The sequence below is a fragment of the Sphaeramia orbicularis genome, chromosome 13, assembly GCF_902148855.1.
Source record: "Sphaeramia orbicularis chromosome 13, fSphaOr1.1, whole genome shotgun sequence".
NCBI classification, from domain to species: Eukaryota; Metazoa; Chordata; class Actinopteri; order Kurtiformes; family Apogonidae; genus Sphaeramia; species Sphaeramia orbicularis.
Genome location: NC_043969.1, coordinates 26,421,779 through 26,532,765, shown reverse-complemented (window position 1 = coordinate 26,532,765; position 110,987 = coordinate 26,421,779). Strand labels below are relative to the sequence as shown.

Here is a 110,987-nt window from a genome sequence, read left to right as displayed (position 1 = left end):
TAAGAGTGTCCGTATTGTTGAACATGTAAGCACACCTCTGCTTGAACTCTCCTCTGCCAGCCTGTGGGAGTATTTTTGGACAGGCTTGTCACCATGCTCAGCATAGGGACTGTTCAGAGCTGACAAGGAAAACACCCACTGGAGACTGAAAAGGAAAGAGAAGGGAAAGACAGATATGGAGGAAGATTCTCCTTAGGGACCCTTTGTTTGCTGTACAGTCTTTCTGCTTGTGCAGCTAACTGCCAAAGGTTATCAGCTTTGTTATCAACATAACCTTTTATATTCCATAGATGTACCGTAGATTGTGTTGAATACACTGTCTGCTTATATTCCCTCTGTGTTTTGTGTAACATCATAAACTAGAGAGGAATATCTGTGTCTCAACCAGTAATAACACACTTCTTTACTGTGAATAAACAATGATTCCTGCTTTTGCTTTTTGATCAGCTGATAAATATGCACATCTGACAATGCACCAACTACAGATATGTATTTTTTTTTTAATAAAGATTCACATTTTAAAGAACCAGAATGTGAAATTATTCTATTTACAAAAAATGGATATAGTATTCATCATTATGTTGGATTTTTGAGTTATTTATGGGATTTGAAATAGGAATTTAGGGTAGGTTGAAGGCTGGGAAAAGGGGATGGGGGATTATAAATTAAACTTCATCCCGCTCCTTTTTTTTAAAATGCAAATTCAAAATAAATAAACAAACAAACAAATGTTGCCCTTGATGTTTAACCTATAGATCATTTTCTACATAGCATGTAGCGTCACCTTGCTCCTACAGTGGCTCCAGATGACAAACAACACAGTGGAAACACCACAGAAGCATGTTTATGTTGAAGTGAGGGTCACTGTAACCCGTCTTACGTGTCTGGAAAGGAAAGGGTGAAAGGCCATTATTCAGCTGGTTGTAACCTGAAACCTTATCTTTAAATGCCTAATCCTGTAAAACATTTAAAGCATGAGTTTTACAGATGAAAATAAAAAAATATTCATCATGTTTCTAGACGTGATGGAGACACACAATGAAAGTCAACATGACCTTTTACTATGAAAACTCAACCGAGCACCGTAAAAGAGAAAGGCCAGAGACTGACCACCGAGACTATAGACGTGCTAGTCTCAAATTATACACTTGTTTTGTCAGAGGCATCGAGGTGAAATCAAGCTTGAGTGTAACAGTGATGAGAGTTGCAGGGGGGCTGCGCAAGGAGTGATGCTCGGAGCAGCCTGGCCAACAGATCTCCCTTGATGTAATCAGAAATTTAATCAGAAACACACTGCCCTGAAGCAACAATGTCAGATGAAAAAGCTGCAGAGTAGCAAAAAGAGATCACAAAAGATCTATATTAGACCTGTTCGGTTAATGACTAAAGTAGTTTGGACTAATAAGGTTATTTTTCAGTTGTTTTTTTGTTTTGTTTTGTTTTTTACCATGTGTCTATGTCTGCTATAGTTTGTGATCCTTACAGTACCGTGTTGATATGAGCCAACATTTAAGTATTCATGAATTCAGATGCGATTCTGGCATCCGTTCACTAGTGTATTTTTCACTGATCCTAATTTTAGCTACGTCACCGACTATTATCTGTTCAAAATTTATATGGCTACAAAACTATACAGAAAGAAACACGCTAAACTTGTTATAGTAACAGAATCCAGTAACATGACACATATAAGAAATTGCCATGAGGCTTTTTACATGTAAGTTTGATTACAACTAACATACCAGAGACATAATGCATTTACAACCAATAGTATTATTTATACACTGTTAACCAGTAGAGCTGCTAATTAAAATGATTCAGTGACTGTTATACTGACAGGAGCAGTGCCAATGTGCAGTAAGTGTCAGACATGATTGGTGCTGGTCCAGTAGATCGGTGTGGGGAATTTTCCCAAAGGATTTTATTATGGGAACACTATATATACATATGTCACACAAGACTAGGAGGAATTCATATATACCAGAGAGAACATGCCAGCCCTGTGATACAGACACAAAAACCAGTCTGTAAGAAGTCGGGTGTACTACTGCTTTCTATCATATGACATCTACAGTTGCGGAAAAAAATTACTAGACCGTCGAAAGTCATAAAAAACAATGTTTATTTTTAAATATATTATTCATCACTACCTTAAAGTCTGTAAAAATCAGTTGGATGAAACTAGAACCTCACTCATATAATACATGGATTCAAAAAGTTTGCGATATTTATGAAATGGAGCAGATCACATTCTCCCTCAGGCTTCAGAAAACCATCTTTACTAAAAGATGGGAACCTTTGTTACTGTTGTTGTTGCAGTAATATTTATTGGTGATGCAAAACGCCGTGTTGTTAATTAAGGTGTTGTCATTCTGTCTCTGACTAAGATCTAAATCTACAGCCTTGTTTTTGGAAGCGGACATTGTGTGTTTACAGTGATTGTTATTGGGTTTTGTTTTTTTTAAATTTTATTTTATTTTCATCCTGTGTTGCCTGTGGGGGGTTGTGGGAATATACTTGGAGCTGTGAAGGGGGAAAATAAAGTAACTGAACTGTACTTGAAAGTATACATTGTATTGTACTGAAAAAACAAAAGAAAATCTAATAAGAACTAAGTAAAAAAAAAACAAAAACAAAAACAATGGTTATACAGTCAAGTACTAACTCCTGTGTGTATCATGTGACTAAAACAGAAAAGAAAACATGGAATGCCTAAAAGCACTGTTTTTGGCAGAACAATGCCATAGATATTGATGTAAGAACTGAAGGGATTTTGGTTATTATCAAGAAAACTATGGAAAATGGATAGATATCAGCACTGAAATTAAACTCTTATGAGCTATTTTTGTTGTTTTCATTATATTTGTCCAAACAAATGTACCTTTAGTTGTACCAGGCATTAAAATGAACAAGAAATTGAAGAAAACAAGGGTGGTCTAATATTTTTTTCCGCAACTGTATTAGATTTTTCAGATAATTAAAAGTTATATCGCTTGTATCAGCATCCGTCATGATCAGTTCTTCCCTGGCTGTGCTGGTAGATTTGTGCCCCCCCCTTTGTTATCAACCTGTGTCCTCGTCCATGTGGGCTCTTCTATAACATCTCAGCCCTGATAGTGGTTGCCTGAGGTCAGAAAGAATCCAGATGTCCTCGGAGATGGCACAAGTCCATTAAGCTGTGTCGCGAAGTACACCACATCAGTCCACCGCTGCCTGAAGGGATTCTGTGAAACTGACAAATCACATTCTCTACTGATTCTGCTGTTGTACTACTAAGAGCATAAAGAACACAAAGGAAAGGAAATTAAATTATAACAGAAGCTTGAGTCTACATCAAGACAGTCTGTGTTCTTTGGGTGAAAACTGAAGCTGGTCAGTGTTCCATGTAGACTCAGAGGTTAGGAATTGTGCCAGAATATTAACATTACAATGACAGGAATAACAATATCTATTGATGGACATCCAAGAATGTTTAATGTTACAATTTCCAGATAAGTAGATCGTAAGAAAAATCATATATTTATTACCAACTTATTTATGCCATTTCCATGCAAAATTGTCAACAATCTGCCATTTTTCTTTGCAGGTTGCAACTTCTGAAATGACTGAATGAATGATCTGAATATTTTTTTAACCCATAAAGACCCAGTGCTGCTTCATTGGCAGCTCCTAAATGAATTTATCTCTCTATTTAAACTTTCTTAAGTGATTTATTCCCATCTATTATAATATTATTAGTGAAAATCTGTTTTTATATTTTATAATCTACATTTAATTTACTGATCATATAGAAGTTCATTAAAGCACAGAGTAAATTCAAAGGTCATTATATCAAAAAAGACAAAACTATAGAAAAAATGACTTTTTCTAGCAAATACAGTATATCATTAACTGAACATAAAACCAGTGTCTCCATCCAATGTCATAGCTTTGGTTTTTACAGATGAAGCCCACACTTGTATAAATACCACAAAAACAAATGATGTGGAGCCATTAGTTTATTTTGCACTGTAACTGTTTTTTGTTTTTTTTTTCTCATTTTCTAATCCAGTGGTACTTTTGTGGAAGTTCCTAAGTGATTTTTTCTCTCCACATAAACCTTTACCATTTATTACCTCCGCCAAGGAGGTTATGTTTTTGCCAGGGTTTGTTTGTTTGTCTGTCCGTTAGTGTGCAACATAACTCAAAAAGTTAAGAACAGATTTTGATGAAATTTTCAGGGTTTGTTGGAAATGGGATAAGGAAGAAATGATTACATTTTGGTGGTGATCGGGGGTGGGGGGGGGCCCACGGGGGTGGGGGTGGGGGGGCGCAGACCAGAAAATTTCATCAAAATCTGTCCATAACTTTTTGAGTTATGTTGCACACTAACGGATAGACAAACAGACAGACAGACAAACAAACCCTGGCAAAAACATAACCTCTTTGGCGTGGGGGGGCCCACGGGGGGGGCCACTGATCAGCCTTGGTGGAGGTCTGCGCTCTCCGAGTGCTTCTAGTTGTAATATTATCTTCTATATTTTGAGTTATTTTAGTGTAAATCATGTATTTTCATATAATCTATTCAATGATCATGTAAATGTTCATAAAAGTTCAGAGTAGATTCAAAGGTTATTATATCAAAACAGAGAAACTTTAAAGAAAATACAAACCAGAGAAAATATTTTACTTTTTTTTTTTTTTTTTAGTAAAAATCTATCATTAATTCAACATAAACCCAGTGTCTCCATCCACTGTCATTGATTCAACTCCATGTGTTTTACTGGTGAATCAATGTTGTAGAAGATGACAGTGTTTCCGTGGTAACTATGAAGCCTCTGAGCATCCAAATGAGTCATATCTGATAACCATGAAAAGATGGTCATCCTGTCAATATTTCAACATGTTGATAGGGTTAGTGGTTCAGAAGTTATTAAACATTTTAGATCAGTGATGGTTTTGGTCACCAGTAGCTGTTTGGGTCTTTATGGGTTCAACTGGAAATGAGCAAACAAAAAACAAAATGCAAACCACTGCATTTTGTATGATTTAGTGAGTTGGACATCATTCACTATTCATAGACAAAAACACTGGTTCATGTTCATCTACAGAGTTAAATACCTCTGTACCCTTCTTTCTGTTGACTCTAGTAGTTTCCATTTACGTTCCTCCAAGTGGTTGTTTTTGACTGTTCCCAAAGTTCTGACAGAGTTTGGAAGAATTGCATTTTCCTACAATGCACCAAGGTCATGGAATAATCTTAAAAAAAAAACAACGTTCCTCTCTTTCAGTGATTTTGAAAGCATCATGGAGAATACAGTGAAAGAGGAATGTCACTGTTTTTCTTGATGCCATTATGGTTGAATAATTATTATTCTATTTTATTGTTCATTGTGTATCATGTAGGTGTTTTGTATCGTTTGGAGTTTGTATGGCTCCTACCTTGGCCAGATCTCCCTTGCAAAAGAGATTTCTAATCTCAATGGGACTTCTTGGTTAAATAAAGGTAAGATGAAAATAAATAAATAAAAATAAGCAAATAAACACACACAAAACAGAAAAACCTGATATGGCCATTTTGAACTGAGAGGTATTTCAATAGGCTTATTTTTCTCTTTGTGACATTTTTGTAGATGAAACAATCAATATTAAAAGCAGTCATTATTTTTTTTATGTAGTGTACATACTAAACACAACAAAAACACTGTATTTCTTCTTTTTATCAGTGATACACTGCCTCAAAGTTTACTTTTGTCACTAAGGTTTGACAATTCCTGGCAGCATTAGAGAAACATTTCACATTTCGCTGTTACTAGCGCTTGCTACATAATACTGACTTTCTACACCAGGATCTAATTCTGAACCATCTAAATTTACTATCATCATGATTGATATTATGCTAAAATAATTCAATAATTCATGCATTATTCATTGATGAAAGGCTGCAATTCTGACATAGTGACATGTCAATGCAAGTCTTCAAGTTAATTCAATTCATACCACTGAGTTTAAGGAGTCATATGTAGGATTGTGGCCAAAACTGATACTGCAATCACATTCAAAATACTGTACAGCGTGGTATCCCCCCCCCAGACTAGGGGTTGCCAGATCCAGCATGAGTGTCTACCACAAGGAGCTACCATGGCAAGTGAAAGTGACGGGTCCTATGCTGGTACTTATACCAGGCCCAGTCTCTTCAACCGGGCTGTGACTCGGCCCCAGGAGAAGACATCACAACCCAGTCCCACAGTCTCCCCACCCAGTAAAAGCCACTGAAAGCTGGGGGAGACCACAGGAGAGCCGGTGTCGGTCTTCAAATTCTTCTCCACTTTCAGCCGTCTCCATGTTTCAAAAGCATCTCCTATACATATCCTTGATTCGTTTCTCACTTTGTCACGACGTATTTTGGAATAAGAAGAGGCCCTTTAGGTTTAGTGACGTCAGACATTTATGATCAGCAATGGTCCAGCTGCAGCTCAGAAGGAACTGGCAACCTGGATGCTGAAACACTACTGACTTGGTGACTGGGAGATATATGATGGGTGGAGCATCAGACCAAAACACAAAATGACAACATAAACATTATTTAGGGGCTGACACTTACCTTTTCAAATGCGAATATTCTGGCTGAACTACCGCTGTCAGTGATATCAGTATTTGAAATGAACATGATTCCTTAATGTCTGGTGACATTCAGGGCCATTTTATGATTACTTAGAACATAATTCTTACATACAGCTCCTTTAATTTACAACAACACACCTAGAATGCACACATTGGTAGTGGTAACTTTGTATAACTGCCAAACTTGATTCTTTTCCTCTCATTCTGACAATTTAGAGATCTATCTGTTGGCCAGACAAAGCAGCTCTGTGATAGTCTCACTTTGAGCTCTGAGGCTATTACCTGAATTAGTACAAACCTTTCCATTTAGTTGTTGCAGAGGTACCATTCTGCTTTCAAAAAGGTCTGTAAAAACCACAATTCAGAGGTTTGAGAGGCTGCCTGTCTGCAACAAAACAGAGCTGACAACACTTACCTACGTCCACAAATGACCAGGGGGGTAAAATTAGCCACCATTAAATAGTCTTACAAATGGGCAAAGGACGTATTACAACCTGAGGAGGCTAAATTATAGTTGACGGTGTATTTTTACAATATATAGTGTGTTTTTGTGCTAATTTGTCAACATGGACTTGGGTAAAGATAGTTTGTAATTGTGATTACTGCATCAAACACTTAACTGGTTTCTGACCACGTATCAGACAGATTGGTCTGTCATTCATCAGAACCTTTCAGTGTTTTTTTGTTTTTATACCACCAAAATACTTGCTTGAAGGAAATCTAAATCACAAATAAGTTTTTCATTGAATAACATCGGGAGGGGGGGATTTATGACGTGTACTAAAACCATGATGTGTTTTGGCTTTACATTAAAAGTCTTGTCATGATGTCAGTTTCTTTTATAATCATTTCAGTAGCTTCAGTCACTTTCATGTAGTATAACAGGCAGTCACAAAGGAGTGGATCATCTGTGATAAACATAAACGCGGCCCTTTCACTGTCGTTTCCTGTTACTTTGTTACTTTGTTCCATTCATTCCAAATGGAGGACCGAACAAAAACAGACACCACAACCTTGTCCTTAGCCAAACTAATACTGGATACATTTTCACTGGCTACATATCTTCTCAACATTCTCATATTAAAATTACATTTTTCAGTCACTTACTCACACTTAGATATGATACCGTCAGAAGTGTCACCAATTATGAATTTTCATTGTTCCTGTGACAGTGAAAATAAAGATCTATTGTATTGTATTGTATTCTAATTAGTGGCCACCGTAGGTACTGTAAGCACTGTGGGAGAAAAAACACCTCCCCTTTTTCCCCATCAGGGGTAGATCTACAGGGGGTTGAGAGGTACACCTGCCTCTACTGTAGAGCCTCGAGTCCTAGCATCTGTTTTAACTGTACACAACCACAAGCTTATCAATGCACTGAAACAAAAAAAGTAAATTGACCACAAGTGATTCAAGTGTTTTATTCTTCTACTGCACTACATCTCATAAATAACTATTGTACATTTTTACAGAGCAGAACTGTAATAATTTCATGTTGTTATGGATGCTTGTACTTTTTCATGGGGGCACAGCTTTGTTTTATATTAACACTGATCTCATTACCGTCGTGCTTAAAAGAATCCTGTCCTGTACCCATGAATATTGTGGGATACCCATGCACTGTCCTACCATACCACCCCATGAAACCCCATTTTTACCCCCGCCAAGGAGGTTCTGTTTTTGCAGGCGTTGGTTTGTCTGTCTGTCCATGTGCAAGATAACTCAAAAAGTTATGGACGGATTTGGATGAGAATTTCAGGAAATGTTGATACTGGCACAAGGAACAGATTCAATTTTGGTGGTGATTTTGGTGGTGGGGGGGACTGATCTGCCTTGGCAAAGGTCTGAGCTCTCCGGGTGCTTTTCTAGTTTTGATCTGCCGCTGTTCTCTATACAGAGGACAATGGTCAAAGAGGTCTGTAAAACTGCTGACAGGACATGCATGGCTGCAAATAAAACCAGAGAATTCACAAATATCAGATTAATAATTTGTGATACTATGATAGGGTGGACGTTAAGTGCCCATTGGTGTGAATATCTACATCTGAGGAGGGCTGCACAGCGAAGAACTAACACAGGAGTCAAAAACATTTTCAGCTTATGGCCAATAAGCAGCTTTATGTTCACAAGAGCAGATGCCGTTTTGGAGTCTGGAAACCAGTTCTGGTAATACATCCGTGAGCTGCACATTAAAGACACATCACTTCAGGCGTTAATCCATCTCCTTCCTGCCATTTCCTTTTATCAAGACCAACCTACTATCGAACTACTGAACTATTGAACCCTAATGTTTCATCTAGATGACATATTGACAACACAATATAGACGTGGAGTTTTTATTTTGCTTTTTAATCCCCAAGTCTCATAAACAATAGACCTTTCCTTAGAAAACATACACACATCTGATTGGTAGCATGTCAAGCAAACCTCATATTTCCACCTATATAACAATTACACCACAATACTCTGTTGACGATATTCCTTACATTTGATATTAAGATGTCTCTGTAAAGGGATTTATTGAAAAACACATTTTGATATATTGCTGTAACTCCATTTTTTATTTTTGCCAAGTAACCCCATTTTTACTCAGCAAAGGCCCCAGGGAACATCTTCAGGAGTTGCAAACATCCATATGATTTTACCTGGGAGCTGCAAAGTCCACATACAGGCCATTAGTTTGTCACTAAAACCAGTCTGCTGCAGCACAGCTCAGTGTTGCTTTCAGTAAACAACATTACTCAAACTGCAAAGCAATCCTGGGAATAAGAGAGAGACTACTGAATGATGGAGTCATTTATGGGTGTATCTGTATACACAGCAAACACTGATATTCATGTGGCACGTTACAGTGTCTTCATTTATCGGACATCTTTTGTATTTTTTCTTTTTTTTTTTAATGATAAACATACATTTCATGAGAAGTCAAGTAAAGGAGCAGTGTAGCATGCATCACATTTCCATTGCAGGCATATAATCACAGTTAATATGTTAAGAAAAACTATGTACAGTAAATAATAATAATAATAATAATAATAATAATAATAATAATAATAATACAACGCAATAATTCAATTTATGAAATTGCAAATATGTGGACATTGGCATAGCCACATTATACAACAAATAAATTGTCTGTTGTCTTTTACACACATTCCAATCAATAATAGATCTTAAGATTAAGAGCGTGTATCAATTTTAATGCTGCAATGAACACTGACTTGATATCTATAAGATTTGCAATAAATTTCCATTATCAAAACAGAGAATACACACACAATAACTAGCAGTTTGCAGATTGTATGTGTGTGGTATACACAGATGGCTCCTTAAGTGACAAGCACAATGAGTTTAGAGAACAACGTTACATTTTTTCTTTTCTCAATGAAACAGGTCATTGTTACAGACATTTCTTGTTTTACATTCAGTGACTTGGAGAACATGACTCCACAAACAATTCACATATAGAGCCACCATGCCTTTCAGTAAGACACCGTTAGTTTCTCAGTCACTTAAGCTCCATCGCTTTAAATCGTAGATTGCTCTCCGTGGTACGTTTCCCTTAATAGGATGAGGTATTTACCAGAAGAGATGGTTTTATTCATTACTCGTCCTCTGTCTGATCAGACAAGTGATGCGTCAGTTTAACAGTGCAAGATCTTAATGAATGCCTTTCTGAACTCAACGTTGAAGGTTGTGTATATAATAGGATTTACAGCACTATTCACATAGCCCAGCCAGGTGAAAGCATTATACATCTCAGCAGGAACCTTGCATTTTGTGCAATGGGTGTTCAAGATATGTGTAATGAAAAATGGCAGCCAGCATATGATGAATACACCTGAGGAAACATGGGAGAAAATGAAGGATTAGTGAAACATATAAAATCAGAAAAGTAAAGGCAAAGTAGGTTCTAATGCGGGGGACAAATGCATGTGTTAAACACTAAACGCTTATATGGTTTCTTTCACTTGCATCACTGCCTGTCTTTAGATGAAATATAAACACACAGAGGCAGCCTGGGACCACAGAGGGCTGGCAACTGTGAAAGAAGAGCAATTTTCTAAATTTTACATTATAAAATTAGCTTGTGGTAAACAAATATTTAGTCTTGACAAGTTTCCCTGCGGGTTTGATGTTATTATCGCTGCACGTTCATTTGCATGTGCAAAACTGATTAAACAATGTTGCTTAGTAGTGGAGATACTTCTTTAAGGGGCAGTTCCACATAAAATAGGCATCTGAGGAAGCTTTAACGTTACAAAGTAAAAAAGTGAAATAACTCACCAAGGACAATGGCTAACATCTGAGTGGCTTTTTTCTCCTTCTGCTGGGAGATCTTCCTCTTGCTCATGGTCTTCACAGAGGTCTGAGTTTTTCCATTAGGTAAGGCCTGTGTCTGGAAGGCTTTGACAACAACAGGTGCTGGATCCCCCAGGGCCTCCTTGGTAGGATCTCCGTTCTTTTCAGTTTTCTGGCCCTCATCAGGCGGTGTGGGTGGTGTGGCGGTGGGGCTGTCATTGGCCTTGTTGGGCATCAGTTGCTGGTTGCTGGTGGCTGGAGTGTCTCCGAGAGCACACTGTGGCTGCTGCTTCTGTTTCTGACTGCTGCCGCTGTTGTTCAGGTCATCCAGCTCCAGATCTTCACCTTCATTGACAACTTCTTTTATAAATATCTGAAAAATGTGAGCAAAAACACAACGGTTCACACAGTCATTTTTCATTTGACTTATTGTTAAATGAATGACACTCAAAGGTTCAGTATGGGCATTTGTGTTGGAATCTGTTCTGTGTTATACTCTGAGCCAATCATTTTTTTGATGCTGACTCAATTTCTAAGCCGACAACTGTGTTTGTTGCCTTTTCCACTAATCAGCTCAGCTCACCTCAGCTTTAATCAGCTTGGCTTGGTTTTGGTACCTGTTAGAAAAATTGGAACGTCACTAGTAGTTTTAGCAATGTGTTATTTCTAAGGTCAGGCTGCAGGCCATGGTCTGCTGCTGTCTGCACACTCTGCCTTGTCCTTTGTCCTCTGTCTGGATCTGCAGACAAGATGCCCAAGTCAGAGACACATTTTGCCTACACTATCTGCTTCTGTCTCTTTTAGGATTGTGCATACATGTGTCAGCTGTTATATTGTCCTTGAGTTTTAGCACACAAGAGGTTATAGATGTACTTAAACTATAGAGAAACTCTCCTTTCCATCTGACATTTGTTCTGTATAACTTTGTACAATGGGAAGAGCATCAGAACTAGATTCTTCAATCTCCTGTATTGAGCAATGTGTTCTCACAAGCTTGTTCCAAAAAAGTTTCCTGTGTAACACACCTAGAGAGTCTTCTGAGTATTCCTTGGTCTTCACTGTCTTTTTACACCAGCTCATACAAAAATTCCCTATCAGTACCACAAAGGGCATTTCAAGAGCAGTTATAGTACCCATCATAGCGATTCAGCCTAAATATATTTACATTTACATTTACAATTGTGCATTTGGAAGACACTTTTTTCCAAAGCGACTTACAGGGGAAAACCAATCACATTAATCAATCCATCAATCAATCAATCAATCAATCAAATTTTATTTATATAGCACCAAATCATAACAAAAGTTATCTCATGACACTTTACATATAGAGTTGGTAAATATATTGTGGTGGCATCTTCAGCATGTACACAGAAAGTAAGACTTGGAAATATTTGTGAAAATGTAGTAAATGGTTGACTTATTAAAAGATATTCCACAGGAAGATTTTTTGCTGGCTTAGTTTAGATGTTAAAAAATGCATCACATCAGCGCCAATTCTGGATCAAGCAATTTATGATGTACATGGCTTTACGTCACATTTGCATAAGCTCACCTGGAACTTAAAAATAGTACAAGTACTACCTGAGGGGACCTAAAATAAAATTATGGAAATGTGAAAAAAAAAAAAAAAGATTGTTTTAAGGTGAGGTGAGACGAGCTGACACTGTCAGAGGAAAAGCAATATTATGGAAATGGAGCCTGCAAACATCAACCAATTTTATCATAGAAATGATCATATTATCATTCTTTAGTAAGGTTTGCTATTCACAGAACACTATCCAAGGGGAAAGGTGTTTCTTTTAGTTGACTTTCTTTGAGTAAAATGTGCAGAGTGTATTTTATCACATCTTATACAAGCAAAAAAGTTTCAAAGAATTAGACTTTAAAAAAAAAGAGAATAAGAACAAATTAAAAAACACACCACTTTCTTCTTGTTGACAGGAAAACTCCCATTAGATTTAACAATCATGGTGCACAACCTCACATCCTCTGGATGAGTGCACTTATCCTGAAATGAAAACAGCTGTGTCAGGATAAGAGAGGGTACAGTGTCAAAACACAACTGGTAAAAGGCTGTCTAAGCACAGGTTCCACAGCATACTGGGTCACATAAGGCTGCTGTGTATTAAGCTCTGACTCAGAAAGGCTGTTTATCAAGAATCTGATGCAGCAGCTTCATCTGCCGCTGAAAATGAAGTTCATTAACTGGACAGTGTCATAAATTATGTCCTAAGATTATTTCACCAAGATGAAAACGCTCATCCAACATCAACGGTGTATTCCAGTTTTAGTCCATAGTAATTATGTTGTTAATCTGTCAATATGCTGCTATATTATGGCTTCACACTTCATTAAATGATACAGTAGTTATAAATGGGTCCCTGCCCTCTGAATCCCTCACATAGAGAAACCACAGGCCTCTTCCATGCATAAACATGAGCCAAGTAATGCACTGGATCAAATGCATTACTTGGCTTCCTGTACAAGGCCCATTGAGTTTCACTATCAGTAAAATCAATAAAAGGAGAGGCGAAAGATCGTGGAAGGGTCATCATAATTAGCATTACATGATGGCATTTGACACTGAAACATGTCTAAATCTATCAAGTAAATGTAACAATAAAAATAAAAAATGTTATAGGGTATTTCTTCTCCATATGAAGCAAGACACAAAAATGCTGGAGGTGTAACTGAGCCTTGTGCTTGTATGCTTTGAATGTTATCCATTGTGCTTTTTTTCTTGTTTTGTAGTCATAGAAAATCAATTCTCTTCTTGTCAGGGTTTTCCACTTTACAGTACAGTACGTATGTTGTTACATAGCACAATGCCTGTCCATAACACCATCAAGTATAATTGGCTTGAAAAAAAGAAAATAAATATTGATTGCAGTCTCATAGGAAAGCAAATTAACTCAGTAGGTGTGCTTACTGTGTTTTGTTTTTAAACATGTGGTTGAACATTAAAATGTTTGCTATAAGGAAATGCAGTAGTAATATTTCTCTTCAGCTTACCTTTATTGAAGTGGCCACATCTGGCTCAGCAGCTTGACAAACACGCTGCTTTGGCTTTGTGTTCACACGTTTTCTGCGCTTCCTCAGGACTACATAGATTTGCACATAAACCAGCAGCGTAATGATGAAAGGAACATAGAAGGACACAATGGAAGAGTACACCACAAAGGCTGGATTGGCGATCACACAGAGGGACTCATCACGAGTAGCTGTGGAAATGAACACAGGGTTAATAAAAGCCAGATTTTATGTTCAGTTGAATCCAAAATGTATGTGTGTGTGTATATACATACATACATATATATACAATATTTTGAGGCAGGGATTGAAAGACAGTGTATGACCAATTAGTTTATTGAAAGTCATGAGAATTTATTTGCCACAAGAAAACTGACATCATAGAAAATGTTTTTATTCTATGTGTCCTCCTTCTTTCTCAATAACTGCCTTCACACGCTTCCTGAAACTTGCTCAAGTGTTCCTCAAATATTCGGGTGACAACTTCTCCCATTCTTCTTTAATAGTATCTTCCAGACTTTCTCGTAATAGTTTTGCTCATAGTCATTCTCTTCTTTCCATAAACAGTCTTTATGGACACTCCAACTATTTTTGAAATCTCCTTTGGTGTGACGAGTGCATTCAGCAAATCACACACTCTTTGACGTTTGCTTTCCCGATTACTCATATGGGTTAGGTATGATTATGACATCAATATATGTTTGGTTTCAAAACAATTGACTTAGTGCCGGCTGAGAAAAAACAACTAAATGTTCATTGTAAATTTTGCTTCCCCACCCTGTATAGAGAGAGAGAGAGAGCGAGAGAGAGAGAGCAAGAGAGAGAGAGAGAGAGAGAGAGAGAGAGAGAGAGAGAGAGAGAGAGAGAGAGAGAGAGCGAGAGAGAGAGAGAGAGAGAGAGAGAGAGAGAGAGAGAGAGAGAGAGAGAGAGAGAGAGAGAGAGAGAGAGAGTTTTTGTTTGTGAGGAGGTTATTCTGCCATTAATTTTAAGTAAAGAACCAGAAGCCATGCTTTGGAAATCCATTTAAGAATCTAAGTACTCGTAGTTTTGGTTTACTTAAGGGTCATTAACACAACTTTCTTTTGTTCACTCACATGTACTTAGAGCATTACAAAGGGTTTTAATCCTGCCTCATTAAGAACTCTTTGCTTTTCCAGGCTATCTATATATCAGTGAGATGCAGAATGTAGATATAATCATATATAATATATGTACCTAATTTAATAAGAATTATCAGGCATATTATAGTATATAGTATAGATAATCTTAGACAAGGAAGATTATTACTGTTATTAATTATATAAGGAGAAGGGGTGGGAGTTTATAAGTTATGCTTCTTCTCACTCCTTTTTGAATATGTATTATATGTCTTATGTCTTATGTTTAAGTGTCTTGTTTGTTTATTTTCTTCTGTTTAGACATTCTTATTTGAAATCAATCAATCAATCATAACCTGCATCATTGACAATTTAACTTCATTGTCACACAGGTGGCAGTCTTAGGACAAAGCTACAAGTACTCACGGATGTAAGATGTATAAAGGGTTAAACCCATAACCGTGGTTCTGATTAAGAAATGGCTTCTGTCACAAATAATAAGTGCTCATATTCTGTTACTGTTAGTATCAAAATGCCTTATTTGATAAAACGCACATAGATGACAATACAAAGAATGACAATGAACAAATTATTCATATATTCATATTTTGTTCTTCTCAAACATATGTTGGTCTTTTATCTTCATTATAAATAAACAGAAGGAAAACAGAAATCTTATAATCATAGCCTGCATTAGCATAATCTTTAAGGATTGTCAGCCCTACCCCTTAGTTTCTGCTGCTATAGGTTCTGTTTCCTGCAGTTTAAAAAAGAAAAGTGGTGAAGTTCAGAAATCCAAGTTCCAGCAGAATCAAACTCTATCAATGCACTCAAAAGGATCAAGTGGATCTTCAAACAGACAAAGACAAACTGCAGGGGCTGGTCAGCACCACATCAGCGTCTTCTAAAAAGTCTTTAATCGAAGAACCTGCTTTAACTGTCATCTAGCCTTACAGCCTCTGTTCTGTGGAAGAGGAAACTTAAAGAATCAAAGATGGCTGAAAGAAGTAAAACTACATTTTGTAAGTACAAGTACAATATTACTTTAACACTGAGGATAAGCATTTAGAGTCATTGTGAGCAACCATTCAACATGCATGTGTTTAGACCAGGGGTGTTAAACAAAGGGCTCGCAGGTCAAAACAAGCCCACCACAGGGTCAAATCCAGCCCATGGGATGAAGTCATAAAGTGCAAAACTTACACAGAATACATAACAATAGTTAATCTGAAGTTAAATACTATATTTCCATTTCCAGATGCCTGTTACTAAATATTTTGTGCATTTGTAAATTCAGTGTGATTTGTAAATTGTAATGGATGTGTGAAACTGTGTAAACTGACACATATTATTATTAAAATTGCACTTGTTTTTCCTAAGAAATTTCAGGTTGATCACTGTTGTTTAGCTTTTTTTTTTTTTTCTAAAAGGTTTGACAGTGAAGTTTGAAAATGTGAACATTTTCATACTGTAATTAAAATTTTTGCAATAAAATAAGTAGAAAAAATTGGAGCCGTCATTATTGATAGGCTGTTATTTTACTGGTTGGTAACACTTTACAGTAAGGGTCCCTTAATTAACATTAGTTAGTGCATTATAAAGCATTAATTAACTGTTTAATAATATATTACCAATCATTATTATGTATTACTTAGACTTAGGTAACATATTAGTTCGTATATTAATAAGCTGTTAATTAATGTTTTACTACTCAAAGTTACTTAATAAATGATTAAGCATTCATAAAAGTCAAATAATGTAATTAGTTATTATTATGTACACACTACTCAGCATTAATTAACACATTGTTTTTATATTAGTAAGCCATTAATAATGTTTCTAATAATCATTTACTAATGGGGTTGAGAAGGGGAACTGTCTGCTACTTCGTTCCCAGTGCCACTGCTGGTATAAATGCTGTAAAGTGTTACCTACTGGTCTGCTAGAGATCAAATCCGGCTGTATGTGGCCCCTGAACTAAAATGATTAGACAGTACAGTTCACAAACACCATATATTTATGTGCTGTATGTGTTATGATATTTTTGTATCAGATACATAGAGTTGTATCGTACTCATTCTTACCTGTGTTGTTTAGGCCAAACAACAGGGGACATGATATGGCGAAAGATAGCACCCACACCACAGAGATCATCACTGTGACCCTTCTCCTGGAGCTGTAGCGAGTGTTGTATAGCATTGGCATCGCAACTGCTGTGTAACTACGGATAAGATGTAAATAAAACAAAATAAAGTCAAACGTGTGTATGACAAAGTGCTGCCAGACAACAAGCACAATAACTGGCCTCAGTATTATACATATGTATACTTACAGTCATTTCAATTTAAGATTTATATAATAATCTGTAGTGCTAGTTCTGCTTTTTTGTTTCTAGATTTCTTTTTCATTGGTGAAAGATATAAAAGAGTATCCACAATAAGAAATGTTCCCTGTCATCTTTGATCATGCAATTTTTGATGGCGGGCAAGTGCCTCTCAAAAAGCCATAAATTCAGTTTGCATTAAGATGAGGGTTTTGCTTTCCACTTGCAGGGAAAGGCCATATATTTAACCTCTGCCCACTGGTTGAAACTATTAGGGAGTTTGTTGGTGGGAAATGCAGCTTTTCCAACAATGGCTCATTCATTGATTTCTTTGTAATTTGATTTAAAAGGCTTTCGACATAAGGATTGGACTGTGTTTTAGGAAAACACAGAAACATAGAGGCAATAATTTTATCTACATCTATGATCTGTGATTTTAGTGTAAGAATGCATTTCATTCACATTTCATTAGCAATAGAAAAACAAGAAGTGTGAAAGATGACAGATTTTTTTAACTGTAGGGATGTTAACATCAACCCAGTGTACTTGAATAGGCTGTAAAATGTATATTTATAAAACAGGGTTTCTGCAGGTATCAGCAAATCTACTTTAATGCTTTTTAATGCCTGTTTTAATGGCACTTTAAACAAATGTAATGCCCATGTCCGAATGCAAATACAGTTTTCAAATTCAGATATTTTTTTTTATTCATGCACAGAGAAAGTAAATGTATCATACATGAGTAGTTTACAACAGATGTACATAAAAGGAAAGCCCAAGGAAGCAAGAGTACTTATAGATAGGGGGCTGTCGACAGGCTTTAACCAGGTTCTGAATAGTTCCTCCTCCAACCACTTCTGCTGAAACTTCCATTTTCCCATTTTTCCGACATTTGCTAATATTCCCTCCTCTCTTTCGCCACAGCAAGAGCACACTCACAGCACGTTGCATTCCAAGAATCCAATGTTGTGACTTTGTGCATCGGCCATAAACAATAGCCAATTAAAGGGTTCCGCCTGTCAATCATCACACTATACTTCTGATCAAAATTATTAAATGTTTATATAATCAAAATAAGTCCTGAATAACAATGCTTTTTTTTTTTTTTTACCTATCAATTGTATTTAACCCATAAAGACCCAGTGCTACTTCTGTGGCAGTTCCCAGATGAATTTTCCTCTCTGTTTCACTTTCTTAGGTGATTTATTACCATTTATTATAAAATTATCATCTATATTTTGCCTTTTTAACTGAAAATCATGTATTTTCCTATATTTAATTTCCTATATTTCATTTAGATATTCATGAAAACTCAGAGTTAATTCAAAAGTTATTTTATCAAAACCCCCAAAAAACAGAAGAAAAAGTGACTTTTGCAGCAAATCTATCATTAACGCAACATAAAACAAGTGTCTCCATCCACTGTCATTGATCCAACTCCATGGGTTTTATTGGTGAATCAATGTTGCAGAAGATGACAGTATTTCCACATTCACTGCAGAGTCTCTGAACGTCCAAATAGGTCATATCTGATGACCATGAAAAGATGACAAACTGCATTTTACACCAATTATTTACATGTATTGATAGGATTAATGGGTAAACAGGTATTTAACATTTTATATTAGTAGATGCTTTTAGGTACCAGTGGGGGTTTCAGTCTTTATGGGTTAATTTTTTAATGCCTCTGGATGTTGAATTTAATGCTTTTTAATGCCATTTAAGGCCTTTATTTTCACAAAAACTATTTAATGACTTTTTATGTTCGGCAGAAACCCTGTAAAATGAACTGTTTTTGTAGTTGTTGGTCTGAGCAGAATAGGTTTTTCTCATTGTATATTCAGTGTTACTGCAGTGTATTGTGTAAATATGTAAACATAGACTGACATTCTGCATCATGTCAAAACTGTTTTGTAGACTTAAATTACAGACAGTACACAAAAAGCACTGACACATAGTGTATTTTGCTTTATATTTTTGGTGTTGGAGCCTGACTGTTCTGACACACACACTGAAAACACAATGACAAAGAAGAGTCTTTTGCCTTGACTTATAAAGAGTGCGCCTCTTGGCAACATAATTTCATGTGCATATCTGTATCGATGGTGGTCATTAACCCTCTGCAAGTAGAGAGGATGCATGTGGCTTTTTCACTTGTCACTGCTGATAAAATGATAATATTTTCATGATTTACAACAGTGACTAACCTTTGTTCTGGCCTGAAATAGGGAAGTTATCCATATTCACATGTAGTATTTTTAGACCTTGACTAAACACATTGAGATTTACAACAATAAATACAACTAAAAAAAAATCAGTCTGTGTTGCAGAATACAAAGTGTAAAAAAAACAAAAACAAAAACAAAACAAAAAACACCTTCCGTGATGTATAAATTAAAATGCTGCCTGCGGCTACTGAATTTTAAGGAAGGAAACAGATTTGTCTGCAGCTCTTCTCTGATCTTTTACAACAGTGCATCACATGGGTGGACCCTGGAAAAGACTTAACCCAGAGAAAGTGATTCTTGATACTGTCACACTCTCACCAATAAGCATTCGTAAATACATGAGCAGGCACAAGCTGAATAGATAGTATCTATATGTAAATTCTGATGTTATTCCTCTCTGCTATGTTAGCAACATCCATTTCCGATGCACAAAAACAATCCCTTCTGAGGTTATTCACATTAATACTGTCTTTGCTACATGTGACATGTGTTTACTAATTCAATCATTTCGATAAGAATTAAAATTGCATCCCTGTCTGACCATGGTGAATGTTTGTTTTGCATGTGGATTTAAGATGACAATACAGCCAAGCGGAAAATCATGTAAAATTAAACATGACAGAGTTTGTTAAGATGAAAATATGGGAAATGTTATGTCCTTGGTTTTCCTCAGTTTTAAACATAAGTGTTACATTTGGAAGTGCTCTCTCACTCTGCTTGTTAATATTTGTTGATCATTTCATTTATCCCTTCAGTGAAAGCACAACTTCTTTTTATTGGAATATTTGTTAAAATTACTATTTTCACAAATGTCAGAAGCTGCTTCTTCTATTCAGTGTTGGCAGTCATCCTTACACATCTGTTTTACAAGTGTCATTATTTTATATCTGTATGTATGTATTTTATTTACAAAATTGCTGCAAGTCATGTTGAGATGCTTATATTTGTCATTCTGGAACATCTATAGATTCAGTTATTAACCCTGTAAAGACTGAACCATTAAATCATTGACAGAAAATTCCAGTTCTTTGAAACTGGAGCCTTTATTGGTCCTAATGAACAACCCCTCAAAAAGTTTTTTTTTTTTTTTTTTTTTTTTCAAATATCAATTTTCATGTTCCATTTTCAATTTTGTATCATATTTGATACATCAGATCTCAATGATCAACTATCATTATTTCTGAACAAACAAAAACATAACATAACACAAACATTTCTAACAAATTGGTAATTGTTTTTCAAAATTGACAAAGTTCTGCCTCCTTCCTCATTAATGACAATCTTGTAGTGTCACTGGAAAGGCCTCTGGTGAACAAATCCCTCCCCCTGGTGGATTATCTGTGTATTGCATGTATCTAATTGTATACATCAGATTTTTCCAAGACAAAAATTATCACACTGATCATGTAGAGGGCTTCAAAAATCATGTATCAGATATGATATGTTCAATGTTATATGGTTCACAGAAGTGCAATACAATCATATCAAGAGAAGTATAAAATCCAATGTCTGAAAAAAAACAAAAAAACATTTAGTCTGTAAATAAGAACATGAGCTTTGACAGTCATGTACCAAAAGACAGCAGCTCTCTTCTGTTATTCAAAAGGTAAAGATTTCCTTTGAAAATCCAAGCAGGAAGCATGACAAGCAGGTCTGAACAATCTGTGCACTGACGGACTCACCGATCAATGCTGATGGCACAGAGATTGAGAATGCTGGCTGTACACATCATGACATCCAGCGTGACAAAGATGTCACAGTGGATCTTACTAAAACGCCACTCTCCCACTACCTAGAAGAGAAAAAAAAACACCAATAAATGACATTTTACAACAACCATCAACAGAACAAAACCCCCACAAACGTAAAAAAAAACAACACTCAGATGTGACGTGTTTTCATTTCACAACAAAAAGTCCTCTTGACAGTCAAGCTTCCTCACATATACTTTTCGTATTATTTCCATATCAGTAACAGAAATCAAGAGGGAATAAACAGTATTATCGAACAATGAATGAGACTATGCATGAAAATGAGTATCCATAACGAAAACTCAATCCACCTACATTTTATTTGGTGTTTGAAAGACAGACTGAATAGGTCTGGGTTGAAAAGAACTGTGTGCGAAATGTAATTCAAAAGTTATTTATGCTGTAAAGAAAATATTACATTTGACATGGGTGACATTGACTGAGGATTTATTATAATTCAGTGATTGCTTAATCATAACTTCACGTTCCTTTACATCGTTATGAATTAAACATTAAATTATGACGAAAACTATAGACAACCTAGTGAGATAATTACCGTGTAGCATACATTGTAGATGACGGCCCCAGGTGGCTTTCAGTCAAGGACGAGATCGAAACCTATTTATATTCATGCCTCCTCTGATTTTTATTACATGGTCAAGTCCTGTGATGAATCGAGCACAGTCATTGATGCGATAATAAGCTTAAGTTGGCCAATGCCACCCACTACGGACGCAACAACCTGTTTCATCTCAGCTCTGAAAAGTGTAAGTTAATACTTGTGTGTGCATGTGGGTGTGTGATTTTCTTTTCTTTAATTAATCCCTGTTCTCATGTAAAGAGCTGCATACCGTTTACCAGTGTCATTAACATTAATGGTGGTTATAGAATTATTATTATTAGTGACCTGCTCACTATTGTAGCCTCTTCTTTCTCCTCTTTTGTATTTTTCAACATTTAGCATCTTCAATTTCATGAAGTCACAGCAAAGATAAACTTAAACTGAAAAACTAGTTGGACGTAAATGTTGCAAATGGTATAATATTCTCATTTTGTTCATTGCTATGCTCTCTCCAAATAAATTCCTAACTTTACAGTGTGCACAGCGTATCATAATTCAAACTGCATAAGCACTGTAATTTCATTTGCAAAGGTAAAGAGTTGGGAAACTGAAAATGCATTTTTGGAGGCTGAGGAACTGAGAATGTGGCCAGACAGCGCAATTTAAAGTCACTTAAAAATGAGGTGAAATAGATGCCACATACCCGAAACTAAATTCACATTTCACCAAATAAAAGACATCCTTTACTTCCACCAATTCAATTTAAGAAGGAATTTCAGCACAAACACAAGCCTATTAACTCAGTCTGGTAGTGTCTTGAGTATTTTACAAAAAAAGGTTTTAATAGTTTTGCTTCAGAAAACAAAATGTAACACAGATGTAAAAAGAACCACTCATACATCAATTAACTGCAGCAAGTAGAAAAAAAATATTGACTGGTTTTCTGGTTTTTGTTGGAGACAAAATATATTGTACGAAACATGTGAAGTTTTAAACAAATCTTAAGTGTTTTCTCTGCATTTAATCCTTCCTGAGTGATTTATATCCATTTATTGTAATATTATCCTCTGTATTTTGCATTTTTCAGTGAAAATCAGGTGTTTACCCGAATTATTACTAACCATAAAGATGCTCATCAGAGAAAACTGAAGAAAAGGTTAATTTTTTGGCAAAATACAGTCACATAAGAAATTATTAGACCATCAAAATTCATCAAAAACAATGGCTATGTGCTAACTCCTGTGTGTATCATGTGACTAAAACAGACAGAAAAGAAAACATGGAATGCCTAAAAGCACTGTTTTTGGTAGTACAATGCCATAGATATTGATGTAAGAGCTTAAGTGATTTTGGTTATTATCAAGAAAACATGGAAAATGGATAGAGATCAGCTCTGAAATCAAACTCTTATGAGCTATTTTTTTTGGTATTATTATATTTGTCCAAACAAATGTACCTGTAGTTGTACCAGGCATTAAAATGAACAAGAAATTGAAGAAAACAAGGAGTGGGCTAATAATTTTTTGCCACAACTGTACATCATTAATTCCACATAAAAACAAATGTTTACCACCACTATCATTTGTGTAACATGGGTTTTATTAGTGAATCAATGCAGAGAATGAGAGTGTTTCCATGTTCACTATACAGCCTCTGAGAGTCCAATTGCGTCATATCTGGTGTCGCTGAAAAGCTCAGAAACTATATTTCACCTGAATTATTTAAATGTATTGATAGGATTAGTGGATCACTTATTACACTAATTAAACATTTTAGATCAGTAGCTGCTTTTGGCCACTTGGCTGATCTTTGAGGGTTAAGCCATCCAAAATACACCAACCATAAGCTCTTTACATCAGTTACACATGACAGAGTCCAACCATATGCAGTATTTATAGATAGTAATATGTATGATATCTAATTAATGCTAATTTAGCATTTAATAATAAAGGGCAGTTGAAATATGCTGCCCATTCTGTAACTAAGCTTTCATAGCTCTCATAGCTTATATAATTCACCCTGCTGTACACAGTATTAATAAACTCAGTCACGGCTGTTGTCTATGACTTTGTGCATGAATAAAGATAAAGCATATATTAGATTAGAAGAGACTGTTAGATCGAGAAGAAGCAAACAAGCAGAGTGTTCTAACCAAATGTCAGATACTGTTAAGACTGTGGTTCATGTTTGTCAGAAAACAGGCATCATTGAATGTTAGTAGCATTATGGATATATACTGTATTATTAGGTGTATTGTAAATAAATGAGGAGAATTCAAAATAAATTTCCCTCTAATCCATTAACCCGTACAGACCCAGTGCTACTTTTGTGGCAGTTGTGTTCCGTCATCGGGACCCCTCGTGTTGTGGAGGCCTTGTGGTTGTGCATGGTGACATCCACCTGTGCACACTGCTAAACTCTGAGCCCTTTTCCTCCTTTGAGTATCAGATGATAAAAATCAGGGCTTTTAATGCTTTTTACTGTGTTTTAATATATGGTCCTCCTGGCTCTTGTGGGGCCTTTCTTATTGATTTTACTGACTTCTTATCCTCTATTGTATCCTCTAACTGTTTTAATCATTGGAGATTTAAACATTCACATTGATGATGTCACATCTAACGCAGTTGCAGAATTTTTATCTATAACTAACTCTTGTAACTTCATCCAACATGTCTCTGGACCCACTCACATTAAAGGCCATATTTGGACTAGGGCTGGGTGATAAAACCATAACGATATATCGTGACATAACTTTTCCTTATAGAAATATGAGACATGCTCGATACAATTTCAATAGAATTCATTCGTCCATGTTTTGACAGACGTAAGAACAGCCAATCATAATTAAGTAGCACTGCACCAAACCAATCAGGCTAGAGCCCTGGCAAGATAGGCTGACCCACACAGCACAGATGTAAGAGCAGCCGCAGCACATACGCTAATGTTTGGGCTGCAGCAGGAGGTAATGAGTGTTAGCTCAGGAGAAAATGTGACCGAGAACTTGGGTGACCAGATTACTGAAAAGTAGGGTGCAACATAGAAGCTGGGAGTTGGACATTCAAAGCATGTTAAGATTCATTTTCAGCTTATGCCAGTTATGGTAGTTAAGGAACACACCCCAACATATATACCCTCGGCATTGTTTTGTTTGGGTTCTCTTTTAAAACTTGAAAGCTTTTGCCTGCTGGTCAGACTTTTAGTTTAGTTTTAAATATACAATCACAGAAAAAATTTTTAGACCACCCTTGTTTTCTTCAATTTCTTGTTCATTTCAATGCCTGGTATATTTGGACAAATATAATGATAAAAAAAAAAAAAAAACCTCATAAGAGTTTAATTTCAGAGCTGATATCTAGTCATTTTCCATGTTTTCTTGATAATAACCAAAATCACTTCAGTTCTTACATCAATAGCTATGGCATTGTACTGACAAAAACAGTGCTTTTAGGCATTCCACGTTTTCTTTTCTGTCTGTTTTAGTCACATGATACACACAGGAGTTAGTACTTGATTGCGTAACCATTGTTTCTGATGACTTTTGATGGTCTAACAATTTTTTCCACAACTGTATGTACCTGTTTAATTTATCTGAAACACTTGTATAATGTTCTTCAGCATATCTGTCATGTTCAACCTCTGACAGAAAAGAAATTATATTTAAATCAAAAATAACCTTCTGATGACTTCACAAGTAATTTATAAGTAACGGAATATTTAAGCTTGACAAAAATAGTGATTTGATTTATATCGTGATACAAATCACTATCGTCTGATATGAAAAAAAAAAAAAAAACCCTATTGTGATATGATTTTTTTCCATACCGCCCAGCCCTATGTTGGACGTTGTTTTCTCATTCGGCCTTGACGTTAGGAATGTGGAGGACTTTCTTGTCAGTGATCATTGCTGTGTGCTTTTTAAGGTCAATTTCCCAGTAAATCCTCCCCCACTGAACATAAGAACCCAAAGGCGCGTTATTAATCAGGACATTGCTGATGGGTTCTCTGCTTTGTTTGAGCAACACATCTTAATGGGAATTGATCATCCTGATGTTTTTATCCAGACTTTGAACAGTCATTGCATGCATGTTTTAGATACAGTGTCAGTGATGAAGTCTAGTTGTGCCCCAGTAAAACGGCCTCAGCCCTGGATACATGACTCCATTCGCTCTTTCAAGAGAAACTGTCGAAAGGTTGAACGTCTGTGGAAGTCAACACAGCTAGAGGTTCATAGACTCCACTTAAAGGAGCTTAGAGCCACTCTAAAGGAAATATTGAGGAATGCTAGGACCCAATATTTCTCTCAGATCACCTCTTCAAATAAGAACAATCCTAAGGTCTTATTTAACACCATCAGCTCTCTGGTCTCACCTGCTGTCCGCCAAATTCTTGTTCACTCTAAAGCAGACAGCAATGAATTCCTTAATTTCTTTGTGGATAAAATGAGAGACATCAGGGCAAACCTTTCTCCATTGTCTTCTCCTAACCCTGTCGGTGTATGTGCTCATCTTGTAATTGGACGTCTTTTAACCCTGTGACCCTCCAGGATATCACTGCTCACAGTAAAACCCTCCTCATCTCCTACTGATGTGCTCCCTACCAAGCTGCTTAAAACTGTCTTCAGTGCAATTGGTTCCTCTGTTGTCACTTTGATAAATCATTCACTTTCAACTGGTGTGGTTCCAAGCTTTTTTAAACATGCAGTTATGGAACCTACACTTAAAAAGCCAACTCTGTACCCATCACAGCTCAAAAATTATAGGCCAATTTCTAAGCTTCCTTTCTTGTACAAAATGCTAGAGAAAACAGTGGCAAAGGAAATTATAGGGCCTGATTTATTAAGATTGCAAATAACAGGCACAAATTTTCTTGCTTGTCCTAAAAAATACACGTGGTATTGATTTGCTTGTCACGGGTGATCAACGAAGATTGCCAGCGCAAATGACAACAGGTGCAAAGTCTTGAAGACTATGCTATTTAACTGAGGATTTTGCACTACAGGTTGTTGTCATGGAGACAGTATGCTGGAAAAACTGCTAGCACTAATGGCAATAGTGCACTGGAATGATTCAGACACAAGAAAATGTAACGTTGTGAGGAGTTTTTGATCGTTGTGAAGGCGTTGCATGACTCCTCCATGTGACTGGCCCCAAATCATCCCTTAGTTCATCTAGAAATTCTAAAATGGCTTTGCTGGGTAGGCGATACATCTCAATTATTTTTTCTTCTGTCATTCCAAAAATGTTGACGCGATCAGAAACAATTCATTCTCTGCGTTGCCTTTGGTTGTGCCTATGCCGACGCCCTCGCCACAACAACTGCAGCCAGTTTTGCATGAAGCTGTGCTAGTAAAAAACTGCCTTTCAGACATGCTAAATATAGCCACAAAGTCAGCCACCGCAATCAGTTTCAGGTTTGGTAAATCACATTCCGCATGCTAAATAAATATTTGCATCTACTCCTCCCAATAATTTTGTGCGGTCTAACAGAACTGCCCATATTGCATATTCATCAAGGCAAACACACTAAATAGGTTGCGTAAGCTATTTTGCCCATTGGAGAGATGTAACCCTCAGTGCGTCCTGTTAGTAAATAAGCCTCAACATGTTTTTGTGTGCGTAGTCAAGTTTGCGCACGTTTTTATGCGCGCAAACCTTTAGTAAATCAGACCAACAGTGTCCTTGGAGGAAAATAATGTCCTGGACAAATTCCAGTCAGAAACCTCTCCACTGAAACTGCCTTGATCCGAATTTCCAGTCACATTATGAAGACAGCTGACTCTGGCGAACACACAGTCCTTGTTTTATTGGATCTTTTGTCTGCTTTTGACAAAGTTGATGATAGTATTATGATTAACCAACTTCAGGAACTAGGGTTGTCTGCGTCTGTTTTCAAATGTTTTGTTTCTTACCTCACAGTCTAGAGGAAGAAGTCTAAAACAGAAGGATCTTCATCGTCTTCAGGCTGTTCAGAACTCTGCTGCAAGGCTTAACTCATACCAGTAAAAGAGCACATATCACACTGATTTTACAGATCTATCCTGCCTCCTAGTTCTTTTTAGGATACATTTTAAAATTCTAGTTCTTATCCTTAAAGCTTTAAATGGCCAAGCCCCTGTCGACATTTTAGAGTTGCTGGAATTGCAAAACCCTCCACGGGCTCTTAGATCCTTGAGTCAATGCCAGCTGGTTATCCTCCGCACTCGCTTTAAAAATAGAGGGGATCGAGCGTTCCAAGCTGTGGCCCCGAGACTTTGGAACGCCCTGCCACTAGCACTTTGCACCTTAAATTCAACTGAGTCTTTAAAAAAGCAACTGAAAACCCTCTTGTTTGGACAGGCTTCTAGTTGGGGGGGTGGGGGGGGGGTGTATCACCATTTACTTTAAAATTTTTATGCTTGTGTCTGTGTATGTAGCTGTATGTTTTTTATACCTGTATATTTATCTGTATGTGTTGTTGTCTATGCATTTTTGTATTTTACTTTTGCTATATTGTTAGAACTCCTTGACATATGAAAAGGTGAACTTAAATGCACGACTCAGAAAAACTGACGGTTTTAACAAAAGTATTTTAATGAAAAAGTGATTAACAAAATGTGCTCTCAAGGAGGATATATCAAACTAAAAAACAATCTCTATGATGAACAAAATCTCTTTCAGAAAACCTTGAAACAAAAGCCTGACAAACTTGGAAAACACCTGGTTGGCCTCTTGACGTGAATACAATGACAGAATCAGACAAACCGGCACAAGACAAAGGGAGACAGGACTATTTATACATGAGGTAGGGGAACACAGGTGACAACAATCAGGGGTGGGGCTAATAATCACACTGGTGGGAAAACACACAAAGGGAGGAAGTCAGGGTCTGAAACGAGAGGGAAGAGATGAGTACAAAATAAAGCAGGAAGTGCAAGACAGGACCCAATGTGAACAACTCTAACTTAACATAAAGTGACTAATCAAACAGAGACAAAACACTGAAAACCAAAGATGAGACACGAAACAATAAACATTAACATGATTAACATATCTGACGAGACATAACATATAGAAATAAATTGTATTATTATTATTTTATTATTATTCCCAAATGAATTTTTCTCCCTATTTAACCTTTCTTAAGTGATTTATCATAATTTATTTTAATATTATCCTCTGTATGTTGCATTTTTTCAGTGAAAATCATGTATTTTCCTGCATTTAATTCACTGATTAATTTACTGAAGCTCAGATTAAAAGCTCAAAGTTATTAAATTGGAAAAAGAGAAAACTGAAGAAAAAGTGACTTTTTCAGCAAAGGTAGCAATAACTCAACATAAAAACAAGTGTCTCCATCCACTGTCATTGATCCAACTCTATGGGTTTTACTGATGAATCAATGTTGTAGAAGATGATGGTGTTTCCATGTTCACTACAGAACCTCTGAACGTCCACATGGGTCATATCTGATGACTATGAAAAGATGATAAACTGCATTTTACATCAATTATTGATAGGATTAGTGGGTCAACAGGTATTAAACAGTTTAGATCAGTAGATGGTTGAGACTGATGGTAGCTGTTTGGGTTTTTATGGGTTAAAGCCAAGCTGTTGTAAACTCTTCTCACATATTTAAGGTTTTATTCATCACCTTAACTGAATAAGACTGCAGTGGTCATACACTGTTGCCTAAATATTATTTTCAGTTTTGTTTTCATTGTTTATACACATCAGTAATCAGGTGCAACGATTACATATTGAGACCCACTTACAATTTATCCATCAAGAATCAATCACATTGTCATAATCATCTCATAAGAGGTAAAAATATTTTGTTCCACCTTTATGTGCAGAGGTGTTTTATATGTTATATGTACTGTACTCACTTTTTGGATTGTTTCCCCAAATCATCAGTGAATTATAGTGTCAGTTTGTAGACTCCATAATTGCTTATTTTTTGTGGTTTTATATCATGTCAAATGACGACTTTAATTTATTACAGATAACATTTGTATGAGACAGCTTGAGAGGGCTGTGCCAAAATTTTGATGAAACACATGCTGGGTAATAGATTTTGACAAATCGCCAGTGCTCAGTTCTCAGAATATTAATTTGAGGGCAACTTCACCAAAGTTGTTGTGAGGCATCAAATATCCATCTGACATGAAGGTCAGGCGGCTCCAGTTCATTCTTTTTTTAAAAAGTTTCCTGTGCTGTCATCCCAATAACAGTAACAGTAACATAATCTAACTCACCTTTCTCCTGCTCTGGGAGTGCCAGGCTCTGTGTTTGGGTGTTTGATGGGATATTTGAGGCAGGTGTGTCTGTCCTGTAGTGTATTTAAAGGGGTCATATTTTGCTAAACCCACTTTTATTAGTCTTTGGTACATTTATTTGTGTATTTGGGGACCCTAACAGTTGAAAAAGTTTGCTGCAAAACTATCTTTATATTCATTCTGGCAAAAATTGAGTGGATTTCTACAACCAGTTTTAATTCCTGCTTAATTTGTAATGTCTATAACTAGTTAGGTCACGACATTTGCACATATAAGGTCAAGACTTCCGATGAATATTTCTCGGAGTACAACATAATTGTTTGTCAGCAGCAGCGGTTGTAGTCCATACTGAAAAGATGTCCAAACTTCAAAACGATTCCCTAAAATGTTCAGTTGTTGGCTGAACGGGACAGAACAGCACAGCCAACAACCTGGAGGAGGTGGGGCCTGAAGTGGCTCATTTGCATTTAAAGGGCCAATGCTCAAAACAACCTTTCTGGTGTCATTACTCAGAAATAGGGTTGAAGATGGACCTGTTGAGTTGAATTAATGAAGAATTCAGACCCAAGCAGAACATTTACAGTTTATGTAGACCACAAGGAAATGTTTAAGATACATAATTCCATTTAAAAAAGCAAAATATCACTCCTTTAAAGTGTAATTTTACTCACATTTTGAGTCTAACTCCAATCACTGTATGATTCAGAAAATTATTACAATGTAGATGTAAGACAGGATTAGTTCAGGGACATCAGGAAAACAGAAGAACTATATAGAACCATATTGTAGAAGCCAATAACATAATAACAACACATAATGTAATAAATGTGCCATTTTTAAAATGTAATAGGCCAAAAAGGTAATAAGTGGCCAATACAGTGATAATAATATATTATTACGTTATTGGCTCAATTATTACATTTGCAAAGAATTTTTTTTTTTTTTACCAGGCCAATAATGCAATAACCAACTGATAACTTAGTAAGTTATTACGTTATTGGCCAAAAGTTATTACGTTATCGGTTCAGGACTTTTATTACGTTATTGGCCAGTTATTACATTATTGGCCTATTACATTTTAAACATGGCAAAGTTATTATGTTAGGTTATGTTAGGTTGTTATTACGTTATGGGTCGTTATTACGTTAGTGGCTTCTACACATATCGTCACTGTCGGGTGGAAACTTCTTATGTCTAAAATTTCTTTTTCAGGAAACTGGAAAGACGATGTATACTCTAAATAAATTAATGGGGTAAAGCGATGTAGTCACAAGCCATTTTCAACACTTTTCATTGGTTGAATATTTCTAAAACTGTCAGGCTGACCAATGGAAAACTGACCTATAGAATTGTTTTATACCCAAAAAAAACTAAGTGCCAAAAATGGACTTATGAGGTTTCCACCCAACATCCATGAATATTTTTTCTTTTTTTATTCTTTTTTTTAGGGGTATTGTAATCGTTTTGTTGTCTGCCTGTCTGTCCATCCATCTGTCCATTCAACAACATTATCGCATTATCTGAAGAATGCGTTGAGATATCTGCACCAAATTCACAATGTAGATGCATCTTGGCATGGAGGAGAAGCCTATTGAAAATAGCTGACCTTGACCTACTTTTTCAAGGACAAATGATAATGATAATGAAATGATAATATCTGAGTACTTTCAAATATAAATATGTATGTAATAAGTTTGACACAAAGACAATCTAATCTAAATTATAGGGCAGTAACTTTCAACAGAATCTTACACTATAGTTGGCTGAAGGGTATTAAAAGCACACAGCATGTCACGTTTTTTTTTTTTTTTTATTACCAGTTTAACCATCTCATAAAGGCCCCCCTAAAAATCAGTATCCATTTACGTGTATATGCTATATTTAGAATATTTTTGCTGCTTTTTCTTCTCCATCATACAGGCTTTTCCTACAGGGAACTGAAGGGAACACAGATTTCTCACACAAAGAGACAAATTCTGCAGCTTTTGTTATCTTATTCACTTTGATATTATTCCAGATTCAGACAAACAGATTAACCAGTGTTTTTTTTTTTTTTTTTTTTTTTTTTTTTACGAAGCAAAAATCACCACCCCTGCATGAGTCTGGGGCTTTAGACATGAGAAATAAAAAGACTTCACTTCAACATGTCAGAAAATGAATGAGGTTTGACAGAATCTGTCTTGAGGAGAGAACACCTTTGAGTACAGAGGTGGGAAGGTGGGAAATCTCAAGAATATTTTTAATACATGAAATGTTGAGTCAAGTTATTTTCACCTATAAAGTACAGATTCTTACCTATGTGTTGATTCATCACCAGCACTGGTTTTGTCACAAATGAGTCATAATAACAATAGATAGACAGCAGTGTTTTATTATCACTTTACTGCGCTGCTCTAAGCACTGCATTCTCACAATCTTTTACTGTGAGCAGGTTAATACAAAACAATTTCTTCCCACATGGTGAAACTGTACTAAAGCCGAACACCTGCTGCATTTGCATTTCATTTATTTGAAGCACGTCTTATGCTGTACTACTTTAACTTATTGCTATTCTTAGTTTGTTTTGCTTTAACCCACAAACACCCAGTGCTAGTTTTGTGGCCATTCCCAAATGATTTTTTCTCTGTATTGAACCTTAAGTGATTTAGCACTTTTCTTTGTAATATCCTCTGAATTAAAGTTTTTTTTTTTCAGTAATTTTTTTTTTTCCCTATGTTTACTTCACTGATCATGTAAATGTTCATTAAAGCAACATCATAGAACTTTTGCTCGCGGGGTCCACCCTAAAGTCAAGAAATGGTATTGTCTGTAACAACTGTCGTAAAATCTCTATCTTGGTAGTACTTGTGCATTTGTTGACAAGTCACTGATGCTGACAAACTTTCTGAGGCCACAAAGGAGACATACTGATAGAAATTTGCTAGGGTCTTCCTCAGTGAGACATGGTTAAAATCACCCAATATAAAGTTCGGAGCCTCCGGTGAGATAGTCTGCAATCTCTGTACAACATCAAATACAGTGCGGGAGGCAGAATCGGCGTGAAAGTGAAACTTAAGATCCTTTACTAATTTCTCTAAGTCTCCCGCTGTTGTGAAGCTCATTTACCTTTTCCGTACCTCCTGAAACTGTTTGTTTTTTTCCAGAACTGGCACTGGAGGGAGCTCCTGGGGCTGGTAAATTGGGCCCAACGACACCGACAAAAGTTCAGTGTCTGGTGTCTGTCTGGTGTCCAGATTTGTTCTCTGGTAATAACAGAGCTGCAGTATTGTTCATTAATATACACATGTACCCCACCTCCCTGTGTTTGTACCCGTTACTTCAGTATTGCAGTTTAGCCTGAAGGGGGTCCTGAAGCCATCAATGGTGAGATCGGAGTTATGGTCCTGTTCGGTGAGACATGTCTCAGTCAAAGCTATGTTACAACAGTCCTTAAAATCCTTTTAAAAGCAAACGTTCTTCTGGAGCTCGTCTCCTTTATTCCGTAAAAACAAACATAAAAGCTCAAAAGCCAGGGCACCAAACTCCTTACTGCCGGTGACTGTGTGTGCATATATGCATCAATTGCATAACATATCAGTGATGTGTGCTGTAAAGCAGTCAAATTTTGTAGTACTTTTTGTGTCGGGGTCCAGACTTGAACCCAGAAGTTGCATAGTGCCAGTGCAGGCAAGACAGATGCTCTGGAGCAATAACAAAGTGTAACTGAATCTATTGTGAGGAGTTGTACCACCAAAATGACCTTGAAAATATAGTTTAAAGGCTGAAAAAGTCTGTTGTATTACTTGCTGAAAATAAAACAAATGTGTCCATCCACTGTCATTGATCCAACTCTATGGGTTTTACTGGTGAATCAATGTTGTAGAAGATGACAATGTTTCCATGTTCACTACGGAGCCTCTCAACGTCCAAATGAAAAGAAGACAAACTGCATTTTATACCAATTATTTACATGTATTGATAAGATGAGTGGATACATTTATTTAACACTTTACATGACTAGATATTTTTGGTCGCCAGTGGTTGTTTGGGTCTTTGTGGTTTAAATAACAGCTATTAGTTCAGTGTATTTATATGGATTTTGGTACTTTGCAGTGTGATCTTCCGTTGTCTGCTACGTCTCATTTCTTTTGTCGATTATGTGCGTGGTCAGGGTCCAGTTCAGGCATAAGTGTCTAAAGGCAATGTTTGGCCTCCCATGCTGAAATATGGCTGGCGGTTCATTCCACAGTGATCGTTGCTCAAAATCTCCTGACAATAATGGACAGAAGAAGCAACAATCATCACAGTGTGAACATTTGTTTGTTGGATGAAGCTCTTATCCATGCTTTGTGCAGGAAGATACTGGTTCCCCTCATTGTTCCTATTCGTACTACAACGCTACAAGAAATGGACCTATGATTTTTTTTTTTTTTAATTATTATGATCATTACTTTTTTATACAAGCAATAAATTACACTATAAGCCATACAAAGCACTCTGCACTCTCTCTTGTCTCTCTTGTCTTCTGCTGGATGGTCAAAGTGTCATGTCTGCTCCCAGACTGTGTCTGTCTTTTCTGTTTTCTCTGTCATTTCCTGTTTTATTTTGTTAAGTTTCCCTCTTGTGTCATGTCTGGTGTTTTTACTTCCCCTCCTTGATTGTTTCACCTGCTCCTGATTACCTGACTCCTCCCTGATTATCTCCACCTGTGTCCTATTGTCTTCCCTCCCTCTTGTGTATTTAAACCCTGTGTTTTCCCCTGTTCCTTTGCCAGTTTGGGTTCTACCTTTGTGTGCTCACTTACCAGCGTTTTTGGATACCTGTCAGTCTGTCTGCCCGTTCTTGACCCGTTTTGCCTTCCGACCACCGATCCTGCCTGTTCCTTGTCTGCCTGCTCGTCTGGTTCTGACCTGGTTCGTACTTCGACTTCTGATTCTGCCTATTCCCTGATTACCTCAGCCTCCAACGTGTTACCTTGTGTTTCGACCCTCGCCTGGACCCTGACCGTGAGTAGCCTTTCCCTCATGTCCCGTTGCCTCCTGAATTGCCCTCCTGTGTATGACCTGGCTTGTTTTTTGACTATCCTCTGTTTTGCCCTAGTCGGGGTGTTGACGGGAATCCTCCGGCTCGGCCGTGCTGACCATCCATATTCCCCGTTCACAGCCCGGACGAAGAGTCCAGAATCACACGCCTTCACAGACGTGTTAACTATTTTGTGCTGTGTTTTTACTACTGTAATTGTGTTTAATAAACACTCTCAATTGGTCATCTGCATTCTGGTCTTGCATTTGGGTTCAGCCTTTGTACTAGTCCCATTACAGTACAAACTGGCCAATAAGATGAACCCAGCAGACCTAGACCAGGTCCGGGAGGCAGTTCGGTCCCAGGGGCAACGCTTAGGGGGACATGAACAGATTTTGCACTCCCTAATGGATAAGATGACTCAGCTGTCCGTTCAGTTTTCCCAGTATTCTGGTAACCAGGCTTCTGCTCCGGTCCCGCCAGTCGAGAATATTAACTCTGTCTCACCCGTTAAAGCCTTGGAGGAACCTAACATCCCACCTCCATCTAAGTACACAGGTAACCCTGATACTTGCCGTAATTTTTGTACACAACTCCAGCTCATTTTTGATTCCCAGCCCCGCCGTTTTGCTAATGAGTTAGCTAAGGTTGCATACATTGCTAGTCTGTTGGAAGGCCCTCCTTTAAGCCTGTTCAACGCAGCCTATGAACAAGGGTCTCCCATCACTCAGTCAGCCTCGGGTTTGATGGCTGAGCTAAAAAGGATATATGACCATCCTATCCGTGGACCACAGGCCGGTCAAAGACTCATGAGGCTGAGGCAGGGAGATCGCCCCATTAGGCAGTATGTCAGTGAGTTTCGTTCTCTAGCAGCAGAATCTGAATGGAACGAGAAGTCTTTGATCTCTGCGTTCCAGAGCGGTCTCAACCGCACCGTTGGTCGTGAGATGGCGCTCCGGCAGGAACTCCATTCACTGGATGATGTCATCGAGGCTGCTATTTGGGTTACTGACCAGTCGGTGTTTTGGCAGCCAGAACCATCATGGAACCGCCAGCCCTCCGTGAGTAAGCCCCACTCAGAACCCCCTCACCCAGTACCTGAGTCCAGCGGGGGTTCGAAAGTGGAACCGATGCAAGTGGGTCGGACTCGTCTGTCGGCAGAGGAACGTCAACGCCGTCTGGTGGCTGGTCTGTGCCTATACTGTGGTCAGGAGGGGCACCGAGTCAGCAACTGCCCAGTGAAACCTAAAACGATGGCAGGTGAGGACTCTCTTTTGAGCAGAACGTTCTGTGTGTCCAGCGCCTCTCGTGTTCAGCCCTTGGTCTGTGTATGCTCTAGTTCTGTGTCTCTGCAGCTTCCAGTCCTGATAGACTCCGGGTCAGACGCTAATCTGATGGATGAAGAATTAGCTAAGCAGCTCCACCTCAGTCTGCTCCCGGTTCTGAAGCCCCTGGAGGCGAGGGCTTTAGACAATCACATTATCTGTAGAGTTACTCAACGGACTCAACCAGTTACTGTCCGGTTCAAAGATGGTCACTCTGAGGAAATCAGTTTTCATGTTTATCGTTCTGACTCTCACCCTCTCATATTAGGTCACCCCTGGCTATCTTTCCATAACCCCTGTATTAACTGGCAAACGGGGGAGGTCCAAGCTTGGGGAGAGGGGTGTGGTTCCTGTTGTGAGGGGGTCCGGAATCCTGATCCTCCGTCCAAGCCAGTTCAGGTCACTGTGGCACCTGTCATCTCTCCAGAGGAGCAGGAGACGGTGTTCCCTGCTCTTAGTAAGGTACCTGAGTGTTATCACGACCTTAAGGAGGTATTTAATAAGTCACGCGCTACTGCGCTACCCCCTCACAGACCGTATGACTGTGCTATTGATCTGCGTCCTGGTACCTGCCCCCCTAAGGGGAGGCTGTATTCTCTGTCTGGCCCAGAGACGGCCGCAATGAAAAAGTATATTGATGAGTCCCTGGCGGCCGGCCTGATTCGACCATCCTCATCTCCAGCTGGGGCAGGGTTTTTCTTCGTTGACAAGAAGGATAAGACGCTACGCCCCTGTATTGACTATCGTGGCCTTAATGACATTACCATCCGTAATAGATATCCATTACCCCTCATGTCTTCAGCATTCGAACTATTACACGGGGCCAAAGTATTCACCAAGTTAGACCTCCGTAACGCATATCACTTGGTGAGAATCAGAGAAGGGGACGAGTGGAAGACTGCCTTTAACACCCCAAGTGGACACTATGAGTACTTAGTGATGCCGTTTGGTCTCACTAACGCCCCCGCTGTTTTCCAAGCTTTAGTCAATGACGTGTTACGTGACATGCTCAATGTTTTTGTATTTGTGTATCTGGATGATATTCTTATTTTTTCCCCGGATGAGGAGTCACATGTCCAGCATGTCCGCCAGGTGCTCCAAAGACTTCTCCAAAACCAACTGTTTGTAAAAGCTGAGAAGTGTGAGTTTCACCGCCCATCTGTTTCCTTTCTGGGTTTTATCATCGCAGAGGGGAGTGTCCAGATGGACCCAGACAAGGTCAGTGCTGTCAGGGATTGGCCCACGCCCACCAGTCGTAAGGATGTCCAGAGATTCCTTGGATTCGCTAACTTCTACAGGAAGTTCATTAGGGGGTTCAGCAGTGTGGCTGCCCCTTTGCATGTTCTAACCTCTCCCAAGTCCGTTTTCAGATGGAACCCCGAAGCAGACGCAGCGTTTGTGAAGCTGAAAAGGGCGTTCACCTCGGCCCCCATTCTGTCGGTTCCGGATCCAGCTCGTCAGTTCGTCGTGGAGGTGGACGCCTCTGATCTGGGGGTCGGGGCAGTCATTTCCCAACGCTCTCCAAAGGACAACAGGCTTCACCCGTGCGCTTTCCTCTCCAGGAGACTGTCCAAAGCGGAAAGTAACTATGACATCGGCAACAGGGAGTTGCTAGCCATCAAGGTGGCCCTGGAGGAATGGCGCCACTGGCTGGAGGGAACCGAAATACCATTCATGATCTGGACGGATCACAAGAACCTAGAGTATCTGCGGTCTGCAAAGAGACTCAACTCCCGTCAGGCCAGGTGGGCTCTGTTCTTCACACGATTCAATTTTTCACTGTCATATCGGCCTGGTTCCAAAAATGTGAAACCTGACGCTCTGTCCAGACTCTTTATGCCCGTCAATTCAGATTCTGAACCAGGACCTATCCTCCCTGAGAACTGTGTGGTGGGGGCGGTACAGTGGGAGATTGAGAAATCTGTTATTAATGCATTACGTGATTGTGACATCCCGGCTGGCGTTCCGCCAGACCGCCTGTTTGTTCCTGATCACCTCCGCCCACAGGTCATCCACTGGGCTCACACATCCAGGCTGACATGTCACCCGGGAGTCCAGCGGACTGCATTCGTTATTAAACAGCGCTTCTGGTGGCCCGCTTTGGAGAAAGAAGTGGCGGAGTATGTCGCTGCCTGTCCTGTCTGTGCTGCGTGTAAGACCTCCAATAAACCTCCGGTTGGTCAATTACACCCTCTACCTGTTCCCAGTAGACCCTGGTCTAATGTGTCACTAGACTTTGTGACGGGGCTGCCCCCGTCAGATGGAAATACCACTGTGTTGACCATTGTTGACCGTTTTTCCAAGATGGCTCACTTTGTCCCACTACCTAAGCTCCCCTCTGCTAAGGAGACAGCAGAGGCCATGTTATGTCATGTCTGTCGATTACATGGTTTTCCCAGAGACATTGTTTCGGACAGAGGTCCTCAGTTTGTTGCACGTTTTTGGCGTGCTTTTTGTTCCCTTATTGGGGCGTCTGTTAGTCTGTCCTCGGGCTATCACCCACAGTCCAATGGTCAGACGGAGCGGCTCAATCAGGTGCTGGAGGCCGGTCTTAGAGTTTTGGCCTCCCACAACCCTGCTTCCTGGAGCCGCCAGCTGATCTGGGTCGAATACGCCCACAATTCGCTACCCTGTGCTTCTTCTGGTCTGTCTCCTTTTCATGTAGTTTGTGGTTATCAACCTCCTCTGTTCCCGGCCCTAGAGAAGGATGTCAGCGTCCCCTCAGCTCTGGCCTTGATAAGGAGATGCAAAAGGACCTGGATTCGCGCCAGACAAGCTCTGTTGAAGGCCTCGGGGGTCTACAAGGCAGCTGCGGACCGGCACAGGACTCCAGCCCCGGTCTACCAGCGCGACCAACGTGTGTGGCTGTCAACCCGTCATCTTCCCTTGAGGGTGGAGAGCCGCAAATTGGCACCCAGGTTCGTGGGCCCATTTCCTATCTCAAAAATTATTAATCCTGTCTCTGTTCGCCTGAAGCTACCTAGGACCATGAGGATACACCCAACCTTCCACGTGAGTCAAGTTAAACCGGCTAAGGAGAGCCGGTTAGTCCCTCCCACCCAGCCACCACCGCCACCCCGGATCATTGATGGAGGCCCAGCCTACACTGTTCGCCGGCTCCTAGCGGCCCGTCGCCGGGGAAGAGGATTTCAATACTTGGTGGATTGGGAAGGATACGGCCCTGAAGAGCGTTCCTGGGTGCCCGCCTCTTACATCCTGGACCCGGACCTGATCCGGGACTTTCATCGCCACCACCCGGAGGTTCCTGGGCCGTCCGGTGCCGTCCCCTAGAGGGGGGGTACTGTCATGTCTGCTCCCAGACTGTGTCTGTCTTTTCTGTTTTCTCTGTCATTTCCTGTTTTATTTTGTTAAGTTTCCCTCTTGTGTCATGTCTGGTGTTTTTACTTCCCCTCCTTGATTGTTTCACCTGCTCCTGATTACCTGACTCCTCCCTGATTATCTCCACCTGTGTCCTATTGTCTTCCCTCCCTCTTGTGTATTTAAACCCTGTGTTTTCCCCTGTTCCTTTGCCAGTTTGGGTTCTACCTTTGTGTGCTCACTTACCAGCGTTTTTGGATACCTGTCAGTCTGTCTGCCCGTTCTTGACCCGTTTTGCCTTCCGACCACCGATCCTGCCTGTTCCTTGTCTGCCTGCTCGTCTGGTTCTGACCTGGTTCGTACTTCGACTTCTGATTCTGCCTATTCCCTGATTACCTCAGCCTCCAACGTGTTACCTTGTGTTTCGACCCTCGCCTGGACCCTGACCGTGAGTAGCCTTTCCCTCATGTCCCGTTGCCTCCTGAATTGCCCTCCTGTGTATGACCTGGCTTGTTTTTTGACTATCCTCTGTTTTGCCCTAGTCGGGGTGTTGACGGGAATCCTCCGGCTCGGCCGTGCTGACCATCCATATTCCCCGTTCACAGCCCGGACGAAGAGTCCAGAATCACACGCCTTCACAGACGTGTTAACTATTTTGTGCTGTGTTTTTACTACTGTAATTGTGTTTAATAAACACTCTCAATTGGTCATCTGCATTCTGGTCTTGCATTTGGGTTCAGCCTTTGTACTAGTCCCATTACACAAAGCTGGGGTGTAGTGGCTGCTTTGCCAACATGTACTGACCCCCATCCCAACCAAATATGTTTAACCCATAAAGACACAAATAGCCACTGATGACCAAAACCCTCTACTGATGTAAAATGTTTAATATCTGTAGATCCATTCATTCTATCAATCCATATAAATAATTGGTGTAAAATACAGTTTATCATCTTTCATGGTCATCAGATATGACCCATTTGGATGTTCAGAGGCTCCGTAGTGAATGTGCAAAATACCGTCATCTTCTACAACATTGATTTACCAGTAAAACCTACAGAGTTTGATCAATGCTAGTGGATGGACACATTTGTTTTATGCTCAGTTATTGATATATTTGTGGAAAATGTCACTTTTTCTTCAGCTTTCTCTGTTTCTAATTTAATAACCTTTGGATTTACACTGAGCTTTAATGAACATTAACATGATCAGCGGATTAAATATAAGACAATATCAAAATTTACACTGAAAAACGCTAAATACAGAGGATAATATTATAATAAATGGTGATAAATCACTTAAAATAGGTTAAATAGAGAGGGAAATATATTTGGGAATTGCTACCAAAGTAGCGTTGGGTCATTATGGGTTAAGGAAAACATTATAAAAGAGCACCTGGATCCTTTAAAGTTGATAGATACCATCTCTAAAATCTTATGATGTATTTAGACTTCTACTTTACGAACAGTAGGGCGCCACATTAATTTTAATTACAGAAAACTCAGTCTGGTGTTCTTCTACCAAAGAAAGTGAATCATCCTCTTTTGTGATTTTCCCCTTTAGATCTCTGTGGGAAAATCATCTTTTTCATTAAGTATAAATATCCTTTTAACTGCTGTATCTACATCCATATCTTAAAGCAGAGAGCTTCAGGATTATAACAATTCAAGTAAGATTGGAATCTTTCTCACTAGCAAGAACTAAATTTTATGCATTTTTCATGAAGGCAGACCATCTGATTGCACCAAGATAAAGGAGCTAAATATCATAGAATAGAATTTAGGGTCTGTTATAAAACTAAATATATTTTTCTCATTAGAATTTGTCCAGAATTTCTTCAAACATAAGGGAATGATTCGTCTGCACATTGTCTCCAGCAATGTTGTAATGTCTGGATTAGTTTATTTTTAATATGAGGTGTAATAAAGAATTTTTGCTCCAGCCAAATTCTTTCCACTTCTGTGAGCTGGTGGATGAGTGTTTTCCACGTGAACATTTCCACATTGTGTTATTTTTGTGTGTATCTCCTTTTACATTTTGTTTTAATGTATTCTCTTTTTGTTTCTGAAGACTTGGAAATAATTTTTATGCTGCTTTTTTATACGCTTCAGTCAAAATATCTGCTTTGCCACACATAATCCTATTATAGTACAAAAGAGCTGTGTGACAGCGGTGGGCTTCCTCCCAAGATAAACAGAAGACGTTGGGACAGAGGTACACATAAGTAAGCAGCAGCTTATTGAGGGTACTTCTTGTCTGTGACATACAACTGTCAAAAATGGCCCTTATTATTATTATTATTATTATTATTATTATTATTATTATTATTATTATTATTATTATTATTATTATTATTATTATTATTAATAATAATTTTTTTTTCAATCTGTTTGTTCCAGTTCCTCAACACATTTCCAATGTGATCTCCTTAGACAAATACAGCTTATAACACCCACCTTTGTAATTAAAGCGCTTTGTACTATCACAGGTTCATTTTTCTGATGATATCCAGATGAGTATTTTATTGTGAGTCTTTTGCGTGTAATTGGAGCCTTGATATGCAACAGATTTTAATGCAGCTCCCACTTTTCTTAAGTACTTTAATGCAGGCACTCTCTGTGTGTTATTTGCTTTTTGTGTCAAGATGAAAAAAATGAAATAATTCTGTTAAAAACTACTATGTGAGTTGCCTAATTTATGAACAAGCAAATCTTACTGTGATTCCCATGACAGCAATTTTCTTATTTTTCTCTAGCATTTTTAGGACAATTTTTCACTTGTCTAAAATTAGTAATATTCCAGGCAAATGCTATTAACCCTTAAAGACCCAAATATAGAACATCAACCAAAAGCATCTACTGATGTAAATGTTCAATATCTGTTGATCCACTAATTCTATCAATACATGTAAAAAATTGGTGTAAAATACACTTTGTCATCTTTTCATGGTCATCAGATATGACCCATTTGGACGTTCAGAGGCTCCGTAGTGAACGTGGAAACACCGTCATCTTCTGTAACATTGATTCACCAGCAAATCCATGGAGTTGGATCAATGACAGTAGATGAACACAATGGGTTTACATTAAGTTAATGATATATGTTACTGGAAAAAATCTGTTTTTCTTTAGTTCTCTCTCTTTTTTGACAATACAACCATCATTGGCCTGATAAATTCAAATGACAAGTTACAGATCTGAGGTAAAAAATTTGTCAAGTGGAGTGAGAACGGCAATCTAATCTTAAATGCTACCAAAACGAAGGAAGTTGTTATTGACTTTGGCCGCAAGAAGAAATCCCATCTCCCTCTCACCATAAACAGCACAGAGGTTGAGGTGGTGGGTAGTTTTAAATTTCTTGGTGTCACTATCGCTGACAATCTTAGCAGGCACTTAAACACCAGCATCATTTTTAAAAAAAATCACTGCAATGGCTTTTCTTTCTGTAAGTAAATAAGTAAGTAAGTAAATTTTATTTATAGAGCACTTTTCACAGACAGAGTGACAAAGTGCTTTATCAATTCAAATCAGAATCAAATTAAGTTTACAGCAGTGGTTCTTAACCTGGGTTCGATCGAACCCTAGGGGTTCGGTGAGTCAGTCTCAGGGGTTCGGCGGAGGTCAAGACACACACTCGACTCATTAGTCGGGTGTGTGTGTCGGGCTAGGTCCGTGTAAACAAATGGCTTCGGAGACTCTTTCTCTGATTGACATCCAATATATGCGGTGTATTATTGTTGCTTATAGCACTACAACACATCCGGAAGTGTTTATAATCTCTTCCACTTGTCTGACGATGAATTATTTGAGTATTTTCCACATAGTTGTGATGACTTTTGCTACTTCCTGTTAACCACGGAGGCAGACATGTGTAGCGTTTGTTTACATTTTTCGGTCACCGCACTGGTCAGTTACAATCATGTGACAACCGACGCACCGTCGCGGACGGAGAAATCGTATTACGCTAAAGCCGAGCTAGTGCCATAATAAAACAACGATCACAAAAATACTGAAGGAGTAACAAGAACTTTTTTTGATACACTACATGCAATTATCTTTTTTTATGTCAAAATTGCGTGGTTCGGAAAGTTCGGGGCAAGATGAAACGAAAACCGGGTTGACCTGACGGCCTACACATACATATACACAACAGCAGAAGTCACACTGATTTGCAGTAAATATTCATTATAATTGTAGCCTGATGGAAATTAGGTGATGGGTGTGTGTTAAAATGTTAAAAATGATAAATAGCATAAATACAATAAGTTCATTATTGGAATACATAAGGTTAAAAATTAAAACCCTTTCAGTGTGGTAATATTAAAAAAGGTCATGTCTTTGTGAAAAGGTATGTAATTTGTTGTGAGTTCATGCACTGTATTGGTTTTGTTCTTTGAACACAGTGATGTTAATGCACGGTTCATTTTGTGCACCAGTAAAACATATACCTGTGTCTTGAATTTGAAAAAAATCATATTTTATTTTTTAATAAAGAGGGGTTCGGTGAATGCGCATATGAAACTGGTGGGGTTCAGTACCTCCAACAAGGTTAAGAACCACTGGTTTACAGAGACCCAACAGAATCCTTCAGGAGCAAACACTTGTGATTGGTGACAGTGGCGAGGAAAAACTTCCCTTTAACGGGCAGAAACCTTGAGCAGACCCAGACTCCTGAAGGATGGACGTCTGCCTTGACCAGTTGGGGTTAAAGAGAGAGAGAGTAAAGGAGGAGAAAAGAGAGAGCGATAGAGATATAGAGAGACTGGTGGGTGGGTGGGGGGGCGATATAGAACAGGGAGCCAGTGGAGAGATTTAAGGATGGGAGTGATGTGGGTTCTCCTGTTTGTGCGGGTCAGAAGCCTGGCAGCAGAGTTCTGGACAAACTGTAGACGGGCCAGCTCCTTCTTGTTTAAGCATGTAAACAGGCTGTTGCAGTAGTCTAAGCGAGAAGACACAAAAGCGTGAACAATCATCTCGAGCTCATTTATGGACACCATAGATCTGAGTTTGGAGATGTTGCGTAGTTGAAAGAAACAGTTTTTGACTAGGTGTTTGGAGTAGAATTCTAAAGACATGTCCTGGTCAAAGATGACACCCAGATTCCTCAGTTTGGTCTTTACCAAGGAACTCAGGTCTCCAAGGTGATGTTTGTTCTGCGCAAATTAAAGGAATTTACCTTAAACTGCCACATTTGATCAAATTTGCATGACTGAAAATATCCTTACCTTCTTGCTTACAGTGTGGTTTGGTAATCTAACTGTACAGGATTGAAAATCCCTAAATCCCCATTTTTTTTTCACCTTTTACCTTATTACTGTCTTTTATGTATTTTTATGCTGAGCGCTTGCAACTCATTTCCAATGCAGTTTTTCTGCAAATGGCAAATAAATGGATTCGGATTCTTTTTGTTATAATAACCCACAAATGTAATATCAGCATGATGATTACAGTGCATAATCAGTCAATTAAATATAAGAAAATACTTGATTTTCATAGAAAAAATGCAAAATACAGAGGAGAATATTATGATAAATGGTGTTAAATCACTTAATAGAGAGAAAAAATATATTTGGGAACTGACACAAAAGTAACACTGGGTCTCTGTGGGTTAAGAGACACATTTCCAGTCACCACTGTGCTGTATGTACAAACAAACACGCATAGGGACGGGAAGAAACCATGACATCCTATGGATTTCTACAGTGTAATCTGATCGTTGTGATAATCATCATGACTCACTGAGAGACACAGGAGGATTAGAGGCACTGTAGTCTTAGATTGCCTTTTGCTACATCAGACACCGTGACCTAAAGAAATAACCCTAGGACTGAGAAGATATAAAAACAGATGAGCACATACAGGCACATACAGAGATCTTTTTCTGAGAGACAGCCCACATCCTGCTCTCTATTGATTTCTTAGGTTGTGGATCATTTTATGCTTGACCAAAGACCGTTCTGTTTTTGGCTGCAGTCGTTAGCAGGCGTAATTCGTGATATTACGCAATTCAAATTCAGTACTGCATTATCAGGCAGAGCAACGAATGCAAGATATATACGAGAATTATTCATAAACATACAACCTCTGACTGAATAGACCGCCCTGACATTTTGACTGTGGCGTAAAACGCTGCCATTACAGGCCCTTAATCACTGAGGCGCTGACATCTACAATGCTGATGTCAAGAGCATTTCTAAGTGCTTGGCTAGAAGTCAACTGGAGCTTTCTTAGTGATTTCTACGTTCTAAATGATGGTGGAGACTTCCAGCTATTGGTTATACTTACAGGGTCATCATGGCTCACATGTGGGTCATTAACCACCTGAGGTTACATCCGTTTGGGAAGTCATTATAATCATATTATTTTGGTGACTGTGGTGCAGATAATTTTGATTAATGATTTAAACGTATAGTATGGGTTGTATGCTGTAAGGTGTCTCTTAATCAAAACAACAGCACGCACGTCAATTGCAGCACACTGCCAAAAATACTCTATTATAATGAAGCAATTTACTGCAGGCTGTATCAGTGGTTTGATTATATTTTGTAAAGGGTTGGAAACATCATCATGTAGATGGATGAAGGTAAATAATTAAGGGCTTAATAAAATACTGCACTAATATCACATCACAGTTGTAGTTTGGAATTCTCATTTTTTTATGTGGAATATTATTTTAACATAAATACTTCTGTTAGTTGTCATGACAAATGTTAAATCTCTTACAATTGAATTCCTCTATTTCTTTTAAGTTTAAAGAAAGATTTATCTTCCTGAGTGTGCGTTGTAGAAAGTAGGTGGGTCCTTAGGGTGTAAAATAATTATTTATGATCAAATTGTGGCAAATATTTCAGACACCTGGACACAGAACACTTAACACAATTATAATGACTAAAATACAACATTCAGAGTTGAGAAAAATTAAGTGAAAACATTCTTTGAATGTGACTCTTGTCATTATCATTTTGAAGCCCAGCCCACTGTTAGCAATAAAACACTCAAATTCAATATGTTCTAATACTTTTACCAACTGAGTGTATTTACTAGTAACTAACATTATTTTATTACAATTATTAGTCGACAATCCATCTACTATGTTCTTAATGTAATATAATAAATAGAACAGCACACACACACACACACACACACACACACACACACATATATATATATATATATATATACAAATATAAATATAAATATAAATATATATATATATATATATATATATATATATATATATATATATATATATATACAGGGTGGGGAAGCAAAATTTACAATATTTTGAGGCAGGGGTTGAAAGACAGTGTATGACCAATTAGTTTATTGAAAGTCATGAGAATTTATTTGCCACAAGAAAATTTACATAATAGAAAATGTTTTTATTCTATGTGTCCTCCTCCTTTCTCAATAACTGCCTTCACACGCTTCCTGAAACTTGCACAAGTGTTCCTCAAATATTCGGGTGACAACTTCTCCCATTCTTCTTTAACAGAATCCTCCAGACTTTCTCGTAATAGTTTTGCTCATAGTCATTCTCTTCTTTACATTATAAACAGTCTTTATGGACACTCCAACTATTTTTGAAATCTCCTTTGGTGTGACGAGTGCATTCAGCAAATCACACACTCTCTGACGTTTGCTTTCCTGATTACTCATATGGGCAAAAGTTTCTGAAAAGGTATGGATAATAGTGTTAGGTATGATAATGACATCAATATATGTTTGGTTTCAAAACAATTGATGTAGTGCCTGCTGAGAAAAACAACTAAATTTTCATTGTAAATTTTGCTTCCCCACCCTGTATATATATATATATATATATATATATATATATATATATATATATATATATATATATATATATATATATATATAAATTTTGTTACAGGACACTATGTATTGGCATTAGCTGCAAAAAAACCAGATGTATGCACCAGATTTAGCAGAAAAGCTAATTTCCATCTGTTGTCCTGGACAAATCACATATCATTGAATGTTGAATGTTCTTCATCGTTTGTTATAGATGGACTGCTTTAATAGTTACCTGAGGACCTGCTTCTACTGCGCTCTGCTGTGTGTGTTCAGTTATTGGATCTAACCTATATACAGTATCTGTGCAGTCCTCGCTGCACTGGACTGCATATAGGACATTGTTTATAATTGTCTTATAGTTCAGTGGAGATCAACCAGGATGGTCTGGGCTGAGGTTGTTCCTATTGTTTAATGAGCTGTCCTGCACTAGTCGTTTTGGTCTCCACTGGCTCAGGTGTAGGTCTGCATGTGAAAACCAAGGTCACATTGAATAGATCCATGGTCTGGGGCCACTTTCAATTTCTAAACGTTGTTGGTAAAGTCACTGGAAACAAATTATCCTCTGGATCTCCAGGGACATATTCCCAATGAGAGGAGCTAAGATAGTGAAGATGTGATTTGCATTACAGATAAGTTCACACTGCTAATTACGGGTCTTAATTGGGCTCTTTCTTTTGTATCTTTAAATAAATGGATCCTTCATAGTACATGGTATTCAAGGGTTTTCTCCTTGTCTAGCTGCTGAGTGTAATTTATGACATTCTTTCTGTGAGAGTTTTTTTTAGTTACCTCAGTCCCTCAATGGTTCGATTGTAACTGAGTAGTTACTTTTATCATTAGTTTAGCATGATAATTGATCATTTTGGTTTGAAGGAGTAGGATTAGATAAGTTTATACTTCTTCCTACTCCTTTTCGCACATGTAAATTTTGAGGCTTAAGACATTGCAGTTTTAAGTTACCGTCTTGTTTTGTTCTCATTGTCTTGATTGTCATTTATTTGCATTTCTGCTTTTAAATTGTCATTTACATGATCAAAATAAAGATAACGATCAATTAAGCAGGAAAGTATTGTCGTCCGTTTTGAAGCTAGTGTTTGGTCATCACAACATTGTCTCTTTGAAGTGACCGCATTTGGACAAAAGAGGTGGAACTACCACTAAAGGCTAGTTAACTGATTTACTAAAATGGTAAACTCCATCAAACATTGGATAACAAAGTCATTTTACAGTCTTACAGGGGAACCTATATATCACCACTACACTTGAGCTGTCTGTCAGGAAAAAAAATGTGATTTCTTGAGTAAACTGAAACTCAGAAAGTCCAGCTCAGCAGGCGAGAGAACTGTCATACAGACCTGTCAGTCAAAACCTGACACTGCTGATCTCAAAGCCTTCTATTGGACCTGAGATTTTATTGATGGAGCGATAATTTAAAGATGGAAAACCAGATCATTTCCACTCAACAGATGAGACTGGAATTACTCCTGGGGAAAAAAAATATATATTGATTTTGCATTTTTAGAGAGAGGTCTAGTATATGTCTACAGGAGCCATAGTACAACCTTAAGATACTTCCACCATGGCTTCACGTTGGAGCTGAGATTGTTGAGATCCTGGTCACAATCCAAGACGTTAGGAGGCGATATGACTCAACACCGCTCTGTTGCATAGTATCTTCATGTTTCTGGGTTTGTTCAGATGTTCTCACGTCATTGCTTGCAACTGTCATAATGTAGTAATGTATAATTCCTTGCCTTTTTGTTTAGTGATAGACTTTTCAATAATCTTGGTCATTTCCTATATGACTGCACTGAGTAGAAATGTCACCGTTTCCTAGAGGATATGATCTGCACTGACCTTAAATGCATTAATGGTTAACTGGACCTGTCACACTCTCACACTGGTTCTGTGCTTTCGATGGTATTTGTTCTGCTCTATGGACTCTTAACAATGGAGCTGAGCCTTCTGAATGAGACAAAATGTCTTCAAGAACAAAACAAAGTCAAATTGCTTTCGACTTAAGTGCACAGGATCACTTGATATGGATGACTGAGAATTAAGAGAGATGGAAACTCCAGTGTTTTACTATAACTTTAATATTTGTCCTGTTTTGACAGTGAGCAGCATTTTCGACTTTAAACTTCGCTGTATTTTCCTACATGAATGCCATTAATTAATTACTTACCCTTTTATTATTATTATTATTATTATTATTATTATTATTATTATTATTATTATTTTATTTTATTTTTGATTGTTTTCAGTATTTAACCCTGTAAAGCCTGAACCATTACATCATTAACAGAAAATTCCAGTTCTTTGAAACTGGAGCATTTATTGGTCCTTCTGAACAACCTTTTTTTTTTTTTTTTTTTCTAATATCAATTTCCATGTATGAGTTTCAATTTTGTATCATATTTGATACATCAGGTGTCAATGCTCAAATATTATTATTTTTGAGCAAACAGAAACATAATATAACATAAACCTGTCTGTCAAATTGGTAATTCCTTTTCAAAATTGTCAGAGTTCTGCCTCCCTCCTCATTAATGACAATCTTGTAGTGTCACTGGAAAGGCCTCTGGTGAACGAATTCCTCCCCCCTGGTGGATTATCTGTGTATTGCAGGTATCTAATTGTATACATCAGGATTTTCAAGACAAAACATATCAAACTGATCATATAGAGGGCTTCAAAACTCATATATCAAATATGATACATTTGACATCATAAGGTTAAGCGCCTAATTTTTTGGAATTTGCATGTGGGATATTGTTTACACTAAAGAAAAGAAGGAATTTTCTTATTGATGTTATGTTTTAACAGGGCTCTTTCTAATACTACAATAAATGGAGAGAGAAAGATATAAGGGAAGACATGGTATGTGAACCGCATAGGGCATGTCACTTTATCTTTACCTCTTGCATTATGTATAAAAAGCATACATGTGTGTAGATGGCGTGGGTGTGTGCATATCGTTGCCGTCCTACCTCCAAGTAGACGACCCAGGGCATAACCAGCGTGGCCACCAGAAGGTCAGCGACAGCCAGGCTGACAATCAGATAGTTGGTGGTGGTCTGCAGGGCCTTCTCTCTGGACACAGCCATGCACACCAGCACGTTGCCAAAGACAATGACGAAGATGAGAAGAGTAAGGAGCATGGCGTAGTAGTTGTAAGGATGCTTCTGCTCCTGATCCGTTTCGTTGAAGCTCCATGTTCCATTATCAAAGAAACTGTCATTGTAGGCATTCTGGGTAAAGACATCCATTAGCTGTGAGTGACAAAGGCCAAGAAGGGGCCCTGAAAAGTATCCAGACACAAAGAGGAAACATTAATGAGCATCTGCTGGCACATTCAAGTGAATATTAGCATGCTGGTTTTTTTTTTTTTCAGAAAAAAGAATATGTTTTGAAATCTTCACTTTGTATTCCTGCAATAAGTCGAGTATCTGTTAGAGGACTGAATCTATTTTTGAATGAATATGCATAAAAACTGTACACAAAGCTTCTATCATATTTACATTTGATAACAGTTTCATCAAATGCCAAGTGTTAAATCTACTTAAACGGTCAAATTAAGATCATTTGGAAAGCTGGTTGGAATACAATCAGATCCCGTAGTTTCTTGCCAAATTACTTCTGTATAAAATGTAAATGTATGAAGACTGCATTGATATGTATTCCCTTAAATCCACAAAGTTTGTTTTTTTTTTTCATCACTCTGCCTCATGTTTTATAATTACTCAGTCATGGCTGACAAAGCCATCTTTTGGAACAGGGATATGCAGAAAAATATGTTTGTCAAAGAAAAAGAGCTGCACTGATTTTTAGGAAATTTACATTTTACGAGGAAAGGTTAAAAGTGAGTGTAAAAACAGCTGTGTGCAGTGTTTTTTTGTGATAATGCATTTGTCTGCTATTGGAACTAACATGCATACTGGATGCCTTTCCTACCAAAGTCACATACACACACTGAGTTTGAAACAAAATGAAATGTCCAGATTTTTATTGTCATCCAATATTCTTCACCATTTGTTTCATCATTTGGCTGAATACTATTTAGCTTGCTCAGTTTGGTATTTTGCCTCCTGGCTGCAAAACACACTACTACAACTCACTAAGACGCCTGGACAGAAGTTAACTATCATTAATATTGCCAATTAAAATGTGTGTTTTAAAAAAGACCCCCCAAAAAAACCGCAGCTAATGTACTAAAAATGTGTACCTGGCAGAAGTAGAAATTATGATAGTGGTCAAAACCTGCAGAGAATGAGTTTAACAGTAAAACAGCTGAAGTATCTGCACCAGGAAGGCGACATTAAAACTGTCTCACCCTGACAGACAGAGTTCCTTATTATTTATATAGTGCTGGAAAAACACAATTTATTAAGGCATTAGATTAAATTGTATTTGTCTCCAACATAAGTAAGGAAGTTGGGTTATCATTATTTAGGAATAAGTGCCACAAATCATCTGAATCAACACAGAAAAGCCTTTAACCTATAACAGAATGCATTTTGTGCAAACAAGACAATGTTTTAGTGCTAAGGTTACATAAATCTAGTTAATTCTCCTTAGATTTTCCATTATATCCCTGTTTAATTTTTTTTTTTAGCGTATATTAAATTTGCTATATTGTGACACACTATGAAACCCACTATTCCACTGCACATAGTAAACAACTGCACACACAACATCCTATTTTACAAAACCATAGCCATGTATCTGTTCCAGCTGTCTGAAAAAAAAATGTTCGCTGTGTGTCTACTCTTTCCAGTTTTTCACCAACATCTTTAAAATTGTATCTCTGCACACGAGTTCATTTTCTAAACCTAACAATCTCTCTTGTGCCTGTTTTTTTGCATATCATTTGTAATTTTATCTGCAGTAGTATTCCGTTGGGGCAGTTATCTGCAATCATTACCACAGGCCTCTTAATTTAGTAAAAACTATCTAAATTGAAATTAAACGGAATTAATCACACAGACTGAAATCATTTTATTTTTTCAGATGTTTTTTTAAGTTTGAAATCATAGCTTCCTTAGGCTTAGAGTCAGTTGAACCAGCAGTTTTTGTTTTTTTTTTTCTTTTGTTACTATAAAACAGATGAGTACCAGGGATGCTTGCAAGATAAATCCACCAGTTTTTTTTATGACCCTTCTTGAATTTAATGGAGCCTTGACCTACGTTTTGCAGCTGGGTTGATTTTTCCACATCTGTTTAAATATATCTTCCTGTGACTTGTGAAGGCTAAACTTTCTGGACTTGTTTGATTTTTTCCGGTCTTGAGCATAAAATGTTCTCCTCACTAGTGAAGGGCACGCCGTGTGCCCCATTAAAAATCTGTGAATTTTTAATAAGGTCATGTACATGTAACCTATAGTGCATCTGAATGTCACTGATGTGATTAGATTAACTTAAACTGTCACAGGGTTCACTCACGGCACTTGTTCTGGCCTTGACGATGACTGTAAAAATGGAAAAACTTGACTGCGGAGTGTATTAATAAATCATTTCTAAAATCATTACACCATATTCTAGGAGAAACTAAAAGCAAATACCAGTTATTTCAGAGTGCATGAACATTTGACATATATGCATTAAGGCTAAAGTACAAAATATAATTATATAAGCTGCATTTAATTATGTATTCGTGTAGAGGGGACATTATGTCCATGTTAGGTATGGATTTTGTACGACTATGTGAACAATATGATGTAGAACAACAATTAAGAATTAAAGCTTTTTGGAGTCATTTAAATTAATAACAGCACAGAAAAAACCGGCAAAGACCCAGTTTAGAGGAAAGAAGGATTTAGAAACAGACAGAGAAGAAAGCAGACAGTAAAGGAGTGAGAGAGGGAAGAGTGTTCCTGTTAGGATGTGTAAGCATTGCTCAGGGGCACCAGTCCCTGTGTGTACCCTGCAGATGCCCTGTGCTGTCTCATCTTATTTATTTGCCCACTCTACTTCCTTACTTACAGTATGTGAGACTGTTCTCACTGCTGGTCTGATAGCAGGTTCCTGCTCATAAACAAAAACCTCTCCTCTCTCCCTTTTGGCTTTAAAACCCTACATATAGTACTCTAAATGACAACCTTTGACCTCTGTCTGATAATAATTACTGGGTTCTTCTCCTCAAGGAAGTTAAGGGTCACAGTCAATGACCCACAAGATATTCAGTGTGTTGCAAATAGCAGTCTATAGGAAAAAGCAGATACTAACTGAATACTAATTCATGCATATAGTGCCATTAAGACATCCCATTTCCCTGCAGGTACGGGTTGTCATTTACATTTATTGAAACATTGATTTGACCTGGTTTAAACAGCAACCAAATGCTACTAAGTCTTTATCGAAGCAATGACACATCTTATGCTCTCCCCCTACCAAATATTTGACTTGCTAAACATCTAATCAACCATCATTATTGTAATTGTAGTAATCTCTTATGCATACACAGGACCAGTGATAACCTTTGTACTACTAACCCGTAGATTGTACTGGTTAGCTACTGAAGCCGGTGTTCTACTGTTGCAGAAACAAAATCCCTCACTGGCTTCACGCTTGCAAACATAGCCGGGTACATGACACAAGAGCGCACAGTAAAGCAAAGGACTGAACCCCCTCATCTACACTTAATTATTTCCTTTGTTTATCCAAATTAATGCAAATCAGTAGATTTAACCCCATTGATTGCACTTGATTGACTGTGACAAATCCCACACTACTGTTGAATTTTTTGTTTCTGACAAAGCAATTATATCTAATGGTGAGGTGATCAAGTAGTGAATCGGCAATTAGATTAATTCAAGTGTTATTTCAGCTCAGAATAGATTGAGGCAGACATCTCATTTACCAAGTAGCTGAGTAAAAAACACAAATGAGAAACAACAGTGATAAAAACAAAAAGGCAATTCTGTTCAATCATAAAGCCTTGAGAATAATTGAAGCAATTCTAATAGAAAGCCCATTAATCACCTAAACTGAAACCAACTTTAACTGAAATATAATGACATTAAAACTTTAAAAGATTAAAACAACATCAACGTTGAGTTGGTTTGCATGTTATTTTAAGTTGTATTTAGAAAGTGAAAATATTGGCTTTTCCAAACCAATCCACCAAGTGAAGCATCGTTGAATGTGTGTGTTAAAGGGTCATGTTAAAAGAAAAGTCACATGATTATGACAAGAGTAAAAAAATAGTAAGGTTTTTATACATAAATGAAAATATCATAGTCACAGTGTGGGAGGGCCACCCAACCTTGGCATGTATGAAGTCCTTCACCTCAAATCTGTGCATGCATAAAATCCAACCTAAACTGAAAGGACAATTACATCAGTAAACATCCCCTAATGTAGAGGAATACATATTTAATTCCTATAAATCTCAGCCAATTGGCCTCATGATATTAACAGGTTATGTTCTACGTACTTTCCAGTTGTAGAGATTAAATATTTTTTGGCTTTGAAGAAAAAACATGAATTTACTTTTACATTTGATCTACATTTAAAACCACTTGGGTTTGACGTAAATATCTATGGCAACCAATGGGAAATCTATTCATTTCATTCTCTGCTAAGGTTGCAGCTAAATAAGCAAAAATAAAAGCTTTGTCCTGTTGGTATGTGATTATTGTTGAAATATATTGTATTATAAATTATGCAGACTATCATTTAGATAGCTACTTCGTGTAGTCTAATATACATCAGTTTTCCTAATCTTTTTATTATCGGTTATTTACATTATTAGGACTCAAAACAGATGTTACTATATCATTAAGGAAGCAAAAGTAATGTGTTAGGTTGTATAAATGTGAGATGGGGATGGGATTAATAAGTTTTCGTCTTCCCACTCCTTTTTGAGCAATACATATTGAATTTATTTTGTCATTACTGGTGTACATGGCAATTGCTATATTGTCTTGATCAGTGGCAGCTGCTCATCTTTCAGAGAGGGGAAGCTCACTGTTGGCTTGCATAAAAAAAAAAAAAAAAGTGAAGTTATTTAAACATAAATTTGGCCCTCCGTTCCTTTTTAAGAAAATGGTCAGGGACCTTGTCGTACCAACTAAACAAGAAAACGTCGAAATTAGGTTAAATTGAAATAAGGAAGTACAATGAGTGTGTTTTATTTACAGTGCAGGAAATGAACAAGTAATTTTGTAGTGGTTTCTCTCTCCATTTCACAAGCAGAATGTGCGACGGTATTAAACTGAACAGTGAAGGAGTATATCTCAAAATAGCTGTCAATCAAATGGGATTCAGCCTTTCGACTGATCCTCCAATCAGCACGTGGAAGCCTGGCGTCCAGCCCAGCCGAGCTCCACCCACAGCTCCATTCACCTCCAGAGATGCTGAGCGTCTGGGGGCGGGACAACATCGTGGCATTTATCTAATTACCGTCCAGTTTTGAGGCAATGAAAAAAACTGTTCCATTCAGTCCCATTGAACCCCATGGACGCCGAGCGTCTACGGGCAAATGTATTGACCATAGATTGTATGAGAAAATAGTGCAACAGGAATGTATGAGAAGTGAACAACATCGAGTCCGTTGATTTGAGATAAAGCTGATTCTGAAAGAACTTGTCTCTGAGATGAACATGTTCTAACACATTTGTAGTCAATGAAATGTCGACACAACCGTACGTATTTAACCATTTAATTTTTGTAATTTTAGGGGAAGCTGAGCTTCCCTTGCAGTCTTTGAGAAATCGCCTCTGGTCTTGATCATCTTTATTTATTAATGTATTTGCTCTGATATTAACTCCTTGTACACATAAAAATGTTTGTTTTTTCTTCTGCTCAAAACAAATAAATAAATTTCCAAAAAAAACAAAAAAAGCACCTGGGATTGGGTTGTCTTGGCCAATGGTAGAATAACTTTGGTTGCTATAACCACCATAAAACAGATCAAACAACTCCACTATGAGCTACTCTGTAAACATGGTGGTGCAACATGGTGGACTCTTATTTTCAGGTGATATATACTAATGGAAACATAATTATTAATATTAACAGATCCTCATACATACACACCTTTAAAACTAGTCAAAGAATTTAACAGACAAATGCGCTGTATGTTCTACAATGTGATATCATCAGTATAAAAATTCTTAAGTTTAATCACATATTTATCAGTATTAGTAAGGATTTCTTTGTGTCACTAGATTTCTTTGTGTTACTGGTTAGTGATAAAGTTCTTAGGATAGGTCACATCTTGGTCAACATAATAAACTGACAGATTTATGAACACAGGACTTAGGATTTACCTTAGGCACACTTTTAAATACACATGTCCACATAGGACAGTGGTTCTTAACCTTGTTGGAGGTACTGAACCCCACCAGTTTCATATGCGCATTCACCGAACCCTTCTTTATTAAAAAATATAATATGATTTTTTTCAAATTCAAGACACAGGTATGTGTTTTACTGGTGCACAAAATGAACCGTGCATTAACATCACTGTGTTCAAAGAACGAAACCAATACAGTGCATGAACTCACAACAAATTACATACCTTTTCACAAAGACATGACCTTTTTTAATACTACCACACTGAAATGGTTTTAATTTTTAACCTTATGTATTCCAATAATGAACTTATTGTATTTATACTATTTATCATTTTTAACATTTTAACACACCCATCACCTAATTTCCATCAGGCTAGAATAATAATGAATATTTACTGCAAATCAGTGTGACTTCTGCTGTTGCCTTTGAGAGACCAGTTCAGAAATGCGTGGCTTCACCTTGGCAAGTGCCACTCTCTTTCTCCATCCGCGACGGTGCGTCGGTTGTCACATGATTGTAACTGACCAGTGCGGTGACCGAAAATGTAAACAAACGCCACACATGGCTGCCTCCGTGGTTAACAGGAAGTAGCAAAAGTCATAACAACGATGTGGAAAATAATTCATTGTCAGACTAGTGGAAGAGATTATAAACACTTCCGGATGTGTTGTAGTGCTATAAGCAACAACAATACATGGCGTATATTGAATGTCAATCAGAGAAAGAGTCTCCGAAGCCGTTTGTTTACATACACGGACCTAGCCTGACACACACACCCGACTAATGAGTCGAGTGTGTGTCCTGACCTCCGCAGAACCTCTGAGACTGACTCACCGAACCCCTAGGGTTCGATCGAACCCAGGTTAAGAACCACTGACATAGGATCATAAATTTCAGGAGATAAGAGGTAAACACACTGTCAATATGGGGTTTTACATAGAGTTGAGATATTACATCTGCTTGACTTCAAAGAGTCAGATGACACCAGTCCATTTTCTATGACCCAACCCAACTAGCACAAGGGGGTCAGCCCATAGTTTGAAGATCAGTTTACAAGAATTATAAAAGTGATGTGCATTGAAATGTCTGGGTCCATTTCCCTGCTTGGGGTGTGGACCCTCAGCTGAGTTACATTTTGTTTGTGATCAGATCAAGTCAACAATAAATTCATAAAAAATGAAACCTAAAAGTATCCGGACTTATTCTTGGAGCTTCCAACAAAAGAAGACGCTAACAAATTGTACTACATTACTCCAGTTACAGAAGAAATTATTTCAGGGTTAAAAAAAACAACAAAAAACAGGCCCCTGGATTGCAGTTCCTTTGCATATTTCTCAGATTTAACATTTCAAATAGAGTGCTGTCTGTCTTTAAAGGCAACAGTGCTTCTGAACAATTTCCTCAAATCCAATACTCTGAAGGCAATATTAAAAAGCAATGCATGGTCATCTGTACTGAATGTGTTTGGAGATCAATAACAAGAGCCTCACAGTGTTTCCTCCTTCCCAAAGCTTTAATAGTATCATTTAAGACAAGAGAGGCAGCAGCACTAGTGCAATGTTTTTCTCTATTGCCTAGGTGGTGTATGTTGAAAATAGGATGTGCGGAAAGGAGCAATTCAAGCTGACAGTTAACCAGTATGTTCTAGACAAGACCATTTAAATAGTGGTCTATAATTCCTGTGGTAGGTTGTTCACACAGCTGTTGCATAAAACTTCCTTAAATTGTCCAGAATTATACACCAAGAAACAAAGGCTTCATTTAGAGAATATGATGATTTAAGAAGAACTGATTTTGCTGCAAGAACTATAAAGTGCATCACATCTGTTCAGGATAACAAAGAACAATCATCATGGAGCTCAGTAAAAATCCACATACAAATCTCACATTTGTTCAAACAAAATCTGAACAAGAAGTTGTATCTTTTGTATCATTTACAAAGATATGTCGTTAGTTCTGACCAATTTACCTACCTTTAGTACATAAAATTTGCCAATTCTGTGAGTGTAAATCTACGTGATATGTTAGCAATTCCTCTCAAAGCTTTTTCTGATTATATGAAATTGACTTGCACTTGAAATTGTTTTTCTTAAACGTCATCGCCTGCTTCAAAACAGTGTTAGGAAGACGAACGCAGCTCCATGGTTGAATTAATCCACACGCTGTATTTGGATAGACTGCCAAAAAGAAAAGCGTAAGTGGATAAAAGACAGACTGCATGTTGCCTATGGAATGGATTAGAAGATTCTGATGAAACGCAGACACTCTTTAAAAGTAACATTTCAAAGTAAACTTCTCCGATATCATCACCGACTGCAGTCATAACTCTAGGATTCTGTTTAACACTATAAACTGTGGTCACCCTGCTTATACCGTTAAATCCCACCCTAATCAGCTGTATCCTGGATTTCTCGACAGTATTAGGTGAAATGTTTCACATCCTGTATTTCTTTCAGTATCTGTGGAGGACTCATCAGTTTTTAATCATTTTAGCCCAGTGACATTACACCAGCTTAGTCACATAATTGCAGGCATGAGACCCGCTAGCTGTCAGCTTGATATAAATCCTACCAAGCTCCTAAACAGTCAGTCGGTCCCATCATTGCTGACATCTTCTAACAAATCCCTAGCAGGTACAGTCTCATTTGGTTTTGACCCATCTACTGCATATAATTTTAGGTCACTACCTCCACCAAGGAGGTTATGTTTTTTTGGTTGGTTCGTTGGTTTTTCTGTCTGTTTGTCTGTCTGTGTGGAAGATAACTCAAAAAGTTAAGGACCGATTTGGATGAAAATTTCAGGAAATGTTGATACTGGCACAAGGAACAAATTATTAAATTTTGGTGGTGATTGGGGTGGAGAGGCCACGGGGGCCCATGGGGGTCCACTGACCTGCCTTGGCGGAGGTCTGTGCTCTTCAAGTGCTTTTCTAGTTGTTAAAACTTTGTTTTTTTTTATCCAGGGTTTTAGAAAAGATTGCGTTTATTCAGACCCAGTCCTACCTAAACCAGAGTAGAGACTTGAAAAAAATTCCAGTCATGTTTCCCAGAACCCCACAGCATAGAGACAGCTCTCAAAGGAGTGACAAATGCCCTGCTCTCTGCTTTGGATGCGGTAAAGGCTCCATCTTAATTCCTCTTGATCTCAGTACAGCTTTTGAACTGTCGATCACAACATTCTCCTGAGCCGCTTCGCACACCAAGTTTGCATTTCTGGGTTTCCTCTTGACTGGATCCACTCTTACATTTACAATAGATTCCCCCGTCGGCAGCTCATCGTCCACAACCTGCAAAAATTTTATGCGGTGTACCACAAGGCTCTATTTTGGACCCACTTCTTATCTGTTTATATGTCAGCAGATAATACATGGATCTACCTCACCTTCAATTGTCAATATCAAACCAATTTAACCCAACAATGTTTTTTTAGAACCATCATGTGACCTCTATTCTTGCATGTCCTCTCTGGTGCCCTGTTCATGTGATTATACATTTCTTAAATGTCCATCGATCACTCCATGGTCTTGCCACAGATCTCCTCACCATATATTGTTGACTGTGCTCTGTTCGAAAAAAAAAAAAGAAAAAAAAAGAAAACAAGACCTTTTCTACAACTGCTATTCAGTCCTAGAATGATCTCAGACAGGATAATTTTCTTGAAGCTTTTAGAGAAGCAAGACCCTCTTCAGACTGTAGGCAAGTGTGGCCAAAATCTGATTTTTTTGCCCATATGTGACCGGTATCCAATCTGTTAAAAACAGTTTGAACAGCACAAATCCGATTTTTTCAAATCCGACCCAGGCCACTTTCACATGTGGTCTTAAATCTGATACATACTGACACCGATAAGCAGGGGTAAACATGATAAATTCATGGCGCCCAGCATTTGTGGGGGGCCCGTAGAGCAGAGGAGGGGGTTCAGTGGATACAGGCTAGAAGTTGTGAAAATTTCATGTTAGATTTGCTGTGTAAGAGAGGCATAGAAGTTAGAAATCGGACGTTGAAAATATGTTCAGTTTCAGTTCATACAGTTGACTGTATGTGCCCCCCACCCCATCCCGCTCCGACAGATTGACAAGATGCTGAATTTTATAAAGGGTCCACAAAGTTTACCTTTAATGAGGCCCACAGTTGGTAGTGGCGGCTCCTGGGTACATATCTGATATTTTACAATGCGACTTCAGTCTGAACAGCCAGCTCGCATTTATCCGACCTTTACATAATTGAAATGCGATGAACATCACAATTCTGCAGCCCAGGAGGAGGAGTGGGGGGAAAAATATATTTACTTCCGTAAACACAGTGTGTGCCTGTGTGGTCTCGTATTACGTCAGGACTTCTTTCGCACCTGTGGATCACTTCAGGGTCACATTCGGTTCATACTCAAAACTGATAGGAGTCGCATTTAATGTACAATATAAATAAGCATACAAAAATATTGGATTTCACCAGAAAATCCAAATTATGCATTAACACCTGTTGTCTGAATGTGGTCTTATTCTGTAGCCCCTGGTGGTTTTAAACCTGTTTGTTAATGTTGTTTTTAATTTGTCATGCTCATACTGTACATGAAGTCACTATGGCTACGTGTAAGTAAATGAGCTGGTCTTCTCTGTCTATTTAAAGTGCTATATAAATGAATTAAGCATAAAACCTCAAAGTAACCATTTCAATGATTTTCATTATGTTACTAATTCTCCACCATGCAACTATTTAAAACTGTTGAGCTTGACAATATCATGTGCGAGTCCTTCTATTTGCAGCTTTGTAATCTAGGTGTCTGTGACGATTTTCCCGCAAAAAAATCATCACCTGCGAACAGTAGTGACGTGTGTTCCATCACCATAGCGACCAGTGACATGTCATTGCTACAACATAAGGCCTGAACACACACACACACACACACACACACAGAGGCAGCTGTCACATAGAGGTGAGGGAGTCAGTGTGTCCCAGCATTTCACTCAAATAGACTTTACTGAGCCTTGCTGATATTAATGACCTGCAAAAGTATATTTAGTGCATAGTGAGTATTTCAGCTTTTTTACCCACCGCTCCACTACTCACCGGCCACTGATAATAAGCCAAAAATACCATGGAAATGGAAATAGTGACAAAATTTACATCTCTTTCCACTCAGCTTTTAGTTAACATGAGGACAGTCTCCTATTTTCTGTCTTGCTTAGTGGGAAGGGAGGCGAGCCCCGTGCCACCTTGAAGTCCTGGTAACAACAGTGACACGTGAGGAGCTTGAGTGAGAAGGGGTGAGGTGAGGAGCTACTTGTCACATTGTAACAGGGGCATCCTAAGGCGACCCCTGGAGGAGTATGCACATCATCTACAGCCAAACGTTGTTAGAGCAAATCAATCCTTCCTATGCTTTAACCAATCATATACTGGCATTACCAATCCTTCCCTTGGCCTTAGAAACTGGGAGATTTACCCAAACCCCAGAAGAAAACAGACTTTGTGGACTGTGTGATTTGGGGGAAGTGGAAAATGAATCACATTTTCTTTTGTATTGTCCTCTATAGGATGAACTGAGAGTCTCTTTGTTTGATGACATGTTTATCCGAAATCCTGATATGTTTTGGAGCACTGATGATGACAACATGAAATGGTTGTTTGGTTCAAATGTATTTAAATTAGCATTATTTGTTTATAAAGCCTGGAAAAAGCGGCAGATATGTTTGTTTAAATAGGTCAGTATTTTGTTTTGTTTATATACTGTGTTTATTGTCTGGTATTTGATCTTTGGTTTGTATTTATGGTGTCTTATAAGCCCATGTAAGGGCTGGGCATGTCTGTATGCAAGACAAAATAATTAAAACATTCATTCATTCATTCATTCATACCAATCATACCCTATTTAATCAGCGCTAATCACAAAACCATCTCTAAATTCTACATGTTTCAAGAACGTGATTTTTGCACACTCCAGTTAATCTCTAAAAAGAAGAGTTTAGCAGCACCCATATGTGCTACAAAACAGTAATCTTTATGCGTCTTACTGAAACCATCTATGTGCATCCTGTGCTGGAGGATGGGCATCCTGCTTATCTCACCATGTATCTTCTGTTCACAACTATGGAAGTTGACACTCCTCACATTACTCTGTGTTCTGTGTGACCAAGCTCCTCTTGCTCCAAGACACAATAAACCAACCAAAAACCAATTTCAGGCTCTTGAATCTTTATTTCTGCTTCTCCTCAGACAACATAGGAATTTCCACAATGATGTTTAATGAGACCTGAACGCTACAGGTCTTAATTAATTGATCCAAATTGCCCTGGACAACAGCTTCAGTCAGAAGAGTGCAGCCTTTTGTTCCAACACTACATACATTATTCATTGTGAAATGCTTAAAAAAAATGTTCCCATACTGATTTTTCACCTGCATCTGATTCAACTGGCAAAATTATGAGTCAGGGGCAGCTGTAGTAACTTAAAAGCAATATACTGAAGCAGAGGAATTCTAATTCTCTATTAAACACTGTCCTTTATGTAAAATATGGATGCTGGAAGTAGAGAAACCACCTATAATCCTGACAGATTGGGTGAACATCCACAGATAAACTGTAATTCCATGGGAATCAGTGAAATCGCTATGGGGGTGTGGCCACAGGATCAATCTGTCATCTATCAGGTGACAAATAACAGACGAAAACCCACAATTACCATTCATTACCAACAGGATCAGACAAGGAGAACAAACCTGAAATCTCCCAGATTGCTATTTTAGTTTTACATATAAAATGTATAGGAAAATTGCGAAACTCTAAAACTATTTTCATGCTCCTTTGATAGAAAAGGTTCATGCATGTAATGGGACATGGAAACACTCCTTTTAAATTATTTTAAACTCATGACCGATCAGGTGACAGATCCCTGACATGATCCTGATTGCTCTCATTAAGCCTTGAACCATCACTTTGAGGCATGTGTGGACCGATGTGGAACGAGGTGATCGACATACACATCCAAAGAATAAGAGGTGTGCAGGATCCCAAAAAAACGATGAAAAAAATTAAGGAAGGTCCGCACAACCTGTGAGCTCCCAAAACATTTGGTTTAATAAATGTTTTTTAAACATTTAATTTTTTTGGACTGATATGGAAAACAAATTATTCCTCTGTTCATCTAAGAAAAAACACTCAAATCCATTTTAAGTGAATATTCTCTTTATTTTCTGTTAATTCCAGCCATGTATTACATAAACTGCAATATGCCACAAGCTTCTGATGATTTGCACAAATTACTCACTTCAATCCATTTCCTTTTGTGGCTTTTCAAAAGTTTATTTTAAATTCACCAAATGATCCTTTATTCAGAGCAAAACACAACGTTTGCACTGAAGGCTTTGCTTCAAAAACAAAATTTGTTGAAAGTTGAATTCATTATCTGGTCTCTGTGGAAACAGTTTGAGAGGGCTCAGTGCACACAGTTCTTTTTGTACTTTGATGGAAGATCAAGTAAAATGAAATGATTAAAAGAAGAATTTCAGTTTAACAGACACTGTCAACAGTGAGGACAATTACAGAAGAGCTACATGGATATTTAACTATTTACTCCATTGACATCTATTATAAAGCTGATTGTTGATGCTAAATAAACCACATGAGTGGTTCTGATCTGTGACCTGCAGTTACCATTTACCACCAATAGGGGCTGCCAAGGAGACCAAAGCTGAAATCTGGAAAATTTGAAACTTTGACAACATATGCAATTTGGAAAATTTGGAAGAAAAAAACCAACTATTTAGGGCTAGGGATGGGAATCAATAAGAATTTAACAATTCCGATTCCATTATTGATTTTGCTTATCGATCCGATTCCTTATTGATTCTCTTATTGATTCTCATTGGGTGAGGGAATAAAAGAGTACAAACAGGTTTGTTTGCATTAACTGTCTTTTATATTTCCATCTCTGCACAGAAAATATAACATATACAGCATGTACAAATAATAATAACACATGACACCGGGCCCAGTTCGGTGTCATCATCATACAACCATACAAAGTGAAAGTGAAACTTAACACACTTTACTAATTCCTCTCTCTCTCCCACTGTTGTGCACCTCATTTTCCTTTTCCCTAACTTTGGAAACTTTTATTCAACGGGGCAGAACATTTGTTGCCCCTCCAAGAACCAGACCCGGATGACGCCCTGGTATTTGCTCTGCCGCTAGATTCACAAGCGTCGCTAAGTAGCGTATCAAACATGTGACATTCCTGCAAATGATCTGCATGCTGTGTGGACAAATGTTTTAACATATTGGAGGTATTTCACCCCTTTGAAGAAATGGAAGCTTCGCAAGTGTTACAAGGGGACCTGGTGTCATCTTTTTCATGTGAAATATAGTCATACTTTGGAGCGTTTCTGCCTCAACGCCATGTTGGCTACATTCAAAACCAAAACAATGCAGCGTACATGTGACATCATCACGCATGCGTAATGAAGGCAGAATTGCTAAACAGAATTGTTAAGCAGGCAGGCAAACGATTCCAAGGAATTGAGTTACTGGGAACCAGTTCTCAAAAAGATCCCTATTTATGGCCAATCTTATACTACCATTTAAGATCTCACAATTTCATCTCCTAATATTTCATTTGATCTTATTTTAGAGGAAGAACCTTTGTCAATACATTATACATGAGGACATGACTACATGGACTGAAAATGACCCCGCCCCCGACCACATGCTGCAGACTAAGAGCAATGATCTGCCATATCAGGCAGGTGAGAAGCAAATGGGGGCAGTGCCTTGCTCAAGGGCACATCAAGCAGCAATTTAGCTGCTGGTCCTGGGAATTGAACCGGCAACCCTTTGACCACAAGCCGCCCTTCTAACCCTCTAGGTCATGACTTCCCCATCTGGTTTTCAAACGGATTGTCCAGAAAATGAAACACAACACTGTCAGAACTTTTCTAATCAGCTAACACTCATTGTAAGGCACCTGTTTACTAATGTGATCAGGGAAATGGTTTGTAGAATTAATGTTGCTACTGAGTTTACTTGAGTCTGTTTACAGTGGTACTTTAGTGTTTGTGTTGAACAGATGTGGTTTTATTCTGCTTTACCTTGCAGAGTTTGTGGTACAAACTGTTTTGCTGCTGTTGGAAAAGGAGATGATGACTTCAAACGGTGAGTAATTAGTGAGTGCCTGTCAAAATAATGTAATAAAGTTATTTCAAAGCGATGCCAAAACAGATTTTGTAGTCAAAATAATAAAAAGCCATCACTCACACCCAAATCCTCCAGAAACCAGCAAAACCCTGGGGAAAATCTATTATAGTTTGGTTTTACATAGATTGGATTGTAATGTCAGATGATCTTTTAGTCACATTCCTGGGTCCAACCTCCACCTGCACTGAAAAAGACATTAGTAATATGTAGAAACTAAACGTCTCTGTTTCCCTTTCCATTGACTCAACCCTTGAAATAATGTCCCTCTAGCATTCTTCGTTTTCCTTTGATGTTCAGGATTCACAACCATTATCTTGACATGCTGCCCTCTCTGACATTTTCATCCACACCACCATGGTTGAGAGTAGCAGAAATGAATTGTGATAAAAATGCATATGAACTGATAAGTCAAGCAGTAACATGGATGTGAAATGAAAAATATATCAAAAAGTGATTTGTTCACTCTTTTTTTCATTCATCTTTGGGAGTGAAATGAATGAGATAATATAAATTGACAATAAAAGAGTTTCTAGGCAGTCCCACCCTTCATATTTCCCAATACTCAACTGATATTATTGTTATATATGCACTCAGCAAACCACGCTTTTTCCAACTTTTACTGTCTCCATTCATTTTACAGGCATTGTTACTATTCCATTTGTCATATCACATGCTTTTCAATCATTAGAAACCTTAATTTCAATGTTAAAAACCCTCTTCATATTCCTCCTCAGCCTGAATTATACCTGCATCTTTTGCTACTGATGTAAAGCCATATGAACACCACTGTGGTTTAGCAGGAGACCCATCTTCCATTCATCACCACACAAATCCGATTCCACCATCTTTGCCAGCTTTTGGACAGGGGACACATTTCCCATAGAGCTTATGTCCCATTAAGAGAACACAACAATGACCTAGTTTTAGCCTGGTCCTTGAATAATGTACATTTATTCACGATTATATGTGTAGAAAACAGCAACAACATCAGATACCCATCCTACCTCATTAAAGTCTTTGGGGGAACATCAAGCTTAAACTCCCTCAGGTGACCACCAACCCCATCCCCCAACCCCCAGTCTAAATCTCACACCACGGGTTCCTCCACACCTGACAATCCATCTTCTATCTTTGCTCTCACCCCTCATCATTTCTTTATTTGACATTGTGTTGACCTTCCTCATCACAGCCCCATCCCTTATTCTGGTCTCCCCACAGAGCCTCCCATTAAAAATAAACCACTTCACATCTGTTATGGTGTAGCCTTTCTTAGTGAAAAAGGAATCTACATTCAATTATTTTGGTGTACAATATTTACAGTGAAATCTTATATAACATACTTAATTAATGTAATAAGATATATGAATTTATTGACACTTTCAAACTGTTTTAATCAATGACTGTAGACAATTATGGTTTGCGATGTTCATTTAGCATTATGCACTAAATAAAAGGGTAAATTAATTAAAGATGACTTGATACCCATGACAAATGAAGTCTTTTTAATTAACTTATAATGTCATAGGTACAATCAGCACGCTGACACTTTTTGTGAGCACAAATGAGCCATTATCTTTGCTGCTGATCAAGCTTCTCTGTGATTCATTTTGCAGGTGCTGAGATTTTTTAATTTTCTTAAACGTCTTTGCGGATATTTTCTCCCTCCATTTGTAAAAAAAACAAAAACAAAAACATCTACACAACCTTCATCTTACAGAATATCTCCATCCACGTGTCAAGGCAAAAATGATAACAAACTGGTTGGACAAACCAGTGTTTCTACTGGACTCAAAAGTGCGGACATCATGTGTAATACTGAACAAAGACAGAGGATTTCATTTGTCGAAGGTGAAGGAAGGTGAGCACTGACGTTCTTAATTCAAGTACTGGTTCACATGGTCAAATCAAATTTCTTCTCCCAAAGCTGCTGACCTGGATCTGCAAGTCATTTACTGATTTATACACCTGGATTTGATATGTCAGGGGAAGGTTCATTACACAAAGCAATAACATGCACAAAATGTAGTGTGACAGTATCGATTTCCAATCTTTCCATTTTTCCTGTCCACATGGATACACACACACACCCGAGTTTTTAAAAATCCTCAAATTGTTTTTAAAAATCATTGTTTTTGTGACCAACAATACTGTGTATGTGTGGACAAAAGGCCCAAACGAAGAGAAAAATATCTGTTCTACAAAATATATGCATTAAAGTGGACAGGGCATACATCTTTGACCTGTGCTTTAGAATAAATACTACAAAAGTAGAAACAAACCCAACAAGAAAACAAACACTGCCACAACACAGTCATAGTAGTCGCTTTTCCATTGACCCTCAAATTGTGCAAATATAACCTGCGCATAAAAATTTACCAAATGGAGAAACGTCCATTTGCCAAAACTCTCGTTTTTCGATTAAAAGTTTTTGCGCTGGCAAGAGGTGCTTTTTTGGGCGTAGTGCAAATGGTACATCATGCAAAACTGCAATGGAAAGACCTTTTAACACAACTAGAGTCACGTAAATTTAAAAAAAAAAGGATGTTGACAGACATTACAGCAAGCGAAGAAGAAGAGTTTTAAAAGAAACATGGCGCGGTATGTGTGGACACACCAGGAAATGGAAGAATTTTTTAAATTTAGTATGAGATAGAGGAGTAATATATAATGATAATAAATATGTCTGTAAATCAACACAACATTTACGTTCGGCACCATGTTTATGGCATGACTTCTCATGTCTTCTCATGACAATAAATAAAAAAATCATTGCATTTGTGATTTAATGGAAAAACCAACAGTATGCACTTCTGTTTTTTAGACATTTAGTAAATATCGGTAAAGTTTTGCGCATATTTCCAATGGAAAAGCCACTAGTATATATTAGGGCATTACTGACTTCAGGTTTTTTCAGATCGACTTATCTGTCAATAATGTCAAAGTCGAGTCAAGTCGTATGATGATGTCATCACACAGACAGCAGCACAACAGAACAACACAGACACACAGCTGTTCAACAATGAGCCACTTGTATTAAAGTTCACTGTAACATTAACAATGTACAGGAAAGAGCAGAATGAAAAACTTGCAAGACACAAGCATCAACAGTCCTTCACAGACCTTTTAACCAAAACAAAACATTGGCTAACCCCTTGAATTTTCTTTTAATTTTAAGTGCACAATATAAAGTGGCAAAAGCTTAATACAGCGGCAGTCTAGACGCACAGCATGTTTGAGAAAAGAGCGCATTGTCTTAATGAAATGAATTAACAGACTAATCAAAACACTTTGGCTGTCCAAATTATTGGTTTGCTTTCATGGTTCACAGAACATTACTTAGACGATAATTTTCTTAAATAAATGGAAATTATAAAGCCTTCAGAACTGCAAACTAGCATCACTCAGAAACCAACTTCAGCTTGCAACAAAAGTAAAATAAAATTCGAAACTCACCAGCCTTTAAAAATAAAATGTAAATCATTTAATCCTTCTTGCTGTAATATTCTTAGTAAACAACTGCACAGGGAGAGAGAATAACACAGGACTTGTTGACTCCTCCAAATCTACGTCAACTTGTGCCACAGATGTCGACAAACCGGCTTTTCTGCCAGTATATATACCTCTTAAAGTTTTGCTTAGCTGCTTGCTTATTTTGCAAAACCGTGTTTATTTTGTGCTTATTGCTTAAGTCATGTATACTTGAGGACACAGTGTGTTGTCAGTGGTGTTGTTTTCCTCTTATCTTTTCAGCTCAGCAGTAGCTCTGTGTCATATAGAGTATGGAGTCATTAAGAACAGTGGTCAGCATGCCACTGGTAAGAAAACTCGTACACAGAAACTCAAATATTATAGAAACCAACTAAGTGGATGCTTTAACTACAAAGTACAGTTTACCATCTCAGGTGGAAGCTAAAGTAACCTAGTGGGTGTTCTTTGTGTCCTCTTAAACAACCTGACAACCTGCAAAGTGATCCTAAATTGTTAAAAAAAAAAAAAAAGAAAGAAAGAAAGACAGAAAGCAGAGAATGAAGTATTGTAAAGTCTATAATAGATGAAACTGTATGAAAATTGTTGCACCAGTTGCATCAGTTATTCGTTGTGTAAAACAAGCATACGGGGCTGTTTTAATTATGTTGGCTTCAATTGCAGGACCCATTCTGCATTAAAACGTGTGACCAAATATAATGCAACAGAAGAAAATAATTTGGCTTGCCTTTTGTCGCATCAAACAATAGGCAATTATCATTCTGCAGGAGTAAACTTTTGGCTTAGTGTGAGTCCAACTTAATTTTATGTCAGCCAAAAAAGAGGTTGTGGGCAACTCCAAGATCAACCATTTTTATCTCAAACCCAAGTAGAACCACAGTGTTTGAAACCTTATTCCTCCAACCATGACAACAATCACCTCCAGCGCAGTTCCCAATTTATATTCCAAGTTCTCTTCCAAAAATCAATTAAAGGAACATCATTAAAACATACGGCAGTGCTTAAATTAACATTTTAAGTTTTTAATTTGCTGCAAAAATAAATCCTATGTTACAATACTATGGTGTTTCGGTTTTAAATGCTTCAGTTGCTGCTACGTAACATTCAGCTGTGGTCTATAAAGTGTTTTAAATGGTGCTTTGTAGGCTATAAAATGATTATTCCTTTTAACATGCGTGTTTCTCATCTTACTCACAGTAAATGAAGGCCATTGATCAGTTTCAACACAGTGTATATGACAGAATACCAAACCGTGGACATCATTTCATATACTGGAAAACAGTCAGCGGCCTTCAAAAGTCAAACACATCGACATCCGTCTTATCATGTTCTTATTCACTAACATCATGACATTTCATCATAATCGTAGTACAATTACAAAACAGTACATTCTGCTGTGAATAATGTATAAATATCAAAAACTGATTGTACAGAGGCAAATGTGAATGAGTCAAATCATTTGTGTGCCTTCACCGAAGTACAACAGTATGAAAAGATATAGTGGTTTTGCGAATGACAACACGCCATACTAAAGCATTCTTACTAAGAGATATTTTAGAGAATATTTTTTCCTTCAGACACACGTTCAGATTAAATATTTCAGAATGATAAGAATAAGAAGTCTAAACTATTGTCATGGAGCAGCAGTTCTCATCATTAAACTGGGTAAAAAGTGCCATATCCAAGCTAGTGACCCCTGAATCGTGAGCAGTTGACCGGTCCTGCATGCAATCCTTAAATAGCCTGACCTCACATTCTACCCACAATCCCTGTCTCACATCTAACCACATCCTATTATTCCCAGGTGACCCCAGCACTGATCTATGAAAGCAGGAGGTATTATCTGACTACTGTGGATTTCCACGGTAGTGACAAGGCTTTTTTTTCGGCAGACTGGTGAGCTCTGTGGCCTCGCCTGCCCAACAAAAACAGATAAGAACCACAAGAGAGGATGTTTGTCTTGTTACCAATAACTACATGCCTTCTGTGCAGGGTGAAGAATTTCAGTGTAAGAGGATGTCACCACTGTCTGCAATATCTGACAAAACAAACAACACAACTGAAGCATTACATTATAGTGTATATATGAACATGTACTTTGTTATAGTTTACTAGCTGTCATGATTTTCTTTCACGTTATCATCTGTAAATTATAAAGGAATTACTTTGTAATAATGATGCACTTCAAAATAATTACAATACCTATATAATTTAATTATAAGGCAGCAAATACTTCTCTGTGTGCTTTCACATATCTCCTAATTATGAATAATTTACCCAACATTAATTTATGATTCTGTTGTAATTTCCCTGGGGGCATTGCAAAACAATAACTTTCAATAACACAATAATTTGTATAAAATAATTTGTATTCTAAATTAGTTTCTCATTTGTTCTCTTGTTCATGGTGCCTCTATTTGGTGATACTATTTTTAATTTGAGCTTCAACAGGACTGCAGTGGAGTTTCCAGTAACAATAACAAATGACAAATAGTTTTTAAATTGGCATTTATTCCTTGCTATGAGTACTAATCCCATTCAATAATGCAGCAGCGATGCAGTCATCACTTCATTAAACTGTGCAATAAACTGCACCGTTGGTCTTATCTTACGCTCCATTTATTCAGCAACTATTGCAGAAGTCCTGAAATGTGATATTATAAAAAATACAATTCTGGTTCTCGGTACTGATTAGCCGACATTCTTTTGAAGCTGTGTTAAAATATTCTACAAACACACATGTGGGACAACATCTCTTCAGTATTGCTGAGCTTTGCACATTTTAAAATGTCAGGTTTTGATGGGAATTTTGACTGACTGGTTGAAGTAAAGTGTGGATGAGTTGATGAAAGAGATGGACAGGGAGATAAAAAGAAAAGAGACACACCAAGATGAATGAGAGAGAAAGAGATAAAGATGTGAAGCTGTGATTGTTAAACAGACTGTGTGGTCCGCACATGGTGAGAGAGAACCAAACTAAAACCCTCTGATGGCAGAGAGACCGCATACGGAATTTGATTGTTGTGCAGTGTTAACTCTTCATAGGACACTCATAGAAATACACTGTGTGTTATTGGAGGACATACAAAAATGTATTACTTTTGAGAAATTTTTCAAACATTTTTATTGTTATGTAGAAAATCAAGGTCAGTGACGTTACCCTATTTGGTTCCTTACCCATAAGTGGCCAAAAAAAAAAAAAATCCAAGAAGTATATACAGTTGCGGAAAACAATATTTAACTGTCAAAAGTCATCAAAAACAATGGTTATGCAATCAAGTACTAACTCCTGTGTGTATCATGTGACTAAAACAGACAGAAAAGAAAACATGGAATGCCTAAAAGCACTGTTTTCACCAGTACAATGCCATAGCTATTGATGTAAGATCTTCAGTGATTTTGGTTATTATCAAGAAAACATGGAAAATGGATAGATATCAGCTCTGAAATTAAACTATTATGAATTATTTTTGTTGTAATCATATTTGTCCAAACAAATGTACCTTTAGTTGTACCAGGCATTAAAATGAACAAGAAACTGAAGAAAACCAGGGGTGGTCTAATAATTTTTTCCGTGACTGTATGAAAATACTAGAAAAACACATTTAATGTGAAAGGGCAAGCCCGGATTAACCATATAGGCAACTGGGCAATTGCCCAGGGGCCCGCGACCTCTGAAGGGCCCTGCGTAGCTCGGGCATAACGAAAATATCTGGTTATCTTTTGCTTATAAATGAAACTGTCCGCAAAAAGTGTTCTTAAATAAATACTGGATACTTTGGAAATGGTTTCTTATTTATTTTTTGTGAAAATGGAGGACACTTCCCTCTCTTTCTAATGTAGTGGATCAATTTTAGATTATACTGATGCTAATGTGTTTTGTTTTCATATCATCATATGCAAGTGAGCGGCCTTGACAAGAGGCTATAGTGGTGCACTTGTAGTTCTACGAGCATTTACACATTTGTACATCAAAATGCATTTGATGATAGTTAGATATTGAAGTATGGGGTATATTTACATATATTCCTGGAACTTATTCTGTATTTTGCCAGATTATAGGGATCCTGGGGTTGTGATGATGGGGCCCTTGAATATTGTTGCCCAGGGTACAGTGAAGTGTTAATTAATCTGGCCCTGTGAAAGGGACATGTATTTTAGAACATTAGAACATCACTTTTAGAGTATTAGAACAACATAAGTGCAGATCCAGACACCTGTCAACATACACATGATCCCTTTGAATGTCATTATTTACTAGGGGTATAACGGTGCACTTGTTTGTAATGAATGGTTTCAGTTTGGGGCCTTTGATACAATACAGTGGTGTACCGAACAACTACATGTAGCCTATGTGAAGAACGCAAACACTTGCCTTGAGTTTCCACACAAACCTTGAAGCAGAACGCACACAGTATGAGCATGGTGGCTGCAAGGAGAATCAATGTACAGGGTTTCCCCATATACATTCTGAAGTAGCGCCACTGCTGAATTCTCAGCACCGCTGCAAAGAAACACCCTTTATTCTGGAGTTGGGGTGCCAATAAGGGGGATGGGGAGTAAACATGACGACAGAGCGTATGACAGAGGCACAAAAGCCGGGTCAGATGTTCGAAGCTGTTAAGTTTCACTTTCAGATTTCAGTAGTTATGGAGCACACCCCTCCCTATCACCCCCCCCACACACACACAAACACACACACTTGTCTCCTTCACTGTACCGAAAATGTATCGAAAATGTATTGAACCAAACCAAAGACCCCTGTACTGAAAACACACCGAACCAAAATTCTTCTGTACCATTACACTCCTATTCCTTACATTAGTACCATTACTTCATGGTACCAGTTCCACTTAGTACTCTTCATGCAGAGGTGGACCTTACAGACCCTGTAGACCACATTTGATCTGAGATTATTGCCTCACTGTCTTCATCGTAACCGTTGCTGTAACTGTCTAAATTCAGAAAGTAACAAAAATAATCACTTTCCCGATAAAGGGTTAAGTCATTCAAGCTAAATTGTAATTTCCTCACCTCTGGCATTGTACAATTAATCATCTTTACACAAGGTATGTCTCAGTCCGTCTTAAAGATGATTCTTCACCATCTGGGGATAGCGTACTTTTTGACACTTGTCAAATTCTCCAAAATCCAGGGAGCTACTGCTCTAGGACAAACAGAAAAAACATGTTCCATGACAATATCTATCAATGCCATAAATGTCTTGCTGATCCATCACACAAATGTGAACTGATAGTAGATTTATTCAGCGTGGTGGATGTGATCTTAGGGGACAAGAGTCTGTCTTAGTGTAATGTTCGAACTGAAATCTACTCTAATTCATGTCTGCTACAAATGGTTTCAATTGGTGTGGATAATGTGATGAAATAATTACTAGGGCTTAAATGATTGTCAATTACTCACATCAAATTTGCCTCATAAAACTCTTCATGGAGTGAGGTGGACTGAACTGTGTAGACTCGCTGCAAGGCCTGACTCCTCACCAGCTGCAGAAGCATTAAATCCTTCCCTAATTCCCACTTTCAACCCATGAGCAAAACCTCAAGCTGATACCACTCTGTCAATACTGTCAAAATGTTTGATTCTACTCTGCGATAGTCCTCATCCTAATTAGTTTTCTGTTTGCAAAAGCCCTTTTAGTTGCCAGGTCAAAATGATTGATTCTGGTAAAGTCAATGACTATCTAGTGAATTCTCTCTTTCTCTCTCTTTTTTTTTGCAAGAGAACAGCTCCTTTCCTTGTGTGTGCACGAAGAGAAGCCAGTCTTCAAAACTGCGTACCCCTTTTCCACAATCTGTGGAGGAGGTGGTAGCTATGACTTTTACTGTGCTGAAAATAAACCTGCCTCTTCAGAGAAGCAATTATGGTGTTATTATCTTGATGTTGCAATTATGTCCCTTTTCTCTCTGCACTTATCATCACTACATATTGTCTTGTAACATCCAGGAGGGCAAATAGATTTTGTTTGGAACCTTTCTCAAATAGAAGCAGTAAATGGTTAAAGAAAGTGCAAATGCTACAATTATACATTAACCATCATTTAAGGTATGTAAAGCAATTGGTTTCAGGTTGCCAAAAACTACCTGACTCAACTTTAAAAAAAAAAATCCCAAGTGAGATTGCTCATTCATTTATTTGACTGACAAAAGCAATAACCTGTATCACTAGAAATGGCAGTCAGTGTGCACATATCCAAGGGACTATTAGCTGTACTGATGCTGTCGGAAAGAGGTGAAAACAAATGTATTATTGGACACAATCCAGCAAGCCCCGAGACAAGTCACATTGAGCAAAAGGCAGACAGGGACATAAAAAGCAAAACAAAAGAGACCTATGTATCATTCATGAAAACAAAAGTCCTCTGGGTAGAAATTTCAGCCATGCATCAAATTTATTGATATAATAAGACGTTAAGGTTATTGTAGTGGTGATTTTAGCCATTACTTACTCAAATGAAGTCGTAAAGAATGATAGAGCATTCACACATTCACACTTTGGAAAGAGAGGAGAGGGAGGTTGGTAACAAGCCTCCATTGACCTCATTAGATTGTAGTGAAGCTCCAACCTAACAACTGGGCCTGTCTCTTGTGAGGTTTCGTACACACACCCCTCGCCACCTTTCCATAACATATCATGAAACACACCGACTATACGTAGGAAGAAATACATGTGTGTACACACATCCGCAAACGGGATCTAATTTTTTTTAAATTTTTTTTTTCCTGGCACATGTTTCCTGCTTAACAGTTGCTTGTAAGTCTCAGGTAAATCACATGATGCTGTCAGCTTCACTGTAAACAGTGGTGTTGTATAGAAAATCAGTGAGGTTAATAAAACTTTTACCTGCACTGTATACGCACTTGAACTGAACGGTGGTGGGAGTGCAGACACTGAGAGGCAGGTACAGACTTATACTGACCAGAAGATCATAAGCAAAAATACAGCAGCATAACTCATTCATTCATTTCATTTATTTGTTTATTTCGAGCATTTACAGAATACATGCAAGCTCAAAAATTCCAAAATCATTCATTTACACTCGAAAAGGACTGGGAAGAAGAAAAACATATTTAATCCCACCCCCATTGTCATCGTCAAATAATTTAACATAATACCGTTACTCACTCCTGTCACACATGATACAGTGCATTCTGTAATTAAATGCACAGACTCTGACTTCTCAATTTATCAAATTTTGCAGTTTTTTTTCCTGCTAAACTGTACCTCAACACAGGTTCTTAATAAATGTCACATAATAGAGTAACTGTCACCTAGTCACACTTGTAAATAGGAAAAAAAAATACTTTTAATAGTTTGTTTTAATCACCTTGGTGTAAAATGTAAACTATGAATGTATTTTTTGAGAAAGATCTTATGAATTCTGCGCTGAATTAAGTATTTCGCCCTATTCACACAGGACCACTTTAACCTGCGGACCTCGAAGATTAATGGCCACCGTCTGTGTTTCATTTGGTATATTAGCACAATACAAGCGAAGTCTGTTTTTTACTCAAATTTCCTGACATTATTCATCTGTTCTGATGTCAAGGACATTTTCAACTCTTACAGGTAAGTCTTGAAAGACAGAAAGATGTTCCGCACTGTACCTGTCACGCTTGTCATCCATCCATCTTTTCACATGTCGCTTCCTCTGAAGGATTTAAGTTTTCTCTTTCAGTGAACATCCTTGCTATATTGCAACATGAGCCTCCTGGATCTACACCATGTATTAAGGCAACATTTATGCATTCTGTGCCAACAACCTACATGCTAACATGAGTAATCCAACTGATTTCTGAATGAGAATGAGATGCTTATATGGCATTTATATATTTACAGTCTAATCAATATGTTATCTAACTTTTTAAAATCTGTTTTTGAGCAGGTGCTTCAGCCATTTCTGCAACCACAATAATTATAAGTCTGCCAAAAGGTCACGCCAAGATGGATTCGATTTAACAAAATCCACAATCACTTCTTGTGGTTGTCATATTTACCAGGTAGAGATTTTATTTCACCCTGCACTGTGATTATAGAGATAGGTATGCAATAAAGCGAGGTATCTATGGATTTAACTGCAGGTTTTTTTTAAGGGTGTAACCAGATAAAATATGATGCAATAATTCATTTTTCCAAATAAATAATAGTTTGCAGGGTCTTAGTATGTACTGTAGGAGCTTTCTCTAAAATGTTTAGGTGATTTGTAACTCAGCCTGTTTTATGTATTATGTGTGGAATGGAATTAACTTACTTTTTTCTATTTATTTTAGGTTCAAAATGTCCACAACTCAATCTCACCAGAAAAAATCCCTCAATCGATCAAGTTGTTTCTGCACCCCTGACAAATAGAAAGCCATTTTTTTTTCTGTTTGAGCTACACACCCATCAGAAACATCTATAATTACTTGGTGCTCAATAGAAGGATAACCTCTTTCACCAGCTACTACTTCATTTCTCTGTTCTCTGTTGTTTTGCTGGGCCTCGTATAGTGTATCCTTGGCTAATCTGAGTTTGTCTACAGTTTTGTGTAGGAGTTTGTGTGGTTAGATGCTGTGCCAACATCTTACTTCGTGTTTTACATAGTACATGTACAAATAATGAAAACGGCTTCTAGAAAATAGAAGCTGTGGGAATTTTTACCACAATACCTTCCCGACTGTGATACTACAAGTAATCATTGATTAATTATTCATCGCCACAAAAATGACTTAATTGGTTTGTAATTGTATAATTTGATGACAATATATGTTTGATAATATGTTAATATCAGTGCCAAACAGATACAGTCATTATATTATTATATTTAACTTGACCAGTAACATGTTTAATGTATTGAAGGCCTAAAGGCTGATTATTTAAAGACTGGGATATTTGCAAGCTTCACTATCTTTAGAGATTAGGTTAGAGAAGATTGGATTGCAGAATAATATATCAAAGCTAAAATCTAAAGGTCATTCAGACATGAGGATATATGCTTGTTTTGTTCACCAAAAAGAGAGCCAGCCTCTGGTGGGAAATGTCAAGGAAGCTGTCACTGGAATGCTGTTTAGTGCAACACACCAGCTTTATTTGGCACTTGACACAAGCCTGAAAGAAAATTGTTCAAAGTGACATATGAACCATGTCATGCCAATCACCCCTCTTCATCCCGTGTTTACCTTTTAATTCTTGTCTTTAAAAGGCTGCAGCAACAAACAAAATTGAAAGCGTCACACTGAGGTTCTGAGTGAACCTTTTAATAATGTTTCTTTTCACACCTTGAGGGTGTGTGTTAGGCACCATCTGCTGGAGTTTGAATGATCTGGAATTAGTGTGACTATATTGAATTCTGAAGCGTCTAGCATGGACACATGTAAGTGTCATTGTATTAGGACCAAAGAGAACACAGCGAGACCATTTCTCCGGGGGACTTTTGTTCTTTCTTTGTGTATTTCCTATTAATCCTCATTCCTCTTTCTGTCTTCTAATATTTGACCTGTCAATTGTTGGACCCGACTGAATCCTGCGTGAATTTCCCTGCGGGGCTGGGAGTAATTTTTGAGCCATCTACCTCTGATATTTTATCCAACTCCACAGGAGCCTCAACCATTTAAGATATTCCCTGTCCACTGATGTACCTTTAGCATGTGTGTATCATATGTGCATTCAAGCACATCTATCTGTGGATGTAGAAGTGGCTGTCTGATATCCTCTGACTTTATAGCTAAAACACAGTTACGCCTCTCTGGAGAATATAACGGCTGTGTGTATAACCATGTATTTAGAATGTCAAGTATGTTATTGGTATTATAAATCTGGTTCCACTGCTACCTGTTTGCCCTTGACTCCTGCATGATAACAGAATGCAAGTCCACATATCATAAATAGTTAAATGCCATTTTAAAGATTATTGGTTTGAAAAGTAGTGGATGGGGTCATGTTAAGTCAATGTGGTATTGCTTCTAAGTGATGAAGACAAAGATTTATATGTGTGGAGGGGTGCTTTTTTATATTTGTAGGGTCTAACAACTGGGAGTCATCTACATTTATGTGTAAAACTAAGGGGTGAAGAGTGCATCATATGTACCCATAAACAGATAAACACCAGGAGAAATATGCATGTGTTTTGTTCTGTAGCCAGTCATTATGATAGATACCCATGGAAAGGATTAATAATCCTTCTGCATACCCACAGTTATGACTGTCCGTTGCTAATGCTTCAAGACACCAGGACTAATGATACTGATGCTGTGTCACAAAATAAAAATGGAAGTGATTCAGTCGGTCAGAGCATTAGGTGTGACCAAGTTATTTTTGGTCTGTTTTTCGCAGCAGAGCAGTCACTTTAGCAAGCTGAATATTTTCAATGCACAGTCAAATTAGCAAAGATGTGAAAGATATACATTATCAACCACAGTATAAGGTGAAAAATGTCAAAGAATTGTATAATATCATGGAATAGATATATCTATGTTAGGGCTGCATGATATTGGAAAAAACTGATACTGCGATTTTTTTTACTCTGTGTATATTGCGATACGAAAAAATACTTAGGAGGATATAATAGCTGCGTGGTGCTGATGTAAATGATCAAACAAATTAGTTGTGTTTCTTCTCGTTGTGGCAATAAGTGCAATGCACTGTCGACACAGAACACATGTTTCAGTATAATCCTTCTTGTAGCTGAAATAATTCCAGATAACTGACGTTGCTTTTCTTTTTGGCACCAAGTCTCTGTTTTCAGTGATTTTCTGTTGTTTGTTGCTCATTTTTCAATGTTGTTTCCAGCGACTCAGTCAATGTGCAGGGGTGTGGTCTGCTTCGGCAAACTGATTAAGAACGATTATGATTGGTGGATGGCTGCGTGCAGTGTGTGTCAGGTACCCAGGCTGAAATTAGAAGAGAAAACGTTGAGTTCATTTGCCTCCTACATTGCAGGACCTGCGATGTGACTATTTCGCACACGATGACGATGCTCAAACAATATATTGTGCACCTCTAATCTATGTGCATACTAGGGATGTAACCATATGAAAATTTCATATCACAGTTATTGTGACCATAATTATCACGGTTATCATTATTATCAGGGTATTATTGAAATTGTGCTCAAAATGTTCAAAAAGTACTGATACACACACTGAAATAAATTACCCTTGTTGTATTTTGAAAAATAAATAAATAAATAAAATAAAATAATAGTCACAATGTACCCTCTGTTGGCAGAAACATTAACCAGTATTAACCCTTAGTGGTCTGAGCCTATTTTGTCCGTTTTTCAGTACTTTTCATTTTGCCTTTATATACTATATAAACAAATGTTTACTATACCCATGCTTGGGATTTTTTTTTCGGCACAACTTCATCTATATCATCTGTCTATTTTTTTTTCACTTTAACCTACTATAAAAACAAAAGCACAAAACACACAAAAAATATATATAAAATCCAATTTGAAAAATGTACATAATTTATTGCATAAATAACACACACATGCTTAATGAACCTTTTCAAAGACTTTAAAAGTGAATATTGGTTCCAAATATTAGTTATATCCAACTAAAATTGTAATAAATTAAAACTATACTCAAATATTTGACATAAAAGCAAATCTTTACATAGGGTTTTTTCCTCTAAAAGCGCGGTAATCAAACACGGTTATCACAATTATTAGAATTTAAACGGTAATACTAACCGTCTGCAATTTTACCGCGGTTTATCGTTATACCGGTAATAGTTACATCCCTAGTACATACACTTCTATATAAAAATCAAAACAAATGTAAACAGTGTTAAAATGACTAATTCTGTCACATGACTGTCATTCTGCTTCTGCTGAGTGAAACACAACGCTACAATTGTTTCCCATAACTAATGGACTATGGAGTTCATAACCGCTGTGTAGATCAATATGGCATGTAGACACGCCATTAACATACAGTCGACCAAGCTGACACAACTTTCTCAGCTTATAACATATATGTAACCTGAAGCATAACCACATCATGGTGGCTCTCCTATTGGCTTTCAGAGTTAATTGGCTCCTCCATCCACTCAGTGATGGTGCATGTCCCTAGAGTGCTGACGTATTTGACATGCAGGGGAATGGGTTTCAGGAGTGAGAGAATGTAAGCCAGTTGGATACGTTCACACAGATCCAATACAATTAAATGATTTGCTTGTCAAAGTACAATGGGGCTGCCTGAACCACATGACCACCAAACAGACTCACTAAGGCATGGAGCGAAACTACTGCACGGGATTTTTACGTTAATGGGCTGCTGTGTGAGCCTTACACATTCTTTGAGATGTATAAGAAAACTACTGTCAGCCAGATGATCTGTGTTTATATCATCTGTAATGTTGGTTCAATTTGAGCATTAAGTACATCTGAGATTCCGCTGAAAAGGAAAGCTATTTATATTTCATCTTAGCCTGCTTTCATTTCAACCAGAAGTACACGCAAAGGTCAGTGAAACTTTTGCATCAATTTCCCTGAATATTCCACTTCTCGTTTGTCTTTTATTCATAACTATAAGATATATCCGCCACTGTAAAAGTATGGCAGACACCAATTAACCTGCATTAATACTAACATGTGGGACTTAATTAGTGGTAGACTTTTACTTTCTGAGTGAAGTTACACAGCTTTCCCAAATGAGTAATGTCCCACAGCTGTCTGCAGTAATAGTGGCATATTGCAGTTTCCTTCTCGAACACTCTGTACAGTACAGTCTTGTAAAGCTAGAAATAATGATTACTTCTTCAAAAACAGCACTGAGGCGCTGACAGGATCCAGCTTTCATAAATCTTGATCGCAATTAGACCCCAACAGTTTAGTGCTATGGCAGTGATTTCTCTAGAGAATGCCCTTCAGATCTTTCTGTAAAACTGTGATATAGGACACTTGATCAAATTTGGGTGTCAGACGCCCTGTCATTGTTTAGGTGTGTAATTGAATTTAATAAGCAGAGGCTAAATCGGTGTTGTCTTAGTGTTAAAGCCGCGTCAACTGTCTTGGGAGTATTGTGTTGAATAAATATCGATACTGGCTGCATCAAGTGATTTGGCTTGAAACCCTTTAACTACTGCTAATACAGGGATTCTACTCTTCACCTCCTTTTCAATATCCTGATGGTGGCCCGTCTCTTACTTATGCAACGCTCTGGAATCCGGGAGTCCTTATTTGTTTGCATTTTCATATTTGTTTTCTTTTTTTCTTTCAAGATAATATCTAATTTAAATATACAATGTTATGGACCCGCTAGGAGATTTCATTCAATTAAGCTGTGTATGTCACACAGCTGGTCCTGACAACTACTGCACCAGGCTGCACAACCGGTCTGTTTTTTCCACAAACGAGGTGCGACGGATCAGTCATGAAGATGCATTATCCATATGGATGAACAGCATGTCTGAAGGCGGTCACTGAGTAGACAGTAAATGGTCACAACATCCAGTCTCAGCAGATATACTGGTATTTAACTTAACATGTTTTCACTTGGAGTTAACTGGTCATGCTACTCTGTCCCTCTTAAGCATTCAGATCATTCCTTCTGCTCTAGTGGAATTGACATAACCAATTTCCCCTGAAGAAAGGTTGACAGTGTCCTTTTTAATGACATCACCAGTTTAGTAAGATGTCATTGACCAAGGTGCATGTGTTTAACTAGATGTCTATTTTCAGGGTTGAACCTGCTGACTGGCACAACAAATGTATATAATGTACACATTTTATATTGTGGAAATTTTCTCGGTGTTGTGCATATTCGGCTGTTTTACTGTTTCCCACTTTCTGGTGACAGTTGTCAAAAAGTGACAAAGTGGCAGCAGATATGCGCATCACCTCCTATTATATAAACCCCAAATGACCCAAGAGAATAAAGGTGTAGAATACTGTGTGAGTGTAATAAAATAATAACCAGGGAGGGGATATTGAATATATCAACAAAAATGAGTCACTCCACTATTTTAATCTATGCAGGGTGAATTTAAACAGAGCAGGTCAACAGTAATACAACAATGGTTTTTCACAGGAACTGCTTCATTCATTATCTTCTGTTGTTAAGTGTTGTTAAAGCAGATAGGAAACAGAAGCAGTGATAGGGCTAATGCCAAAGCAGCACCAGTCACCTGCCCCGCACAAAACACTGTGACGAAGGATGTAAAGCCTCTGGAGAAAACAGCATTAAAAACAAACTGAGAGTCTCAAACAGATCTGAAATCAGCCCTGCGAGACAATTACATATCAAGAAATTAAGTCATTTAACTAGAGTGGATTGATATCAAATATTTGCTTTTATTTTGTCACTTTAACCTAATAGTGAGTGGATAAATATTGTGGATGTTTGAGGGGGAAAAAATATTCATATATGTATATTTATTCCCATGTTGCATAGCAGTGTGGGTGACAAACAGTCGCTCATTCACAGAAAAGTGTTCGTTAAAAATAAAATAAAAATTGAATAAAAATAAATACATAAATAAATAAATATAATAGTGGCGACACATAGTAAGGCAACAGCAGTGGCAAATTCACCTTGAAAGTTAATATCTCAGGAATCAGACCCAATAAATCACTTTATATCACCAAGAATCCCTCATTAGTAAGGCTGGTCTGGACCCCAATCCCTGCTGAATTGTAATGTTTTTACACTAATATCATCTAAAGCCATTATTTTGTGGTACACATAGATGGATTCCTGTGGTCTATAGATTATTTTTTGCTCGTTTTCTAAGTTTTGTACATGACCCAAAAAAAAAAAAAGAAAAAAAGAAAAAAAAAAGATATACCTTACCTTCACGCCATAAGTTTGACTGGATCTTTGTTTTTTACAGGCACTGACTGTTAAATCCAAGAGTATCCACACTTAGCTTCCACTGTATCCTTCATTGATTTTGCACATTATTTTATTCTTCGTGGATTACCGAGCTGGTACATCTGCACCGGTGCGAAGCATTTATCAAGGTGTTCAGAGAAGAAAAAAAAAAACAAAACAAAAACGCACCACAGAGAGCCAACAAATCATACAAATAAAAACGTGAAAAAAGAAAAGCCAGTGTTTTCTTTTTCTGTCTTTCTCAGTTTTCTGAAAAATACGACTGTTTTATGTAGTTTCGGTCTTCACAGGAATGACGCGGTGGCTGGAACTGTGCGTCGTCCGCCTGCTGTTGAGGAGCTTTACGCACGGAGTTACCTTCAGTACTGACGGAGGCAGGAGCGCAGCGACTGTGAAGAAGTGTGCAAAATCAAGGCGGGGTTACATCTACTTAAACATTGCCAGGGACGTATGTATCCTTTAATGTCACCACCGGCAGGCTTGGACCGTCAAACCTATTTTACCTTCTACGCCTGCGGACTGAATCCTATTTTTCATCCTGTTCTCTCCATTTTGCGCCACGGGCTGCGCTTTTTAGGAATTTGCAAGTAATTGAGGGAGATATAAAAGGGCTAAATGTGAGGGTTTATTTAATTACTTGGAGATGCACTGTGATAATTAGACCTGAACAGTGGATCTAGACATGAAATCCGTTAGTGGTGTGGAAAAAAAAGGCATTTGCGCAATAAAACACAATCACTATAACAAATCCGTTTCACTCATATCACAAGCTGTTACCTTCTGTAGAGTTATGTTGTACTCAAAAATATGCAGACTCAGCCTCCTCACTCCAGGAGTTTGATGAATATTAATAGTTTTGGACCCACTCAGGACCTTAGTACACAGTATGTGTTTTTACTGAGTGGAAAGGGCATGGAGTTTAACAATATTCCAGGTGTGAAAAGAACAGAGTGGTTTATAAAACAGGACTTTTGTGTCAAGTGCATCAGAAATGGACAAGGAAATGTTCAACTGAGGATTTTTCCCTTTTGTTTGTTAGCATACACTGTAAAAAAAAAAAAAAAAAAAAAAAAAATCCTGTTGTTTTTACAGAAAAAAAAAACTGGCAGCTGTGGTTTCCAGAGCAATACTGTAAAAAATACATCCAACTGTACACATATTTACGGAGTAACATGTAGATTTAACATTTTAAACATGTATATTTAACATTAGACTTAAATGGTAAATGGACTGCACTTATTTAGTGCATTTTCTACACCTTCATGGTGTCCAAAGCACTTTCCAAAGCCATCAGGTCCAACTGGAAGCAATTTAAGGTTCAGTGTCTTCAATGGACACTTTGACATATGGACAGTCGGAGCCAGGATTTGAACCTCCAACCCTTTGATTATTGGACAAGCCACTCTACCAACTCTACCAACCCATTTATTTACAAGATTAAAATGTTAAATTGTTAAATGTTTATTTTTTTTGTTATAACTTATATATATATATATATATATATATATATATATATATATATATATATATATATATATATATATATATATATATATATATATATATATACAGGGTGGGGAAGCAAAATTTACAATGAACATTTAGTTGTTTTTCTCAGCAGGCACTACGTCAATTGTTTTGAAACCAAACATATATTGATGTCATAATCATACCTAACACTATTATCCATACCTTTTCAGAAACTTTTGCCCATATGAGTAATCAGGAAAGCAAACGTCAAAGAGTGTGTGATTTGCTGAATGCACTCATCACACCAAAGGAGATTTCAAAAATAGTTGGAGTGTCCATAAAGACTGTTTATAATGGAAAGAAGAGAATGACTATGAGCAAAACTATTACGAGAAAGTCTGGAAGATACTATTAAAGAAGAATGGGAGAAGTTGTCACCCGAATATTTGAGGAACACCTGCGCAAGTTTCAGGAAGCGTGTGAAGGCAGTTATTGAGAAAGAAGGAGGACACATAGAATAAAAACATTTTCTATTATGTAAATTTTCTTGTGGCAAATAAATTCTCCTGACTTTCAATAAACTAATATGTCATACACTGTCTTTCAATCCCTGCCTCAAAATATTGTAAATTTTGCTTCCCCACGCTGTATATAAAAGCAAATATGCCGTTATTTCAACATTATAGTTTTGCAATTTAAACGGCACCACATTCTATTTCAAAGTACAGTTTTATTTTCTAAAAACAATAGAAATACATAATTTCTACATACAAATCTGGTTTTGTTCACATACTCTTCCTGTAAGAACTACAGCTATATTTGATTTAATCGTTAACACAAAAATCTTTTCAAATAAACAACTTTGCATCGTATTGTCACTTACAGTTTTTTTATGTTGCAGTTTTACAAGTTTGTGGTGTTAATTCTACAGTCATTTTTTACAGTATAGATGTTTGTTCTGTATATAGTCAGTGTTGTTGGTTGTGCTCACGCTCCTGGGATTAGTTATCTATGCAAATGTAATCCACTGGAGTCTATTTATTAAGTAATTAATATGGATATACAGTTTTGCATGTAGTGTATTTATGCCCAACAAGTGCAAATGGAGTGAGAATAATATGTGGTGAAATCTACAGCAAATCACTTTGGTTTACACATCTTCACACATGTGAAATTAGAAACTATTTCTTTAAAGGTTCAATGTGTAATATTTAATGACGCCTAGAAGTGAAATTGTAGATTGTAACCAACTGATGTAGACTTTTTAGGTAGAAGAACAGTAACCTTTGTCCACATTCAAGCATAGCAGGTGATGGTAAAACACCTTAATGCTGGGTGTCATCCCCATTAAAATGCAAAAAGCAAGAGACGAACATAAAAATATGGCAGCCCATTATGATGGACTCCTTAAACAGCATCTCACTCCTTTTTATATGAAATTAAAACAGTATGTTCAATGTTACAATCATTTCTTGGAATCAGAACCTTCTAAATTCACCTAAATCTTATATTCACTGCATCGTTAAAGTGCTTCCTGTCTGTTATGGTCTTCATACATCACTCACTACAATAAACATTCTTACACAAGTGGTGCCAGGCACAATGTACCCCACCCCTCGCATGTATTGTAGCTTATTTTGGCATTGCCTCTATATAGGTGCCAAGTTTGAAGTAAAGTAAAACAAAATTTTATAGTTGTGAAATATCGCTCATTATAAATAAATGGGAGAAAACTAGATATAAAAAACTCATAAAAAATTGGAACTTTGACCTGCTTTTCCCACAATGTAATCACATCTATTCTGGGTCACTGGGAATCTATAAACCCAATTTGGTATGAATTCAACCAATAGTTTTGCTGCTACAGACATTTGAAATTTCACCCATTATAAGTAAATGGGGGGAAAAAAAGATTTCAAAAATTCATAAAACATTTAAACTTCGACCTATTTTTCCCAAAATGTAATGACTTATATTCTGGGTCACTGGCAATCTGTAAACCCAGTTTGATATGAATTCAACCAATAGTTTTGCTGCTACAGACATTTGAACTTTGAACACCCATTATAGGTAAATGGGAAAAAAAATAAAATAAAATTTATAAAAAATTTGAACGTTGACCTACTGTTCCCAAAATATAATCAGATCTATTCTGGGTCACTGGCAATCTATAACCCCAATTTGGTATGAATTCAACCAATAGTTTTGCTGCTAGGATGTTAACAAACAAACAAAAACAATACCCCTTGCCTCCCCTTTGGGGGGGTGGATTAACAACAAGAACAATCACTGGCAGAGACATAAACTACACTACACACATTTACTCAACTACTGTGCTTTAAAGCAACACATTTTGAGCTATTACATTATATCCAACCTACATCTTGCTAAACGTTAAAGAGAAAAAGCACAGTATTATATTCATCTAATTATTTGTATTTTTTGTACATAATGTCTCCTTTCTGACCAAAAGATGACGTCATGAAGTCTATTAAATTGCTATTGTTTCAACTACCTGTGGGTGGTGAAAGCTAACAAACCTGTTTCATTAATATTTTTGCATATAATTATTGTCTTTGGGTGTTTCAAAAGTATTTCTGGTTCAGAAGGAAGAGGAGCTTAAGAAGGTAATTAAACTTTTGAATATCAAATTTTATCATTAGCAGCGCAGTATTATTTTTTTTTCTTGCTTTACTTTGTATTCACAGTAAAAAGCACTGAGGAGAAAATCCCCTCCTTCAGAAGAACAGCTTAGGTACATCACTGCACCAAGAACAGTGCTTTAAATATCCTCTTTTCTGCTATCGCTGTCTAAAGAGCTAACATTACCTGGTGATATTGCCGTTTCATGCCCATGAAAAGTCTGGCAGGATGCAACAAGTGTACAGATTTTCTGTATGGCTGCAGAAGGGTTTCCTGTGAAATGGAGAGAACATGTCACTGAAACGAGTCAGCAGCACTGACTGAGTGAACACAGATGCAGATAAAGAAGAAGCTAAATTACAACACCCCAAATCTTTTCAATAATAACTGAGAATGGATGAAATTACACAGACTAGTGATATAGCCTATGCGTGGATTTTATTCTCTGTGGGAAGAATTCCTGACAAAAAAATAGCTATTCTCAATTATGTGCTTTTGTGAGGACATCTGGACTCCAGAAGATAGCCGGTTTCCACTTTCTCACTTATTCCCACACTCGTACAGTACACACACTCCTGCACAGTCCCCAGGCTTGCTGTGGGAGGCACAGACACATCTTGTTGCTGACTGCCATAAGGCAACATTGCATCCTGGTGCTGCCTGATATGGCCTCTATTAACTTACACTGATGAGTGGATGATGGCAGAATGCTAAATAAATCACAGCAACTTTGATGATATTGCTCAGTTCATGCTATTTTAGATGCCATTTTCACCCGTCGTTTCATGCAGATGAAACGCTTCAAAATCCATCCCAGAATTTTTTCCAGTCAAGAGCCACAATATAATGTTAGTACAGGGCGTTACTTCACATAGATTGTGATTGTGGATTCTAGACACAGACTGTACTGTCAGCCAGGCAGATGCACAGTGCCACCGTCAGGGAGCGGATGCCGACTTGAGGTGAGCTGAGGAAAGGCACAGACCTGCAGTGACATTACCTAACATCATATAACATACGCTCCAACTCCAAGCCATAAACTAAGGTCCTGAAATTGAATCATATTTTATGCACCACCACTCACCTGATCATATAAAAAATTTATGAGATTACAACTGGGTAGCACTAAAAAAAGACATATGTGACAACTCATGTTTGACTCTTGAAGCTCATTTCACATAGTTGACATGTGATCACCTGACATAGAGTTACCATGAGGGAATTCAACTCAGTTTATGAATATATAACCAGCCGGAAAATAATACTCTTGTTCATGTAACACAGTCTAAATTTGTACTGAGATTGTACCCGATGTTTCTCACTTTGTGCTTGATCTTCTGCACATTAACACATTAATGAGACTAAGTAGTCTATGTTTAACCCTCCTCTTGTGCTAGCTTATTGTTACCATCTCTTATGTGAACGGGTCAGTTTTGACCCATGTCTTAAATCAGCTGTAAAATACACTAAAAACAATTATCTATCATCCAATTTGTTTCTCATCTCTTGGTTACTTTGTTAGGCTTCCTTATTCATGAAAATATTGGTTTTAATATTTTTGGTGGGAGCCTCTGGACCTTTTTTCGTCATTATACCCCTCCATGTGCACTCTACAAGTCACCAACTCTATACTGGACATCTTCTTTGCTTGTTTTGTTTTTGTGCAGGTATACTGGATAAGAAGGCAAAATAAGATATCCTGAAAGCTCACATGATTGGGACAGGAGCTGGCTGTCAGTGTGTTGGCTGACAGTGCACTTATGATTTCAGTTTTGGCTCTAATTATTACTTTAAAATCTTGTTTTTATAGCTGGGTTGAAACTGACCCTAACAACACAAAGGTCATAATTTCAACCAGAGCATGTCATAATTTAGTGGAAAAAAAGTTTTTGTATTATTTTTGTTGAAATAGAGGTTCCTGACAAAGTCAAAAAGCCTTGATGCAATAAATACATTTTATGTGGTTCATTTATGCATTTAAAACCTAAAAAGGGTCGGTGCTGACTCTAACACAAGAGGAAGGTTAAACTGTATTTGTGTGTTTGTAGTGTTTGTATTTCTTGTTTATACAGCTCTATTGTCCACGCCTCCCTTTAAAAGGAGATTTCAACCTCACAGGGGCTTTTACATGGATAAAAAAATAATGTAATAATGAAAAATAGAAAAATAATAGTTCGTGCTGAGTGACACAGAAGTAAAAAGACACTAAGAGTTTCTGCATGACTGCCAGTTTGGCAGATAATGTTGACAGTTAAGCTGTAGCCAACTCTGAAAGCCATGAAGGAGAGATAAAAAAGGAGAGGGGTGAGGGCCAGAAACAGGTATCTAGTTATATGCAATTTTTCTAACACTAAGAAAGCATGTTTGAGGAGAAAGTCTCACTATAGGGCTGTATTTTCTCATTTTTTCTTGGGTTTCATGAAAAAAACAAACAATAATTCCATCCAACAAGTAACAATACAATACTCTGCCAAAGCATGATAAATTTCTCCATTTCTGTGTCACACACCTTTGTCCACACACCTATCACTGAGCCAGCCATGCTACGCCTGATTTGTTCTCTTATGGAATGGGCAATCTCATTTATTAGCAGATGCTGGCTGGCCTAGAAAAAATATATACTGTGTACAGCTGAAAGAGGTTCACAAAGGGGATGGAGGAGAGAATGACAGAAAATCAAATTAATCCCATGTTAAATAGTGGGAGTTAAGATTAGAAAATACAAATGTATCATGAAAAAAAGCCCAGAAATGCATACAAAGCTGAGTGCCAACATAATAACCTAATATGTGTTTGGTTTAAGAGAAGAAAAGAAGCTGAAAGATAAGCTGGGAGAGTGAAAGACCAAAGAGAGTAGCGATGCTAATTAATTAGAAGCAAAAACCATCCAGCCCGCCTCACAATTTGACTGCAGAGCTGCTCAAATTTTTATTTCTTTTGCAGATAGTGAATGTACATCTCCAAAGAAGCAGAGTAACTCTGCATTTTAAAGGACAATATGAGGAAAAGATGTAGCCAGCTTCAACACACACAGTGGCAGCTTTCAGCAGTCGGGACTTATGTTTATTTCATAAGCCTTTTTAATTGTAACATTCCCTGAGAGATGTGTGATTGAACTCTGCTCATTACAGCTGAGCTGAGCTGAGCTTTACAGTGATTATGGCAACGTTCCATCTTGTTTCATTGTAACATTTTATCAGATGCTACACTATAGCAGGTGGAAGAGAAATGAGAAACGTCCTGAATGAAATACAAGTGTGAAAGAAGTAGGAAGAGCTGTAAGGTAAATAATTAATGCTGGAAAATGTTGAAATCTTATCACTTCCAGTTACATCTCATTATGATAACCAGGCAGTAAATCTTTGTCCACAAATAGATTTTAATGCAAATTGGTGTTTTGTCGGAACAGTGAAACAGTCGAGAATTTAATGCAAAGAGAACAGAAAATAGTCTGGTACTTGTAAAGCTGAAGGTCACTCTGTGCTCAAGCTGCCAAGGCGAGCAGCATGCGGACAATATGATGGGGAACTGTGGAGTTGGCTTTGCAATCACAAACAAGCTTGTTAGCCTTATGGTTGCCCATGACTGAGTACAAAGACTGTTTGCCTGCACTGAATTTGTTAAGATGCTTTCATCTGTCCTGCTTCCTCTACGTGGAACTGGCTGTAGACTGATTTAAACTGGAAAAAGCTTTTCCCTGACTATGGTGAGATTACCCACTATTGAAAGGCCAAATGGAGAAGTAACTATGTACAATTTATTTAATCCAAAATCAATTTGAATTTTTGTCTTTGCTTGTACTTGCACGTGTGTGTGTGTGTATTTCATTTTTTTCTATTTTGTATTTTCCTCAAAAGCAGAGGTTTCTAGTTGTATGGCTTTTGTTTACATGCGGCTTTGAACTTACATTGTTAGACACAAAGTGATATGAAAAGTACATAACCAAAGTTAAAATTGGAAAAATGGTTTGTCCTTTTCTTCAAGATTCATTAAATCTGGCAAAAACCCCCACAAGTTCTATATTAATTTTTTCCACAAATGTCACCAGAAAGCGCAGTATTCACAGAATAAATGTTTGTTCCTCTTAAAATTATTGCAGTCACTCGTCTGTTGGTGAAAAATAATGCACAATGGAAAGTGACTGTTGGAAAGTTCCACTATTTGTTATAGAGAGGAAAGGTGCATGCATATGGTATTCCTCCTGAAATGATTTAATTTGGGTCTTTTAACCCTCGTAGTGTGCTGCATGCAACTTCCCTATCTCCATGCTAATGAAATCATTATTTTCAGCTATGGCCACAAATAGCTTCATTATCTTTTGTTGCTGCAATGATTGAGGGAAATAAATCTGTTGCATAAATATTTGAAATACAATTTCCAACTCCAGTTGCAACTAAATTAAATGTGTAATCTAAAATCTTAATATTTTACTGAATCTCTCAGATCTCAGTCTGTGACCAGGTTTATTATCATTTGAATGAGTTGGCTGTTATAGCACAGAGTGTCAGCAAATCCTGGTTCATTTAATGCAACATCCTGCTGTTAGTAAAAAATAAAGTTAAATTCAAAAGAAGTAATTTTATCCCTGTTCTGCTTGAGAAAGTGTTTCCACTGTGGCTGTCTTCAACAAAAGTTACACTTTCAGTTCATTCACTGGGCATCACTTGACGAAGAAAAACTGCAAGTGAAGCAAAGTTTCAATCTATCTCTGCTTCTTTGAGAAAGTTTGGTGTTGTCCATTAAAGAAAGAAAGAAAGAAACAACAAAGGAAATAAATAAGAGGAGATAAAGGAACGACAGGCTCATAGTTGAAGGGTAAACAGAACCGAAATATAGGGAGGATGGATGAAGGGAGACAGACAGAAAGATAGACAGTCTTCAGTAATGAAGGCGGAAACAGCTGAAGTGCCCTCTGTAGCAGGAGGATAAGGATCTTTATTTTAAAAAAGAAAACTCTTGACTATAATTGGGATGTAGTGAGAGCCGAGAAGTGGATCTATGATGTGATCATTAGCCCAAGTGTGGCGGTTCCCCCCTGAGTGTGAAAGGAGAGCGATAGAGCACGAGGGGACGCTGAGCTGAGACAAGGGCGGAGGAATAAAGATTTTTTTTAGGCCAACTTCAAGCTGCAAAAGTGCAAATAAGCACCTGACTGGAGAGATGGAGAAAGTAGGAGGATAACAGTTAGAGTGGACAGGGGGCTGGGAAATACCCAAAATAATCAGATTCATCCAGGACACCCACTGACAGTCGGTCCACGCTGCTGCTGCGAGGTGTAAAGGTGGAGTACAACGATTTATCTATGTCAGAAAGAGCTGCGAGGAACATATGGTGCTGAGGCAATGTGAGAAATGGGGCCGCTGGACACAACAGCCCAAAAATCCTGGTTACTCTGTATCAGCCTGATTCATTGCTATCTATCTCCTACATCAGGAGCTTTTGCCCTTTACCGCTGGGCAGAGTCACAGACTGCTACATCCTGTCACCTGACCACTCTGGCCTCCTCTAATTAGTTACAAGTGGATCCACTGCTCCAGTTAAATATTTTATTCAGTAGTGAAGGTCAGAGCAGAACTTAGTATAGGTTGTTATTTAAGAAAATAATTTAATTTATGCCTGCAATTATCAAAGCCAGGCACTGTGACCATTTTGTGACCTAATTCTGCATTACTCAAGAAAAAATAATGAAGTGTAAGGCACGGGAGCAAAAGCCTATATGAATATGTCAGCAAACAAGAAACGCATGAAAGACAGAGAAATGAATGATGTCTAAAACATGGTTCCACAGAGACATTTCATCTAGTATACTGCACCTACATCACAGTGAGTGTAACTGAAGCATGCACAGCCCGAGTCAAAGGCCAAGCATTGATTTTTATGATGCTGTAATGGTTGCATACACTGGTTTAGACTTACCTGCTTACATTACAACATTGCTCTTTTCTGTCTTTGTTCAGTCTCATAGTCTAACACAAGGAACAATTTACGGTTCAAACAACCCCCTTTTGCATTTTTAGGATTATTCATAACCCCTAAACACTGAAGCTGTGATCTGTATTTACATGTGTCTGGACCAGGCAAGAGGTCTCCTTGCCCAGGGTATGTTAGTGTTCCTGGGTGCTGTCTTCTCTGACTTTAGACACACATCTTGAGGCAACTTATGTACTTCTTGTATTCATCCATGGAGCCTGTCAACTTCAAAACTGTCATGCCATCTCTCTTTCTTTGTCATCTTTCTCTTTCTTTCTGTATTCCTTTCTTCTGATCTCCCTTTTGCCCCTCGCTCACTGCATCATGTGGTACCTTCAGTCACTGTCATCTTTGAGCAGAGTCGTCTTTTTATTGCTGCTTTTTCTATTTTCTGTCTCTTCCCCCTCCTCACTCTCATTTTCTCTCTTTTATATTGGTGTATTTTGAGTAGTTTACGTCTTTCTCGAACGTCAGCATTTTTTGTCAGGAATTTCATATTGCATTGAATGCACTGAAGTCAGAAACTCCATTGGGAAAATTTGGAGCAGGAGCACATCAAAAACTGCTATTGTGTTTGTCATTTGCTTGTGCAAGAAAATTCTTTTTGACTATAAACCTGTTTGTGCATACGTATGCAGCTTGTGTGTTAATGAGTCTTCAGTGTCCTTTGTGCTGTCTTGATTGAAAAGGAATGGCGTTGAACAGCCACAGTTCTGCTGCTGCCATATGAATGCTCTGAGGCAGGAGGAGAGTGGGGGGTGCACAAAGTGGAATCAAAGAGATAGAAGGAGGAGAAGAGGAAAAAGGAGCGATAAGAAGATGGAATGGTAGGGGGGCAAGAGAGGAATGAAAAAGAGACACATATGCAGGCTGGGGGAAGGCTATGAATAATGTGAAATGACACCACAAAGGAAAGATCTGAAGTACCCTGCTGTCTAAAAACCTAAAGGGGAAAGAGTAGTTAAAAAAAAAAAAAAAAAAAAAGGTTTGGAGTTACACATACATTTTTATTTAGCATTGCAATCAAGTACCAGAAAACTCCATGGGGTCTTCTAACCATAGATGTGATACAGCATGTGCATAAACAAACTTTGTGTTTTGTTATTCTGCAGCAGGTTCAGTCATTGGATCTGGGCAACCAGTGCCTTTGAAATATTTACCAGAGCAGTCTTTAAAGGGAGATGTACAGTACAGTGTACTGCTGTCTCACAGGTCTCCAGGGCATAATGGGATTTGGAGTGTTTGTGGCATCGCCTGCTCTCTCTGTCCCTCTGTGATAGTGCCTTTTGATTGGCATGTGTGTGAGTGCATGTGCTATGCTAGAGTTTCTATATATATATGTTTGTGTGCTGGTGTGCACTGCATGTGTATGCACTGGTGTATCTGGTGGAATGACTGGTGACAGAAGTCCTCACTACTAATGTGCTCTTGACTGTCAGACAGTAGGACCTTCAGAACCATCACAATCAATTAATGTCTCATCACATAGCTGAGAAGTGGACAGAGGTGTCTCTGTGTGGGTTGATTTCAAGGGCCAACATAAATAAACAGACTCCCACAGTTTATTATACTACACTGGACAGCACAAGGAGGAAATCAGGTTAAAAGTTTGAGCGAAGGAAAGTAAACATGATTGGAAGAACAGCTGCATAATCATGTTGTCAAATGCAGCAGAAAATCTAAGCAGTGGAAAGAATCCACAGTGACGTCCGTTACTGTAAATAGAAAATGTACCATCAAATTGGCCTGAAAAACAAGGCAGCAAGAATCATATATTTCACATACAGGACAAAACTCTGAGGATCACTTAGGGATACTGAATCTGCAATATATAACAGCAATCAACTGTACCTCACCACTCATTAGTGGTCTTTCCTTCCCTCCTGAAGCCAAAACATTGAGTACTACACAGCACAAGTTCTGCAACTAATGAGTTCAAATGTTGTGAAGGTGCTGGCTACGTTTAAAGTCACACTTAATTAGACTGAAAATATCTGTATAGTTTTTTACTTTTAAAGTCCCAATGCAAATTCATTTTAAAATTCTGTGTGTGGGAATGATTAAAGGACTGTGAGGTAGTCAGCCTTTTCCTCAATGCATTTTGTGTTCTTGAAGACTAACATAATGACGAACAGAGATAAAATGAGAGTTTTAAATGTACTATAAAAATACATTTTAATGCTAAATATTACTAGAAGTAGGTGCAACTTGCTCAACTCTTATTTAGTTTTAAGTTATGCATATTTTAGACTACAGCAGGAATAAAAATAACCATCAGGCAGGGTAAAGCCTGTTTTATTGGTATGGGATGTCATACAGGGACTAAACGCTCATCTAAACTGTATTATGATGCTTTTTTCTTGCATATGTCTTTGCTTTCTATATACAACTCTAAAAAAAAAAAAAAAAAAAGAGTAGTTTCCTACTGTGTCATTTAGGGTTTTCCAAGATGAAAGTTTTCCAACTGTGAGAGCATATTTAATCACTACAAGCAAACATTGGATTTACATTATACTGTGAGGCATTTCCATTTATAGATTAGTCAGACTATATGTTGCTGCATCATGAGTGTGGGACCAAACTACATAACTCTATGAAGATTTCTGACCAATCTATTTCATTCGGTGTAATACTCTAACTTTGAGGATTGCTGTTATTCTGTGGAGCAGCTCTATATCTGTGGGAATTAAGTTTTATCTCAGTTAATCTCATGTGAGGGAATGCAGCTCAGGCACACATTGCTGAAACCGGTCTCCGTCCTCTGTGCTGTGCTGAGCTGTGTGGAGTAATAATGACTAGGAGGCTTGTGTCTACAAACCTATGTCAGCCATTTATAGTCCAGAGAGAAGCAGAGTATACTGGTCTGTGATGCTTTTGGCTGTGTATATTTCTGATCCAGCAAATCATAAAATATAAACAAGATACAGTCTTTTTTTTTATGTCAAATGAGTGTGATACTGAAAAATAAATTCTGCTGACACGTTACAATTTATTCTCATTTCATCAAGGGGCTTATGTGTAGTATTGATGATGCAATCCTTCAAAAGTGGGGGGGGAGGGTGTCAGGTACCAAAACCACCAGCAAATCAGTGGTATGTGTCCATCGACTGTATCACTCATTGAATAAAGCATACACACATCTGTATAAGAGCATCATCAAGCTTTTTTTCTTCCAACAACAACAAAAACATAGCCAGTTATTTTGAAAGTCAGCCAAAATATAATATATAATATCATCTTCATGTGCTTTGTCAACTGATAGTTTACATTATAGCTCTGTTAGCGTAGCTCTATTAGCTTAGCTCTGTTTTTAGACAGAAAACAGCCACAGTAAAACTACAAATCACCTCCAATTTTTTTGTGTCGTTTTTTTGTGTTTGCGTTTTCAGTACCTGCACAAAAGATCTGTTTGGAATTCTCCAAACAAGGTCAGAACTGTCACAGTTTAGTCTGAGCCGTGAATCAACAAATGGCAGCTTAGCAAATATAACAACATAACATAATAACTTTCCATCTTCATAAACCTCATACCAAACTCACAATGTAGAAGAAGCGCTGCAATTTCATGGTTAGACTCCATTCTTTTCATTTAGAGCTGTGTCCAGTGGTGAAAATGACAACAGTAGCTGGGTTTCCATTACAGTTTTCTGCAAAATAAAAGTGATATTTCTGCAATTTCAACAAAGTACAACTTATTGGTGTTTCCTTTGAATAGTGTTGGATGCGTGATTCAAGTAAAGTCCCATCTTGAGACATGTTGTAATTTTCATAAAATACTGTATAGTTCTCGCAAGACGCTCATTTAAGGAAGATGGACACACTGAGTTTCCTTCCAAACCTCCACAGTGTTGGCGCTGTAGTGTGGGTTCATCTACTGCTATTGCAGTGACTGTCATAAAATAAAGAAGACGGATATGTATAATCGTCCCAAGGCAAAGCCCTTATTTATGGCAGCGGCAGAGTGGATTTCTGGGAGAGAATTGTACATCAGGAATTCACCGAGTTGTGGATCCAGAATTTCCGAATGACCCGCAAAACGTTTAATGAACTGTGTGATGTTATTGAACCTCTCGTGGCACCAGACTTGTCATGCCCTTGGGAAGCAGTTCCTACACAAAAGTGAGTGGCCCAAAACAAACTAGAACCACCTGATCTGCGTCCAGGGTCATAGGTGAGACGTTTGGCCTTTGCACAGATGTGTGAAAATGCGCAAAATGTGTTTCCATTACACTTTTGTGCTATACTTCTATATTGAAACATCTCAAAAACCACCTATTGAAAGCGTAAAAACTTTTTTGCAATCTTTGACAGTTTTTGCAACATTTCAATGTTTGCATTACTAGTTTTCTATTGCGCAATTTACATTTTGCGCATTTCTGTGGGTAATGGAAACCCAGTTAGTGATTCTAGATTTGACACTAAAATTTGTTTATTATCAGTTCTCATCCCATCTGGTCATTTTCTGATGTTTTGGTCAAAGACTACATGACATTAGTTTTCCTCACCATTGGAGACTGACATAGTGACTCATTACTCCCTCCAGTGGTCGTATAAATCCAACACAACATTGAAGAGATTAAGAGCATACCTCTACAATCCAAAACATATCTCTAACATAACTTCAGAACTGTTTAATGATTTTAGGATATGTTTTAGTATCTGGAAGCTGAAATACTACATATCGTTCCTGAAGTTGAAACCCTGACATGTTAAAGTAAAAGACCTATTGGCATGTTCAACCACTTCATCTATGAGGCCCTTGATGGCAACATATGGCAGACTCACAGACTTTAACCATTACATGCTGTTTATTTCTACACTATGTTGTCTAGGTCACTAATATAGGCAAAGTTCTGAACTACAGACCTACTTAGAGTGCATAAATAATCAATATAGCATTAATAAATAGTGAGTGTGCCTTTGTTAATGCTTCTGAGAGCAGGGAGTGTGTATGTTCTTGGGTTTTACACCAGGCCTTCATGGAGAAAAGACATTACCTGTGACATAAAAACAAGAAGATTTTTATTAAAAGTGAGAATAGCAAGGACAATCTGGATCTGGAGGACATTTACAACCATCAAAAAAGATTCAGTAAGTTAATTTGACCTGAATCAGCCTCAATAAACCATCATTTTAGGTACATGTACAAAAAATGTATTTCATTTCATTTTGACATTTTTGGGGAAAGGTCAGCAAATTTTATGGTTTAAAAAATGACATTTAGGGTTGGTTTTTTATTAATGTCAAATAGTCAAATTTACATACTGAACAGCATGTAAGGTACAGAAACTATTACCATCTCATAAAATACAAAATGGCTTGGTGTTATGCTTCCAAGAAAGCAAAAATATGAGTAAGATGGGAATATAATCAGGTGCTGTGGTTAACTATTTATTGTCCTGGTCTGCTTTTGAGCAGTTTTATTTCCCAGTTGCTGAATGGTTCCATTTAAGCAGCTGGAGTTGCATGTATAATACTTTATACATTGTCACCTAATCATTTCTTGTGCTTGTTGACAGAGAAGTTATAAGCATTGCGTTAGTTCTATCACATTAGGGGAGCACCGATACCAGTATCGGGTATCAGGTCCGATACTCTGCTTGTGAATTCATACTCGTAAAAGTACTCCGATACAACTGCACCATAGTGTGACATTCGCAGTTAAGTGCAGCAGGTACGCGGCGGAGAAGTAATGTCAGCAGTGTGGAGATTTTCAAAATAAATGACGGTGACAAAAGTAATGCTGACTGCAATTAACGTTAAAGACACTGACAGATATGAACAGAGCGTTCTGTCCGTCCTCTGCGTACATTCCATCTATTTTCCAGGTACTTGCAGATGCGTACCCAGACAGAGAATACCAGCAGGACCCGTGGAGGTAGAGGATCTGTTCAAAGAGCGACTGTGTGAGTTAGAGAAAAACTACTGACATATGTATGACAACTACCCTCATCAATATCAACATTGATATCCACATTAGTATAACCTCTGTCATCACCTTGTTTGTTATTACTGACTTTCTTCTTCTTCTTCTCAAAAATCTTTACTCTTTTTCATGGTATTTCTCCAATATGGTTAATTAATAGCGGCGCCCCATGGTGGATTGATTGACAAACGCTCATTCCAATGCATTAAATGTCAGTAGCAGCACTTTGTTCCTGTCAGACTAATGACAACAGCAATAAAGCACATTTTCAAAAGTAACGAAGAACTGTAATGGGATTATTAAGTACTCGTATCAGTACTCTGCATCGTCAAGTACTCAAATGTAAGTACTTGTACTTGTACTCGGTCAGGAAAAAAGTGGTATTGGTGCATCTCTAATCACACTAATTCCATTTGCAGACAAAAACAAGTACCAACTTAATGTTTTCTCACTCACTGAATGTTCGATAATTTGAATCCTAAGGTCTTATTATCTGTATCCTTTATCTGGTTTATTTCCAGCTTCTTCTAATTTCTACATGGCGTAGTTTTCAACTTACCATTAGTGTGTATTTGCACACTGTTGTAAGATAAATATCCCTAGGAGCAGCCCATTTTGCATGCTGATGATGATATTTACGCACCATATTTAGAAATTAATGGTTCAGGGAATGTAAGAATGTTTCAAGTGTGTCATTGAGCAAGAATAACACGGTAAGAGGTTTTGCAAGGGTGAGAGCACAGAGTGTGTGCTTTTGATATAAAAAGGACTTAAATGCCAAGAGACAATTGGCAATTTACTCCTAAATTAGAGATGGTAATACATGGCACACAAACAAAGCGAGTCTCACAGACACACACAGAAATAGACACAGTAATAAACTGAAATGTGACTTTGTGCTCTAGATCAGTTCATTCCCGATGAGTAAGAGGTCACCAGAGAAGCTGTCTCATTGCAGTAGAGTTGGTTTTCTGAAAGGTGTGCAGCTACATGACAAATATATCTGTGTTATTCATTTTTACTTCAGAATTTCCCATCTCTCTGCTTAGAAAAAATACCCTGTATAATTCAATATGTGACTGGGACAGCTAATATATTCAGCCTGGCTGTTAAGACAAGATTGAAACAAGAAATTCTCCGGCATAACTCCTTTTTTCTCAGGAAATTAATTTACTGCGGGACAAATACCTGTCATGCAGAGTGTGTGCATGTGAGTATCTGTGTGTGTGCGTGTGTGTGTGTGTGTGTGTGTGTGTGTGTGCGTGTGCATTTATTTAATTAAGGAAGCCACTCACAACGAAGAAAAACAAGCCAGAAAGTGGAATTACAACAAGAAAACCTGGAAAACTCAATTGTTCTAAGACCTTTGGTTGTATTGTATGCACCTATGTCTGTGAGTACAGATCAGTCACAGTCAGTGTGAATGATGTGCATCATTAGGAGACCTTTAGCAGAACAACTGCTCTTATGAAAAACAAAAACAAAACAAAACAAAACAAAACAAAACAGAGACACTTGTAGCGTTTAAACTAATTCTGCCTTAAATCACGATTGACGGGATAATCAGCTTTGTTTCTTTCATATTAATCACCTGCACACAAGCAGTACTAGTTGGCGTTGATCATATTTTGATTCTTTTTTTTGTTTGGAGTAGAACTCAGGCTCTGCAATAATTTGTGGCATTGAGTCACATTTCATTGTCTTTTATTTATTATCTTCAGGTAAGTCATTACACACTTGCTTTTATGTTGTCTTGCGTTTTCAACAGAAGTGTGAAATTCACATATGAGAGCATCCAAAGGTTAATTAGTTCAGGACACCTGCCAAGAAGCAATTTGTCCACACTATTATGAAACAAAGCCTTGTGTCAATCAAGCTCTCTTCTAGTATTCTACTATCCAATCACAGCTTGTTGTTGCAGGTTTTCACAAGTACATGTAACCTTATCCAAATTAAGATCACATTCATTCTGTTAAGTGATTTGTGTGGTGCAGTGTGGATCAAATTCACCAGGGGAAGAGAATTTGATCTACACAGCGCAGAGGTGAACCAGAAAAGAGCTCTGAAGGAAAATATATTATGTTGGCTGAACAGACTGTGGTAACAATGTCTGTCTCTTTGTCTCCATTTTTAATGCAGTTTACACTTACTTGTTTTCACACTTTCTGCCACTCTGACAGTTTCATACAAATCTTATTGCCATTTTTCACAAGTTTTTGAAAGGGTGATAAATTCTAACACAAACTTTTATAGTATCATGTTGTAGTTTCATTCTCAAGCTATTCAGTGACAGAATGTATTGTGCTGTGTGACACAAAAGTTGATTTGATTTGTGATGATTTGTGATTAGGGATGGGAAACGATAAGAATTTAATGATTCTGATTTCATTATCGATTTTGCTAATTGATCTGATCCCTTATTGATTATTCTCTTATGGATTCTCATTGGGTAAGGGAATAAAAGAGTACAAACAGGTTTGTTTGAATTAATGAATTAACCGTCTTTTATATTTCCATCTCTGCACAGAAAATATAACATATACAGTATGTAGAGGGTCCAGTTCGGGGGGGGTGGGGGGTCACCGTACAGTGAAATTGAAACTTAAAATGCTTTACTAATTCCTCTATGGGTCTATTCGTACTAATCTGCATTACATTTTGGTGTCCCTGTTACGCGGTAACATGTATTTTGTACCTGTTACCGCGTAATGGGGACACCAAATGTAATGCACATTAGTATGGATAGACCCCTATGTCTCCCATTGTTTTGCACCTTCTTTTAGCTTTTCTTTTTCCCTACCTTTGGAAACTTTTAATTGTGTGTTGGGGGGGGGGGGGGCAGGACATTTGTTGCCCGTGCCAGGACCAGGCCCGGATGATGCCCTGGCATTCGCTCTGCCACTAGACTCACAGGCGTCGCTAAGTAGCGTATCAAATACCTGACATTCCTGCAAATGAAATGCATGCTGTGTGGACAATTGTTTTAACGTATTGGAGGGATTTCCCCCTTTTGAAGAAATGGAAGCTTTGTAAGTTTTACAAGTGGACCTGGTGTCATCTTTTTGGAGTGTTTCTGCCTCAACACCATGTTGGCTACGTTCTGACCAAAACAATGCAGCATGCATGTGACATCATTACGCATCTGCAACGAAGGCAGAATCGATAAGCAGAATCGTTAAGCAGGCAGGCAAACGATTCCAAGGAATCGAGCTAATAGGAACTGGTTCTCAAAAAGAACCGGTTCTCAATTCCCATCCTTATTTGATGATTTGCTTTCTTTTTAATCATATGATGATGACAGTAGACATTCCACAAAGACCCCTCATCTCCACTGACATTACTCCCTGAGTCGCACTAACATTTCCTCCTCATTTCCGTGTCTTTTTAGCCCGTTTTGTGTGGCAGTTAAGGTCAACTCTTCCCACTGGTAGTCAACCGCTGCAGGGATGTGAAAGCAATACTCCAGTAACTGTCTACACTGTGTGGTTTTAGTATTGATTCCACACATTCATTAGTTGCTGCTGAAAATTATTAGTTAAGTCACAAAGGATGGGAGCATTCATCTCTGCCCGATAAGCTTGAAGGCTAAATCAAAGAGGCCAAGGTGAGAATTACGTTAATAATACTACATCGCACAGGAAATAATCTGGCAGTTTCCTAACATTTATGTTGTGGATAAAGCTGTATATTTTCTGTGCGTAGCTCAAGTTAATTGATCCCAGGGGATTTGAGAAAAGGAGTTTTGGCTGAGTCTGTTTTGCAGGCTTCGGATTTGCTGTTCAAATAAGAGTCAACACCTTGCATGAGGTATCGGCAAAGAAAAGCAGCTGTTATTCTTCACCTCTCATCTGTAACTTTATCCTCCACAGACTGAACGCGGAAGTGCATGAAGGAATTTAAGAGTTTAATTAATTGGATTTTAATTCACAGCAGGAGAGATAGAAGTCCGCCTTTGTGAGACATAAGTTATTATTTCTAATGACTGAAGTATGCAGGTGTGCATCCTAATAGAGTGTGTGTATATTATAGAAACAGAGTAGAAAATGTATGTAACTACCACTGTTAAAAAGAACCTTAGCCAACAGAGAAGTAATAAAGCAGAAAATTTGTCAGAGATGTGGCATTATGTTAAACCTTTCCCCCGTTCCCTTATCGATTTTGGAAGTAATTCTGTTTCCTCATCACCAGATTAACCCATAAAGACCCAGTGCTACTTTTATGTCAGTTCCCTAATGAATTTTTCTCTCCATTTAACCTTTCCTAAGTAATTTGTCACCATTTATTATAATGTTATCCTCTGTATTTTGCCTTTTTTTGGTGTAAATCATGAATTTTCCAAAATTTAATTAACTAATTATATAGACCAGTGGTTCCCAACCTTTTTTAACTCATGACCCCATTTTAACATCACAAATTTCTGGCAACCCCAGACATTCAAAACGGAGACATTTGTTTTGCTAAAATTAATTTGTTTTTGATCACGTAACAGTTTGCTATACTATGTTGCAAATAAACATTAATTTTAGTTGATATTTAGGCTATATAATGTGTATTATTATGGACGGAGGCAGAAAAGCCAGGATGAGATTACTGCACAAAGTGAGAATTTTATTTTCCTTGGTCAGGATATGTACAGTCAGTCCAGCTTGGATTTACAAGGCTGACAATTAATACTGAACAAACAAGAACTCAAACTATGAATTATGAAAGAGCGGCAGCATCTGAAACTGACCACAATGAAGATTTGAAAGATAAACAGTACCACAGTGCTTCAGTTTCAGCTTTAGAGCTTGTCATGTCTTTTATGTATTGTGATTGTCTCTCTAAACTCACCATATATTATTAAGTTTTTTGGGGGGGGTTTTGTATTATTTTTTATCAATTACATGTCATTCCAGGCGACCCCACGTGGGGTCCTGACTCCAAGGTTGAAAAACACTGATGTAGACATTCATGAAAGCTCTAATTAAAGTTTATGGTTATTATATCAGAAACAGAGAAAACTGAAGAAAAAGTGACTTTTTTCAGCAAATCTATCATTAACCCTTTATAGGCCACTCACTGAAATTCAAAATTTCAATCTTTGTATGTTATTGGACATCATCAACTCCCTCCTCTTGCCATAAAACACCTGTGCAGCACTTGCTAAAAAACAAAGACATGCAATAAAACAACTTTTTTAAGGTAATAAACTGACAAAAATCACTCATATTCACTATTTACAGCTTCAAAATGTCTATAAAATCTCTCTGAATCACTGTATAACATACTTCTTAATGTAACTGAGGCACAAGATTGGCCCCATATTTAATGTTTGTGGAAATTACCAAAAATAGTCACTTGCCTGATAAAGGTTTAACCAGTGCGTCCATCCACTGTCACTGATCCAACTCCATGGGTTTTACTGGTGAATCAGTGTTGTAGAAGATGATGGTGTTTCCACAGTAACTATGAAGCCTCTATGAAGCATCCATATCTGATGGCCATGAAAAGATGACAAACTGTATTTTACACCTATTATTTATATGTTTCAATAGGATTAGTGGATCAGAAGTTATTAAACATTATAAATAAGTAGATACTTTTGGTTGCGAGCGGCTGTTTAGGTCTTTATGGGTTAAATCAGGTTTGGTGGTGTTTCGGTCCTCTCCCTGGAAATCAAATACATTTCCTTCTTACAAACAGACCTGCTGTTGAATGTTGCTGCCGACAGATGAAAAACTGACATCTCATGCAGGTTTACCTTTAAATTCATCTGGCGTGCGATGTAATGTTCTGCTTTGTGTCACTTTGTGTGGAGGGCCTCAGGTGTGGCTAAACACACAGCAGTGATTTAGCACTTCTCTGGCAGCCAGGTGTTCATTTCACTAACAATAGAGCTGCAACGTCATTGTGCTACAGGCCAGCTCCATCCTCTCATCACAAATTAGAAAGCAGGGCCCCGTCACTGCCTCGCTTCTGAGTCTGACTTGTAAATGGTCTTTTTATTTAAGGCATCCTCTTTGTCTCGCTAATCAAAGATGCCTCTTGTTTGAAATGCGGGTGAATGAAATGGAGGATGGGATGATGGATGGGAGAGATGCACGGGAGTGAGGAAAGGTTAAGTTAGACGGCAAAAGGGTTCCTGTTTAATTCATGGACTTTGTTTTGATTGGGACTTTTAAACAGCTGGGGTTTTGGATATGTTATCTGTTTTTTCAGTATCAGCCCCTTAGTGACAATCCTTATCGTGTGATGACTAACAAAGACAATGGGAAGGCTGAGTGCAGTGATTTATTTGGGAACAAACTGAAGATAAAGCAAACAACCTGTATCTGCTCCGTTTGACTAAGGCTACTGAACTGTGAAAACAAACACATACCTGTTTTCTCTAATGCTCATTGTAGGTGAGCTAAGGTACGATAATACTTGATCCAGAAAGGACAATGACTGAATCTGCATTTATTTATCTCCAACGGTTGCACCACATCTCTTGCTGCATTTACTAGACCTAAAAGAGAAACTAATAAAACCAAGAGAGGTTATTGTATGAAAAGCCTTATATGTATATTTGAAAAAGAATTACTAGTTTCCAAAATATTGCTTTTTAAATGCCACATACCTGTATCTAGTGGTGAGATGATTAATGTCAGTTATATATAGTATGTGCAATAAAAATGTGCTGGAGACGAAATGTGAAAAAAGCAAAATTTCCCAATAGACAACTTATATAAAGGTGGATTGATGGATTGCGTGGCAGAAAATTAATATTCCTTCGAAGATAGTGTCCTCATTCAGTAGTCAGGAGCAGCTCTGTATTTGTAAAATATCTCTTCCTCACCTTTACGCCAATGACACCACAGGAGGATGATAACAGGTCTATAACGGCAAGGTTGATACAATTATACACACACTCAGGAATAATTCACAGAGAGCGTGCACACTGTCCAAAGTCAGACTATGCAAAACTTAAGTGGAAAGGTTCTCCAGAGGTGCTTTAAAGATGTACAAATTCAGCTGAGTGGCTGACAAACGCATACCATATATAAACACTTGAGCGATGAGTTGTGTCAGTCTGTTTCTGTTTCCTTAAAGAGCAATGACTTTGAGGGATGAACAACTGTCTCTAAGGGGAAAGGTTCATCCCTGATCAAACAGTGCCGATTTGGGCAAAAAAAGACAGTATAACTGGGCTGACTGAGCATCTTGTTGGAAAAAAAAAAATCAGTTATCAGATATTTTTTGCTCATTTGTGAATAACGGTCTCTGAGATCGAGCCGGTGATGAGAAGTGGATCTAATGCAAAAATGATAAAATGGCGTAGTCTAATAGCTACTAACCTTGAATATTCCATTCCATGTCTCTTTCTGTAGGTACAAAACCTTCCATTTAGTCTATGAAAGACTGCCAGAGCAGCTCATGACATTTGTTGCAGTGTATTTAATTCGACGACACCAGTGGAGCAAGAAGTATTGTTACATTTACTTATGAGTCTTAAATTAAATAATAGCTCTGTGGAGATATTCTCCCTTAGAGGCAAAGGTCTTGCATTCACAACTTTACTTAAAAGTGCAGATTTTTTAGAATTATGTTTAATTATAAAGAACCACAAGTATAAGTACAGAATTATCTATAATAATATAACTTTATTATAATTGTACTATATTGATGAATTGCTACAGAATGAACTACAGGCCAAAAGTTTGGAAGCAAGATAAGATTTGTAAAAAAATAAAGATGCTTTACTTCACAACACAATAAACTTAATTATTATATAAAGAGTCACTTATTAGAATACATCCATCCATTATCCACCGCTTATCCGGGGCCGGGTCGCGGGGGCAACAGTCTAAGCAGGGACGCCCAGACTTCCCTCTCCCCAGACACCTCCTCCAGCTCTTCCGGGGGGACCCCGAGGCGTTCCCAGGCCAGCCGAGAGACATAGTCTCTCCAAAGTGTCCTTGGTCTTCCCCGAGGTCTCCTCCCGGCGGGACATGCCTGGAACACCTCCCCAGGGAGGCGTCCAGGAGGCATCCGAAACAGATGCCACATCAGCTGGCCCCTCTCGATGTGGAGGAGCAGCGGCTCTACTCCGAGCTCCTCCCTGGTGGCTGAGCTCCTCACCCTATCCCTAAGGGTAGGGTGAGGACTATTATTATTATTATTATGATTATTAGAATACATGGTTACTATAATTATCATTATAAAAATAATGATAATTATATACTATAATTATCAGGAATATAATTTTTTTGCTCAAACTTTTATTTCTTCAAAGTAACCTCCTTTAACCCCTCTATGCCTGAATTTATAGTGTATAAGTGTATATATATATGAGTTTTTGTGCTTTCAAGCAGATGCTAAATCAAGTGGATTGTTATTTTGGCTGTAGCACATGAAATTGATGAACAAAATTGGGTATGATGCAAAATTGTGACAATAGGCTTAAAAAAATCTTTAAATGCATGCCAAAGGTTCCTATGTGTTGAATATGCCTGAACCAGTATTAGGGGAAAACATACGCTATCTCAGCTGATTCCATAATGCAAAAAGTTTGATACAAAGTTGTAACAGTTGACGTTAACAACAGCACTTCATACACAAGACATTTGTTCTACTAATTTTTTAAAGAACAATATGTGCCAGGAATTTAATTCCAAGCTTTCTTAAGTTTATCAATGACAGACTGCTGATTCATTGCACTTTTCTGACATCTGAAATTCCTCCCACATAAGCTCAGTTGGACAGAAGTCTGCAGGCTCATCTTTCGAAGTACACTTTGTGACTCTTGCAGATCTCAGTCTTGAAACTAAGCCCTTCTTTTTTGACCTTTGTTAACATTTGGCCAGTAGTGGTCTGATAACATCAATATACCTACAAGTAAATTGAGGAAAACGGTGCATATCAATGAAAGCAAAGTCTGACCATGCAGTAAATACATCCCAAAAATCCAAAGAATTAATTCTGATTGTTAAGAAAAACATTGTGAACAGAAACTGAAGTTGCTTCCAGACCTCTGGCCTGTTGTGTATATTTTAAAACTAAAGTAAAACAATGGCTAAAACAATACAAAATACAAAGCTATTCTGTCTCAGCATCTGGTCTGTGGTCTGCATGAGCCCACATATTGTCATTAGTGACTCAGGTGATATTGGGGAACAGATGACCATGTCCCTTCACTCACTGAATTAGAAGAACACGCTAAACTAGATTTAGATGAAGCTCATCAGGTACTTTTTCTCTACCTCCTCTTCCTCTGTACTCTTCATTCTTCTGTTCCTCATTCTGCTGAAACAGACCTTCTCCTCATTTATCTGTCGACGCTGAGGCTTTGAGAACAAATTTGACTCGTATTGTTCCTCATGGGAGGCTGTGGTTCAGTTGTGTTTGAGTTGTAATGACTTGAATTGATATTATCAAGGGTGAGTACTTTGTAAATGAGCATGTGTGAACAGTGATCTATGAAAAGACTTGTGTGTGGAGTTTTGAAGCAGTAGTTCAACAATCTGATTCATGTAAGATCGTTTATTTTACAGTTTTTCACAATTGCTAAGACACATTTTTCCAGAGCTGCTCTCCTTTTTTCAAAACTGTCAAAAACCAAAATTCAAAATACAATCACAAAATCTCTCACTCTTCTTGCAAAACCAAACAATCGCCTTAAATTGCCTTTTACCTGCACTCAAAAGCAAACACTACTTTCAGATCACACACACACACACACACACAACCAGGCAACACGTAAACACAACAGAGCAGTCGTCACACACTACACAGCAAAATGGAAAACACTGCATCCAGCGCACACACAACATGTTTATTATACATTTAGCATTTCTTAAAAGACCAAAGAAAACTATAAATAAAAGTGCATTATAAAGCACTCAAAAATCTTGTATATCTTCAAATCAAACTGATGACAGATTCCTTCTGCATCAGCATCATGTCTTTGAGGACTTCATCCACATCACAGCCAATATTGTCCCTTTCCAGGCAACAGGGGGGAAAAACCCTCTGGCGTGTCAGATCCAGCCTTAACAACACTCCACACGTACGTCACCACAGACTCCACTGCTTCTAAAAGACTTTCCCTGGTACATGGGTTCAGTCCTAGACCTTCCACTGCCATCGACAGAAACAGTCTCCTGTTGGTTTCAGGAAAGGACTGTGTAGTGAAAGACAAACATCTGTGAAACTCTGTCTGACATTGATATTTATATTTATCTCCTTGACTTTCAAAACCATATGAGATGTTTGAATGTATTATTTTTATTCTATTGTTTTATTTGGTATTGGTTTATTGTTCTTATTACCTCCGCCAAGTGCAACAGCAGAGGTTATGTTTTCATTGGGATTTGTCTGTATGTCTGTTAGCAAGATAACTCCAAAAGTTATGGACAGATTTGGATGAAATTTTCAGGAAGTGTTGATATGGGCATAAAGAACAAATGATAAAATTTTGGTGGTGATCGGGGGGGGGGGGGGGGGGGGGGGGGGGGGGGGGCAGAGGTTGGCGCTCTCTGAGTGCTTTTCTAGTCTTGTTTTGTTTTATGCATATTTATGGTATTTGACTAA

At 37.7% G+C, this 110,987-nt stretch overlaps 1 protein-coding gene across 2 annotated transcripts; it reads right to left on the bottom strand.

Annotated features, from left to right (window-relative positions):
* Positions 1 to 8,477: 8,477 nt before the first annotated feature.
* drd2a (dopamine receptor D2a) lies at positions 8,478 to 84,814 on the bottom strand. 2 transcript variants are annotated; one of them, XM_030152963.1, is made up of 8 exons: positions 84,383 to 84,814; positions 50,602 to 50,912; positions 21,269 to 21,378; positions 17,120 to 17,256; positions 13,921 to 14,129; positions 12,830 to 12,916; positions 10,891 to 11,278; positions 8,478 to 10,444 (listed from the first exon to the last, which is right to left on the bottom strand). In XM_030152963.1, the coding sequence occupies exons 2-8, from the start codon at positions 50,878 to 50,880 to the stop codon at positions 10,248 to 10,250; spliced, it is 1,407 nt and encodes a 468-aa protein (XP_030008823.1). In that variant the 5' UTR covers positions 50,881 to 50,912; positions 84,383 to 84,814; the 3' UTR covers positions 8,478 to 10,247. The 2 variants fall into 2 exon arrangements, with proteins under 2 accessions (XP_030008823.1, XP_030008821.1); XM_030152961.1 differs by lacking the exon at positions 84,383 to 84,814 and adding an exon at positions 69,552 to 69,672.
* Between the last annotated feature and the right edge of the window lie 26,173 nt (positions 84,815 to 110,987).

Excerpts from the sequence above, each read along its gene's own strand:
- drd2a (XM_030152961.1), bottom strand. The coding sequence starts at position 69,579 with ATGATTTACATTTTATTTTTAAAGGCTG. Across the intron at positions 50,913-69,551 it reads CATTTTATTTTTAAAGGCTG|GGCCCCTTCTTGGCCTTTGT; the intron begins GTGAGTTTCGAA and ends GATACTTTTCAG. Across the intron at positions 11,279-12,829 it reads CTGTCAACAAGAAGAAAGTG|ATATTTATAAAAGAAGTTGT; the intron begins GTGTGTTTTTTA and ends CACATTTTTCAG.